Below are 144179 nucleotides of genomic sequence, written 5' to 3'. Positions count from 1 at the left end.
ATTCCAAATCTCAAACGTAAAGCTCAAGCAGGCCGATGATATTTACAATGAGATTCTTGGGCTGCCTGAACCCTTAGTTTTGTTTTTGGAGTAGCATCTTTATTTCTCCGTTTCTCTTCTCTACTACTATCTATACTTGAGGTTTAAACAATACGCTAATGGCCTGTAAAATCTTATACTGTGCACAAAAGTGTACAAAATGTTTAGAAGTACATACAGGTCGATTGTCTGTTTTCATTGTTGTTAAAACCCAGGATTGCAAATGTTTGTAAAGGGAAATTAGTGACTATTTGGGCTGTTTTTTTGCCGTGGTTTGCATTTGAACCTTGAAAAAGGTTCACCACAACATGGATAAAAGACAGACGACCAAAAGATTTATAATAGGTCACATCCATTTGCCAAATTTCGTCGGGTCTCAAACCACGAGGGTTCTTCATTGGAGGCAGTGTAGGAGCTTAGAAAGGAAGGCAAGCTGTACAGGTTTTTACTATGCTCCTAGGTTTCTCTTGTTATTCCAAATTGTAAGTAAAGCTCAAGCACCCTCATATTTGGAATGAGATTCTCAGGCTGCTTGAAATAAAGGAGTATTGGGCTTATTTGGGCGGCAATCGCCTTTGAATTACGATCCCAACATTTACCTTGGAAGTCCAATTTAATTAGAATGGTGCAAGATAAAATTTACCTGGATGCTTTCTCACTTGCTTTGAAGTTCCCTTTAAGGTTGATATATTAAGGTACAAAATTGTTTTGGGCTGTGGCAATTTTTTGTACCACACCCCCGAATAGGGGATCAGATAATATATGTATATCTCCTGGATAATAAGTAAGAGCTAGCTAGAATGATTGCATACAATTCATTCATTCTGCTGAGTGGACTGAAAAGGAGTTCTGACTACTCTCTTTATAATTAAGTCGTGAGAATATATAGTACAAATATTATGTTTGGATACATCTGTAAAGAGAGTTGGCCCTTGAAGAGGAACTTCAGAAACCTTTTCTTCTAGAATCCATCGTACATTATGTAATAGTCTGGTTATCTTAATAAAGACCCCTGTGTCAAATGTGGAGCTGTAGCTAATAACATTTGACACTCTGGGATGGTTTCACAGCAGACATTAATTTGTGCATTAGTATAAAAGGTGTATATCTTATCATGTCTTATCCCAGATACTTGTACTGCTCGCTTAATGGCCTTTAACAAAATTCTAGACACAAGCACTGGCAAAAGTAAGAGTTTGTTCTGGTTGTGTTGGGAGGCTCACCCACTCGATCACACTGTCTGCTTGATGAAGGAATGCTGTGGGTGCCTCTTGTGTAGTAAAAAACTGATATTTCTAAGGATATTTCAGTGACTTTCAACCACACACTTCAACCTCTCTCAAAAATCTCTTGAGCTTCTTTTGCAAGCTGGCGTGGTGAGTTTAAAGCACTGTTTCCAGTTAAAATGTCACATAATGGTTGTAAGATAAGGTAAATAACCCCAACACTGGACGCATCCATTGGATATTCCATCAATTTCTGGAAAGTCATTTAAGGTGTTTAGGCTTCTTCTGTTCTTAAGGACACTTTTGGATTGGAGCACTTTAGGGTTTGTCTATATCCTACTTTTTTTCCAAGCAAAAGATTCCCCATTGCTTACATTCATAAGGCTTTCCCGGGATTATGCCCCGATCAGAACTGTAATATGGCAGAACACCTTGCCGGTTTATCTCTAGGAGAATATTCTAATATCAAGGGAGGCCCCTTTGAAGGAAAGTTCTAACACCTTCACTGCACTTAGAAGGTTTGTGTCCGGTATGAATCTTTTGATTTTTGAGTAAGTTCTTTGATTCCAGGCAAAGGCCTTTACAAATTATTACACTAATAAGATTTTCCTCCAATAACAATTCTTCAATGTAAATTCAGAGCTGTAGTCAGGCAGAAAATCTTCCCATAGTCATTACATTCTTAGTATATTTCACAGTATGGATCATCTGATATCAAATGAGGTCTGTCTTCCAGCAGAAGGCCTTCCCACAGTCTAATTCATTTGGAAGTTTCTCCCCATAAGGATTTTTCCTGTACTGAGTAAGATAATTCTCCCTGGCTGAAAGTCTTGCCACATTCATTACATTCCATTTATTATTTCCACTAGTTGGGCCTAATTCCAGATTTGACTCAACTTCACGGGTCCAAGAACCATCCCTTATAAGACCTGGCCTTAATTCCTCCAAAGAAATGTCCAGCTTTGGGATTGTCTGTTTGATTTCAGACCTACTGTCCCAACCTGAAAGAGAGAAAAATGTAAATATTCCATTTCCTGCAATTACACTTAAACATATCTTCTATCTCCTCAATCAATAAAGATTATCAAATAATAAATAACAATATAGGACATATTAAGTGTACTATAATGAGCTTTTACACTTTATATTAAGTTTCTATACCAACACTACAAGAAAGTCTAAAACAGAAAAGAAACTCTTGCATTCATCAAAACATTCATCCTAGCTCTTTTCTGATAAAAAAAATTAATAGGTTCTATTGGGGAATGTCTAAGATACATTTTAAAAAAATTACCTTACTTTAAAAATGACAAATATGAAGAATTCGGTGAAGAAGGAAAGAGTTAGTGGAACCATTAAGGGAAATAAGAAGAGCAAACAAAAGATAAGATTGAAAATAAAATAAACCTACTATGTAATTATAAGGACAAAGGATAGTCCCAGCCAAGAGTTGAGAACATGTACTTCCCTCCCTTCATTTGCACAAGTGGAAGATTCCCAGTGAGGAACAATGTATACATATTTTGGGGTGAGAACTTGTTATTTTGAATTATTTTAATAAGTTCTGAATGTTTAATTAGGGAGAAAAAGGCTGAAAACGTTTTTTAGAACTGAAATGTCCCCTTAATGCCCCAAACCCTCCTGACACAAAAGATTCATATCATACATACAAATATTCTCCCAAAGGGTTTTTCCACATGGAAGAAGAATTTAGATAAAAAAAAGTTACTATATCGGCTTTGATTTATTAATGTGAAAACTATTTTGCTCCCCAAATACTGGCGGAACCATCATAATTTTAGAATTTTAGTTACCAATTGAGAAAAATAACTGATAAGGCTCCCGGTGACTTACCCTCAGAGGTAAGGTTATAGTATTACCAAATTAAAGGAAAATTTTTTGAGAAACTGCCCATTTTATAAATACAAAATGGCCAAGAATGAAAGAGAAAAAATCCAAATGGAAAAAGAAACAAAATTTAAATGTCAATTGAAAATCACTCAAACCCTTTTAATCAATTAAAACACAGGGATGGAAATTGGAACAACGTTGAGAATCAACCCAAACAGGCAGAGATCCCAAAAACAAAAAACTCAATGTTTGAAGTAAGAAACAGGTACCTTAATTTATGGCAGAATGTTAGGAAACTGAATAAAAGTTTGTAAAAACCAATACTCCTGACCAATTCAAATATTTAGTTATAATCCTTTCTTTTGAGCTGGTTCCAAAAACCTATTATAAAAACATGGGTTTTATAAAAATAAAGGAAAAATTTGACAAGGACTTTTGTTTATAAAATAATGAATGACGAATATTTAAAGGATAAACAAGGATGAATGGGAAAGACCTCTTTGCCAGAGAAAATCCACTCTTCCCACATTCCTGGGAAGGGAACAAGGGAAGTTTCCTTGAATCCACATTTTATAAGTGATTCCTATTTAAAAACCACCCAGATGTTCCCAATGCTGTACCTTTTCCCATCTGGTTTTCACTTAATTTCGGACAGGTGCTTTTTCAGACATCTCCCTTTCATCCCAAGTTTTATTCCTTGTTCCTTATTGGTATTCTAATTGGTTTGAAAATTACAAGTTCCTGTTTTTGGAAATAGAAAAGAGGGGTGGTCTGGGAACCATTCCAGAATAAGGAAATGAACATTTATTAAAACCACTACTAGGTTTTTCTCTCGGGAAAATGAATTGGAAAGTCCCAAAGATGCCTCTTCCAGTCTTTGAAACCAGGGGAAGTGGGTCACAGACTTGGGTTGTAGTCAGAAAGAAATTAATCATTTGAACAATCCCGATAACAGGAAGAAAACCTTTCGTCTTCGGAAAACTATAATTAGGAGATTATTTATTTTAAATTAATTATTATATTATTACATCATACTTTAATAATATAAAAATAATTAAATATTATCCCTTGGAAAAAAGGAAGAAGGGTACAACCCAAAACTTTAGAGGTAAAACAAAGGCCTTTCCCTGGGAAGGCCAAAAGATTCTAACTGTCCAAAACAAGAAAAAGAAACACCGGAAAGCCTAAATTCATACCAAGAAAGAAAGGAAAGCCCCAGATTGGGAACAAGGGCACCCTTCCTGAAAGGCAGGCTGGTGGTCCCTCCGGTTGTCCGGGGCAGCACATCCCCAATCCTTGCCGAGGGGGGCACCCGGGCTCCTTTGGAGGTTTGACCCAAACAAACAATTCCCGAAACTCAGAAGGGTTTGGAACCCGGGGAACCCCTTCAGAAAAACCAGGGGGCCCCGGAACCTTGGGAAGGGCTCCTGCCCAAACCCAACACCCAGTCCGTACTTACTGCCAACCCTTAAAGTTAAACGATGGGCCCCTGCATCCTTGTTCGCTGTTCACCCATAAAGATTTGTGAATGCTGGGTTCTGCCTGAGGGGGGACATGGTGAGCACTGGAGGAACCCAAAGTTGTCTACAAGACCCCCTCTCCCTGGGGAGAAAACAAAAAACTACTGCCCCAAAAAAAGGGGAAAATCATTTTGGGGTTAACAACCCGGAGGGATCCAAAAGCTCAAGCCCATGCACGGAAGGAGGTAAATCCAAGCCTTGAAGGGGGACCCGGGAGAGAGGAAAAGAGGGAACACACCCTTCAATTGAAGGCAGAGGGAGCCTGGGAAAGGGAGCCAAAGGAAGGCCAGAATGGAGACTGTACTTCCCGCCCGGCCCTTGCAGAAAAAGGGTGGGGTCAATCCCTATTAACAGCTAGGGACCCACACCTTCCCAAATTTCTCCCAGAAACAGTCCTCCCCGGAAGCTGCCCTTGAGGGACCCCAACCCCTCCCGGGGGCCCAACCAGCCCGCCTCCCAGCCCCCCCATTGGGGTTTCTCCTGGCGCCCCCGAGAACGAGGAAATTTCCCATGACCAGGACAGGCCAGGGGCTTCCCCCAAGGGTGAGAGAACGCCAAGCTCGGGTCCGGGGCCCTCCTTGCTCTGGGGCCCTGGGCCCCGCCTCCCAAAGGTTTTAAACCCATCAGGAAAAATAGGTAAAATTATAAGGGAAAAAATTGCCCAAATTGGATGAATGTTCTAAATCACTGACCTTTGGGACCCGCCCCAAAATGCAGGGAACCCGCGCAAGCCCAGGAGGAAACCGGCCTTTTCATTGGGGCCGCCAGGGCCTTGGTTTCCCCTTTTCCTGTTACCGGCCTTGACAATTAAAAAGAGAAGCCAGTCCTAAGCCTGCCCTGGCATCGCGGGAAAAAGGGGGAAACACGATCCCTGCCCCCAGGGCCCCCGTCCCAGGGGGAAAACCCGAAAACTGGGGCAAAACAAGGGGCGGAGCCTCAAGGTTTAAGGAGAGCCCCGCGCCCACACAGACCCACAGGCCGCGTAGCTGGAGACGGAGGAGGAGGAATTCAGAGGGAAGGTGGGAAAAGGGGTGGGAAAGGGACGGGAGCCGATTCTGGGCGCTGTCCCCGAGAAGGAGTCCCGCGGAGGGAGACGGAACCGCGGAGGGAGACGGGCCGGCGGAGGGAGGCAAAATGGCGGGCGGGTGGGGGGAGGGGACCAGGGACAAGGGAGAAAATGGCAGGAACAGACCCAGGAGGCAAGTGAAGGTTCCGCCATTGATGACATCCCGCCCTGACCCCTTTCCCTGACTCCCGGGGGCCTCCCTCCTAGGCCCGGCAGGGACAAGGGGATCCTGGACGCGGGGCTGATGGGCGGAGCCGGCGCCACATCCCCAGGTCCCTGGTCCCCGTGGTCCTGGCCTGGGCCCCCAGGGGCCCCCACTCACCGAGGCAGCGGCGGGCGGAGGGAGCCCGGCGGCCATTTCTCCCCCTCGGAGCCTCCCCCGGAGCGGGAGCCACAAAGCGGCAGGAAGGAGTTCCATCCCGGTGACTTCGGCACGGGCCCGAGGGGGCCGAGAGGGGCCCTCGGGCTTCGGAGGCGGCGGCTCCTGGGTCTGAGCTGGGAGGCGGAGACAAAAGTGGCCGAGGGACCGGGGGGGGAGGGAGGAGCCCCACCTGGTTCCGGGGCCTTTGAAGGGAACCACGGGATGCCGTCGCCCCGCGGGAACCGAGGCCCTTATGGGAAGTGAAGTTTGGGCCGGGAGGAGTGCAAAGATTCCCAGTGACCCTGGGAAGTCCCAAGGTTAGAATAAGGGAATCGGTTTGGCAAATTATTATATATTATCATTAATATTTTATAATTTATTAATAATATAGAACAGATTTAATAAAAACAATAAAATAATAATTTATAATCATATATTTTCATTAATAGTTAATTAATTGAGGTACATTTACATTCCCTTGAGCAGGGTAGGGAAGGGCAGGGTAAGGAAGGGGGGCGGGGGGGGGAGGGGCAGGAGAGATGGGGAGCCGGTGGTGCCGCCAGTCCCGCCCGGGCCCCCCCACCCGGGCAGCCCCCGGGCCACACCCCGAGGCCGGCTGTTCCCCTTGTCCCGGCCCTCCCTGGGACCTAATTTAGGGCCGCCGGTCATGACCCGCCCCGGGCAAGAGTCCCCGCCGCCTTCCCGGGGGCCCTGGATCCAGGGGCCACGGGGGCAAGTTGGAAAATACCCCCGTCCGGGACGGGGAAGAGCCCTCTTTCGCAACAAAGAAACCCCTGGCCTTGTTCGCCTTTATTTGGGCCAAATTGTTTGGCCCTTTGACCTTGAATTTGACGACACCTGGAGAATAAGGGACCTCAGAAGAGCACGGATTGGACCCAGGGTGGTGCCAGGGCCAGGCCGGGCAGGCCCCCACACCCCTACTTCTTTGAATAGTTTCCCAGCCCGGGTGCCCCTGTCCGAGGGGGGGCCGGGCCTGGTCTGGGACCCCAGTCGGAGCCTGGGCACCTTCCCTTCCCAGTTTCCCTTCCTCCCGGGGCTCACGGTGACCCCTGGCAGGGGCAGGTCGAGCCCAGGCGCCCTGCAGTCAGTTCATCTCCATCATCCTTCCCCAAGAGCTGGGGAAAGAGGACTAGGAAGAGCCTGCCCAGAGGGGGCCGGAGTGCCCCTTGGGAGGGAGAGAGCGGGCCGGCCTGGAGGGCCCCACTCCCCGGAGAGCTGGGACCCCAGGCCCCTGTCACCCTGAGGAGGTCAGGGAACCAAAAGTTGAGGCCAGGGTTTCCAGGGAGGAAATGATGGGGTCTAGTGGGGTTCCCAGAGAGGGGGCTGGCCCCTGCAACCCCTGGGACCGGCTTTAGGGGAGTTAAAACCCCTTTCTGGGCCCAAAAATAGGAAACCCCAAAAGCTGGACTGGCAAAAGAAGGGACTGGGGAGTCAGCCTTTGTTCTGAATGAAAGTTTTGGGGAGATCCCAAGAAAGCCATAACTTTTTCAGGGGAGGATAGGTGAGGATACAGGGAGGGTCAAATGGAGCAGAATATTTCCCAGCGAGGTTTGCCAAAAGGGAAGATGATTTTGAATCTTAGTTCTGGCAAGGAGAGGGTTTAAATCAATTTTTTGGTTCCCTTTGGCTCCAAGCCCAGACCTGTTGGGGGTACTGAGATTAGCTTTCTGGAAAGAATAGGAAAATCTTCAGTTGAATGGGAGTTTCTCCAGTGTAAGGAGATTGTCATCTCCACCTCAGCCAGCCCCACCTCCATCCCAGAAGGAAGCTGTTTTTCCTCAAGCAGGGGCTTTGCAGGGGCGGGATTCCAGGAGAATTTGTCTCTTCCAGGAGTTGTAGAGTTTGGGGTCCCTTCAAGCCCAGCTGATGCCCCATGGTAACAAAGAAGGACTTAGAGGCCATTGGGCAGACCCTCAGTTAGATCCAAAGCAGCCCCTGCAGGCCCCTTTCTTTTCAGGTGGGGCGGGGGGGCAAAGGGGGGTTGAGGAGACCTGGGACCATTTCTTGGACAGCCAGACCTTAGAATCATTTGCCCTAAATGTAAACTGACCTACTGCCCAGGCCCAGTGTAGCTTGTTGGAGCCTTCCTTGTAGCCGTGGAACTTGAAGGACAGAAGCTTGGAACCTTGAGGGCCCGGAGGTTGGGGGACTTGGGAGCCATCCAGCAGCCCCTGCTGGAGGGGAATTCCTGGCTTCTGTGTGGCAGACATGCCAGCTGCGGCACCAGGATGAGAGGGGCTGCTAGAGGATGGAGGGGAACCCATAGGGCTAGCCATGGTCCACCAACAGAGATGGGGCATCTTAAGACCAGGCTGCTAGATGGTTCCCACTCTTTGACCATCTTGGGCTATGTCTGCTCAGAGAAATGCCGGGAGCCGGAGGCTGCAGTGGCCCTTGAGGATGGTCTGCCTCTGGCAGGACCCTTTCCTACCATGAGGTGGGCTGTGTTGGGCCAACTGCAGCCTGAGGCCTGTATCTGCCTGCTGCCTCGGCCAGCCCAGCTGGACCTTGGCCATGGTGTGCTGGCCTTGACCTCTGTTGCCATCGATGCCTAGTCCTTTTTGGGCCCCAATTGCTGATGGGGGGCCCTTGGACATAGGGACTGAGAACGGGCCTGAATTTCAGAATGCCAGTCCCTCAGCCAGCTCCTCCTGAGCTGGTTGGATTCACCTGACTTTGTAAATGTACTGCAGGCCTTCCCTGGTTCCTTTGACCTTCATCTGCCTTGGGCTTCTCTCCTGGTTCTGGCCCTGGCTTATCCTCTCCCAGGATGGCTGCCCATGGAACTAACCAAAAGGAGCTGGAAACAGGGACAGAGTTAAATTGGGATCTTCTGGAAACAACTGTCATCTTCTGGAAACAATTGGGATCTTCTGGAAAAAATTGCTTTCAATGTAAGTAGACGCTTCAAGGTGAATGCAAGTAGCTGAAGTGAAGATCTCTCATAACCCTATAGTACTTCAAACCTATAGGCCTAAGTTTCAGTTTCTTGAAAATCATGCGGTAGAGGAGGGATAGAAGGACAGAAAGATTTATAACCTGTCAGCATTCCAATTTCTAATCAGGGAACACAACCTATGTAGCCAGTCAGAATGGGAAGGGGTACTGGGGTGGGGTCTGGTTTTTGGAGGTATTCTGGGGGCAAAGGGGCACTGGTGGGCAGCTCTCTGGTTCTGGACACATCCCTTTTGCTCGGAGTCTGGATGACTGCCCGGCCCTCATGAGGTTCTAATAAATCTTTTGTTTTATACCTTGAGATGTGCCTGAGAATTTAATTTTGGATAAAACCATACCACACAGACTTGGGGGCTCATCCGGGATCGTCTTCAGGGTCCTGAGCCAGCGGCAGGCGCACCCACGGATAATTTGGTCCAACAGCCATTGGTTTCAGACCACTGCTTCCTCCCTGGAAGCCTTAACAACTCAAAGCAGGGGAACTTGGTAAAAAAAAAAAAAAAAAAAAAAAAAAAAGGAGAAAGAAGACAATAGACAAGTCCTGACAGCCGACACAGTCTAGAAGATCTACACGTAGCTAGAGAGATAAGCGTGAGTCGGAACCTGGAGGTCTCTTGGCCCGAGGGAGAGACAAGAGACAAGAGAGACAAGTTCTCTAAAAGAAGTGGAGGACTGCTCAGACCCCAAGGAAAGGGCTTTAGAGAGCACTCACTCTCGGGTGACTGTTGGTTGTGAGGGTGACCTACACCAGTACTGAGAATATGGGAAGATCACAGTGCAAAGTTGTATGTCAGGACAAGATGGAGGGAATTCCTACAGATAGTCCCCTTGGGAGTCTGTTTAATAATTGGGACAATGTCCCAAAGTACAAAGGGAAAAGTCAAAAGAACTTGATTAAATACTGCTGCTTAGTTTGGGGAGACCAAGAAGTAGGGGGAGGAATAATATGGCCCAAGTATGGCTCCTCAGAGGATTGGGTGTGTCAGCAGTTAAATTTATTTGTTAATGGTAAAAATCCATTCAGTCCAGAGGAGTCTTCTTATGCTAATCTCTGGCTTGATGGGCCAGCCAAAATTTTTCTTAGTTGGCCTCAGAAAATAGAAACAGAAGAAAAGGAAAATGGGGCTGAGACAAAGGAAATAAAAAGCAAAGAGGTGGAGAAAAACAAAGAGGAGAAGCAGAACTGGGACCCTTTAGATGCCCTTCCCCTTCCCTACATCCCACCCCCAGTGGGAGTACAACCAGTAGAAGCCCCGCCCCCAGTTGGAGATGTCTCTCCTGTGGCCCCCACAACCCCCAGAGAAGAGGATAAAGAGAGGTCACATGCTGCTATTGCAAAGGAATTATATCAGTTGAAGAGAGACATACAGAACCTCCCATTTAGGGAGGAGGCAGGCACACTCCAGCAGAAATCTAGGAGTCCAACAGAAAATATGTTTCCCCTCAGGGAGGTCCCGTTGGGTGGAGCCCAAGGAGGTATTTAGATGTGTAAATGTCCCTTTATCTAGTACTGAAGTTAGGACATTTAAAAAAGAATTAGTCTCCATTATGGAGGATTCAGTTGGGGCATCAAAGCAGCTGGATCTGTTCCTGGGCCCCAGCTTAAATACTTGGGCAGAGTTAATGGATATATTATCCATATTATTTACTCCCCAAGAGCTATGCTCAATTCGGGCGGAAGCTATGTGGGAGTGGGATAGGGGACATCTACCCCTGAATGAGGGAGCAGTCCTGGCAGAACTGAAATATCCCAGGCTGGGATGGCAATAATCAAGCCCACAGGCAGAATATGCAGGATTTGAGAAAACTGATAGTGGTAGGGATAAGAGATGCTTTTCTGAAGAGACAAAATATAAACAAAGCACTAGACATTGCTCAGGAAAAAGATGAATCACCTGCTAATTACTTAGAAAGGGTTAGAGAAGGCATGAGGAAGTATTCTGGGACCGACCCTGATAATCCTGAGGGTGAGCAGACACTGAAGATACAGTTTGTGTCCAACTCTTGGCCAGATATAAACAAGAAATTGCAGAAAATTGAGGGCTGGATGATCTCCTTTGGGACCTCCTGGAGGAAGCCACCAAAATTTATATAAGGAGGGACAAGAGCGGGATCAGGAAAAGAGACAAAGGAGGGAATGGGGAGAAGCAGAGAGAAAGAGGAGAGAGAGGAAAAAATAAATCCAGCAGATCCAGGGAGCTCAGAAACCCAATTGCTAAGGGAGGGCTATAAGGGACCCAGGAAAGATTGGAAACCAAGGGGGAATCAGCAGAGGAGAGGTGAGCCAAGAGACCTGAGTGTGGAATGCTGGACATGTGGGAAACAAGGGCATTATTCCAGAGAATGCTCAAAAAGGAAAGAGGAGGAACAAGTGGTTTCATTGATGGAATTTTGGAGGATTTAGGGGTTAGGGGCCTATTGATAAATCCCACCCAGAGCCCTTTGAAAATTTATGGGTGGGCCCCTCTAAAGAGGAGTTAGTATTTTTAGTAGATTCAGGAGCAGACAGAACTTCAGTTACCCAGGATACCAACAGGGAAAAAAATTATCAACTAGAACCCTGGTGTGTCTAGGGTTAAGGGAGAAAAATTTCAAGTCCCTGATGTCTTTGAAGCATAATGTCGTCATAGAGTACTGATGGTATCTAGATATGTTGAATATACTTTAAATCTAGGTCATCCTCATAGAGGATGGAGTAAGATGTAATTAAGAAGAGGTTTCAATCTTAAGATTAGTCACCTCAGAATATCCTAAATAATTAGCCTATTAAAAAAAAAAGAATCATTGTTGGTACCTGTCGGACTAATGTTATGAGGGAAATAGATAAAAACCAAATTGATCCTCAGGAGTGGGCAGATCCTGAGAACCCAGGGCGTCTTATGATCCCTCCCATCTGAGTGAGGATTAGAGACCGGGTACCTATTGTTCAGGTGAGGCAATATCCTATCCCTTTAGAAGGAAGAAAGGGTCTTCAGCCTGTTATAAAGAGGTTGTTAGATACAAATTTTATTGAACCCTGCATTTCACCATATAATACTCCTATTCTGTCTGTAAGAAAAAAAGATGGAACTTATAGGATGGTACAAGACTTGAGAGAGATCAATAAGATAGTTCTCCCCTCACACCCAGTAGTCCCAGATCCTTATACCCTAATGGGGAAAATACCAGAGGACACTTCATGGTTTAGTGTGATAGATTTAAAAGATGCATTTTGGAGTTGTCCCCTGGCAGAAGAGAGTAGAAATATTTTTGCTTTTGAATGGGAAGATCCGGACACTGGGAGGAAACAACAGTATCATTGGAATGTACTTCCACAAGGATATACTGAGTTACCCAATTTGTTTGGGCAAGTATTAGAAAGGATATTAGAAAATTGTGTATACCCGAATAAGGGGACTAAAATATTGCAGTATGTAGATGGCTTGCTTATAAAGGGGAGGAAAAGAGATTGTGTAGCCCAAACCACTATTAATTTACTTAATTTTCTGTGTCAAAAGGGACTAAAAGTATCACAAGAAAAATTACAGTTTGCAGAGAGGACAGTGAAATATTTGGGACATCTGATAAGTGAGGGACAAAAGAAATTCGATTCAACTAGAATTGAGGGAATACTCCAGATGACCAGGCCTAAGACAAAAAAAGAACTCAGGAAATTCTTGGGACTGGTAGGCTATTGCAGAAATTGGATTAATGAATATGCATTGTTGACTAAATCTTTATATATATATTTGTTGGAAGAAAAGCCTGACCAAATAGAATGGAGCCCTGAAACACAAGAAGATTTTGAGAATTTGAGGAGAGCCCTAGCAATGTTGCTGTCCTTGGAGAAACCTTTCTATCTGTTTGTTAATACTGAGCAAGGGGTGGCCTTGGGAGTGTTAGCCCAGATAAGGGGAGGTCAGAGGCACCCAGTAGCCTTCTTATCAAAATTTCTAGATCCTGTACCAAGGGGATGGCCTTCATGCATACAGGCAGTGGCAGCAACAGCTGTTCTAGTGGAAGAAAGTAGAAAATTAACTATTGGGGAAGTTTGATTGTGTGTGCCCCTCACCAAGTCCGGTCAATCCTGAATCAAAGGGCTGGGAGGTGGTTAACTGATTCTAGAATACTAAAATATGAGGCCATCCTGCTTGAAAAAGATGATCTAGTGTTAACACAAGATGCAGATTTGAATCCGGCCAGTTTTCTGTCTGCCTCTCCTGGAGAACATACATTATTAGAACATGATTGTATTGATGTAGTGGATTTACAGACTAAAGTGAGGGAAGATTTACAAGAGGAAACTCTCTCAACTGAAATTTGTTGGTTTATAGATGGTTCCTCATGAGTAGTAAAAGGAAAAAGACAGAATGGGTATGCTATCATTGAAGGAGGAGGATTATCAGTAGTTCAGTCAGGATCCCTACCTGATAGCTGGTCAGCCCAAACTTGTGAGCTGTATGCCCTTAATCAGGCATTGAGAAAGCTAAGTGGAAAGAGTGGAACAATTTACACAGACTCTAAGTATGCCTGGGGAGTAGTACATGTATTGGGGAAAATCTGGGAGGAACGAGGTATAGTCAACAGTAAGGGTAAGGGACTGGCACATGAGGCCTTGGTGACCGAGGTTTTGACTAATTTGATGTTGCCTAAGCATATAGCTGTTGTTTATATTAAGGGGCACCAGGCTGGAGATTCCTTCACAGCTAAAGGAAATCGTTTGGCAGATGAAGAGGCAAAGCAAGCGGGAGAGGGAGGATCCGCTGGTCCTGAGGACATGATGGTGTTAATACCAGCCCTAACCCCACAAATGCCTCCACCATCCTATACCCTAGGTGAGAAGCAAAAGCTCCAGACCCTTGGAGCCCAGGAGGACGCTAAGGGATACTGATTCTTGCCTGACGGACGAGAGGCACTGACCAAAGCAGGTATGAGAATGTACTTCAACACTTACATCAGGGCAGCCATTGGGATGTTCAGAACCTGTGTGATGCTGTGCTCACTAAGTATGTGACACCTGGACTATACACTTTGGCTCGTCAGGTGGTAGATGGCTGTCTCATTTGTCAAAGGACGAATAAGGCAGCTCTCCGACGAGCTCCACCAGGTGGAAGACTCCCTGGCATTAGGCCCTTCCAGAGCATACAAGTGGATTATACCGAACTACCTGCTGTGGGGTGTCTCAAATACTTGCCGGTCATAGTGGACCATCTGACCTCTTGGGTGGAGGCCTACCCTTTAAGCCACGCTACTACATCAGCTGTGGCCAAAATGCTCCTAGAGCAGATCATCCCGAGGTACGGATTGGTGGAGCGCATTGATTTGGATCAGGGTACACATTTTACAGCTAGACTTTACAATCCATGGTCAAGGCGTTGGAGATAACCTGGGAGTTTCATACTCCCTGGTACCCTCCGTACTCTGTGAAGGTAGAGAGGATGAATCAGGAGATTAAGAGACAGCTTACTAGATTAACCTTAGAAATCCGGTTGCCTTGGACTAAGTGTCTTCCCTTAGCTTTGCTTAGGATTAGGACAAAACCTCAAAGGGATATTGGGTTGTCTCCTTATGAATTATTGTTCTGTCATCCATACCTGGGGTCACTGAATCCAAAGAAGTCAGACCCAATTTTTGAGACTAAAGATATCTTTTTGAGAAATTATATTGTAAACCGTGTAGATCATTTACGAAATATACAATTGAAAGGTCTCGTTGCTCAGACTCTCCCTCTAGGTTTTGCTGTTCACCGATTCAGACCTGGGGACTGGGTCCTAATCCGCTCTTGGAGGGAAGACAAGTTGACTCTGAATTGGGAGGGACCTTTCCAAACGCTCCTGACTTCGGACACTGCTGTGAGGACCCGTGAACGTGGCTGGAGTCATCACACCCGAATTAAAGGACCAGTAGAGGCTCCTAAGGAATGGATTGTAGTTCCTAAAGGATACTTGAGACTACAGCTCAAAACAAAAACGTGTTGAGACAAGCTGATCTTTTCTTCTACTGTGACATTATGTATATCATATTATTCTTGTTGTCATTTGCCCTTGCAGCCCCGGTTCACAACCCATTATTAGGGAAAGATAATAGCTTCCACGAATCCAACCATTTTGGAGAGTAGTTTGGAACTATGCTCAAAAAGTTATCAAACTGTGCGTACCCTTTGATCCAGCAGAGTTACTACTAGGCTTATATCCCAAAGAGATATTAAAGAAGGGAAAGGGACCTGTATGTGCACGAATGTTTGTGCAGCCCTTTTGTAGCGGGAGAAACTGAAACTGAATGGATGTCCATCAGTTGAGAATGAATAAATTGTGGTATATGAATATTATGGAATATTACTGTTCTGTAAGAAATGACCAACAGCAGCCCTTTTGTAGTGACTAGAAACTGAAACTGAATGGATGTCCATCAGTTGGAGAATGGTTGAATAAATTGTGGTATATGAAATTATGGAATATTACTGTTCTGTAAGAAATGACCAACAGGATGATTTCAGAAAGGCCTGAGAGACTTACACGAACTGATGCTGAGTGAAATGAGCAGGACCAGGAGATCATTATATACTTCAACAAAATACTAGATGATGACCAGTTCTGATGGATCAGGCCATCCTCAGCAACGAGATCAACCAAATCATTTCTAATGGAGCAGTAATGAACTGAACTAGCTATACCCAGAAAAAGAACTCTGGGAGATGACTAAAACCATTACATTGAATTCTAATCCCTATATTTATGCACACATGCATTTTTGATTTCCTTCATCAAGCTAATTGTACAATAATTCAGAGTCTGATTCTTTTGTACAGCAAAATAATGTTTTAGATATATATACTTATTGTGTATCTAAGTTATATTTTAATATATTTAAATCTACTGGTCATCCTGCCATTTAGGGAGGGGTGGGGGGTAAGAGGTGAAAATTGAACAAGAGGTTTGGCAATTGTTAATGCTGTAAAGTTACCATGTATATATCCTGTAAATAAAAGGCTATTAATAAATTAAAAAAAAAAAAAAAAAAAGAAATGACCAACAGGATGATTTCAGAAAGGCCTGAAAGACTTACATGAACTGATGCTGAGTGAAATGAGAGGACCAGGAGATCATTATATACTTCAACAAAATACTATATGATGACCAGTTCTGATGGACCAGGCCATCCTCAGCAACGAGATCAACCAAATCATTTCCAATGGAGAGTAATGAACTGAACTAACTACGCCCAGAGAAAGAACTTTGGGAGATGACTAAAACCATTACATTGAATTCAATCCTATATTTATGCCCACCTGCATTTTGATTTCCTTCAAGGCTAATTGATCAATATTTCAGAGTCTGATTCTTTTATACAGTAAAATAACGTTTTAGTCATGTATAACTTATTGTGTATCTAATTTATATTTTAATGTATTTAACATCTACTGGTCATCCTGCCATCTGGGGAGGGGTGGAGGTAAGAGGTGAAAATTGGAACAAGAGGTTTGCAATTGTTAACGCTGTAAAGTTATCCATGCATATAACCTGTAAATAAAAGGCTATCTAAATTTAAAAAAAAAAAAAAAAAATAAGATAATAGCTTCTAGAACCTGATACAGACAGTTGCTGACACTTTCTTCATTCGAGATTGCTGGATTTGTGGAGGACCTCAACAATTCGATCGGTGGCCATGGTTAGCTGTCCCTCTGAGCCCAGCTTGGCTCTTGAGCAAAAGGTTGGATGTGCACAATGGGACGGGGTTTTGGTCTGACAAAGAGAAACATCAATGGTTGCTAACTGAGTCTGTCCTGCAGATACTGTCTGAATCAGACTGAGAAGGGGAGTGGTTGGGAAGTAGTGAGTATAATTGGACTTACCTGTGGAGGCTCAAGACAACCCAATTAGATTGCACAAAATATAACAAGGTGGAATCAAACCCACATTCAGTGCTAACAATGATATATGGTGTCCTTGCACTAATTCAGATGGGAACTAGATTATTGCCAATTTCCACCATGCGAAATCTGAATTGGCCTCCAAATCGATGGAAATCGTTTTACTCACTGGGAATAAACGTGGTTACCCATGTGGGCCCTGGCAAATAGCAGAGTGTATGAGGCAGGAGGAAAAGAAATCTCAACCCAATCTTTGTATCAGGGCCTAAGAAACTCAACCTGGGCCAGGTATTTCACTTTGGAGTATAAAGTATAGATCTGAGGCTAACATTATGAGTTGTATTTTTAAAGGAAACAGCAATCATGGAGACGTCAATATAAGGACAATATATGGACTTCTTTACCAGGGTGGCCCACTGGGGACAAGGACTCTAGTATTATCCTGTAGTATCTAATAGGACCAGAATCTTTGAATCAGCCCACCTGTATTGAAGGGCATTACTGATCTGTGGTCAAAGTGCTTATACCCACCTACCTCTCACCTGGACTGGTGTAGTCTTATGTTGGTCTAATCAGGCTGAAGTTTTTCTTTTACTCAGCAGGTGGGAATCATCTAGGGGTCCAATTATATGATGATTTAGAATGAAAGAGACGAAGTATTGATATTTCTCTCACTGAAACTGGAGATGCTAATGGATGGGGGACACATGGCCTCCAGATGTCTAAGATACATTCCTATAACACAATATTACCTCACTTCAAAAATGACAATGAGAGAATCAGTGGAAGAAGGAAAGACTTAGGTGAACTATTGCCAGGGAAGCAAGAAGAGCAAACAAAATATATGATGACAACAAAAATACAACATGCTATGGAATTATAAGGACAAAAGATGGTCCCAGACAAGAGTTGAGAACATGTACTTCCCTCCCTTCATTGCCCAAGTGGGAGATTCCCAGTGAGGAACATTGTATACATATATTAAATAAAGAGGTGAGAACTTGTTAGTTTTGAATTAGTTTTTAATAAGTTCTGAATAAGTTGGGCTAATAACTGAAAAGGAGAAAAGGCTGAAATGCCTTTAGGAAATGAAATGTCCTCTTAATGTCCCCAAACTTCTCCCTGACACAAAGATTCATATCTTAGAAATGAATATTCTCATGTTGATGGGCACATAGAAGAAGAATTTGCACAATATATAAATTCACTATATCAAAGGCCTTTGATTTCATTAAGTGTGAAAACTACTTTGCTCCACCAATACTGGCTGCAACACATCTATAATTTTAGAATTTTAGTTACCTAAGGTTGAGAACAAATAACTGATAAGGCTCATACTCACATACTTACCCTCAGAGGTAAGGTATATAGTATTGCTAAATTCACAAGGAAAGTTTAAATATTTGTCAGAGAAACTGTCTTATCTATAACAGATAAATCGTCCAATAATATAAAGAGAAAAATCCAAATGAAAAAGAAACACAAATTTAAATATCAATTGAAAAATCATTCAAACCTTACTAATCAATTAAGTAACTAGAGGCATGAATTGGAACAACGCTGAGGATCAACGCCAACATATAGCAGAGATCATTAAAACAACAAAACTCAATGTTCTCAGAGTTGAAGAAACAGGCATGTTCCCATTTATGGCGGAATGCTAGAAACTGAATAGCAAGCAGTAAAGTAACAAAATAATTATACTCTGACTCAATTGCACTATTTAGTATATAACTTTTTCTTTTGAGCTAGCCCCATAAACATACTCATTATAAAAACATGGAAAGCCTTTAGAAAATAATGCAAAGAAAAATTTGACAAGGACTTTGGTATAAATAATGAATGACAAATATATAACAGGATAACAAGGAAAGGATAAATGGGAAGGATCTCTTGCCAGAGAAAATCCACTCTTCCCCACATTCCTAGGAAGGGATAAAAGGGCAGTTTCCTGGATCCACCTTTTATAAGTGATTCCTATTAAAGACCAGTCATGATGTTGTATGCTGTATCTTTTCCCCAATTGGTTTTCACTTATTTACATGGACAGGTGGCTTCATCAGACATCTCCCTTTGGCATCCAAAGTTTTATTCCTTGTTCCTATTGGTATATCATATCTGGTTTGGAAGTTGCAAATGTTGTTTGTTGGAAATAGAAAAAAGGTGGTTCAGGGAACCATCTCAGATTTAATATAATGCAATAAACGTTTATTAAACCATCTACTATGTTCCTTCTCTCTCTTGGGAAAAGTGAACAAGGAAGTCCTAAAGGGTATAACCATAAGATGCTCTCTTCGTAGTCTTTGGAACTAGGGAGAAGTGGGTCACAGACTGGAGTTGCAGTCAGGTAAAAAAATTAAATCATTTGACACACATCCTGATAACAGGTTAGAAACTTTTCATGTCTTCAGAAAACTATATTAGGGTTAGATTACTATTTTTAATAATCATTATATTATTACATCATACTATAATACAATAATATAAAAATAATTAAATATTATCTCTGAGGGAACAGAAAGTGAATAAGGCACAACCTCAGGAGCATCACTTTAGAGAGGTACAAAACAAAGGTCTTTTCCCTCACAACAAGTCCATAAAGATTCAAAACTGTTAGGCAAAACAAGAGATAAAAACACTCAGGAAAGCCCATAATTCATACCAAGAAAGAAAGCAAAGCCCTTGACAGATTGGGAGACAAGGAAAATCTGTGCTTACCAAGGCAGGCCAGGTTCCTCTGATTGTCCCGCAACACATCCCTGCACAGATCCTGCTGAGAAGGGCACCGGGGTCTCCTTGGAGGTGACAGCCACAGCTCCGAATGTTAACAATTCCTACAACATCAGATACATTTGTGCACATTCCAGGAGTGTCCTACAGAAGAACCATGTGGCTGCCCCGGAACTGGTTCTCAATGTTCAAACTCCAACATGCTCCAGTCTGGTACTTACCAAGCATCCCAAGTCTGAATCAGATAGTTGGCCCTGCATCTTGTTCAAGCGTTCACTCCATAAGCATTTGTGAATGCTGGTCTGGCCTGAGGGTTGGGGACATGGGTGAGCACTGGAGAGACCCCAAAGCTGTCTACAAGTTACCCCCATCCCCCTGGGGGAGAAAGGGGCCAAGAACTACTGCCCCAAATGAAAAGTGGGAAAATCCCTCATTTTGGGGAAAGCACTAACACCCAGAGATCCCGGAACAAGCCTGCCACATGCAGGAAAGGAGGAAGAGCCTGGGCTGAGCCTTGAAGGGGGATTCCCAGAGTGAGAGATGAAGAGGGAGGGCATTACCCTTCTTGTGGGAATGAAGGCAGAGGGAGTCATGGGGAAGGAGCCACAAAGAGAAGCCAGGAAGGGAGACTGTACTCCCCCGCCCAGAACCTTGCAGAACAAAGGTGCGGGGGCTCATTATCCCTATTAGCAGCTAGGAGACCCACACTCTCCTGGGACTTCTCCCAGAAACAGTCCTCCCGCCGGAAGCGCCTTATCAAATTCCTCCTGTGAAATCTGCGAACCAGCCTGCCTCTCCACAGTTCTACCCCCAGTCCTGGCGAAGCCTCCTCTGGCGCCTGAGAACGAGGCTCATCCTTCCCCTATGACAGGCCAGGGGCGGGCTCCACCCAAGCGTGAGAGAACGTCATGAAGCTCTGGGTCCGGGGCCCTCTCCTCTGAAAGCCAAGCCTCGGCCCCGTCTCTCACAAGGTTTTAAACCCGTCAGAAAAATAGGTACAATTATAAGACCAATGTGCTGAAATAATGATGAATGTTCATAAATCACTGACCTTAAGGACCCGCCCCAATGCAGGTTAACTGCATGACGTCATTGCAGCCAGAGGAACCGGCTTCATTGGGGCCGCCCAGGCGCCCCGGATCTCCGGCCATTACCGCTCTGTGACAATTACACCAAGAGAAGTCAGTCTCAGAGTTCGCCCGCGTTATGGCATCGCGGAACAAAGGGAGGGAACACGATGCTCGCCCTGAGCGGCCCTGGTCCCAGGGAGAAACCCGAAAATCATGCAAACAAGGGCGGAGCCTGTGGGTGCCAGTGAGGCCTCGCCCACACGGACCCATGGCCGCCAGAAGGAGACGAGAGAAGGGGGAGGGGCAATTAGCAGAGGGAAGATGCGGAATATGGAGGCGGGAAAATGGAATATCTAAGGTGCTGTCCCAAGAAGGAGTCCCCTGAGGGAGACGGGCTCAAGGGAGGGGAGATTTTGGCCTTGAGGGAGACGGGCTCGTATTTGATGCCTGCTCCAGGAAGGAAGAGGACCCATGGAGGAGACAGGAGGGCGGAGGGAGACAGGTCGGTGGAGGGAGAGACACGGCCGTGGAGGAGACGCCCATCAGACGGACATGCCCCTGGGCTGGTGAGAATTTGAGGGAGACGGCCTGCAGAGGAGGAGGATCCTGAAGGAGAAACCATGGATGGTGAGCAGGGCGAAGAAGTGACGGGCCCGCTGAGGAGACGGGTCAAGAGGGAGTACAAACGGCATGGGGGGAGGGACCAGGCATGCGAGAAAATAACAGAACAGACCCGGTGAAGGTTCCGCCGGCTGATGGTTAGGTCCCGCCGCGATTCTTTTCCTGACTCCGGGCGGGCCTCCTCCTCTGGGCTCGGCAGCAGGACGGGCGAGACGTTCGCTGGGGCGCGGCTGACGGGCGGAGCCGGCGCCACATCCCCAGGTCCCATCCCTCAAAGCCCTGGCTCCTGGGGCCCCTAGAGGGGCAAGCTCCCACCCACCGAGGAGCGGCGGGCGGAGGGAGCTCAAGGCCATTTCTCCCTCGAGCCTCCCCGAGCGGGAGCCATGCAGGAAGGAGCCTGTCCCGTGACTCTGCACGGGGCCCCAGGGGCTGAGGAGTCTCTGCTTGAAAAGTGGCCCTGGGTCTGAGCTGGAGGCCCGGACAGCGGGCCGCAGGGACTGCGAAGTAGGAGAGACAGAGCCCGCAACTTCTGGTTCAGAAAAGCTGAAGGGGAACCACGTGGATGCTGCGCCCGCACCCGCCTTGCTGGGAAGTGCAGTTTAGGCTGGTGAGCGCATCGGTGGCGCATGCTCGCAGTGACCCGCAAGTCCTAGTAGGTTAGAAAGTAACCGCCGCCCACCATATGTTTATTAGTCATATTATTTCATTATTTTATAATTAGCAACTAATATAGCACAATTTTATAAAACAATACGCAACAATTTATAATCATATGTTATTATTAATAGTTAATTAATTAATTGAGATACATTTACATTCCCTTGAGCAGGGCAGGGTAAGGAAGGGCGGGGCAGAGGGGTTGGAGCCGGTGGGCGCTGCCCGCCTGGGCCTCAGGCAGCTCCTCCTGTCACCCCTGCAGGGCGCTGTTCCCTTGTCTGGCCTCCCAGACCTGGCCTTTAGGCGTCAGTCTTGACCCGCGCCCAGAGTCCCGGCCGCTCTCTCCGGGGCCTTGATCCAGGGGGCCACGTGGGAGTAAGCTGTGAAAAAGAGCCTCGCCTGAGGGGAAGCCCCCGTTTCGTACAAACCGCTGTTGTTCCGGCCTGCTTTGGCTTTAAGCCAAAACGCTTTGGTCTCTGGGACCTTTGATGATAATTGGCGAGTAAAGGAACGTGCAATGCACAAGCGAAGGCACATCCCACTTCAGATGTTCGTGGTGTGACTATTTGTACCTGACTTGGGCAGAGACTTCCAGCTCATGCTGGGACCGATCAGCCACAGCCAGACCCACATACCTGACCTGAAGCACCGTGGTCCTCCTGAGCACAAAGGACCACAATGCGCCTGTGTGAGGAGGTGTTGGTCTGAGAGCCAAAAACAGAAATATCTCGATTTCCTTGAAAGAGACACACGTGGTTCCAGACTTTTTAGGAAGTCTCATGAGGACTTTGAAAAGCAGCAGAAATATAAAGAAGTCGATGACTCAGCATGTCCCTGATTTACTGGCTTGCCTCTGTAAAGATTTTGGAGAATTTCCTCCTGGGCTAAATCTCGCTTATTCCCATCTAAAGAGCTTATTTGCTCTTGTCTATGTCCTGGTTTATTCTAAGGAGAGAACCCCCCTGATTTTTATTTGCTATCTGCCTGGATAAATGGACTTCCACGCAATTCAGTATTTCTAATTGTAAGGGTTAAAAAGCCTCTAGGAGCAAAGTGAATGCAAGCCTGCCATGGGAGGACCTGAGGGCTTAGAGGCTGAGGCACAGGCAAGTCCTATGGAAGTGGGCATAACCCCAGGAGGCAATGCCCGACCCCAGGTACCTCGTCTCCTCCTTAGTACCCCCAAAGCTCAGCATGACCTCCTTCTTCGGGCTAAACTTGCTATGACTCAAGCCCAGTCCTAGTTCCTAGAGGAGTCTCACCTCTGGATCCCCAACATAGGTATATATGTATATGCTATATATATATACTATCTAAGTAATAAAAGTTCTCTGCCTCACCCTCACCTACTGGTGGTCTGACTCTGGGGATCTGTGTTAAGCTCTCAAAGACATGGTGGCCTAGCTGTGCCATTGATGAACGGATATTAGTGAAGCTGAAAGAGGAGCTACCAGGGTAGAGTAGTCCATAGGGGTGTAACAAGTGGTGCACGAAGAGGGACAATTTTGGTTAGCACCACCTTGTGGCAGGCCCTCAGGTGGAAGAGAGACAGAACTCTGCTCTAGGGAGAAAGAAATGACAGGTTGCTGTGAGGGTCCCAGACCTGGAGGTACCAGGGAAGGAAGCTAGAGAATACTGTTATATAATTGAAGAAATTAAAATGGGAGGTAGCAAGTCAGATATTTCTATGATAAGGAGATTCTGGGAGCCATCCCTAGAATGGTACCATGATTGGGGGTACTTTAAGAGGTGCAGTCACAATCCATAAACAGATAATGAAGTGCAAACAGAGGTCATAAAACAAATGAGGTCCAACTGGCACCTCACTAGACCAGTTGTGCCCATATAAAATGGAGCTGGCGGAAGTTAGCTGTGAAGAACCCAGGAAATAACTAGGAAGATGAAGAGGGATATGATGTGAAAGAAGAAAGGAGAGGTGAGTAAAGAAGCAGGAAGCAACATGACAGAACAGGAGGGGTGGATAAGATGAGTAATGAGAAAGTAAAGAGAGAGGATAAGAACCAAGCAAGGATTATGATAAGATGAGGGAGGAGAAAGCTAATAGGAGAGAAGGTCCCTCTGTCTCTGGGCATGGCCTCTTCAATTTCTGCCTCCCTTGAGGAGATATGTCTCTGTCAGCCTCTGTGCCCGCTGAAGTGCTTTGAGACCTTTAGACAAGTTTATATCAAATAATACAGAAAGCTGAAAATTATAAAAGAATGAGACCAATGTAATGATGTGTGTATGCAGCTGTGTCTCATCAAAGCTAAACGAATGATTAGCAAAATTCAAGACCAAGTGCCAAAGGTCCTCAATGACTAGAATTAAACAGGGCCCAGATGAACCTTTTCCTGAATTTGTGCCCATCACAGGTGTCTGTTGAGTAAAAGGTGAGGAGAAGCCCGCCTCCTTATACAGAAATTGGCAGGTGGATAATGCTATCATTGATCGTCATAATAAAGCCACTTTAGATGGGGAGCTCAGAAGAAATGATAAAAGAGATGCGAGAATATCAGCTCCAGTGCCTTTCAAATGGATATCCTTGTGCTACATTCACAGGATTGCAGAAGATCTGCCCTGGCAGTTTGCAGACAAAGAGGGGATATTCCAACTCTGGTGGTTGCAGTCTCGGGTACACAATATATGGGGGCAGGGACATATTGAAGGTTTGTGGAGCCTCAGTTTATATGGCCCATCTCCACAGGATTTTTTAATTGGGGCTCACTTGTATTTGACACCACCTTTCAAATCGCCCAAACCATTATCTTGGAAATCTAACACCCGGTTTGTGCCCCAATGGCCTTTCTCTCAGTTTATATAAAGCCCAAACCTGTATAACGATAATAAATAGCTAATATAGACATAGAAACAACGTCCAGCCCATGGAATAGCTCTGTATTTATTATAAAAGAAAAATCTGGCAACAAGAATGCCATTAGACCTTAGGGCTGAATGCTACTTCTCATTGGAAACCTATGGAGCCTCAAGGCCTGGCACATGCCATCTCCCAACCTAGCACCCACTGCTCACAGTTACAGTAACAGATATACAAGATAGTGTCTTCTATCCTCTATCCCAGGAGGAGAAAAAGATTTGCTTAGCATTCCCCTATAAACAATGTGTCAGTCTGTACTACCAATGGAAAGTTCTCCCAAGGATGTTTGAGTCCCACCATGTCAGGTGTATGTGAAAGTATGCTAGAACCACTAGAAGGTACACTGCCATGATACTGCATTATATGGATGATATACGTTATCAGTAGCAGGAAAATCGTCTCAGTTTCAAGAATGAGTGTTTTGCTCCAGCATGACCATTGGTAGCCCCAGTGACCCGCCATAACTATCCCATCATTTACCTGGGACTCCGCATGGGGACTTGCAAAGTTATTTATCAGATACTTAACTTACACTAGACAAGGTGAATACTTGAACCTATTTCAAAACTGGTTGGACAAATTAGTGATTGGCAATATATGTCAAGGTCTTATTTCTTTGATGCAGCCTTTAGGGCATCTCGTGGATGTAAGATACCAGGGCCCATTAACATCGCCATCGTGATGGCTCATATGTCCAAGTGCTCAGAGACATTGGGGATGCTGTCCTACAGCCCTCAGAAATCCTTCAATTGTTGACCTTCTTGTTGACTCAAAGATCAGACTAGGAAATATCCTACTATATCCCGTATGCATATTCTCATCAGTGCTGTGCAGGAGGTGCATATTTGGGGGCAATGATGCACCATAAGCTACAATGCTCCTTCCTACGGTAGCCATGATCCCCTGAATGTGTCCATGATTTTCCACTTACCAGTAATTTCACACGTCTTAATGGCCTCACCAAATCAGCTCCAACAGATAGGAAGTTCAGTTTTTCCCTCCTCCACTCAGTAAAGGAGTTAATCCCCAGGACTTATTCCTCAATGATTTGTGGCAAATGGATGTGACACATGTGGGCCGTGTGGTCATCCAGGTTTGTATTGACACCTTTTCTAGATTCCTTTGGGCCACTGTGGCCTCCCATGAGAACATTCCTTCAGTCACAATATTGTATATTTACTTCCTTCATGGTTCTAATATCATAAAGACCAAGAATGGGGCTAGCTTACATCTAAGCAGATGGCCACCTGCCACATTCTCCATTAAACATGTTACATTCCCTTATAATCTACAGGAAGGACCTTAGTGGAATGTCATTCCATTGTACTCTGAAGGCCAATTCTTATTAAACAAAAAGGGAAGGAAGTAGACAGAATCTCAATGTATTCTATTTGCAGATGGATAAGACTTTATATATTTCATGGTGCCTGGCTGGGGATAGCTGCCTCCAGGAAAATGACATGATTTGGCACAAACTTATAGATGCAATGGAAAACTAAGCCTGTGAAAACTGCGCTCAAGCTCCAGGAGAACACTGGAGGTCCTTTTGAAGACGAGGAAGGAAATTACAAGGTCCATCCTTAGTACCAGAGAGGGTCGGATATTTGTCTCCGCATCCCATGGGGCTTGCCATCCTGGAAAGAAGGACAAGGAAAGTTCTATTGTGTGCTGGGCATGAAGAAGAAGAGAAGGAGATGACCAAGAAACGCCAGAAACAGCCAGCAAAGAGATGACTATACCCTGTGCCTGGGGCTGTTTAGTGATTGTATCCAACAGATTTTCCAATCCCCTTCACTGTATCCCATGGGCCCTATGTAGCCATTTGTATTACGTTTTTTTGCTTTTGCCTACTGTGTTAGGATGCTTTATATGGACTTTAAAAATTTTAGAGGTGCTGTATGAAGAGCACCTCATTCGTCAACATGAGAAATAATATTTAGTCATTAAAAAGAGGGAGATGGCAAGCAAAGTCCCTGTGGAGCAAGGAATGCGTGTCTAAGTCAAGTGTGAAGCCTGAGGGATGAGAGGTACTGAGGCGCAAGCAGGCAAGTCCTAAGTGGAGGTGTAAGCACAGCCCAGGCGTGGCCCAATCAGGTACCACGCTGCCCTCCTTAGTGCTTCCCAAAGCTCAGCCTCGCCTCCTCCTTCTTCAATCCTGTTATGACCTGCCTATCCGGTTCCTAGAGACCCCCTTCACCCTGGATCTCAAGGGGATAGCAACATATGCTATCCAAAATAAAGTTTCTAATACTCATCTCACTCTACTGGTGGTCCGTCCGTGGATCCGGGTTGAGCTCCAAAACAGCATGCTGCTTGACGGATGAAGGGCCATGCAGCTCAAAGAGGAGCTACCAGGGTAGAGTAGTCCATAGGGGTGTAACGATAATAATCTTTTGTTAGGAAGTATTTCTTAGGAAGAAATCAACCTATTAGTGTAAACTTGAGTACCGCTCTTTAAAGCTCTTATAAGATACTGTAAGCAGCTCAAACAAAAATTACCAGCAAACCAAAAAGGTTTAGAAGGAATAGCTTGAATTTCTATCTGGTACCCAATGTTTTTTCCTTATTTAAATTTTTCCTGGAGTGACCAGTCAGTCCCACGGTCCCTTCTCTTGCTCTTGCTTAGGTTGGAAGCCAGCCTAGGAGCCACATTTAGACTACCCAGACTACCTAGGGGGACATATAGAGACAAGACTCACCTTATCCTCAAATTGCCTAGAATTGATTTATTTGTATATGTATCCTTTCAGTAAAATATAAATCCTAGTGGCAACAATTGTTTTACTTTTCTTCTTTCAACAGACAATTGTATAGAGATTTTTAAGACTTTAAATCTGGGAGCTGGTGCAACCAGCCAGATCTTTGCATGCTCTTTTCCGCTAGCGTGAGCTCAGAGAAGGTAAACAGTCTTTGTATTCTACCCTTAATTCCTCTAGCTAATTTGTTCTTTTTTTTCTTTCTTTTTCTGAGGAAGTTGGGATTAAGTGACTTGCCCAAGGTCACACAGCTAGGAAGTGTTAAGTATCTGAGGCCAGATTTGAATTCAGGTTCTCCTGACTTCAGGGCTGGTGCTCTATCCACTGCACCAACTAGCTGCCTCGTAAACATCTTTTTTGAAGTAGGCATGTGGACATATTTATTTCTCATATTCTCCATACCAAGAAATTGGAGCAATCCTAAAAATAATAGAGAGCTAGATGCTCACCTTAGAGCATTCAGAGCCCCCATCCTTATTTTTACAGGGGACCAGAAATACTTCTCCCAAGCACTCTTCTGGGGACACTTCCATGGAGCACTCATACTCACACATTGGAGTGAGTGTACATGACTGCTATTCTCAGGGTAATCACAGTCATCTTGTGGAGCTGAGGTTGAACTCCGACTCATCACTTATAGTGTAACTAGGAAAAGTCGATGTAAAAACCATCTACCTCAAAGATTCATCAAAATATTCGTTAACTGGCATAACTATGAAGGGACGGGCCTCAGGCCTCCTTTGCCCTCAAGTTCCATTCTCTGATTTCTGACTAGAGGGAAAGGGGACCAGCCATGTCTGCTCACGGGGAGGCTGGCTCAGGGCTACTTCGGATACTTTCAGTCATGGGACAATGACATCGCTTGTCAAGAGACTTTTAGAAAAATTGTGATATGTATTTCCAAGACTCTGTGAAGCTTTGACTATTTGGTTTTGAAATGATGTTTTGAATAATAATGACACCTAGTACTGCCTTTTAAAAAAATTAGGGGCAGTTATGTGTATAGTAGATTGATCACCAACCATGGAACTCTGAGGACGAGTTCACCACCTCAGACACTTCTGATACTTCCTAGCCGTGTGACCATAGGCAAAACATTTAACCCTTGATTTCCTTGCAACACACACAAACACACGCAAAAATTTCAACCATCATCCTGTAATGCCATTAATTTTTTTTTGTTGTTGTCTTTGAAAATAGTAGACATAAGCTTTTGGACCTATGTCCTCAACCTTAATAAGATAGTGACTCCTGAGATCCCTTCCTACCTTGATTGAGTGTTAAAACATCTTCCTATGTGATAAAAAGGGGAAAGAGAAAGGATGGTGATTCTGAATTTATAGAGAAATTGAGGAAGCACTTTCGGGATTCACCAAAATTTTTGAAGCACTTGGGATTTATCAAGATTGTTAAGAGAATAACTTGCCACCTGAAATAAGCATGCAAAGTAGGGAAGAAAGGTGCTTCAAGACTTGAGTAAACAAAAGCACCATGGAGCACCACTATGGAAAATTTGGGATTGGCCTATAAGCTTTCATTTTGCTTTGAGAATTACTAATTTTAGCTAAGTGTGTGCAATGCTTAAAATCCTCTTGAAATTCATGATCTTCGGAAGACTTTATTAGTATTAGAAGATGTCAAATTCCCACATTCATTACACATTCAAGATTTCTCCAATACGAACATTGTAGTATAAACATGCAAATTATACTCCTAAGGGGAAAGCTTTCCACCCTATTTATTATTTAAAATTATTGTTAGAACTTTCGGTGTTTGGTAACATGTGGGTCAAGAAGTGGACTTTTCACATTTATAAATAAAGCCTTCATTGTGAACTCTCTGTAGTAAGATGGGTCCTCGGAATGAAGGATTTCCCTGATTAATTCATAACGTTTTTCTCTCCTGTGAACTCTTTGATGTACAGTTTAAGAGCTGTCTTCAAGCAGATAATCTTTCCACATTCACTAAACTGATGAGATTTCTCTTCATTATGAACTCTGGGATGTACAAGACGTGTCTTTCACAGGAAGGACGTTCTACATTCTACCTATATAAAAGGTTTTTCTCCACTATGAGTCCATTGGTGTTGAATAAGTTTTTTATTTGTTTTCTCAAATAAGGCCTTCCCACAATCTGTGTGCATGCATGAGGTTTCTCTGGGGTGTAAATTCTCTGGGATCAAACAAGTTCCTTCATCTGAAAGGTTTTCCTACACTGTGTGCATTGTTAAGGTTTATTGTGATGACCGCGTTAGCACCCTGGATACCTTAGAATCAGCCAGTCAGGGTTGCTAAAGTACTGGTCTTTATTCTGGTCTTTAGTAGAAGTGAAGAAGCAAAGGTGATCTCTGCAACCTTCCTTTTCCCTCCTAGAGCCAAAATGACTCTTGCTCATCTTACTCCACCCCCGAAAGTCCTCCTACATTTCTGTATACACCAATCACTGAGTCGCGCACAGGATAGTGGAAGGGCCATTTTCCAAGCATATGCCCATAGAGCATTGTCCAGTTGGTATTCAGGTCCTCACTGCACAGTTGTCCTGACCCAGTGCAATCGACTCAAGAGTTTCCAGCCTCTACATCTCCTGCTTTCTTTGTCAGAATACAGGTGGTCACACCATCCCTGACTTCTCGGGAGGAACTCCTGCAAAACGAGGGGATCACGCTCTCCCTGACTTCCAGGAAAGGAGTTGAAAACACCGAATAGGAGGTGATCATGCTTCCTCTGAGTTCTGAGGAAGGGAGGTGAAAGCACTAAAAAGGAGATGATCATACCCTCCCTGACACCCAGGAAGGGAGAAGAAAACACTAAAAGGAAGTAGGGATTGCTAACGGGTTTCTGGGCTGAAGGGTTTTATTAGAAACAGGTATGCACAAACCCATCAGCATGGGAGGTGTTACACAAGCACATATCAATAATGCACAGGCTATTAGTGATGACTCTCCCCACAAACAGTGCAGGCTCAATGTGGTGCAACAAACATCAATTGTACATGCAAGTAGTGATACAATAAACAATATGAATCAACATAGTGTTGTAAAAGATTTGTAGTCCTAGAAGGAGGGCGTAAACAACAGTCATACATACGCCTTCTTCAGCAGCCAAGAGATAGTCCAAAACCAATCTATTGTCCATTGCTTCACATTTCAGGGGATCCAATGATCCCCGCAAGTTTTTGATGCCTGCAACAGTCTTTTGATGTGGTGGGGAATCCAACGATTCCAGTAGATTTTGAAGTCCTGCAACAGTCTTATGTCTCAGAGAATCCAATGATTCCTGAGGGTTTTGAAGTCTTACAAGTTTTGATGTCCATGAGTCAAATGCCATAACTCCCATGCTCATTCAGTGGTGAGCAGTCAGCAATGGAACCACCCAATGTTTCTTGGGTCTTCTCCTTCCTTTCATCTCTCTCTGATGGACAAAGCAAATAAGCAAAGCCCATTACAGCCATCTGAATCCTTCTGCATCTGTGGAGATACAAGAAACCCTCTCCCCAAGCAGTTTACCTCTCTGGTCCCTTCCATTCACAACTTTCTGGGTCTCTCCACATCACCTGGCGATTATCTAAAGATGGAGTCCCTTGCAATGGACACTACCCTGCCAGAGCTAGTACATCTTTGTGAAAAATCAAGAAATTAATAGTATAAAAAGCTAGATTTATAAGTTCTCTAGGGTTGCCTGTGACTCCCCCTTTCTTTTGTTTTTGGAGGAGCGTCATACTGTCCGTTTCTCCTCTCTACTACTCTCTGTACTTGAGGATTAAAAGGTATGCTAATAGCATGTAAACCAACAGCACAAAAGTGTGCAAAATGTTTAGAAATTTAAGCAGGTCGATTGTCTGTTTTCATTGCTTGTGGCACACCCAGGATTGCAAATGCTTGTATAAGGAATTCAGTGACTACTCGGGCTGTTTCTTTTGCTGCTGGTATTACATTTGCAATCCTGAAAGTGTCTACCACAACATGGATAAAAGACAAAACGACCAAAAGAATTATAATGGGTCACATCCATTTGCTAAATTCATTGGGTCTCAAACCACGAGGGTTCTTCTCACCAGAGACAGTGTAGGTGCATAGAAAGGAAGGTGTTTGCACAGGTTTATACTATGCCCTAACTTTGCTCTCGTTATTTCAAACTGTAAGCATAAAGCTCGGGAGAAGCCTGATGATATTTAGAATGAGATTCTTGGATTGCCTGAACCCTTTCTTTTGTTTTTGGAGGAGTTGCCCATCGCATCTTTTCCTCACTTGAAGTTCGTACTTGAGGTTTAAACAATATGCTCGTGGCACAGAATCTTATACTGTGCATAAAATTGTGGAAATGTTTAGAACTATATACAGGTCGATTGTCTGTTTTCATTGCTTGTGGCACACCCAGGACTTGTAATGCTTGCATAAGGAATTGTGATTCAGCTTGGGCTGTTTTGCTGCTGGTATTGGGTATCGCAATCCTGAAAAAGTGCTCAACACAACATGCAGATAAAGATAAACGACCAAAAGAATTATACGGTCACATCCATTTTTGCTGGGGCCTCATTGGGTCCAAACCATTATGGTTCTTCACCGGAGAGTTATGTAGGAGCATAGAATGAAGGCAAGCTGCAGGTTTATACTATGCCCAGCTTGCTCCTCGTTATTTCAAACTGTAAGTTGATGAAGCTCGAGCAGCCTGATATTTAGAAACGAGACTTCGCTGCCTGAACTTTCTTTGTTTTTGGAGTAGCATCTAATGTCTCTGTTTCTCCTCTACTTCTAAAATGAGTCACCAATATGCTCGTGGCATGTAGAATCTATACTGTGCATAAGAGTGTGGAATGTTTAAAGTATATACAGGTCGATTGTCTGTTTTCATTGCTGTAAGTACACCCATGATTGTAAATGCTTGTATAAGGAATTCAGCGACTACTGTGCTGTTTCTTTGCTGCTGGTATTGCATTTGCAATCCAAAAAGTGTCTACCACAACAGGATAAGACAGACCAAAAGATTTATAATGGAACTCATCCATTTGCTAAATTCTCATTGGTCCAAACCATGAGGGTTCGAGGCAGTGTAGGAGTTATTAGAAAGAAGGCAAGTTGTAGAGGTTTTTATTATGCTCCTTATTTGCTCGTTATTTTGGAACTGTAAGCATAAAGCTCGAGCATGCCCATTGATATTTAGAATGAGATTCTTTGGGCTGCCTGAACTTTTCTTTTGTTTTGGGAGGAGCCCTTAATGTCTCTGTTTCTCCTCTCTACCACCGTCTGTACGCCTGAGGATTAAAAGGTGCTAATGGCGTGTAAAATCTAAACTGTGCACAACAAAGTGTGCAAAATGTTTAGAAGCATATGCAGGGTCGATTATCTGTTTTCATTGCTTAGCACACCCAGGATGGAAATAGAATTAGTGACTACCATGCTGTTTTTGCTGCTGGTGTCATTTTGCAATCCTGAAATAGTGTCTGGGCCATGTAAGTATAAACGACCAAAGAATTATAATGGGTCACATCCATTTTGCTAAATTTCGGCTGGTCTCAACCACGAGGGTTCTTCACTGGAGACAGTGTAGGGAGCATAGAAAGGAAGGGCTGTACAGGTTTATACTATGCTCCTAACTTGCTCTCGTTATTTGGGAACTGTAAGCATAAAGCTCGAGCAGCCTGGGATGATATTTAGAATGAGATTCTTGGCTGCCTGAACTCTTTCTTTTTTTGTTTTTTGAGGAGCATCTTAATGTATCTGTTTCTCCTCTCTACTTCTGTCTGTACTCTTGAGGTTAAACAATATGCTCGTGGCATGTAGAACTTATACTGTGCATAAAACTGTGGAAAATGTTTAGAAGTATATGTGTCAGATTGTCTGTTTTCATTGTTGTGGGCACACCTAGATTGTAAATGCTGTATAAGGAATTCAGTGTACGTTTCAGCTGTTTCTTTTTGCTGCTGGTATGCATTTGCAACCGAAAAGTGTCTACCAACATGCATAAAAGACAAAACGACCAAAAGAATTATATGGTCATAATCCATTTGCCAAATTTCATTGGGTCTCAAACCACGAGGGTTCTTCACCAGACAGTGTAGGAGCATAGAAAGGAAGGCAAGCTGCATGGTGTTTATACTATGCTCCTAACTTGCCCGTTATTTCAAACTGTAAGCATAAAGCTCGAGCAGCCTGATGATATTTAGAATGAGATTCTGGGCTGCCTGAACCTTTCTTTGTTTTGAGCATCTAATGTCTCTGTTTCTCCCTCTCTACTTCTCTCTGTACTTGAGGTTTAAACAATATGCTCGTGGCATGTAGACCTTATACTGTGCATTAAGAGTGTGGAAAAATGTTTCTAGAAGTATATATACAGTCGATTGTCTGTTTTCATTGCCAGGCACACCCACATTGTAAATGCTTGTATATGAATCTAGTGACTACTCATGCTGTTTTCTTTTGCTGTTGGTATTGTATTTGCAACTTGAAAATAGTGTCTACCACAACATGCATAATGGGGGAATGTCTAAGATACATTCCTATAACACAATATTACCTCACTTCAAAAATGACAATGAGAGAATCAGTGGAAGAAGGAAAGACTTAGGTGAACTATTGCCAGGGAAGCAAGAAGAGCAAACAAAAGATATGATGACAACAAAAATACAACATACTATGGAATTATAAGGACAAAGGATAGTCCCAGACAAGAGTTGAGAACATGTACTTCCCTCCCTTCATTGCCCAAGTGGGAGATTCCCAGTGAGGAACATTGTATACATATATTAAATAAAGAGGTGAGAACTTGTTAGTTTTGAATTAGTTTCTAAATAAGTTCTGAATAAGTTGGGCTAATAACTGAAAAGGAGAAAAGGCTGAAATGCCTTTAGGAAATGAAATGTCCTCTTAATGTCCCCAAACTTCCCTGACACAAAGATTCATATCTTAGAAATGAATATTCTCATGTTGATGGGCACATAGAAGAAGAATTTGCACAATATATAAATTCACTATATCAAAAGGGCCTTTGATTTCATTAAGGTGAAAACTACTTTGCTCCACCAATACTGGCTGCAACACATCTATAATTCTAGAATTTTAGTTACCTAAGGTTGAGAACGAATAACTGATAAGGCTCATACTCACATACTTACCCTCAGAGGTAAGGTATATAGTATTGCTAAATTCACAAGGAAAGTTTAAGTATTTGTCAGAGAAACTGTCTATCTATAACAGATAAATGGTCCAAGATTATAAAGAGAAAAATCCAAATGAAAAAAGAAACACAAATTTAAATGTCAATTGAAAAATCATTCAAACCTTACTAATCAATTAAGTAACTAGAGGCATGAATTGGAAGAACCCTGAGGATCAACGCCAACATACTGCAGAGATCATTAAAACAACAAAACTCAATGTTCTCAGAGTTGAAGAAACAGGTACAGTCTCATTTATGGCGGAATGCTAGAAACTGAATAGCAAGCAGTAAAGTAACAAAATAATTAAACTCTGATGCAATTGCACTATTTAGTATATAACTTTTTCTTTTGAGCTAGCCCCATAAACATACTCATTATAAAAACATGGAAAGCCTGTATAGAATAATGCAAAGAAAAATTTGACAAGGACTTCTGTTAGTATAAATTATGAATTACAAATATAACAGGATAACAAGGGAAGGATGAATGGGAAGGATCTCTTGTGAGAGAAAATCAGCTCTTCTGCACATTCCTGGGGAGGGATAAAAGGGCAGTTTCCTGGATCCACCTTTTATAAGTGATTCCTATTAAAGACCAGTCATGATGTTGTATGCAGTACCTTTTCCCCAATTGGTTTGCACTTATTTACATGGACAGGTGGCTTCATCAGACATCTCCCTTTGGCATCCAAAGTTTTATTCCTTGTTCCTATTGGTATATCATGTCTGGTTTGGAAGTTGCAAATGTTGTTTGTTGGAAATAGAAAAAAGGTGGTTCAGGGAACCATCTCAGATTTAATATAATGCAATAAACGTTTATTAAAGCATCTACTATGTTCCTTCTCTCTCTTGGGAAAAGTGAACAAGGAAGTCCTAAACGGTATGACCATAAGATGCTCTCTTCCTAGTCTTTGGAAATATAGAGAAATGGGTCACAGACTGGAGTTGTAGTCAGGTAAAAAAATTAAATCATTTGACACACATCCTGATAACAGTTTAGAAACTTTTCATGTCTTCAGAAAACTATATTAGGGTTAGATTACTATTTTTAATAATCATTATATTATTACATCATACTATAATACAATAATATAAAAATAATTAAATATTATCTCTGAGGGAACAGAAAGTGAATAAGGCACAACCTCAGGAGCATCACTTTAGAGAGGTACAAAACAAAGGTCTTTTCCCTCACAACAAGTCCATAAAGATTCCTAACTGTCAGGCAAAACAAGAAATAAAAACACTTAGGAAAGCCCATAATTCATACCAAGAAAGAAAGCAAAGCCCTTGACAGATTGGGAGACAAGGGGAATCTGCGCTTAACCAGGCAATCCAAGTTCCTCTGATTGTCCTGCAACACATCCCTGCACAGATCCTGCTGAGAAGGGCACCGGGGTCTCCTTGGAGGTGACAGCCACAGCTCCGAATGTTAACAATTCCTACAACATCAGATACATTTGTGCACATTCCAGGAGTGTCCTACAGAAGAACCATGTGGCTGCCCCGGAACTGCTAGAAGTGGTTCTCAAGGTTCAAACTCCAACATGCCCCAGTCTGGTACTTACCAAACATCCCAAGTCTGAATCAGATAGTTGGCCCTGCATCTTGTTCAAGCGTTCACTCCATAAGCATTTGTGAATGCTGGTCTGGCCTGAGGGTCGGGCACATGGCTGAGCACTGGGGAGCCCCCAAAGCTGTCTACAAGTTACCCCCATCCCACTGGGGTAGAAAGGGAACAAGACCTACTGACACAAAGGAAAAGTGGGAAAATCCCTCATTTGGGGGAAATCACTAACACCCAGAGGATCCGAATAAGCTCAAGCCACATGCACGAAAGGAGGAAGAGCCTGGGCTGAGCCCTGAAGAGGGATTCCCAGAGTGAGAGATGAAGAGGGAGGGCATTACCCTTCTTGTGGGAATGAAGGCAGAGGGAGTCATGGGGAAGGAGCCACAAAGAGAAGCCAGGAATGGAGACTGTACTCCCCCGCCCAGAACCTTGCAGAACAAAGGTGCGGGGGCTCATTATCCCTATTAACAGCTAGGAGACCCACACTCTCCTGGGACTTCTCCCAGAAACAGTCCTCCCGCCGGAAGCGCCTTATCAAATTCCTCCTGTGAAATCTGCGAACCAGCCTGCCTCTCCACAGTTCTACCCCCAGTCCTGGCGAAGCCTCCTCTGGCGCCTGAGAACGAGGCTCATCCTTCCCCTATGACAGGCCAGGGGCGGGCTCCACCCAAGCGTGAGAGAACGTCATGAAGCTCTGGGTCCGGGGCCCTCTCCTCTGAAAGCCAAGCCTCGGCCCCGTCTCTCACAAGGTTTTAAACCCGTCAGAAAAATAGGTACAATTATAAGACCAATGTGCTGAAATAATGATGAATGTTCATAAATCACTGACCTTAAGGACCCGCCCCAATGCAGGTTAACTGCATGACGTCATTGCAGCCAGAGGAACCGGCTTCATTGGGGCCGCCCAGGCGCCCCGGATCTCCGGCCATTACCGCTCTGTGACAATTACACCAAGAGAAGTCAGTCTCAGAGTTCGCCCGCGTTATGGCATCGCGGAACAAAGGGAGGGAACACGATGCTCGCCCTGAGCGGCCCTGGTCCCAGGGAGAAACCCGAAAATCATGCAAACAAGGGCGGAGCCTGTGGGTGCCAGTGAGGCCTCGCCCACACGGACCCATGGCCGCCAGAAGGAGACGAGAGAAGGGGGAGGGGCAATTAGCAGAGGGAAGATGCGGAATATGGAGGCGGGAAAATGGAATATCTAAGGTGCTGTCCCAAGAAGGAGTCCCCTGAGGGAGACGGGCTCAAGGGAGGGGAGATTTTGGCCTTGAGGGAGACGGGCTCGTATTTGATGCCTGCTCCAGGAAGGAAGAGGACCCATGGAGGAGACAGGAGGGCGGAGGGAGACAGGTCGGTGGAGGGAGAGACACGGCCGTGGAGGAGACGCCCATCAGACGGACATGCCCCTGGGCTGGTGAGAATTTGAGGGAGACGGCCTGCAGAGGAGGAGGATCCTGAAGGAGAAACCATGGATGGTGAGCAGGGCGAAGAAGTGACGGGCCCGCTGAGGAGACGGGTCAAGAGGGAGTACAAACGGCATGGGGGGAGGGACCAGGCATGCGAGAAAATAACAGAACAGACCCGGTGAAGGTTCCGCCGGCTGATGGTTAGGTCCCGCCGCGATTCTTTTCCTGACTCCGGGCGGGCCTCCTCCTCTGGGCTCGGCAGCAGGACGGGCGAGACGTTCGCTGGGGCGCGGCTGACGGGCGGAGCCGGCGCCACATCCCCAGGTCCCATCCCTCAAAGCCCTGGCTCCTGGGGCCCCTAGAGGGGCAAGCTCCCACCCACCGAGGAGCGGCGGGCGGAGGGAGCTCAAGGCCATTTCTCCCTCGAGCCTCCCCGAGCGGGAGCCATGCAGGAAGGAGCCTGTCCCGTGACTCTGCACGGGGCCCCAGGGGCTGAGGAGTCTCTGCTTGAAAAGTGGCCCTGGGTCTGAGCTGGAGGCCCGGACAGCGGGCCGCAGGGACTGCGAAGTAGGAGAGACAGAGCCCGCAACTTCTGGTTCAGAAAAGCTGAAGGGGAACCACGTGGATGCTGCGCCCGCACCCGCCTTGCTGGGAAGTGCAGTTTAGGCTGGTGAGCGCATCGGTGGCGCATGCTCGCAGTGACCCGCAAGTCCTAGTAGGTTAGAAAGTAACCGCCGCCCACCATATGTTTATTAGTCATATTATTTCATTATTTTATAATTAGCAACTAATATAGCACAATTTTATAAAACAATACGCAACAATTTATAATCATATGTTATTATTAATAGTTAATTAATTAATTGAGATACATTTACATTCCCTTGAGCAGGGCAGGGTAAGGAAGGGCGGGGCAGAGGGGTTGGAGCCGGTGGGCGCTGCCCGCCTGGGCCTCAGGCAGCTCCTCCTGTCACCCCTGCAGGGCGCTGTTCCCTTGTCTGGCCTCCCAGACCTGGCCTTTAGGCGTCAGTCTTGACCCGCGCCCAGAGTCCCGGCCGCTCTCTCCGGGGCCTTGATCCAGGGGGCCACGTGGGAGTAAGCTGTGAAAAAGAGCCTCGCCTGAGGGGAAGCCCCCGTTTCGTACAAACCGCTGTTGTTCCGGCCTGCTTTGGCTTTAAGCCAAAACGCTTTGGTCTCTGGGACCTTTGATGATAATTGGCGAGTAAAGGAACGTGCAATGCACAAGCGAAGGCACATCCCACTTCAGATGTTCGTGGTGTGACTATTTGTACCTGACTTGGGCAGAGACTTCCAGCTCATGCTGGGACCGATCAGCCACAGCCAGACCCACATACCTGACCTGAAGCACCGTGGTCCTCCTGAGCACAAAGGACCACAATGCGCCTGTGTGAGGAGGTGTTGGTCTGAGAGCCAAAAACAGAAATACCTCGATTTCCTTGAAAGAAACACACGTGGTTCCAGACTTTTTCGGAAGTCTCATGAGGACTTTGAAAAGCAGTAGAAATATAGAGAAGTCGATGACTCAGCATGTCCCTGATTTACTGGCTTGCCTCTGTAAAGATTTTGGAGAATTTCCTCCTGGGCTAAATCTTCCTTATTCCCATCTAAAGAGCTTATTCGCTCTTGTTCATGTCCCATTATATTCCAAGGAGAACCCCTGATTTTTTTAGCTCGCCATCTGCCTGGATAAATGGACTTCCACGCAATTCAGTATTTCTAATTGTAAGGGTTGTGCCTCTAGGAGCAAAGTGAATGCAAGCCTGCCATGGGAGGACCTGAGGGCTTAGAGGCTGAGGCACAGGCAAGTCCTATGGAAGTGGGCATAACCCCAGGAGGCAATGCCCGACCCCAGGTACCTCGTCTCCTCCTTAGTACCCCCAAAGCTCAGCATGACCTCCTTCTTCGGGCTAAACTTGCTATGACTCAAGCCCAGTCCTAGTTCCTAGAGGAGTCTCACCTCTGGATCCCCAACATAGGTATATATGTATATGCTATATATATATACTATCTAAGTAATAAAAGTTCTCTGCCTCACCCTCACCTACTGGTGGTCTGACTCTGGGGATCTGTGTTAAGCTCTCAAAGACATGGTGGCCTAGCTGTGCCATTGATGAACGGACATTAAGGGTAGCTGAAAGAGGAGCTACCAGGGTAGAGTAGTCCATAGGGGTGTAACAAGTGGTGCACGAAGAGGGACAATTTTGGTTAGCACCTCACCTTGTAGCAGGCCTTCAGGTGGAAGAGAGACAGAACTCTGCTCTAGGGAGAAAGAAATGACAGGTTGCTGTGAGGGTCCCAGACCTGGAGGTACCAGGGAAGGAAGCTAGAGAATACTGTTATATAATTGAAGAAATTAAAATGGGAGGTAGCAAGTCAGATATTTCTATGATAAGGAGATTCTGGGAGCCATCCCTAGAATGGTACCATGATTGGGGGTACTTTAAGAGGTGCAGTCACAATCCATAAACAGATAATGAAGTGCAAACAGAGGTCATAAAACAAATGAGGTCCAACTGGCACCTCACTAGACCAGTTGTGCCCATATAAAATGGAGCTGGCGGAAGTTAGCTGTGAAGAACCCAGGAAATAACTAGGAAGATGAAGAGGGATATGATGTGAAAGAAGAAAGGAGAGGTGAGTAAAGAAGCAGGAAGCAACATGACAGAACAGGAGGGGTGGATAAGATGAGTAATGAGAAAGTAAAGAGAGAGGATAAGAACCAAGCAAGGATTATGATAAGATGAGGGAGGAGAAAGCTAATAGGAGAGAAGGTCCCTCTGTCTCTGGGCATGGCCTCTTCAATTTCTGCCTCCCTTGAGGAGATATGTCTCTGTCAGCCTCTGTGCCCGCTGAAGTGCTTTGAGACCTTTAGACAAGTTTATATCAAATAATACAGAAAGCTGAAAATTATAAAAGAATGAGACCAATGTAATGATGTGTGTATGCAGCTGTGTCTCATCAAAGCTAAACGAATGATTAGCAAAATTCAAGACCAAGTGCCAAAGGTCCTCAATGACTAGAATTAAACAGGGCCCAGATGAACCTTTTCCTGAATTTGTGCCCATCACAGGTGTCTGTTGAGTAAAAGGTGAGGAGAAGCCCGCCTCCTTATACAGAAATTGGCAGGTGGATAATGCTATCATTGATCGTCATAATAAAGCCACTTTAGATGGGGAGCTCAGAAGAAATGATAAAAGAGATGCGAGAATATCAGCTCCAGTGCCTTTCAAATGGATATCCTTGTGCTACATTCACAGGATTGCAGAAGATCTGCCCTGGCAGTTTGCAGACAAAGAGGGGATATTCCAACTCTGGTGGTTGCAGTCTCGGGTACACAATATATGGGGGCAGGGACATATTGAAGGTTTGTGGAGCCTCAGTTTATATGGCCCATCTCCACAGGATTTTTTAATTGGGGCTCACTTGTATTTGACACCACCTTTCAAATCGCCCAAACCATTATCTTGGAAATCTAACACCCGGTTTGTGCCCCAATGGCCTTTCTCTCAGTTTATATAAAGCCCAAACCTGTATAACGATAATAAATAGCTAATATAGACATAGAAACAACGTCCAGCCCATGGAATAGCTCTGTATTTATTATAAAAGAAAAATCTGGCAACAAGAATGCCATTAGACCTTAGGGCTGAATGCTACTTCTCATTGGAAACCTATGGAGCCTCAAGGCCTGGCACATGCCATCTCCCAACCTAGCACCCACTGCTCACAGTTACAGTAACAGATATACAAGATAGTGTCTTCTATCCTCTATCCCAGGAGGAGAAAAAGATTTGCTTAGCATTCCCCTATAAACAATGTGTCAGTCTGTACTACCAATGGAAAGTTCTCCCAAGGATGTTTGAGTCCCACCATGTCAGGTGTATGTGAAAGTATGCTAGAACCACTAGAAGGTACACTGCCATGATACTGCATTATATGGATGATATACGTTATCAGTAGCAGGAAAATCGTCTCAGTTTCAAGAATGAGTGTTTTGCTCCAGCATGACCATTGGTAGCCCCAGTGACCCGCCATAACTATCCCATCATTTACCTGGGACTCCGCATGGGGACTTGCAAAGTTATTTATCAGATACTTAACTTACACTAGACAAGGTGAATACTTGAACCTATTTCAAAACTGGTTGGACAAATTAGTGATTGGCAATATATGTCAAGGTCTTATTTCTTTGATGCAGCCTTTAGGGCATCTCGTGGATGTAAGATACCAGGGCCCATTAACATCGCCATCGTGATGGCTCATATGTCCAAGTGCTCAGAGACATTGGGGATGCTGTCCTACAGCCCTCAGAAATCCTTCAATTGTTGACCTTCTTGTTGACTCAAAGATCAGACTAGGAAATATCCTACTATATCCCGTATGCATATTCTCATCAGTGCTGTGCAGGAGGTGCATATTTGGGGGCAATGATGCACCATAAGCTACAATGCTCCTTCCTACGGTAGCCATGATCCCCTGAATGTGTCCATGATTTTCCACTTACCAGTAATTTCACACGTCTTAATGGCCTCACCAAATCAGCTCCAACAGATAGGAAGCTCAGTTTTTCCCTCCTCCACTCTAGTAAAGGAGTTAATCCCCAGGACTTATTCCTCAATGATTTGTGGCAAATGGATGTGACACATGTGGGCCGTGTGGCCACCCAGGTTTGTATTGACACCTTTTTTAGATTCCTTTGGGCCACGGTGGTCACCCATGAGAACATTCCTTCAGTCATTAAATATTTGTATATTTACTTCTCCTTTCATGGAGTTCCTAATATCATAAAGACCAAGAATGGGCTAGCTTACACATCTAAGCAGATGGCCACCTTCCTCGCCACATTCTCCATTAAACATGTTACAGTGATTCCCTATAATCTACAGGAAGGACCTTAGTGGAATGTCATTCCATTGTACTCTGAAGGCCAATTCTTATTAAACAAAAAGGGAAGGAAGTAGACAGAATCTCAATGTATTCTATTTGCAGATGGATAAGACTTTATATATTTCATGGTGCCTGGCTGGGGATAGCTGCCTCCAGGAAAATGACATGATTTGGCACAAACTTATAGATGCAATGGAAAACTAAGCCTGTGAAAACTGCGCTCAAGCTCCAGGAGAACACTGGAGGTCCTTTTGAAGACGAGGAAGGAAATTACAAGGTCCATCCTTAGTACCAGAGAGGGTCGGATATTTGTCTCCGCATCCCATGGGGCTTGCCATCCTGGAAAGAAGGACAAGGAAAGTTCTATTGTGTGCTGGGCATGAAGAAGAAGAGAAGGAGATGACCAAGAAACGCCAGAAACAGCCAGCAAAGAGATGACTATACCCTGTGCCTGGGGCTGTTTAGTGATTGTATCCAACAGATTTTCCAATCCCCTTCACTGTATCCCATGGGCCCTATGTAGCCATTTGTATTACGTTTTTTTGCTTTTGCCTACTGTGTTAGGATGCTTTATATGGACTTTAAAAATTTTAGAGGTGCTGTATGAAGAGCACCTCATTCGTCAACATGAGAAATAATATTTAGTCATTAAAAAGAGGGAGATGGCAAGCAAAGTCCCTGTGGAGCAAGGAATGCGTGTCTAAGTCAAGTGTGAAGCCTGAGGGATGAGAGGTACTGAGGCGCAAGCAGGCAAGTCCTAAGTGGAGGTGTAAGCACAGCCCAGGCGTGGCCCAATCAGGTACCACGCTGCCCTCCTTAGTGCTTCCCAAAGCTCAGCCTCGCCTCCTCCTTCTTCAATCCTGTTATGACCTGCCTATCCGGTTCCTAGAGACCCCCTTCACCCTGGATCTCAAGGGGATAGCAACATATGCTATCCAAAATAAAGTTTCTAATACTCATCTCACTCTACTGGTGGTCCGTCCGTGGATCCGGGTTGAGCTCCAAAACAGCATGCTGCTTGACGGATGAAGGGCCATGCAGCTCAAAGAGGAGCTACCAGGGTAGAGTAGTCCATAGGGGTGTAACGATAATAATCTTTTGTTAGGAAGTATTTCTTAGGAAGAAATCAACCTATTAGTGTAAACTTGAGTACCGCTCTTTAAAGCTCTTATAAGATACTGTAAGCAGCTCAAACAAAAATTACCAGCAAACCAAAAAGGTTTAGAAGGAATAGCTTGAATTTCTATCTGGTACCCAATGTTTTTTCCTTATTTAAATTTTTCCTGGAGTGAGCAGTCAGTCACACGGTCCCTTCTCTTGCTCTTTGGGTTGGAAGCCAGCCTAGGAGCCACATTTAGACTACCCTGACTACTCAGGGGGACATATAGAGACAAGACTTGCCTTATCCTCAAATTGCCTAGAATTGATTTATTTGTATATGTATCCTTTCAGTAAAATATAAACTTTGTGTGGGCAACAATTGTTTTACTTTTCTTCTTCAACAGACAATTGTATAGAGATTTTTAAGACTTAAATCTGGGAGCTGTGCAACCAGCCAGATCTTTGCATGCTTCTTTTCCAAGAAGTGTGAGCTCAGAGAAGGGAACAGTCTTTGTATTCTAATACCCTTAATTCCTCTAGCTAATTTGTTCTTTTTTTTCTTTCTTTTTTTTGCTGAGGAAGTTGAGGTTAAGTGACTTGCCCAAGGTCACACAGCTAGGAAGTGTTAAGTATCTGAGACCAGATTTGAATTCAGGTTCTCCTGACTTCAGGACTGGTGCTCTATCCACTGCACCAACTAGCTACCTCGTAAACATCTTTTTTGAAGTAGGCATGTGGACATATTTATTTCTCATATTCTCCATACCAAGAAATTGGGGCAATCCTAAAAATAATAGAGAGCTAGATGTCACCTTAGAGCATTCAGAGCCCCCATCCTTATTTTTACAGGGGACCAGAAATACTTCTCCCAAGCACTCTTCTGGGGACACTTCCATGGAGCACTCATACTCACACATTGGAGTGAGTGTACATGACTGCTATTCTCAGGGTAATCACAGTCATCTTGTGGAGCTGAGGTTGAACTCCGACTCATCACTTATAGTGTAACCTTGGAAAAGTCGATGTAAAAACCATCTACCTCAAAGATTCATCAAAATATTCGTTAACTGGCATAACTTACTGGCGGATGGGCCTCTTAGCCTCCTTTGCCCTCACAAGTTCCATTCTCTGATTTCTGACTAGAGGGAAAGGGGGCCAGCCATGTCTGCTCACGGGGAGGCTGGCTCAGGGCTACTTTGATACTTTCAGTCATGGGACAATGACACCACTTGTCAAGAGACTTTTTAGAAAATTGTGATAATGGCTTCCAAGACTCTGTGAAGCTTTTGACTATTTGGTTTTAAAATGATCTTTTGAATAATAATGACACCTAGTACTGCCTTTTAAAAAAATTAGGGGCAGTTATGTGTATAGTAGATTGATCACCAACCATGGAACCGGGAGGACGAGTTCACCACCTTCAGACACTTTGATACTTCCTAGCCGTGTGACCATAGGCAAAACATTTAACCCTTGATTTCCTTGCAACACACACAAACACACGCAAAAATTTCAACCATCATCCTGTAATGCCATTAATTTTTTTTTGTTGTTGTCTTTGAAAAATAGTATTACAAGCTTTTGGACCATGTCCTCAACCTTAATAAGATAGTGACTCCTGAGATCCCTTCCTACCTTGATTGAGTGTTAAAACATCTTCCTATGTGATAAAAAGGGGAAAGAGAAAGGATGGTGATTCTGAATTTATAGAGAAATTGAGGAAGCACTTTCGGGATTCACCAAAATTTTTGAAGCACTTGGGATTTATCAAGATTGTTAAGAGAATAACTTGCCACCTGAAATAAGCATGCAAAGTAGGGAAGAAAGGTGCTTCAAGACTTGAGTAAACAAAAGCACCATGGAGCACCACTATGGAAAATTTGGGATTGGCCTATAAGCTTTCATTTTACTGTGAGAATTACTAATTTTAGCTAAGTGTGTGCAATGCTTAAAACCCTCCTGAAATTCATGATCTTCGGAAGACTTTATAAGTATTAGAAGATATCAAATTCCCACATTCATTACACATTCAAAAGATTTCTCTCCAATACGAACATTGTAGTATAAACATAAAAACTATACTCCTAAGGGAAAGCTTTCCCCACCCTATTTATTATTTGTAAAATTATTGCTAGAACTTTCTGGTGTTTGGTAACATGTGGGTCAAGAAGTGGACTTTTCACATTTATAAATAAAGCCTTCATTGTGAACTCTCTGTAGTAAGATGGGTCCTCTGAATGAAGGATTTCCTGATTAATTCATACCGTGTTTTTTCTCTCCCAGAACCCTTTGATGTACAGTTTAAGAGCTGTCTTCAAGCAGATAATCTTTCCACATTCACTAAACTGATGAGATTTCTCTTCATTATGAACTCTGGGATGTACAAGACGTGTCTTTCACAGGGAAGGACGTTCTACATTCTACCTATATAAAAGGTTTTTCTCCACTATGAGTCCATTGGTGTTGAATAAGTTTTTTATTTGTTTTCTCAAATAAGGCCTTCCCACAATCTGTGTGCTTGTATAAGGTTTCTCTCAGGTGTAAATTCTCTGGGATCAAACAAGTTCCTTCATCTGAAAGGTTTTCCTACACTGTGTGTATTGTTAAGGTTTATTGTGATGACCGCGTTAGCACCCTGGACACCTTAGAATCAGCCAGTCAGGGTTAAGCAAAAGTACTTAGTCTTTATTCTTGGTCTTTAGGGGTAGAAGTGAAGGGGTTGGAAGCAGGATCTCTGCAACCTTCCTTTTTCCTCCTCTAGAGCCAAAATGACTCTTGCTCATCTTACTCCACCCCCGAGTCCCTCCTACATTTCTCTGTATACACCAATCATCGAGTCAGCACAGGATAGTGGGAAGGGCCATTTTCCAAGCATATGCCCATAGAGCATTGTCCAGTTGGTATCTAGTCTCAATTGCACAGTTGTCCTGACCTCAGTGCAATCGACTCAAGAGTTTCAGCCCTCTACATCTCCTGCTTTCTTTTGTTGTAGAATACAGGTGGTCACACCATCCCTGACTTCTCGGGGAGGTGAGAACCCCAAAACGAGGGGATCACGCTCTCCCTGACTTCTCAGGAAAGGAGTTGAAAACACCGAATAGGAGGTGATCATGCTTCCTCTGAGTTCTGAGGAAGGGAGGTGAAAGCACTAAAAAGGAGATGATCATACCCTCCCTGACACCTCAGGAAGGGAGAAGAAAAACACCAAAGGGAAGTAGGGATTGCTAACGGGTTTCTGGGCTGAAGGGTTTTATTAGAAACAGGTATGCACAAACCCATCAGCATGGGAGGTGTTACACAAGCACATATCAATAATGCACAGGCTATTAGTGATGACTCTCCCCACAAACAGTGCAGGCTCAATGTGGTGCAACAAACATCAATTGTACATGCAAGTAGTGATACAATAAACAATATGAATCAACATAGTGTTGTAAAAGATTTCCAGAAGTCCTAGAAGGAGGGTATGTAAACAACAGTCATACATACGCCTTCTTCAGCAGCCAAGAGATAGTCCAAAACCAATCTATTGTCCATTGCTTCACATTTCAGGGGATCCAATGATCCCCGCAAGTTTTTGATGCCTGCAACAGTCTTTTGATGTGGTGGGGAATCCAACGATTCCAGTAGATTTTGAAGTCCTGCAACAGTCTTATGTCTCAGAGAATCCAATGATTCCTGAGGGTTTTGAAGTCTTACAAGTTTTGATGTCCATGAGTCAAATGCCATAACTCCCATGCTCATTCAGTGGTGAGCAGTCAGCAATGGAACCACCCAATGTTTCTTGGGTCTTCTCCTTCCTTTCATCTCTCTCTGATGGACAAAGCAAATAAGGCTCATTGGCAGCCATCTGAATCCTTCTGCATCTGTGGAGATACAAGAAACCCTCTCCCCCAAGCAGTTTACCTCTCTGGTCCCTTCCATTCACAACTTTCTGGGTCTCTCCACATCACCTGGCGATTATCTAAAGATGGAGTCCCTTGCAATGGACACTACCCTGCCAGAGCTAGTACATCTTTGTGAAAAATCAAGAAATTAATAGTATAAAAAGCTAGATTTATAAGTTCTCTAGGGTTGCCTGTGACTCCCCCTTTCTTTTGTTTTTGGAGGAGCGTCATACTGTCCGTTTCTCCTCTCTACTACTCTCTGTACTTGAGGATTAAAAGGTATGCTAATAGCATGTAAAATCTTATATTGTGCACAAAAGTGTGCAAAATGTTTAGAAGTATATGCAGGTCGATTGTCCGTTTTCATTGCTTGTGGCACACCCAGGATTGCAAATGCTTGTATAAGGAATTCAGTGACTACTCGGGCTGTTTCTTTTGCTGCTGGTATTGCATTTGCAATCCTGAAATAGTGTCTACCACAACATGCATAAAAGACAAACGACCAAAAGAATTATAATGGGTCACATCCATTTGCCAAATTTCATTGGGTCTCAAACCACGAGGGTTCTTCACCAGAGACAGTGTAGGTGCATAGAAAGGAAGGTGTTTGCACAGGTTTATACTATGCCCTAACTTTGCTCTCGTTATTTCAAACTGTAAGCATAAAGCTCGGGAGAAGCCTGATGATATTTAGAATGAGATTCTTGGATTGCCTGAACCCTTTCTTTTGTTTTTGGAGGAGTTGCCCATCGCATCTTTTCCTCACTTGAAGTTCGTACTTGAGGTTTAAACAATATGCTCGTGGCACAGAATCTTATACTGTGCATAAAATTGTGGAAATGTTTAGAACTATATACAGGTCGATTGTCTGTTTTCATTGCTTGTGGCACACCCAGGACTTGTAATGCTTGCATAAGGAATTGTGATTCAGCTTGGGCTGTTTTGCTGCTGGTATTGGGTATCGCAATCCTGAAAAAGTGCTCAACACAACATGCAGATAAAGATAAACGACCAAAAGAATTATACGGTCACATCCATTTTTGCTGGGGCCTCATTGGGTCCAAACCATTATGGTTCTTCACCGGAGAGTTATGTAGGAGCATAGAATGAAGGCAAGCTGCAGGTTTATACTATGCCCAGCTTGCTCCTCGTTATTTCAAACTGTAAGTTGATGAAGCTCGAGCAGCCTGATATTTAGAAACGAGACTTCGCTGCCTGAACTTTCTTTGTTTTTGGAGTAGCATCTAATGTCTCTGTTTCTCCTCTACTTCTAAAATGAGTCACCAATATGCTCGTGGCATGTAGAATCTATACTGTGCATAAGAGTGTGGAATGTTTAAAGTATATACAGGTCGATTGTCTGTTTTCATTGCTGTAAGTACACCCATGATTGTAAATGCTTGTATAAGGAATTCAGCGACTACTGTGCTGTTTCTTTGCTGCTGGTATTGCATTTGCAATCCAAAAAGTGTCTACCACAACAGGATAAGACAGACCAAAAGATTTATAATGGAACTCATCCATTTGCTAAATTCTCATTGGTCCAAACCATGAGGGTTCGAGGCAGTGTAGGAGTTATTAGAAAGAAGGCAAGTTGTAGAGGTTTTTATTATGCTCCTTATTTGCTCGTTATTTTGGAACTGTAAGCATAAAGCTCGAGCATGCCCATTGATATTTAGAATGAGATTCTTTGGGCTGCCTGAACTTTTCTTTTGTTTTGGGAGGAGCCCTTAATGTCTCTGTTTCTCCTCTCTACCACCGTCTGTACGCCTGAGGATTAAAAGGTGCTAATGGCGTGTAAAATCTAAACTGTGCACAACAAAGTGTGCAAAATGTTTAGAAGCATATGCAGGGTCGATTATCTGTTTTCATTGCTTAGCACACCCAGGATGGAAATAGAATTAGTGACTACCATGCTGTTTTTGCTGCTGGTGTCATTTTGCAATCCTGAAATAGTGTCTGGGCCATGTAAGTATAAACGACCAAAGAATTATAATGGGTCACATCCATTTTGCTAAATTTCGGCTGGTCTCAACCACGAGGGTTCTTCACTGGAGACAGTGTAGGGAGCATAGAAAGGAAGGGCTGTACAGGTTTATACTATGCTCCTAACTTGCTCTCGTTATTTGGGAACTGTAAGCATAAAGCTCGAGCAGCCTGGGATGATATTTAGAATGAGATTCTTGGCTGCCTGAACTCTTTCTTTTTTTGTTTTTTGAGGAGCATCTTAATGTATCTGTTTCTCCTCTCTACTTCTGTCTGTACTCTTGAGGTTAAACAATATGCTCGTGGCATGTAGAACTTATACTGTGCATAAAACTGTGGAAAATGTTTAGAAGTATATGTGTCAGATTGTCTGTTTTCATTGTTGTGGGCACACCTAGATTGTAAATGCTGTATAAGGAATTCAGTGTACGTTTCAGCTGTTTCTTTTTGCTGCTGGTATGCATTTGCAACCGAAAAGTGTCTACCAACATGCATAAAAGACAAAACGACCAAAAGAATTATATGGTCATAATCCATTTGCCAAATTTCATTGGGTCTCAAACCACGAGGGTTCTTCACCAGACAGTGTAGGAGCATAGAAAGGAAGGCAAGCTGCATGGTGTTTATACTATGCTCCTAACTTGCTCTCGTTATTTCAAACTGTAAGCATAAAGCTCGAGCAGCCTGATGATATTTAGAATGAGATTCTTGGGCTGCCTGAACTCTTTCTTTTGTTTTTGGAGGAGCATCTTAATGTATCTGTTTCTCCTCTCTACTTCTGTCTGTACTTGAGGTTTAAACAATATGCTCGTGGCATGTAGAATCTTATACTGTGCATAAAAGTGTGGAAAATGTTTAGAAGTATATACAGGTCGATTGTCTGTTTTCATTGCTTGTGGCACACCCAGGATTGTAAATGCTTGTATAAGGAATTCAGTGACTACTTGGGCTGTTTCTTTTGCTGCTGGTATTGCATTTGCAATCCTGAAAAAGTGTCTACCACAACATGGATAAAAGACAGACGACCAAAAGAATTATAATGGGTCACATCCATTTGCCAAATTTCATTGGGTCTCAAACCACGAGGGTTCTTCACCGGAGACAGTGTAGGAGCATAGAAAGGAAGGCAAGCTGTACAGGTTTATACTATGCTCCTAACTTGCTCTCGTTATTTCAAACTGTAAGCATAAAGCTCGAGCAGCCTGATGATATTTAGAATGAGATTCTTGGGCTGCCTGAACTCTTTCTTTTGTTTTTGCAGGCGCGTCTTAATGTCTCTGTTTCTCCTCTCTACTTCTGTCTGTACTTGAGGTTTAAACAATATGCTCGTGGCATGTAGAATCTTATACTGTGCATAAAAGTGTGGAAAATGTTTAGAAGTATATACAGGTCGATTGTCTGTTTTCATTGCTTGTGGCACACCCATGATTGCAAATGCTTGTATAAGGAATTCAGTGACTACTCGGGCTGTTTCTTTTGCTGCTGGTATTGCATTTGCAATCCTGAAAAAGTGTCTACCACAACATGGATAAAAGACAGACGACCAAAAGATTTATAATGGGAATCATCCATTTGCCAAATTTCATTGGGTCTCAAACCACGAGGGTTCTTCCTTGGAGGCAGTGTAGGAGCATAGAAAGGAAGGCAAGCTGTACAGGTTTTTACTATGCTCCTAGCTTCCTCTCTTGTTATTCCAAATTGTAAGCATAAAGCTCGAGCAGCCTGATGATATTTAGAATGAGATTCTTGGGCTGCCTGAACCCTTTCTTTTGTTTTTGGAGGAGCGTCTTAATGTCTCTGTTTCTCCTCTCTACTACTGTCTGTACTTGAGGATTAAAAGGTATGCTAATGGCGTGTAAAATCTTATACTGTGCACAAAAGTGTGCAAAATGTTTAGAAGTATATACAGGTCGATTGTCTGTTTTCATTGCTTGTGGCACACCCATGATTGCAAATGCTTGTATAAGGAATTCAGTGACTACTTGGGCTGTTTCTTTTGCTGCTGGTATTGCATTTGCAATCCTGAAAAAGTGTCTACCACAACATGGATAAAAGACAAACGACCAAAAGATTTATAATGGGTCACATCCATTTGCCAAATTTCATTGGGTCTCAAACCACGAGGGTTCTTCCACGGAGGCAGTGTAGGAGCATAGAAAGGAAGGCAAGCTGTACAGGTTTTTACTATGCTCCTACCTTCCTCTTGTTATTCCAAATTGTAAGCGTAAAGTTTGAGCAGCCTGATGATATTTAGAATGATATTCTTGGGCTGCCTGAAATAAAGGAGTATTGGCCAACATGGTTAGAAGGCTATCTGCCTTTGAATTACTATCCCAAATATATCCCAAATCCCTATTCCTTATAGGATCCTTGGACATGCAAGATATAAATCTTACCTGGATGCTTTCTCACTTGCTCTTTAAGTTCCGTAAAGAGCTGATATATATTACAGGCTACAAATTTTATTTGGGCTGTGGCAATTCTCTGTACCAAACCTACTGAATAGGCTAATCAGATATTATATTAATATCTCATGGATAATAAGTAAGAGCTAGCTAGAATGATTGCATACAATTCATTCTGCTGAGTGGACTGAAAAGGAGTTCTGAATACTCTCTTTATAGTTAAGTCATAAGAATATACAGTACAAATGTTATGTTTGGATGCATCTGTAAAGAGAGTTGATCCTTTAAGAGGAACTTCAGAAACTTTTTCTTCTAGAATCCATCCTCAATTATATAATAGTCTGGTTATCTTTAATGGAGACCCATGTGTAAAATTTGGAGCCGTGGCTAACAAAAATTTGCCACTCTGGTTTCACAGCATACATTAATTTGTGCATTAGTATAAAAGGTGTATGTCTTGTCAGGTCTTATCCCAAATACTTGTACTGCTCGCTTAATGGCCTTTAATAAAATTCTAGCCACAAGCACTGGGAAAAGAGTAAGAGTTTGTTCTGGTTGTTGCAGGAGGTTCACCCACTCTATCACACTGTTTGCTTGATGGACTGCTGTGGGTGCCTCTTGTGTAGTAAAAAACTAATATTTCTAAGGGTAGTTGAGTGACTTTCAACCACACAGTTCAACTTCTCTCAAAGTCTCTTGATGTTCTTTTATAAGTTGGCCTGGTGAGTTTAAAGCAATGTCTCCTCTTAAAATGTCATATAATGGTTGTACTTGATAGGTAGTCAATCCTAACACTGGATGCATCCATTGGATATCTCCTATCAAATTCTGAAAGTCATTTAAGGTGTTTAGCTTCTCTGTTCTTAAGGACAGTTTTTTTACTGTGAGCACTTTAGGGTATACTTCATATCCTACATTTTCCAAGGAAACGACTTCCCACATTGCTTACATTCGTAAGGCTTCTCTCCAGATTGATGCCCGATGAGAACTGTACTATGGCGCAACACCTTGCCAAGGTGTATCTCTAGTGAGAATATTCTAATGTCAACTGAGGTCTCTCTTGTGAAGGAAAGCTCTCCACACTCATTACACTTAGAAGGTTTGCCTCCAGTATGAATCTTTTGATTTTGAGTAAGTTCTTTGATCAGGTACAAGGCCTTACAACATTCATTACACTAATGAGATTTTCCTCCAATATGAATTCTTCAATGTAAATTAAGAGCTGTAGTCAGGCAGAAAGTCTTCCCATAGTCATTACATTCTTAAGATCTTTCACAGTATGGATCATCTGATGTCAAATGAGGTCTATCTTGCAGCAGAAGGCCTTCCCACAATCATTACATTCATTATTATTTCCTCACTAGCTGGGTGCCACATTTCCAGATTTGACTCAACTCACAGTCCAAGGTACCATCCCTTATAAGACTTTCCTGGCATAATTCCTCCAAAGAAATGTCCAGCTTTGGGATTGTCTATTTGATTTCAGGCCTACTGTCCCAACCTGAAAGAGAGAAAAATGTAAATATTCCATTTCCTGCTGCATTACACTTAATCATATCTTCTATCTCCTCAATCAATACAGATTATCAAATAATAAAATATACAATATATGACACATTAGTTTTGTGTAGTATAATGAGCTTTTACACTTTATATTAAGTTTCTATACCAACACTACAAGAAAGTCTAAAAAAGAACAGAAACTCACATTCATCAAATCATTCATCCTAGCACTTTTCTGATAAAAAAAAATTAATAGGTTCTATTGGGGAATGTCTAAGATACATTCCTATAACACAATATTACCTCACTTTAAAAAATGACAAATATGAAGAATTCAGTGAAGCAAGGAAAGACTTAGGTGAACTATTACAGGGAAATAAGAAGAGCAAACAAAATATATGATGACAACAAAAATACAACATAATATGTAATTTTAAGGACAAAGGATGGTCCCACAGAAGAGCGGAGAACATGTACCTCCCTCCCTTCATTGCATTAAGTGGGAGATTCCCAGTGTGGAACAATGTATACAAATATTAAATAAAGAGATGAGAATTTGTTAGTTTTATATTTGTTTCTTTTTCTTTTCTTTTTTAATCTTATAAGGAAAACTTCTTTAATAGGGGAGTAGGAAGAGATATATTTACAAATAAATGTGAAAAATGAAATAGATTAATCACAATAATGGTTTAAATTGTGCAAGATTCCTTGTAGGATATAATGCACAGTTTTTTTCGTTAGAAAACTAATAAATATGTATTTATTCAGAAAATATCATTATTAGAGAAGTGGCTACTTGTCAGGCATGTTATGGTGAGGTCTCCTCTCTCGTATGCATTAGCATAGATGTTTGCTGAGGTCCCTTCCAATTCTGAAATGAAATATCAGAGCAGGGCGGGCATAAGAGGTAAACTAATGCTTATTAAATGGGTTTGTTACTCTTGTGGAAGCAGAGAACGTGTTGGGGGTTCCATAAACTGTGAAATGCTCCAGACATTCATTTTTCCACATATGTTCATATCTTCAAGTCCTAGAACACTGGAGGAACTCCTGGATGAGATCCTTAATCACTTAAAAGAGTCTGGCATATTCCATGCAGGGAAGAACATGTAGTTAAAAAATGCCTACTATCCACACCCTAACATGCAGTTAGATGGGCAAGCTACAGAACTCATCCAACAGTGCAATTTTAAAGCTTAGAACTACAGTTTTTGTATAACTATGTATATACATATATTGGATTTAACATAAACTTTAACATATTTAACATGTATGCAACTACCTGCCATATAGGGGAGGCAGTGGGAGGAAGATGTTGTAATCCTAGTGTCAACTCAACTTGAAACAAGGTGAAAACTCAAGGGTGATGTCAGAATCCTGGTGTTAACTCAATAGAATTGACATAGTCTTTATTGGTTCACACCTTAGAGGGATTCCTTACAAGGTGATAAGTTGCTAATACTGATGGAAACAATGCTTGTGATCATACCTTTAGAGAGCTCATAAGTACTCAATGGAGTTCACCCATTTGGGAGAGTTCAGGGTTTAGAAAGAAGCACCAAATTCACACCTCCCTTAAGGCCAGAGAGCACTCTGAGAGATAACTATGGGAGGAAAAGTTGGAACAGAAGGTTTTGCAAGGATCAATGTTGAATAATTATCCATGCATATGTTTTGTAAATAAAAACCTATAATAAAAAAATTTTTTTAAAACTACAGTTTTTAGGACCTTATATATTTATTTATATCTTAGAAGGATAGACAGTGCAAAAGGATAATGTTAGGGTAATGACTGAAAAGGAGAAAAGGCTGAAATGCCTTTGGGAAATGAAACGTCCTCTTAATGTCCCCAAACTTCTCCCTGACACAAAGATTCATATCTTACATACAAATATTCTCACATGGGTGTTGATGGCACATAGAAGAGGAATTTCAGGTATTAAATATATAAAGTCACTATATCAAAGGCCTTTGATTTCATTAAATGTGAAAACTACTTTCCTCCACCAATACTGGCTGCAACTCATCTATAATTTTAGAGTTTTAGTTACCTAAGGTTGAGAAAGAATAACTGATAAGGCTCATACTCACATAGTTACCCTCAGAGGTAAGGTATATAGTATATAGTATTACTAAATTCACAAGGAAAGATTAAAAATTAGTCAGAGAAACTGTCTGTCCCTAACAGATAAATGGTCAAAGAATATAAAGAGAAAAATCCAAATGGAAAAAGAAACACAAATTTAAAAGTCAATTGAAAAATCACTCAAACCTTACTAATAAATTAACCAACCAGAGGAACGAATTGGAACAACGCTGAGGATCAATGCCAACTGCAGAGATCATTAAAGCAAAAAAACAAAAAAAAAAAACTCATTGTAGCGAGTTAAAAAAGGTAACCATTCATTTCTGTAAATGTAGAAATCGATTAAAAATCTAATAATATGCAGTAAAAAAAAATAATTATCTTGCTCAATTGCACTAGTTAGTATATAACTATTGGTGGGGGGAGGGGCGGCTAGCTCCATAAACATACTCTTAAAAAGAAAAAACATGGAAAGCCTTTATACAATAATGCAAAGAGAAATTTGACAAGGACTTTTTTAGTATAAATTTAATTATGAAATATGGAAAAACAAGGGAAGGATGAGAGGAAGGACCTTGCCAGGAAAATCAGCTCTTCCCCACATTCCTGGGAAGGGATAAAGGGCAGTTTCCGGATCCCAATTTTATAAGTATTCCCTTTAAAGCCACTCATGATGTTCTATGCTGACCTTTTTCCCATCTGGTTTTCACCATTTTACATGGAAAGGTGTTTCCAGACATCCCCTTTATCCAGTTTTATTCCTTGTTCCTATTGGTATATCATATCTGGTTTGGAAATTGCAAGTCCTGTTTGTTGGAAATAGAAAAAAGGTGGGTTCAGGGAACCATCTCAGAGTTAATATAATGCAATAAATATTTATTAAATCATCTACTATGTCCCTTCTCTCTCTTGGGAAAAGGAAGTCCTAAAGGGTATGACCACAAGATGCTCTCTTCCTACTCTTTGGAACTATGGAGAAGTGGGTCACAGACTGGAGTTGCAGTCAGGTAAAAAAATTCATTCATTTGTCACACATCCTGCTAACAGAATAGAAACCTTTCATGTCTTCAGAGAACTATATTAGGGATACAGTACTATTTTTAATAATTATTATATTATTACATCATGCAATAATACAATAATGTAAAGGTTATCTCTGAGGGAACAGAGAGTGAAGAAGGTACAACCTCAGGAGCATAGAAACAATCACTAGAGAGATAAAAAACAAAGGTCTTTTCCCTAACGGCTGGGCCATAAAGATTCATAATTGTCAGGCAAACAAGAAATAAAAATACTCAGGAAAGCCCATAATTCATATCAAGTAAGAAAGCAAAGCCCTTCCAAAAGAGAGATCGGGAGACAAGGGGAATCTGTGCTTACACAGGTAGGCTAGGTTGTGCTGGTTGTCCGGCAGCACATCCCTGCAGAGATCCTGCTGAGAAGGGCACCGGGGTCTCCTTGGAGGTGACAGCCACATCTCCCAATGTTAGCAATTCCTGCAACATCAGACACGTTTGTGCACATTCCAGGAGTGTCCTACAGAAGAACCATGTGGCTGCCCCGGAACTGCTAGAAGTGGTTCTCAAGGTTCAAACTCCAACGTGCCCCAGTCCGGTACTTACCAAGCACCCCAAGTCTGAATCAGATGGCCAGCCCTGCCTTGTTTGTTCAAGCGTTCACTCCATAAGCATTTGTGAATGCTGGTCTGGCCTGAGGGTCGGGCACATGGCCGAGCACTGGGGACAGTGAAGACAAAACTACCCCAAAGCTGTCTGCAAGACACCCCCATCCCCCTGGGGGAGAAAGGGAACAAGAACTACTGACCCAAAGGAAAAGTGGGAAAATCCCTCATTTTGGGGAAAGCACTAACACCCAGAGGATCCGAATAAGCTCAAGCCACATGCAGGAAAGGAGGAAGAGCCTGGGCTGAGCCTTGAAGGGGGATTCCCAGAGTGAGAGATGAAGAGGGAGGGCATTACCCTTCTTGTGGGAATGAAGGCAGAGGGGATCATGGGGAAGGAGCCACAAAGAGAAGCCAGGAAGGGAGACTGTACTCCAGAACCTTGCAGAACAAAGGTGCGGGGGCTCATTATCCCTATTAACAGCTAGGAGACCCACACTCTCCTGGGACTTCTCCCAGAAAAAAGTCCCTTTAGGGACCCCCTGGTGGCCCCCCCTGGCCTCCCAGCCCCTACCCCCACCCCGGCGGTTTTCTCGGCCCCCGAGAAGAGGCCATCCTTCCCCTAAAAGGCCGCGAAAGCAAAACCAGCCGGGCCCTCCCGTTGGGAAAAAGCTCCAAGCCTGGCCCCCCTCACAAGGTTTTAAACCCATCAAAAAATGGGTACAATTATAAGGAGACCAATGTGCAAATTAAATGAATGTTCTAAACGACCTTAAGGACCCCCCAAATGCAGGTTAACCCATGACGTCATTGCGCCCAGGAGGAAAACCGGCCTTTCTCATTGGGGCCTCCAGGGCGCTCCGGATCCTTCCGCCGTTTCCGGCCCTCCCGAAATTACACCAAAGAGAAGCGTCCCTCAGAGCCCGGCCCGCGCGGCATCGCGGGGAACAAAGGGGGGAAACACGATCTCGCCCTGGCGGCCCCGGTCCCGGGGAGAAAACCCAAAATTGCCGAGGGGGAGCCGTGGGGCGGAAGGGAGGGGCCCCGCGCCCAAGGGACCCAGGCGTGCTGGAGGGAGAGAAGGGGGAGGGGCAATTAGCAGAGGGAAGGTGCGGAACAAGGGGGGCGGGAAAGGGCCCCGGGAGCCGTCTTTGCTTGTCCCCGAGAAGGAGTCCGCGGAGGGAACGGGCCCAGCGGATACGGGCCATGGGGAAGAGGGACCCGGGAGGGAGGGGAGGGAGGCGCAGGGGGGAGGCAAATGGCGGCAGGTGGGGGGAACAGGGAATAAGGGAGAAAATGTCAGGAACAGACCCAGGAGGGGAAGGTTCCCACTGATGACATCAGCCCCTGACTTAGCAGGGCCTCCCCTTCCTCTGGGCCCGGCACAGGACGGCGGAAACGCTGGGCGCGGCTGCGGGCGGGCCGGCGCCACATCCCGGGCCCTGGTCCCCGTTCCCGGGCCCCCGGGCTCCGCGGGGCGCCCTTTAGAGGCAGGGCGGGGGAGGAAGCCCCGGGGATTTTCCCCTGAGCCCCTCGGGCGGGGAGCCCCGGCAGGAAGGAGCCTATCCCGGGGATCCCGGCATGGGCCCTGGCTTGGGGCCGGCCCGGGGTCATGGGAGGCGGGGGTGCGACCAGGACTGGGGGGGGGAGCGGAGCCCCAACTTCCGGTTCTGGGAAAGCTCTGAAGGGAACCACGTGGGATGCCAAGTGCCGCCCCCTGCGGCAACGCGGCCTTATGGGAAGTGAAGTTTGACTGGGGAGGACTTCGTCCATGCTCCAGTGACCTAAAGTCCCATAAGTTAGAAAAGGTTTTGTGCCAATTATTATCATTATTATTATATATTATCATTAAAATTTTATAATTTATTAATAATATACAAAAATTTAATAAAAAATAAAATAATAATTTATAATTATATTATTATTAATAGTTAATTAATTGAGATACATTTTAATTCCTTGGGGGGCAGGGAAGGGAGGGGAAGGGGGGGGGAGGGGGGGGAGTGGGCAGGAGGGGCGGGGGAGCCGGGGCCCCCAAAGTCCGCCGGGCCCCAGGGGCAGCCCCGCTCACACCCGCAGGGGCTGTTCCCTTTCCTTGGTTCTCCGGGGACCGCCTTTAGGGACGGGGTCATGACCGCCTCCAGATCCCGCCTCGCCTCCGGGGCCCTGGACCAGGGGCCATGGGGACAAGTCAGAAAAAACCTCGGTCCGGGGGGGAAGGTCTTTGGGAAAAAGAAACCCCGGCTGTTGTTCGGGCCTGTTGGCTTGGAGCCCGCTTGTCTCTGACCTTGGCCAGACCGGGAGAATAAGGGACTGGGGAGAAAGCACGGATTGACCACAGGGGCGCCGGGTGCCAGGCCAGCCGGGCAGGCCCCCACACCCCCCTGGCTTCTGAATAGTTTCCCCAGCTCCGGGTGCCCGTTGTCCCGGGGGGGGGGCCTGGTCTGGGACCAGCGACCGCCTGCAGCCCCTCTCCCAGCTTTCCCTTCCCTCCGGGCCCCACGGGGACCTCTGGCGGGGCGGCTCAGCCCAGGCCCCCAGCGTTATCTCCATCAGCATCTTCCCAAGGCTGGGGACAAGAGGGACTAGGAAGAGCCCTGCCCAGAGGGGCGACGTGCTCCTGGGAGGGAGAGGGGGGCCGGTCAGTGTGAGGCAGCCCCCACTCCTGAAGGGCGGGACCCAGGCCCCGCCCCCCTAGGAGGCGGGAACCAAATGCTGAGGTCAGGGGTTGGGGTCAGGGGAGGAAATGGGGGTCAGGGCAGGTTGGGGCCAAGAGAGGGCTGGCCCCCCTGCACCCCCCTGGGATTCAAGCATGGGGAGGGAGTTTTTGGGAACCCCTTCTGGGGCCTAAATGAGGAACCCCAAAACCTGGACTGGGAGTTGGATTGGGGAGCGCCTTTGCTCCCAAAAGAGGGCTGAATTCCCCAGTGCCAAAGTCCCGGCAGGGAAGTAAAGTGGGAGAGAGAGATCCCACGGCATAAGTCTCCCCCAGGAGATAGGTGAGGAAGGAGAGGGCCTGGGCGAAAACATCCCAGCGATCTTGCCGGAAGGGGACTTTGACATCTCAGGTCCTCTGCAAGGAGAGGATTTAAAACTGGCTCTTTTATAAACCTTTGGCTCCAAGTCGAGGCCTGCTCCGTGAGGGCTGGGTTGTCAGCCTGAGCGTTTGAATAAAATTTAGTTGAATGGATGCCCGGCACTGAGATTGGCATCTCCAACTAGCCAGCCCCCTTGATCCCAGAAGGAAGCTGTTTGTCCTCGGGCGGGGCGTAGTGGTGGGATTGCAGGGAATTTGTCCTTCCAGGAGTTGTACAGTTTGGGGTCCGTTCAACCCAGCTGATGCCCCATGGCAAAGGAAGGACAAGAGGCAAGGGCGACCCTCAGTTGGATCCAAAGCAGCCCCTGCAGGCCTGTTTCCAGGCCCTCTTCACCACCACCACAGATGGGGCATCTTTAGACCAGGCTGCTGGGTGGGTCCCACTCTTTGACCATCTCAGGCTATGTCTACTCGGAGAAATGTCGAGAGTCGGAGGCTGCAGTGGCCCTCGAGGATGGTCTGGCTCTGGCAGGGCCCTGTCCTACCATGAGGTGGGCTGTGTTGGGCCAACTGCAGCCTGAGGCCTGCATCCACCAGCTGCCCCAGCCAGCCCAGCGAGGAAGCCCGTGGTTCGTGGTGTGCTGCCACCTTGGCCTCTGTTGCCCACTCTGACTGCCTGGCGGTCCTTTGGGCCCATTCGGCTGATGAGGGGGCCCTGGGTACATATGACTGAGAACGGGCCTGAATTTCAGAATGCCAGTCCCTCAGCCAGCTCCTCCTGAGCTGGATGGATTCACCTGACTTTGTAAATGTACTGCAGGCCTGCCCTGGTCCCTTTGACCTTCATCTGCCTTGGGCTTCTCTCTCCTGCTCCTGGCCCTGGCTTATCCTCTCCCAGGCATGGCTGCCCATGGAACTAGCCAAAAGGGGCTGGAAACAGGGGCAGAATGAAATTGGGATCTTCTGGAAACAACTGGCATCTTTTGGAAACAACTGGGATCTTCTGGAAAAAATTGCTTTCAAGGCAAGTAGAGGCTTCAAGGAAAGATGAGTACCAGAAGACTTAATGTTAACAGATTAGCGCACTTCTCCAAGTAGGAGCAATTTCTTGCTTACTTGAAAGCTGAATCAATATGCAGTTGGCAAAAGTGGAGCAGAGAAGGAGTGGGCGGCTTTCAGAGAATTGGTGAGCAGAAGGAACGTGCAATGCATAAGTTTAGTGACATCCCCACTCCAGATGTTGGAGTGGACTATTTGTACCCGACTTGGGGTAGAGCCTTCCAAGCTCATGCTGGACTGATCAGCCACAGCCAGACCCACCGTACCTCGACCTGGGTACCATGTGGTCCTCCTTGAGCACAAAGGACCACAATGAGCCTGTGTGAGGGGTGGTGTTGGTCTGAGAGCTTTGGAAAACAGAAATATTCTCGATTTCCTTGAAAGAAACACACATGGTTCCAGACTTTTTAGGAAGTCTCACGAGGACTTTGAAAAGCAGCAGAAATATAGAGAAGTCGATGACTCAGCATGTCCCTGATTTACTGGCTTGCCTCTGGAAAGATTTTGGAGAATTGCCTCCTGGGCTAAATCTCGCTTATTCCCATCTAAAGAGCTTATTTGCTCTTGTCTATGTCCTGGTTTATTCTAAATAGAGAACTCCCCTGATTTTTATTTGCTATCTGCCTGGATTTCCACGCAATTCACTATTTATAATAATCTTTTGTGTAACCAGTATTTGTTAGGAAGAAATCAAATTTGCCAGTGTAAGCTTGAGGCGCTGCCTCCTTTTAAAAGCTCTTTATAAGATACTGGGGAAACAGCTCAAATCAAAAAAATTACCACTTAAACCAGCAATTTTTAGGAAGGAATAGCCAGAATTCTCATCTGGTACCCCCAGATGTTTTTTCTTATTTAAAGATTTCCTGGAGTGACCAGTCAGTCGCACGGCCCCTTCTCTTGCTCTTTGGGTTGGAAGCCAGCCTAGGAGCCACATTTAGACTACCCAGACTACCCAGGGGGACATATATAGACAAGACTCGCCTTATCCTCAAATTGCCTAGAATTGATTTATTTGTATATGTATCCTTTCAGTAAAATATAAACTTTGTGTGGGCAACAATTGTTTTACTTCTGTTCTTCAACAGAGAATTGTATAGAGATTTCTAAGACTTAAGTCTGGGAGCTGTACAACCAGCCAGATCTTTGTCATACTTCTTTTCCAAGAAGTGGGACCGTAGAGAAGGGAACAGTCTTTGTATTCTAATACCCTTAATTTCTCTAGTTAATTTGTTCTTTTTTTTTCTTTTTCTTTTTTTTTTTGCTGAGGAAGTTGGGGTTAAGTGACTTGCCCAAGGTCACACAGCTAGGAAGTGTTAAGTATCTGAGACCAGATTTGAATTCAGGTTCTCCTGACTTCAGGGCTGGTGCTCTAACCAAGCTATCCTTGGGGATCATTCAGGTCAGCCCCCCACCTCTTATTTTAAAGGGGAGGAAACATTACTTTCCCAAGCCATGTTCCTTCTGGGGACACTTCCATGGAGCACTCATACTCACACATTGGAGTGAGTGTACATGACTGCTATTCTCAGGGTACTGAAAGTAATCTGGAGGAGCCGAGGTTTCTAGTATTGTTGTTCAAGTGCCCCAAATAGTGTGCTCCAGATTAACAATCAGCTCAATCCAACTAGCTTTTAGAAAAGGGATTTATTGACAAGAATAATAAATTCAAAATATTGTCCCTGAAACCCAGACACTGCTCTCCCCTTTGCAAATAGAAAGTTCCTGGAGAGAATGAGTCCAAATCTGACATGTTATGATACTGAGGAAAATGAGAAGAAAAGCCTATTTCTCCGTGTTTCTTTGCTGGGGTGATCCCCGTTCACTGCTGTCGGGAAAGAAAAAGGAAGATTCCAACTGTTAGGTAGCTGTTGGGCTGACTTCTCACCAGACTATACCTATGCCGTTCTAAGCCACTCATCTACCACCCTGCAATCTCTCCAGACTTTGCCATACCTGAGCACGTCCATCCCAAAGCTGCTGTTCAGCGACTGACTGACTCCTGTGACTATTATCACTGCCTCTGGTGGACTCTACTACCAGGCTCCAGCGGGACCTTTAATGGGAATTCACAAGTGCACTACTAGATCACTGTAGGAGGCATATAAAGGAGTAAAATACAGGAAGACTGGAAAGGTCGATGCTGGGGTTGGGGCACATAGGAGAAAAAGATACATTATGATGAAAGGCTTTTAAAAGTCAAGTAGGACATTTAGAACATAAGACTTTGTAAAGGTGAATGTTGAAAATTATCCATCTATATATTTTGAAAATAAAAAGCTTTATTTTAAAAAAATGTCAAATAGGATTTTTACATTTGAATCTGGAGGTAAGAAGGAGCCACTAGATTTGTTGAGTAGAGAAGAAGCCTGATCTTCCTCCTGTGCTTTAGGAAGATTAATTTGATATATGATGGGGGAGCTGGACTGGAGTGGGGAGACACTTGAGGCAGAGCTCTCCACAGCTATTGCAATAGTCCAGGCATAAGGTAACGAAACCAAGAAAGGGAAGGGTCAAGGAGAGAAGGGGGCATATGTGCCAACAGATTGGATGTGGGAGGTGAAAGGGAGCCACGTGGTAAGGGTGACACTTAGGTTGCCAGCTTGGGGGACTAGGAAGATGGTGGGGCTCTCAACACTAATGGAAGGGGGAAGGGGACAGGTTTGGGGAAAAGATAATAAAATAAGTTCTTGTTCAAGAAATGAGCAAAATTCTGCTCCTCCCCCCGCCCCCAACTCCCTTGGAGGGTACTAGTGCTCACTTTTCAAGGTTTCTTCTTGCAAATGTCTATCGCTTTCCCATGGTGTCTAGCTCTCTGTGATCCCATTTGGGTCTTCTTGGCAGAGATACTGGAGCGGTTTGCTATTTCCTTCTCTAGTTTATTTTACAGATGAGGAAACTGAAGCAGACAGGGTAAAGGCCAGGTCTGAACTCAGGTCCTCCTGCCCATCTGTGTCCTATGTGCCCACTACAAAGTACATGTCTAATAAATGTTTGTTGATCAAATTTTATTTTTCACATTTGTCTTAACATAAAAAAAAATAAAATAAAGGATTCAGGTCTTCCTGAAGCCCAAACTGACAACAAAGCCACTGAAAGGAAGGAGTTCGTGTTCCAGGAGGCTGTAAGAATGCCCTAAAAGGCACCGGTGAGGACAGCCACACGGTGACCTGAGACACAGAGGCCTGACTAGAGTGAGAGAAGAATCTACAAATATGGTTGTTGTTCAGTCATGTCCAACTCCTCATGACCTCATTTGGGACTTTCTTGGCAGAGATATTGGAACGCTCAGCCATTTCCTCCTCCAACTCATTTACAGATGAGGAACTGAGGCATATAAGGTAAAGCAGCTTGACCAAGCTGGGAAGTATTTGAGGTCAAATTTGAACTCAGGCCCTTCTGCCTCCAGGGCCAGCGCCCTATCCATTGAGCACACATCCCAACAATCAGAGCCACAGAGGCTGTGGGTCTCAGTTCGGCTTTTATATTCAAAGACTTTGAGAAGAGGCACTAGAATTAAAAGGGGTTGGGGAAGACTTCCTGAAGTAGGTGGGATTTTATCTGGGAATTGAAGGAAGCCAGGAGGAGTAAATGAGGAGGAAGAACATTCCAGAGATGGGAATAGTCAATGAAAATGCAAGAAATATTAAAACAAAATTTAAAAGATTGAAAAAAGCCAGAAGAATATGAAAAACAATTAGCCTGAAAATCGGTCAAAGAGAAAAAAATCGAAGAATCAAAGAGATCACTTGTAATCAGCTGCTCAAGGAACTTTTGTTGGACCAAGGGCCAGAGAAAGGAGGGATGGAATTAAGGGCACAGGAGGAATTCAGCCTTGGCAAAGGACTAGTCAGTGTGTTGCCATAGAAAGGCCCAATCCCTAAATCACCTGATCTGGTTGGAACTCAGCTCTAAAATTAGGGTACTGCTGACCTTTGAGGTCACTTCTACCAGGGATCTTGTTACCCTCCTCCCAGCCATGGACAAGTACCAGTGGCAGTCTTTGGTCTCCCTGGGTGAGGCTGGGTCTAATTTTCTGTTGAAGTTCTTTGTTTACTGTCATTTGTTGATTAAATGGGAGGTAACAGCAACAATCCTATGAAACCTCTGCCCCGTCCCCCAAAAAAGGGAATTTAGATCTTAAAACTGTCATTCTGTATTTCTAAGAAAAGAAAGAAGTTTTGGTCTCCATTTTCCCTATTGTGTTTCTATACTGTATATATTCTTCTTTATATTGTATGGTCTGGTCATCTGGGCAGAGTTTTATAGATAGAGTAGGGTTTTTAAGGTGAACATTTCCAAATTATCAAAGGATTTAATTTTATGTCAGAATTGCTAAATTTGGCCAGTTGAGGATGCAGAGAAAGATGGACCAGGATTTTCCCTTCCTTATCTGAATAAATATATGGCACTGGAAACAAAACAAATACTAATGTGCTCCAGGCAACATATTTTTTATTACAGATTTCCAAATTAAGAAATATCTAAATGGGGTTTAGCTGATGGAGGAACATCCCAGTACTGTAAAGAGACTTTTCAATTGCTTTAGTGTTGAGGGGAAAGAAGGGATTTATGGTGTGAAATCTGATCTCTGAATTCAGAACCACTTCTCATATTGACATTTTACCCAACCAGATGTTTGCATGTGTGTGTGAATAATGAGAGCTTGTGAATTCTAACCTGAGACTAATTAGGAAATTAGAACTAAGGTGTTCTCTCTCTCTCTCTCTCTCTCTCTCTCTCTCTCTCTCTCACTTTCTACACACACACACACACACAGCAACTTGGTGGGAGGTTAATAATCAACAAGAAGTTTTCTTAAGGGTGTTATTCATTATTGCATTTATTCCAAAAATATAAACTTGTAATAAATGCTGAATTAACACTTCCCTATTATTTTCATTTTAGAAATGGATAAAAGGTATTTATTCTTTTTTTTTTTATTTAATAGCCTTTTATTTACAGGATATATACATGGGTAACTTTACAGCATTAACAATTGCCAAACCTCTTGTTCCAATCCTTCACCCCTACCCCTCACCCCTCCCCAAATGGCAGGATGACCAGCAGATGTTAAATATATTAAAATATAACTTAGATACACAATAAGTATACATGACAAAACATTATTTTGCTGTACAAAAGAATCAGACTCTGAATTATTGTACAATTAGCTTGTGAAGGAAATCAAAAATGCAGGTGTGCATAAATATAGGGATTGGAATTCAATGTAATGGTTTTAGTCATCTCCCAGAGTTCTTTTTCTGGGTATAGCTAGTTCAGTTCATTACTGCTCCATTAGAAATGATTTGGTTGATCTCGTTGCTGAGGATGGCCTGATCCATCAGAACTGGTCATCATATAGTATTGTTGTTGAAGTATATAATGATCTCCTGGTCCTGCTCATTTCACTCAGCATCAGTTCGTGTAAGTCTCTCCAGGCCTTTCTGAAATCATCCTGTTGGTCATTTCTTACAGAACAGTAATATTCCATAATTTTCATATACCACAATTTATTCAGCCATTCTCCAACTGATGGACATCCATTCAGTTTCCAGTTTCTAGCCACTACAAAAAGGGCTGCCACAAACATTCGTGCACATACAGGTCCCTTTCCCTTCTTTATAATCTCTTTGGGATATAATCCCAGTAGTAACACTGCTGGATCAAAGGGTATGCACAGTTTGATAACTTTTTGAGCATAGATCCAAACTAAGGGTATTTATTCTTTATAAAATGTTTCACAAGACAGTGTAAAATTTTTGATTTTAATAACATATTTCTGCATTTTTCATATTTTTAAAAAACAATTTTTACATCAGTTTTATCCATTCTACCTGAAAACTATTCCAGGTTCATATTCTTGTTGAATAGGGGAAAAGTGATGGGGGGTGGGAAGAATGTCAGCTTTACTGTTCAAAATATGATACTAAGCTTTGTGTAGTTAATAATAATAGCAACTAGCATTGATATCTTGCTTTAAAATTGACAAACCAATTTACAAATTTCTCATTGGAACCTCAAAATTACCTTGCAAAGTAGGTATTATTATTATCCCCATTTTATAGATGAGGAAACTAAGGCAAACAGACAGCAAGTGATTTGCCTAGGATCACGCAGATAGTGAATATCTGAGGCAAATAGACTCAGGTCTTTTCAGCTCCAAATCCTGCACTTGTATCCACTCTGCAAGTTAATGTAATAAATTGGCTTTCCATTTGTCTCTGCTATACCTGCTCCTTAATTATTTCTGATGAACTAGAATTTAGTAAACAAGATTTCTCAGATAATTTTTATTTTGTACAAAGTAAATATTTTGAAATGATTCATTTACTACAGAATTAGGGGAAATAATAATATTGATATATGGGTTTTCAGGTTTCAAGACCATAAATTATTCAAACCTAGAAACAGTGACTTTTATTGTCACTTTTGACAATATTGTTAATATTTTGACTTATTGACCCAGTCAATACCATGTTCTTAAAATTCAAGCTACAGATTTAAATTAATCCCTAAGCATTTTAAGGGTTTCTTTTAAGGAATAATTGATCTGTGAAATTTTTGTTGTTTTTATTAAACTCTACAAAGCTTGTTAATGCTCCATAAGATCATGTAAATACTTTGTAAAACATACAAATAATTTAGAAATGGAAGAAATTTAATTATTCCTTTTTGACAAATTTGGTTTCTTATTTTTTTTGTATTCTTAGTTTTCAAATAATTTTTGTATCTGTTTTTCATCTCAGCAATCTTCAATATGACCAGCACAGAGGTAAGAGATTTGTTCTCTTTTAAGGCTTTTTTGAAAGTTTACTTTTTTATAGCCTATTTCTTTTGGTTGATCATGCCAAAAGAAAAGGCAGAGACAAATTATCTGTTAACTTTGGGGAGGACAAAGCATGAATAGCATAACACAGACATAACAGACATTTATTTCCCATTCTCTTACAAATTTTCCAAGTTGTACAAGGTCCCTTTCTATCTAAAATAAGGAACCTACTATTCTTAATCTTAAGTTTTATCACTTACAAAATGGACACTAAATCAGGCCTGAACTTCTAAGTTTTCCTCTAGGAGATTTTGAAGTCAGGATCTCTGCCCATTTATTAAGTATAGAACTTATGGCCATCTTCTGACTGGAGTCCTACTCTCAGCCCAAGATAATTCTTCTGTTTCCTAATTATGTTAATCTTTTTAGAATCTCATAAAAGTGTAATTTGGTAACAATATAAAATTGCTTTAGTCTAATTTGCCAATCACTTTCATCCATTTAAAGTGCACTTTGAATTTAGAACTTGTCCCTAGTGGATAGAATAGCTGTTAAAGTTCCATTCCTCCAGATTTTTTTGCCAAAAAAGAATCATAGAAAGAAAAACTGAGACTGATGAAGAATTTAGCCATATTGACAGTTCATTTATTCTAAGCTGATTTGGGGACATTAGTCACTAATATTCTGTAACTCTTTAAGAACAGGATCATCAAAAGGTCCATACTTTACCCAGAACCATTTCCTTAAATCCACTGTAGTTTCATAGATGATTTTACACTGCTTAATAGCTCTATCCTTAGTCATACCCTGTTGGATAAGGACTCCACGCTTATCCCAAACTGTTAAATGTTTGCCTAACCCGATCTAAAACTATTATAAAGCACTGGTCCTCAAAACCATTTGGCACTGGCTAAGAAAGATGAGTGGATCAGTTGAACAGGTTAGGTTCACAAGACACAGTAGCCAACGGCTATAGTACTCTGGTGTTTGATAAATCCAAAGACGTCAGCTTCTGAAATAAGTACTCACTATTTGAGAAAAATTGCAGGGAAAATTAGAAAATAGTATGTTATGGGCCAGAACTCTGTACTTGAAACAAGGATTCTTACAAGTTGTTAAGTCAGTGGAATTGATAAGACAATGGGTTATCTAGTTTAACATGGTGCTTAATAGTTCAGGACATGTACTTAGTACTTAATCTAGTTCTACAAGATTGACACCTATTCTGCAAGATTCACACTTACTATGATATAATTAAAATAGAGCATATAATGCTGGGACAAACTCAGCCAGGGACATTCCATCTTTGATCAGGCTCCTGGTGGCTCTCCTCCTTTTTGCACTTTGGGAGAAACTGGTTCAGACTCAGAAGGACTCACAGACAGATTCATTCCATTTTTGATCAGGTTCCTGGTGGCTCTCCTGGGGAACTAAGAAGCTCAGAGACAGACTCAGAGAAGACAGAGGACTGGAGGTGGGAGCTCAAGCTCTCAGAGCCAAGGAGAGAGATTCACTTCATCTCACACCTCCATGGTGGCTGGCCTGTCCTCCTGCATTTCCTCCAGGCAAGGAGACAATAAAGAAATTGGACTTTATCCCTAGCTGTTCTCCTGGTGATTACCCTACTGAAAGGAAGGCTGCCCCAGAGACCTCCAGAAAACCAACCAGAACACTACAATAGTATGACAGAAACTAGGAACTGACCAACACTTAAGATCCTATGCCAGTCTGGAAGAACAAAAGGTTAAGAATTTCAAGGGAATTAATGAAAAAAAAAAAGCAAATGAAGGTGGCCTATCTGTGCCAGACTTAAAATTATATTATAAAGCAGCAGTCATCAAAACCATTTGGTATTGGCTAAGAAAGAAAGTCGATCAGTGCAACAGGTTAGGTTCACAGGATAAAATAGTCAATGACTATAGTAATCTAGCGTTTGACAAACCCAAAGACACCAGCTTTTGGAATAAGAACTCACTATTTGACAAAATCTGCTGAGAAAATTGGAAACCAGTATGGCAGAAAGTAGGCATTGATCCACACTTAACACCATATACCAAGATAAGGTAAAAATGGATTCATGATCTAAACATAAAGAATGTGATAAACAAATTAGAAGAACATAAGAGCGTTTACCTCTCAGACCTGTGGAGGAGGAAGGAATTTGTGACTAGAGATCTTATTGATCACAAAATAGATAATTTTGATTATATTAAGTTAAAAAGTTTTTATACAAACAAAACTAATGCAGACAAGATTAGAAGGGAAGCAATAAACTAGGAAAACATTCAAAAGTTCTCATAAAGGCCTCATTTCTAAAATATATAAAGAATTAACTCAAACTTACATGAAATTGAAACTATTTCTAATCATATGAAAAGGTGCTCCAAATCACTATTGATCAGAGAAATGCAAATTAAGACAACTCTGAGATACCATTACACACCTGTCAGATTGGCTAAGATGACAGGAAAAGATAATGACAAATGATGGAAAACTGGGACACTGATACATTGTTGGCAGAACTGTGAACAGATCCAACCATTCTGGAGAGCAATTTGGAACTGTGCTTAAAAAGTTATCAAACTCTGCATGCCCTTTGACCCGGCAGTGTTTCTACTGGGCTTATATTCCCAAAGAGATACTAACGGAAGAAAAGGTACCCACATGTGCAAAAATGTTTGTGGCAGTCCTTTTTGTATAGGCTGGAAACTGAGTGGATGCACATCAACTGGAGAATGGGTGAATAAATTACAGTATAGGAATATTATGGAATATTATTGTTCTGTAAGAAACAACCAGCAGGATGATTTCAGAAAAGCCTAGAGAGACTTACATAAACTGATGCTGAGTGAAATGAGCAGAACCAGGAGATCATTATACACAGTAACAACAAGACTATACAATGATCAGTTCTGATGGAAATGGCTCTCCAATAATGAGATGATTCAAACCAGTTCCAATTGTTCAGTGATGAGGAGAACCATCTACACCCAGAGAGAGGATCATGGGAACTGTGTGGAACACAACATACCATTCTTACTTTCTCTGTTGATGTCTGCTTGCATTTTGTTTTCTTTTTCCCTCTTGATCTGATTTTTCTTGTGTAGCAAGATATGTTGATCCAACATGTACTGGATTTAACATATATTTTAATATATTTAACATGTATTGGACTACCTGCCATCTAGGGGAGGCGGTGAGGGGAAGGAGGGAAAAAAATTAGAATAGAAAGTTTTGCTAGAGTCAATGTTGAAAAATTACTCATGCATATGTTTTGTAAATAAAAAACTTTAATTACAAAAAAATTTTTTTAAAGACTCTACACCAAGATAAGGTCAAAATGGGTTCATAACTTAGATATAAAAGGTGATACTATAAGCACACTATAAGAAAAGAACAAGGGATAGTGTCCCTCTCAGATCTCTGGAGAAGGAAGGAATTTATGGCCAAAGAAGAATCAAAGAACATTATGAAATGCAAACTGGATAATTTTGATTACATTAAATTTAAGAAGTTTTGTACAAACAAAACCTAATGCAGCCAAGATTAAAAGGAAAACAGAATGAGAAAAAAATTTATATCCAAAGGTTGTGATAAAAGCCTTATTTCTAAAATATATAGAAAAATTGACTCATAATACAAGCCATTCTCTAATTGACAAATGGTCAAAAGATATGAACAGAGAAGTGTCAGACAAAGAAATTAAAGCCATTTCTAGTCATATGAAAAAATGCTCTAAATCACTATTGATTAGAGAAGTACAAATTAACATAATTCTGAGATACTATTTCACACCTCTCTAAATGAATAATATGACAAGAAAAGATGATAAATATATTTTTTAAAGATGATAAATATTGAAGGGATGTGAGAAAACTGGGACAGTAACATACTGTTGGTGGAAATGTGAACTGATCCAACCATTCTGGAAAATAATATGACACTATGCCCAAAGAGCTATCAAAACTGTGTATATCCTTTGATCCAGCAGTGTTTATATAAGCAGGGCTTCTATTCCAAAGCAATCTTAAAAAGGGAAAATGACCCACATGTGCCAACATGTTTGTAGCAGCCCTTTTTGTAGTGGCAAGGAACTGGGAACTGAGTGGATGCCCATGAGTTGCAGAATGGCTGAATAAGTTATGGTATATGAATGTTACATAATATTTTATGAAAAACAATCAGCAGGATGATTTCAGAGAGGCCTGGAGAGACTCACATGAACTGATACTGAGTGAAATAAGCAGAACCAGGAGATCATTGTACATGGCAACAATAAGATTATGTGATGATCAACTGTGATGGACTTGGCTCTTTTCAACATTGAGGTAATTCAGACTTATTCCACCTGAGAAGTTTCTTGCTAAAGACTAGAGATGGCTGCTCCTCTAATATGGATCAGACAGGGCACTCTCCAATCTACCTATGTTCCACTTATATACAGCTAACACCCAAATGTTTTAGGGCTTGATTCTGGCAAATTTTTCAAATGCTTTCTTTCACATTCTCAATTTTTAGGACCAAACTTCTAAGGCTCTCTGACCAGTCCACGGGAGCCTGAAGGCTTTTAATTAGAGACTAGAACCAGGTGGTTGGTCCCTGGAAACTCTTTATGTGAAACTAAACTATTCCCTATATTTTAGGGTTTGAGAAATAGGAATCCCAATTCTGAAGTGTCACATACTCCAATCTACTTCAGCCTCTATAAGGCACTTCTGGAAATCTAATCACTGTCTTGGTGTCCAAGCTCATGAAAAAGACCCCCGAGAAGGCCCCAATTTGTGGCACCCTCTTGATCATTTATAGCTATGATCATTTATGGCTTTTCATGGCTTTCAGACTGACCACCCTTCCCTTTTCAAAGCTGTTATCAAAGCAAGCAGCAGCTTTCAAGACAGCTTTAGTGTGGCTGTACTCAGCCCTAATACCAGGAAAACAAGAACCTTTTCTCTTAATTAAGGATTTCAGGGCTCCACCATTAGCCCTTGTTTTCTATAACTGGAATCCCCAAGCCCTGATCCTCCCTGCACAGGTGCAGCTGCCAATAACTTGCCCTTTCCCCTTTAAGTAATGCTTATGTGTACTGATTGATGAGATCCAGAGACCAAGGTTAAAAACTATCTTTTCTTTACAGCCAGTTATACTTCACCAATAATGTTAATCTCTCACAGCAGAACTTTTAAATATTCAGTTTTATTATTTACTAGTAGTGGCTTGAAAAGAAAAAGGCAATCAGTCTATTTCAAATCTGTCAAAAAGAAAGTCTTTTAATTATTGACCAAGGAAGAAAAGGAACATTCTCATTATTGATTTCACTGAGCATAGTTTTGTTTTTTGATTTTTTGTTTGTTTGTTTTAGGGAAGCATAAGAAAAAACAGGGAAGAACAGGTCAGTCTAGGTTTTTAAAAAGGTAAAATCAAGGCCATGAGATATTAAATTCTCCAGAGCTTACACACTTGGACAAATCAATCATACATTTGAACTGTTCCTTTTAGTTCAATTGGGGGTTTTACTTAAAGTATCTATAATTAGATTTTTTTTGCAACTGTCAGCATCTAAAGAGGATGAATACATTCTGGTTTTCACTATATGTTTTCTGGCTGAGTGATCTTTCCTGTCTCAAAAGCTACAGTTATATTAGTGGCCAAGATCCTTTTCAATAGTATATTTCCTGCTTGGGGAATTCCATGTCAGGTATACAGTGACTAGGGACCCTTTTCATGGGATAGCAAGACTTATTCAACAGCTCCTAAAGATTTCTTGTACTTCAGTCCTTCCCCTAACATATAATCACCCTCAGAGCTCAATGAAAAAGTAGAAAAAGCAAATGAAGCTCTGAAAAACATAAATTGGCCAAAGTAGATGATGTCTTTTCTCTACCCTGGCCAGACATGCTGTTGCCCTTCCTCATAATACTTACACATACTACTCAGGAATCACATCATTTGTCACACTATGAAACAGAAACAGTTCCTTTAGCCTTTTCTCTGGTTTCTTCCTCAATAACTGAGTCTGATGAAAGCTGCCCTTCCCTGGGGCCCCATCAGCAAAGGTCTCTCTCACTGATTGAAACCTGGAGCTTGGGTTAATTGGAAAAACCATGGTGCCTCAGTAGAAAGGACTCTAGCAGATACTGCTTCCATCCCTGTCAAACTTACAGGTGTAAATAACAGGATACATGCTTCACAGCACAAACCAGATCTCCTCTTGGGAGTTTATTCAAGGGACTATCAAAGCTGGGAATTGCTTCCCCCAGACTGTTGACAATAACTAGACAGACCACTTCCCAACATTACAGAAAAAGGTTCCTGGAAAACCAGATAGCTTCTGGCTGGTTATTGTGTGTGTGTGTGTGTGTGTGTGTGTGTGTGTGTGTTTTTCTTTTTGCTGTTTTTCTTTCTATGTATTCTCTTCCTGCATAATTTTGCAGTTTCTATAGCTCTCAACCCATGTAATTCCATTAGATTGAGGTAATGTAGTAGTTCATATTCTACTGAGATTCTCTAGCTCTGCCTTAAGTTTATCTAACGTGAATGGCTTTCATTTCAGATCCTTCCTTGTTCCTCTGTCATACTTTCAGGAACTAAACTATTTGGGCAAGATGTCTATAATAGGTGCTTCCACTTCCTCTCCTCTCACTCCTTTAAATTCTATTTAATCTGTATTCCAACCTCATTATTCAGCTGAAACTGCTCTTGCAGAAGTGATCAGTAATATCGTAACCTTGACATCGAATGGCTTTTTCTCAATCCTCATCCTTTTTAGGCTCTCTAAAGTCAGTGAACACTGTTGATCACCCTTTTCTCCACTTTTTTAAATTTAGCATTTTATTCCACCAATTACATGTAAAAACAATTTTTGACATTCATTTTTTAAAACTTTGAGTTCCAAATTCTCTCTCTCCCTTTTTAACCCCCCTCACTGAGAAGGCAAGTAATTCAATATAGGTTTTGTTATGAAAGAAAACAGCTGTCATGAAAAATAAAGTAAAAAAAATTTTCAATCTGAATTTGAGTCTTTTTCTGAGTATGGATATCATTTTTCATCACAAGTCTTTCAGAATTTTCCTGGATCATTATATTGCTGAGAATAGATATGTCACTCACAACTGATCATTTTACAATATTGCTGTAACTTTGTACACAGGACATTTCACTTTGCATCAGCTCATGGAAGTCTTTCCAGGTTTTCCTGAGAGCATCCTGCTCACCATTTCTTATAGCACAACAGTATTTCATCCTAATCACATACCACAATTTATTCAGCTATTCCCCAAATGGTGAGCATCTCAAATTCCAATTCTTTGCCCCCAGAAAAGAACAGCTATAAATAGTTTTTGTTCATATAGGTCCTTTTGCTTTTTGTTTTTTGTTTTTATTTCTTTTGGGAAACAGACTTAGGAGTGGTATTGCTATGTCAGAGTATGCATGGTTTTACAGACTTTTGGGCATAGTTCCAAATTGCTTAACAGAATGGTTAAATCAATTCACAACTCTCCGGTGTATGAATGTCTCATATTTCCTACATCCCCTCCAACCTTTGTCATTTTCCTTTTCTGTCTAACTGGTCAATCTAATAGATATGTAGTATCCTTGACTCCCTTCTTGATAGGCTTTTGGGATACCCCCTCTCTCCTGATTCTCCTCCTCACTCTCTGAATACTTTTTCTCTGTCTCCTTTGCAGAATCCTTCTTCGGGCCATGTCTACTAACCAGAGGTATTCCCCAGGGCTCTATTTTGGGCCCTTGTCTCTTCTTCTGTTTCACTGAGTAATCATATCAGCGCCATGGATTTAATTATGACCTCTAGACTGAATCTATGATGATACTTATCTAAGGCTAAATCTCCCATCTTTCAGATTTTCCTTTAACTATGACAAGGATCCTCTCAAGTGGTTCAGGCCCATGACCTGGGTGTCACCTCAAGTCCTCATTCTCTCTCAGTCCCCATGTCCATTCTACAGCCAAGACCTATTGATTCTCAATATCCTTCATATATACCTCAGGCCTGGATTATGGCAATAGCTGCTGGGTAGTCTGCCTCCTTCAAGCCTCTTCCCACTCTAGTCCTTCTTCCACTCAGCTGTCACACTGATCTTCCGAAAGCAGAGCTGACCATGTCTCCACCCTACTCAATAACCTTTAGTGGTTCCCTCTCACTTTTAGGATCAAACATACAATCTTCTTTGATATTCAAAACTCTTTACCCACTTTTCCAGGCTTCCTCCCCCCCATAGGACTTCAAACTGAGTGACACTGGCTTCCTTGTTGTGCCTTACTCATGACACATCCATCTCCCAATTTTGAGCGTTTTCATTACCTGTCCTCCATGCTTGGAGTTCTCTTGTGGCTTCCTATAATCTCAGCTAAAATCCCACTTTCTGAAAGAAGGTTTTCTCGATTCCCCTTAATCCTGTGGCTTTCCCTCCACTGACTATCTCCATTTGACCCTGTCTATATCTTGTTTGCACATGGTTATTCAGTCATTCAGTCCAACTCTTCATGACCCTGAAGGGAATGTTTCTTGGCAAGATACTGGAGTGGTTTGCTCTTTCCTTCAGGCAAACAGAGTGAAGAGACTTGCCCAGGATCATACAACTAGTGTCTGAGGCCACATTTGAACTCGGGTCTTCTGATTCCCAGCCCAGTGCGGTAGTCACTGAGCCACCTACCTGCCTTCTATTTGTACAGACTTCTCTGAATGTTGTCTCCCCCATTGAACTGTGAACTCCTTGAGATCAGAAACTGGGTTTTCTTGACTTTCTTTGTATCCCCAATTCTTAACCTGTACCTGGCATAGTACATACTGCTAAATGTTTGACCAACTCCAAAGTGTACGGCCAATTTTGTTTTCTAACAGGACTGCTACCTCCTTAGTCAAGTTGACTAAGCCTTTGACTCTATCACTGATCTGACCTCCCTTGCTTTGAAGCTAGTTGATCCTGATTCTATATTGCAAATTATTGGAGATCCTATATGAATCAATCCCAGCTTTCCCACTAACAATGATGCAGAGGCTCATAGCTGTATGGAAACAAAATGCAGAATTCCATGGTGACTCCCTCTTCCCTTTGTATCCTAATGAGCATGTGGCTACATGAGCTCATCAGCCATTCTTCCTTTATTCCATCTCTGCCACTGGCCCCGAGGCTTTGTTCTTTGATCTGACCTCTGGGATTTTATTACACTCTACATTTCATCAGCCAAATGAGTTTTCTATGACCATCCTCACAGAGCCCACAGTAACTACTCCAGGTCTATTTTATCTGTGGTGATGCAGCCTGGAAATGAGTTGTACATTGGACCTCATATCCTTGAAATAATTTCTATACTCAAAACCCATAAGAGTCATTCCCCAAACCTTCCTTGGTGCAGGAATTATCAATTATAACCTCTAGCCACTTGTTTTTGTTCAACTCGGGCTAAAATTTTTCTTTCATTTTTAAATCGAGTAAACCTTATTTTCCATGTGAACAGACAAACTACAAAAAGAAAAACAAAATAAAACAAAGCAAAAAGGGCTGGTTGGATTTAGTCCTGGGGCTAGAGTTTGATGACTGGCCCTAGAACACCACATCTACTAGGGATTTGAGGTTGTGCCCACAAAAAATTCTTGCTGGTACTGATATTACCTGATGGAAACTCCTAATATGGGAAGTGATATACCCTTCCTAGGAATTGCTGAGATCCCCAGAATTGTCTTTAGAATCTCTTTTGGCTGTCAAGAGTTTGGAAAATTTTACTTGCTATCTAACTCATACAAGAGGTTGATTTTTTTTCTTTTTAAGTGGTCTTCCAGAATTAAGTCCTGGATATCCTCACAATGGAACAAGAAATTTGTTCCAAAATCAATTCCTTGTGCCACAACTATGTTAACAACTTTGAGTAGATTACAAAAAAAAAAAAAAAACCCAACTTAGAATAAATTATTAACAAAAGCAGTGACTACCCAGGCCCATTGATAGAACCAATTTGTTTGACTCTCTTCTTCTTCCTTCCTTCTAAGGCCTGATGGGGCCAAAGTTTATCTCTATTGGTCATGACCATTTAGATTATTTTTCTTTTCTCATACATTCTCTTTATGCTTTTATCAGGTGCTTCAAAGTACAGTGTTCCTTGGATTCTAAACCTACCCTTCAGATGAAGTTAACAATTCTTGTTCCCCTTTGAAGAGAGTCACTTGCTTTAGATCAAAAAAGAGGACCTGAAGAGGAAGAAGACTAATTTCTCCCTTGGAGAAAGCTTAACAATATGAAGTAATATGATAAGCATGCTATTAGACATCACAAAGATGTTCATAAGGTTAAAAGTTTCAGAATGTGAAACATATCACAGAATTGACTCATTTATAAGAATATAAGCCTTTCTCCAATTGATAAATGGTCAAAAGATATGAACAGACAATTTTCAAAGAGATTAAAGCCATTTCTAGTCATGAAAAAATTCTCTAAATCCCTACTTATAAGAGAAATGCAAATTAAGACAACTCTGAGGTACCACTGCACACTTGTCAGATTGGCTAAGATGACAGGAAAAATGGTGATAAATGTTGGAGGGGATGTGGGTAAAGTTTAGATACTAGGCAAGAGTTGCCAAGAATAAGCCCTACTGCCCTAATGGTATTATATATTCATAAATTTTCTGCCCTGTGTGATCTCTGCTGTTGAATAAGATATGTCCACCAACTGAAGGACTTCTCACATTTGGCAAGGCTTCTTTCCAGCATGAACTCTCTGGTACTGAGCTAGGTCTATGCTCATAGGAATAGGAACACTTGTGGTTCCTACATTCACAAAGTTTCTCTCCAATATGATCTTCCTGAAGTTAGTTAAGATGTCTCATCTGGCAGACCTTCTGACATCCATAAGGCTTCATTCTAGTATGAATTTTCTGATGTCTAATAAGAGATATGATGTAGAGGAAGGACTTCCCACATTCATGACATTCATGAGCGAAGGTCTTACCACACCAGTCTCCTACTCAATAATTCCAGCGATTCCCCATGGCCTCCAGTAGCAAATATAAAATGCTCTGGTTAGCCTTCAAAGCCCTTCATAACCTTGCTTCTTCATCTTACTCCCCAAAACGTACCCTTCAAACCAGTGACTCCAGCCTCTGGCTTGCCCCACAAACAAGACCATCTGCCAATTCCAGACATTTTCTCTGGCTGTTCTTCATGCCTGGAAGACTCTCCCTCTTCTCTTCCATCTACTGACCTCCTTCCTCTCCCCTCCCCTCCACTGCCTTTAAATCCCAACAAAAATCCCCTTATTTGCAGAAGGTCTTTTCTAAAGCCTCTCTTAATCATTCCCTCTTTATCCTGTATAGAGCCTGCTTTGCATATATTTGTTTGCATATTGTTTCCCCCATTAGAATTCAAGCTCCTTAAAGACAAAGACTGCCTTTAGCCTCTTTTTGTATCCATGGCACACAGTAGTCATTTACTAAATGCTTATTGATTATAACACACAATGCATGCAAAGCAATATGCATGCTACCTAGTGCCAAGTCCACACTAGACAGACTGAGGCTTTTCAGTGTTAGCAATCAAGCCTTTATTAATCATGACGTCCCATGATTCAAACCAGCAGGGATCTCCTAGGGGAAGCACATTTCACTAACAGCCCTCAGGCTGCCAAGGGTCTCTCTCTCTCTGCTTGTCCCAAAGTCATCTGCCTCCCACTGAGGAGGTCCCTATCCTTAAGTAAATCCAGGAGATACCTCGATTACCCAGGTACAAGGGAGACTGAGGAAATGCAAGAGCCAGTCATAGTCACAACCAAGAGCAGCCCAAGTACTGAGGCCTCCAAGGGGTTTTTATAAGTCTAGCTATGAGTGTGCACTGGAGTCGGTGACATAAGCTAATGACAAGGTTGTTTACCAAACTTTCCCACTGATGGTATCCTCCAGGAGGACCTCATATGTTTATCAGTTGTTTATGAGCACACATGTTGTTCACCAAACTATATAATCAACTCTTCCTTTACATAATTTCACATTAAGTAAATTGAACTCCTTGGCAGGTAACAAACAGTGCAGCCCCACACCCAAAGATCCCTATTCTTGGCTCTTAGGGGCCTCTGACCCACAATGGGGAGGGTCCCAGTGAAGCCCCATGAGGGAAGGCAGAGGTCTGAGGAACAGTTCACAAGTGTCTATCTTAATATTGAAAAACAAACATCCAAATACTCCATCACAAAATGGTAGTCTAACCCAAAATGAAGTTCCTTATATCGTATCACACTCATTCTTACATCCCAGATTATCTTTGTTTGGCTTGTACTTTCCTCCATTTGTTCCTTTTATATTTATTTTTATCCCTTTCCTCTTCGAATTCAGATCTTTTTTACTCTTTTGCTTGGATTCCAAGTTAGCTAGGCCACAATGTCGCCAATGATAAGTTTGAACTCTCAATCTGTTTTTTTCTCATGTAGTAAATAAAAATGCAATAAAACATAGATAATCTTAATGTATGGTTTACTAAGTCACTACGTGGCTCTCAGAGATTCTTAATATGGTTAAGTGGCCTCATAGTCACCTGAGTTTGACACAAATCAGGGCAGTCTCTGAAATGTCTAATATGGAATGAGGAGTGAGGGAAGGACCCAGGAAACTTAATTCTAACTGTGTCATAGCAAGCACGAGACTAGGGAAGGGGGAATTCCTGGCTTCCACATCAGTTAAGTCAAAGCAAATACATGTCCTTGGGCCAGGTCTTATTTTCATGTCCCATCCAGCAGTCTATCCAAGCCCTATCCATCTACCCACCTTGACCCATCACACCCTTCCCCTCTCTGCCCAGGTTACCCTTCTATCTTTAATTCTGGATAAAATAACTGAATCAAGAGGGTCACTTCTGGGTTAAATCACTACTTTTGTGAATCCCCTAGATCAAAATTCCCTTCCCTGGACAGCATTCTCAAATATATATTGTTTTCCTCTATTGGAATATAAGTATTTTGAACAAAAAGACTGTCTGTTCTATATAAGTACCTCTAGGCTGAATAATTTCTGGTTTATAGCAAGCACCTAATAAATGCGTTTATTTATCCACTCTAGGCCCTGCTAAGAGCAAAAGAACTTTTCATATCTTAAGACATCTAAACCGGTGCCTTCAGAATTTCATCTAGAGAAAGTATATGCCCTCAGAGGCAAAATATCCCACTTTCCAAGTAAATAAACCAAAGGCCTTTTTTTGGTATTTGGCCAAAAGAAGAATAATTCTTCCTCTCTGTAGGCCAACCAATAACTAACAAGCACTGCGGAGAGTGCTGAGGATTTATTTACAGAGAGGGATCAAAGGCATCTCAGTGGGCAGATTCCAAGGCACAGGAGAAAGCTGTTCTTACCCAGACAGATATGTATTTTTCAGCAATGTCTCTGCACACTCAGTTGAGTGCTGGATTTGGTGTTATCTGTATTGCTCATTATTCTCTTTAGTTGTGTTTCAAATTTTGTGGGGTCTTTAAGAGTGACTAGGATTTCAAGGAAATAAACAAAAGTTGTAGCTCTTAAAGAGCACACTGCACTGACTATTAAGGACATTGCAGTGTTTGTTAGTGTGGGAAAATCAAATTTGTCAAAGACTATTCGATATGATAATGAAATTAAATGAATCAGTCAACAAACATTTATTAAGCACCTAATATGTGCTAATCACTCTACTGAACACTAGGAGACAAAAGTCCCTGAGATAAAATGCAAACAAATATATACAAAGCAGGCTATTTGCAGGATAAATAGAAAATAAATAGAAAATAATTAACAGAAGCAAAGCTTCATTAGAACTAAGAGGGCTTCTGAAATATTTCCTGCAAAAGATGGGATTTTGATGGAAACTTAGAAGAAAGCAGAGAAATCAGCAGAGAAAATTGAGGAGGGAGAGCATTGCAAGCATAAAGGACAAGCAGAAAAAATGCCCAGAGTTAAGAGACGAAATTACTTGTTCTTAGAACAACTAAGAAGTCAATGTTACTACACTAGAATACAGGGCACAGAGTTTAAAGGAAAGGGCACCAAAAAATGCAAACCAATGCCAACAACCGACAAATGATTGCTGCATTGTTGCCCTTAGCCTAATAAATTTGAAGAAAATAAGGGCTTTTAGGACCTGGAAGCTAGAAGGCTTGATTCCTTTACAGTGGTAAAAAAAAAAAAAAAAGCTTCTTGATGTTGAAAGAACATCAAGAAAACTTGTAAAGGGCTGAAACTATGAGCAGATGCACTTGGACAACTGAGCACCTAAGGCTAATTACTTACTGGACAATACTCAATTAACACATGCTTGGAAAATGGTTTGCCCCCCTATTCTGTGCTGGCTTGATCTGTGGGTGTATACAGAGAATTGGAGGAGGGATTAGAGGGTGGAGTAAGACAAGCCAGAGTGAGTTCTGGCCGGAAGACGAAGAGAAGAGGTCAAGGAGAGGTCGTCCATTCCTCTCACTTCGACCAAGAAGAAAGACCCAGGACTTTTGCTTATCCTGACTCTGGCTGATTCTAAAGTATCCAGGATGCTAACTCAGTCTTCACAAAAACTACACTTAAAAAATAAATAAATAATGAAAGCAGCTGCTAACTTGTAATTTTTAAAACTACTTGCTGAGCACAGAACAAAAACTAAGACCCTATTGGCTGCGGGGAAAAGTAATTTTTAATGATGAAACTTGCTCAAGGTTCTATCAAACCACTGTCTGAGGGAGTCTATACGAGCTGGGCATCTTCACCAGGCTGTAAAACATCCACCTAAAAATGTTTTGGGGATTTCGGTTTGTTTGTTTTTAACTTTCAGTGGACCTGAAAGCCTTGCTACCATGGAGAAAATCATGAACCCTGATAAATGCAGTGATGATACCTTCAGCTGCGCCCCTGTTCTGCAGTGACAGAAACTGGCAAATGCAGATCGAGTATTGCAGTGCGATCTTGCCCAGTGACAAACATCATGTGTTCAAGAGATAAAAATAAAACATTCTTCAAAACTCTCTTGACAAATCCCATTGCAAACCCACGGATTATATAAGTGTGAGCACTCACGCAGATTTACAAAGAGTTTAAAATTTATCTCCTTCACTCCTCAAAATAACTCGGTCAATAAACATTTATTAGGACCCTATTATGTGCCAAGCACTATGCTGAGTATATGTCTAAGGCAGGATTTGAACTATTTTCTGGGCTCCATTCTGTCTCCTGCCTAAACCCGGAAGAATGGACTCTTTGTATGTTTGCTGTCGAGTGTGATGAATGTGTTTCATAAATAATAAATTAAATAGATGTCAACATCTTGTGAACTCCCCATCAACTGGAAAGGGTCAAATAAGTTGCAGGCAGCTCAACAATAGGTCCTGAGTTCAAATCCAGCCTCAGACACTTCCGAGATGTGTTAACCTGGGCAAGTCACTTCATCCTGTTTACCTCAGTTTCCTCATCTGTAAAAGAGCTGGACAAGGAAAGGACAAACCACTCCAATATATGGGACACTCCCGGATATGGATTCAGGAGAGGGAAAAGAGGATGGCTGCGGCCTCAGCCCCGCCACTGGGCCTTCAAAAGCCCGAAGGAAGCATCGTGGCCCGGCCTGGCCCCGCCCCTCCTCAGGTGCTTCCGTTCTAAGTAGGAGGGACTTCCTGCGGGACGAGGGCCCCAAGCGCGGAACGGACGCGCTCCGGGGTGACGTCCTTCCGCTTCCTGGAGGTGCCGGGGTTCCCGCTTTGCCAGCAAGGTCTGGGAAAGGTAGTTCGCACATGCTAGGCTGTGGCCCCACCCCGCCCATTTGTTACCCCCAGAAAGTAGCGTCCCGGCCTCGGGAAAAAGAGTTGGGACCTTCCCAAAGAGGTTTCCGTGACTCCCCCGGGCTAGTTGGACAGACTGGGTTCTGTGGAGCATGCGCACAATTACTCTTCTCCCGCTCTCCGTTTTCAAGACTGTCTTACGTACATTGGCCGGACGCAATGGGGCGGGGCCAGAACTGTGATCCAATCAGAAACGAGGAGGTTCCTCCCAGGCTTTTTCATCTAGTCTTCCTTGCGGGGCTTTCAGTCCCTAGATGCCCTAGATTGGAGGAGCCAAGGCAGTAAGCACTGCATAAGCACTTGTTGTGTGCTAGGCACTGTGCTAAAGGCGAGGAATACAAAGACGAGGCCCCCTCCTCTCAAAGAGCTTGTATTCTAATGGAGACGAAAACAATTACAGCAGAAAGGAACACTGGGGGGGGGGGGGGGGGATGAAGCAAGAGGTCTGAAGACCTCTTCGTGAGCTGCCGAGAGAACTTTTCCTCGGGTTCTTAGTCCTCCCCACTGCAGAGGGAAACGTGGAGTTTCCGGCTCCACTTCCGGCTTGGTCCTCATTCATCGTCACTACCCTCTGCCCTTCTGACGACATTAGAGCCATGAACCCCAAAAGCAACATGTAAGGAGGGGTCTTAGCACAGATGTCTCACTTCCCAACTGGGTACACTACTAGAGAGCTTTCTGATTTCTCTACATCAGGTCTCTTCCACCTTTTCGCCAGCTTGTTTGTTATTTTCCTCCAGTAGATTGTAAACCCCTTGGAGGGCAGGAACTGCCCTGGGGTGAGATGGAAAATGATGACGTCCTAACCTGGTCCTTCTCCTTAAATAGAAGATCTGGGAGAAGCTTTTCCCATTCTCCTCTAGTCCGTGGAAGGGAGGAACCCAAGGAGCAGAAGATTCGGATGAGGTGTGAGTTTCAGAGTTGATTAAATGTTCTTGCAAAAAGAACTTCTGGAGACTAAATGATGAAGTCGTAGTGAATAACTAGGTGGAAATGATGAAGTTTCTGCCCTGGGCCCCCTCCTTAAAGCAGCTAATAGGGGTTCTTCAATACAAAATCAAATAGAGAAGTGTTTGATAAACCCCAGGACTTCAGTTCAGGGGATGGGTGTGGAGAAGAAGGACTCACTATTTAAAAGGGGAAAAAAAACAACCTGCTGAAAAAGCTAAATCGACTAGTTTAGATCACTACTTCCCACTACAAGCTCCAAATGGATATATGAGACATAAAAGGTGACACAAAAAGCAAATTGGAGAAGCAAGAAATTTCTTTCTTACTTATCGTATGGATAAAAGTTTACAACTAAACAAATAAAGAGAATCACACAATATAGAAAACAATTTTTATTCTATGAAATTTTAAAAATTTCAAAACAAATATATAAAATTAGGAAAGAAATCAGTGGGGAAAATCTGTTTCTGATAAAATTCTCCCATCCAAGATATATAAAGAACTTGTATATTAAATTTACCTCTGATAAAGTTCTCATATCCAAGATAAAGAACTTATACATTAAATTTATAAAAATATGAGACATTCATTCCCCAATAGATAAATGATCAAAGGATATTTATAGGTAATTTTCAAAGTGACTATCAATAACCAGAGAGAAAAATTTAAATGACTAATAATTAGGAAAGTGTAAATTAACCATCAGAATAGGTGAAGGGAGAAGAGATCAGAGAAGAAAACAAACATATTATTGGAAGAACTGGTCCATCCCTTCTGGAAATCAAATGGACTGATACCCCCCAAAGTTACTAAAACTGTGCATAACCTTTGACCCAGTAATGGCATTATTAAGCTTAGGCTTCCCCCAAAAAATCAAAGAAGAATGGAAGACATGTACTAAAGTATTTATAACAGATTTTTTCATTATAGCCCCAAATTGGAAACTAAGGACTACCTTCCTGTTGAGGAATGTCTAGGCAAATTATGATTTTTGAATATAATGGAATATTGTATCATAAGAAATGAACACCAAAATGGACTGTTTCACAGGAAATTGTGAAGATTTCAATGAAATGATGCAGAGCAATGTGAGCAGAAATAGGAATACAATTTGCATGACAACAGAATAGGGAAAACAACTTTGAAAAACATGAAATTTCTAATCAATGGAATTACAGGTCATACAGCCAAAGAGTTTAAAGATAAAGAACACAACTCACCTCTTATTAGAAATGCAACGAACTCATAATGTAGAGACATTCAGTATCTATATTTTCAGGTATGACTATGAAAAAATTAGCTTTGTTGAACTATGAATAGTTGTGATGAAAATATTACTTTGATGGCGGATGACACTATTCAACAGGGAGATTCCAAATGCATGTGAGCATATATGTATATATACATATTTTTCAAATCACACCTAAAAAATAGCTAGGGATACTAAGAGATGGTGGGGAAAATTAGTGTCTTTCAAGCATCATGGAAAACCTTTGAAAGAGTATAATGAATTGGAAGAAATGGCAGTCCATGCCTTTATAATGATGTATCACATTCCTTCCCCAATATCCATGGGAGGATGACAAACTCCCAAAAAAAGTGATTCTGAGAAATTTCTAGCATTAAATTTATAAAGAATATTGGGTAACCAAAGCAGTCACTGGCTCTGCCATGCCATTTTCCCACGCGGGTTATACCCATGCTATTCAGTGGTGAGAATACCTCTGCTCATTTCATCTCTTGAGGGTGTCAAGGAAATTAAAAATTATTATTCAACCCATGAAAATTGCTGAAATGTTTTGGCAATCATACCCATAAGTCATTTGATCCTGTCATGTCACTTTCCACTAAAGCCTTGGTTTTGGCTGTGCTGCTGGCAGTAATGGGGGCCATTCTTTTGGTAACAATAATCGTCATGAGACTGGGGGAAAAACAAGGGAATAACTTCAACACTATGAATCAAAAGAAATACCTGATTAGGAATGCTTATTACCATCTGAGGAGGCTGATCAGTCACACACTAAGAACAGCATTATCACTCCTTGCCTTGTTGGCTTTTGGTCCATTCTGAACCAGCTGCAATCCCAAATAGTATGTAAATGTTAGAAATTATTGGGGGAAAGGAAGGGCAAGAACATTGTACAAAAACTGTTAATTTTGTTTCTTTTCAGTTTTTTAAATATTATAACTGATTTTTAACTTTTAATTCCAAGAGGTAAGAAAGCATACTTCCATATGTTTTGGGGGGAGGGGAGGAGAGACAGGAGTAGGAATAGAATTTGGTTTAGAAATATTGCTAAGGGCAATTTTGTGATGGAGCCAGGCTGAAAGACTAATTCCCATGCCTCTTGGATTGATTTTTTTTGTCTAGAGTCTTTGTCCAATGTTCAGTGTTTTGCCTATATTAATAAGTGTAATTTTTAGTTGTAAGTTTTTTAAGAAACCAAAACAGTTTTTGTTTTAAAAAGAAATGTGGAAGCTTAATGTGATTTCTCTTTGAGAAAAAAAAATATATTGATGACAAATTTGTAACCTACATATCATTCCCAGTAATATTGTCAATCAAAAGAAATCAACATATTAACTTTTAGCTCTATGCTGAGCACTACTAAACCCAGAGAAGACAAAAAGAAATTTTAAGCGCCTTCTCTCAAGTTTATATTCTACTGTGTTCCCCCCTTGTACTGATTTATGCAATATAAACATAAGAAAGCCCCAGATAATGAGAGGACTGAAAATAGGAGACAGGGGAAGAAATCAGGAAAACTGCAGATTCATCTCACTTCATATTGCTTTGCTTCATGTTCCATTTTCCATTCAAACTGGCCTTCAACTAAACTTGAAATTCCATCACCATGCCCTTTCAAAGGGTATTCCTAACTTCTGAAATACATTCAATTTTCACCTCCATCTAGTATTCCTAGCTTTTTTTTTTCCCATTTAAAGAATCAGCTTAGGTACCAATACCCAATTTACATTATATATCTCCACTCTTTCTTCTCTAGGTGTTCAGTAATTTCTCCCTTTCTAATTTACTTTGCACATATTGTTATCTCCCTCCCCTGCCCTTAAGATTAGACTGAAAGTAACATAAAATGATTGATTGAATTGGGATTTGGGAGGAGATAAAATGTATACAGTGATTGAATCAGATATTCCAGTTATGAGAAAACAATGATGTAAAATGGCTTATGGGGAGTTGGTGATGTTGACCTGGAATTAATAAGGAAGATGCAGAGATCATTGTTCTGTTTTTCACGAATCTCCAGTGGTTCACTATTGGCTAGAGTGATTTTCAAACTCCTTTGGTATGCAAGATTCTCCCAAATCTAGTGCCAAATGAGGTTGTTGACAGATTGGAAGGGTCTGATGCTAGAGTCGTGAAATTAGAAAGTGAGCTATTCAGAACAAGGTTTAAAATATCAACAAGAGCTGAAATACATACCTATTAGACCATTGACAGAAATGGAGTTATATCTTACAGGCAATTGGCTTTGCTGCCCAGTAACTTCAAAGAGAGGTAGATATCAAGTTATCTGCTTCAAAATGATAGGCGAGTCCTTAGGACTTATTCCTCAAGTTGAGTCTTGGGCTTAGGTACCAAGATTTTGTTTTAAGCATTCATCCAACACACATTCTTTTATTTTAAATAATTTTATTGATATAGTTTTTGCATTGCTAAGATTTCCCCCCTTATCCCTCCCCATAACCCCTCTCAAGACCATCCCTTATAACAAAGAATCTCTTTTTAAAAATAGGAAAATGTCTCAGCAAAACCAATTGACACATCAAAAAATATATCTCTATGATATCAACATGACTCCCATCTCTGCTAAAGGAGTGTATGAGGCGCTTTCTCGTCGTTCTTTGGGCCAAGCTTGTTCTTACTTACTTTGCAATGTTCTTCTTGAGTTATTCTGTGATCTTAACATTTATATTATAGTCATTGTGGAGAGTGGTTTTCTGGCTCTTGTTTATTTCACTGTGCATCAGTTCACTTAAAATTTCCAATATTTCTCCATATTCATTTCTAAAAACACAGAAATATTCCATTCCATTCATATATCACAATTTAGCCATTCCCTATACAAGGAGCAGCCACTTTGCTTTCAGCTTTTAGTTACCTCAAAAATTGTTACTGTTTTGATAGACAGGGCCTTCCTGACCTAACAACTCAATAATTCTACATTGCTTTATAGATTCATCGTACTGATTGATATCCACAGGAAATACATTAATATCACCTCTTTCCTCAACTCCTTCAACACTGACTATTCCTTTTTCGTCAGCTTTATCAATTTGCTGAGTGTGAAGTGAAACTTCAGAATTGTTTTGATGTTCAGCTTTCTTGTAATTAGTGATTTGGTTTGGATTACCCTTTTATATGGCCATTAATAATTTATAATTTTATAATTCCTTTTGAGAAACTTATTCATCTCTTTATTGGGAAAGGAAACCAAAGTTTAAATATATATTTTATTAGCCCATTTAGCTATAACTAGGTGCTCTGGGGAACAAGCTTCTAACATTAAAATACACATAAAATTCCCTTTCTCCTAGAAAAAGACTTCATATTCAATAAAGCACATCACTCTTCTTCCATCCCCACAACATTCACAGACACAAGTCTTCCTTCACCCTCTCCAAAACATCAGTGGTCCAGGATGTCCCACCTTGGTGTATTCCAATTATGAGCATATCTCTAGTATACACATACACATAATCAAGCATATACTAGGTCCAGGTTTCACAGTATCAAGTCCTTCTGTTATCCTGGTCAGCAAAGCTTCACTAATGTATCCCTTTCTCAGTTTGTGCCCTTATGGCTTTTTACTAGTCATGGGCCTTTTGGCCTCCTAATGAACCCACCTACCTGCTAACATCCAAAGAGTCTATTCTGAGGCACCATTTTGAATTCTATCATTCTGTCATCTGCTATATTCCCTGAGATAAAATACATCTGAGGAATAATAAGGCTGAATGTCCCTAAAAATTAAGCTAGAGAGTGACAAATCTTTGGCTTGGAAAAAAAAAGACAACAAAACACTTTCCTTCCTACTGAAGAGAAGTGGGAGGGAAGTTGGTTTTGAATACTGACTTTGCCATCAGAAAAAAAATCAGTTTTATGTAACTTCTACTTGTTATAAGGGAAGGTTTAATATACTAGAGGGTATATAGGAAAAAGAATATATAAAAAAAAGCATCAATAAAGTATAAATGCACATATTTAACATAGATATATATACAAATTTGTATACACAAATGCATATATATGTTTGGCTGAAGGCAGCAAGCTTATTATAACTATAAAAGTCATTAGACTTCTCATCCAATCCGCTTCCCCAGATTCAGGAAGAGAAAAACAACAGAAAAACCAATCAATACTTCAAAAATAACCTGACATCTTCTCCAAGTATGGCCATTACTGTTGCAAGTAACACCTTAAGTTACTATAAATGGATGAGATTCTCAACAGGCAAATATAAAATAAGGTGGCAAAATGACAAACGTTAATAAAAATAACAACAATAATAGCAGCTAGTATTTATATAGCACTTTAAGGTTTTGTTTCACAAAAAGTATCTCAGTTGATCCTCACAACCCTGGGAGGTAGGTGCTATTATTCTCCTCATTTTATAGATGAGAAAACTTGAAGCTGAGAAGTTAAATGACTTGACCACGGTCACACAGCTACATGTCCAAAGCTGGTTTTTACTTCTGGACTTCTTTAGTCCAAGCCTAGCACTTTATCCACTTCACCAACTGTCTCATCTGCCTTAAACAGTCAGGAAAAAGCCAAGAAGATAGAAGCTGTTAAAGATGAAGAAGCAAGCACAGCACCTTTGAAACCATGGTTCAGTAAAATACTTCAGAGGTAAGGAAAAAAAAATGCTATTAAATTTAGTGATTAGATCGTTGCAGCGGATTTTTTTAGTAGAATGGTTGGGACAAAAACCAGAATCTATGGAATAGAGAACGTGACATCTGAAGACATTCAGTTTAGAAAGTTTGAGAGGTAATGGACAGAAAAAGAAAAGGGATGGTAGCACAAAGGGTAGTCATGAGAAGTCAGCTGTTTCTTTAAAATATTGAGAAGCCATTGATTTTCCCTTTTGCTCTGATTTTTCTATCCCAAAATAATTCATAAAGCAATGTGTATTAAAAAATAAATATACTAGGAAAAAAACAAAGTACTTGGAAGCATTACTAAACCTGCTAGAAAAGAAATTCCCAATTCCCACCAGCTGTTAACTGCTATACCCCACAATCTGTTGGGAGTACAAGAACTATTGGGATCATTAAGCTACATTCATATCACACCAGCAAGACTGAACCCCATGAAATAAATACAAACTATTGGTCTAGAGAGAGGGATATTAATTCGATTCCCATATGAAAAAGAACAAACATGAACTGTGTCTGGCACACAGTAAACACAATACTTCAGACATGAAAACAAGGTCAAGCTTCTGGTCTTTGCTGAAAAAGACGACTGGAAAGAAAGAAGAAAAATTAAGAAATGCTTCCATTTCTCTATTCGATTCAGAAAAAGATAGATGTTGGAGAACAGCAGGATGTCCAGTGGCACTAACATTATTCACTAGCTGAGAAAGTAGGGGCAGAGATAACAGACTTCTATATCCTCGATAAACAAGAAGAAAAAAAAAAGCAAAATTAATCAAAAAGAAAAACTTTAGAAGCTTCTTGTCAAACTTCTGGTTACCTGCTCTCCCAAAGCTATAACCCAGGGGTAACCCCAAACCTTCTTTTGATAGCTCTGGGTAATAGGAAGTTGGGGGTAGGGAATCTGACCCCATTAAATGAGATTATCTTCTCTAAATCATTCTACAAGATTTCACTATAAAAGAGTGCTGTATTCCACTTAGCAATGGAAATTCCCCCTACCTTCTAAATAACCCTGTACTGGCAAGACTTAAATAAATTATTGCTTCCTCCCATTCAAACAACTATTAACTTCCCAGGGTTTAACTATATTAATAAAAAAAGATGAATTAGAATTATGCCTGTAAGAAGCTGATAAGGAGCCAGCAAAGACTGAAGAAGGAAAATTATTGTTGGAATAAGTTCTTCAGTGAAAGGGATAGAATCAAGGCCAGAAGTAGAGACTTTGACCTTAGCCAAGATTATTAGTGTTGCCATGGAAAGGCTCTTGAATCAGAGGATTGAGCTGAAGCATGTCTTAGGCACTTATTGTGTGACCTCTGGCAAGTGACTTACACATCTCTAAACTGATTTCATTTGTAAAATGAGGTTGTGTTAGAGGATCTCCTGAGGTTCTTTCTAGCACCAGATGTAGAATCTCATCACCTCTCCCTCTGACTAAAATGCAAGAGAGCAGGTAATGATGATTTTGAGTAGTTTACAAGACTAAAATTGGGGGGGAAGGAGGGAGAAAGCACTTATGAAATCGCCACAATTTTCCTCAGAGAATACTAAGTCTTCTAACATAATCATGGATTCTAGTTGAGGAAAATTTTCAGGAAACTTGAACAGGGAAGGGTTTGGAACAACCACTATGAGAAACTAGGGATTTTGTTTTTGATTTTTAAAATCAATTTTAAAATTTGATTTTAGTTTGAAATCTAAATGTTTTAGTTAATTGCTTACTAATAAAAATTCTTCTGATGTAGACAATCTTTTCAAGACTGCATTCACAAAGATTCTCCAGCGTTGTCTAATTTGAGAAAAGTCCTATCTTCTGGCAGGAGACATTCTCACACTGATTACATTCCTAAGCTTATATTCAGGATGAATTCTATGAGTATTTCATTAAAAAGCATTCCAACACTATGAAGTCTCTCCCATATGCAGTTTCAGGTATTTGATAAGTTTTACTTTATGGAAATTCCACTCATATTTCATTCACAAGGTTTTTCAATAACATAACTATGAGGTTCAATGATCTGTCACCTTTCAAGTGGTCATTCCACATTCATTATATTATGATTTCTCTCCAGCATGAATTCTCTGATGTAGAGTAAAAGCTGTGCTTTGAGACGTCATTCATTGCTCAGTGTTTCTTTCATAGAATTTTTTGAATAATCGAAGAAATCTCAGCAGGCATGGAAGGAATTCCCATTTTAATGATCTCTAACAAGTAGTTGTCCAACCTCTACCATCCAAGGAGGAGAGAAATGCCAGCATTATTCAGAGAGCTCTACTTGCCAGAAGAGTCTTCCTGACATGGGGAAAAAGTGAGTCCTCCCATGACATGGGGAAAAAGACTTTCACCAACCCAATTACTTTCCTCCAGTAACACTCTACTTCAAAGTAAATTGGGATTATTTCCTTGTTATTCCTGGAAGACCTACATATAAGCATAAATTTTACTTTTAAGTAATTTTCCCTTTGGGGTATAAGGATCGGGACTTAAAAGCTTAAGAAATATACATTCCTCTCAAATATAAGGCAAACTCTCCCAAGCCTGAATCCTGTACAGATGGAAAACTTGAATCCAGAATAAAGAGGGCACCTTAGTAAAGCAAGTGGCTATAACAGTACCCCAGTTCCACTGAAGCAAATAGTGATTATTTAATGGAAGACATTTGGTCTTTCATTCTAGCCCGTGAAGAACTTTAAATATGACCCTACCACATACTGTATTAATTGTCCCTCCTAGTTTTTCATTACCTGCAGATGTAATAAGCATGCCATTGTATGCTAAGTCAACAAAAAAATAGTTAAACAACACAAAGCCAACAATAAATCCCTTCAGCACACCACTAGAGTTCCCTCCAGACTGTTACCGACATAACAATAACTGTATTTGGGGGGGTCTGGTTGTCCAACTAGTTCTGAAATCATCTAACAGCACCATCATCTAGTCTAGAACTCTGCATTCTTTTGTGCAAGAACATGAGAAACTGTCAAAACACTTAATTGAAATCTCAATAAATTGTATCCTGCATCATTTGAAAGGACAACTGTAGTAAACCTGTCCCCCAAAAAGCCTAATTAATCTTTAATGGCCTCTTTTTAAAAAAGCCACTCAGACTTTTTTTGATAATTTCAGTTACTAAATGAATATTATATTCAGAGCAGTGTTCTGGCAGGCCTTTCCTGCATAAAGTCTCTATACAGTATGAATCATCTGAAGTCAAATAAATGTCTTATTCTGACAGATGGAATTCCTACATTCAGAAAGTTATTTTTTGAGTATGAACTCTGATGATTAGTTAAAAAATAAGCTCTGATAGAAAGCCTTTGCAGATTTATTATAGTGACAAGATTTCTATCCAATACAATTTTTAATGTACAGAATGAAGTGAGGTCGGGTAGAAGGCTTTCCCCAAAAACTAAATTAGTAAGGCATCTCTCCAATATGAATTCTGATACTAAGAGTTGTGTTCTAACAGATCTTCCCACATGATAAATGTATCTGTCTCCAGTACGAATTTTCTATCATTGAGTGAGGTATGTGATTCTATTAATGCTCCCATAATAATTATATAAGGTTTCTCCCCAGAATAAACTCTGTTAAGTGTGTACTCTGACAAAAAGCCTCATATTCCTAAGACTTCTACCCACTATGAACTTTCTGATGCCGAGTAAGGTGCGTTCTGCGGCTGAAAGCCTTCCCACATGCTTCACATTGATAAGGCTTTTCTCCAGTATGAAGTCTCTGATGTCGAGTAAGATGTGTCCACCATCTGAAGGACTTCCCACATTCATCACACTGGTAAGGTTTCTCTCCTGTGTGAACTCTCCGATGGTGAGTGAGGTCTGTACTCCTAGAAAAGGCCTTCCCACACTCATCACATTCATATGGCTTCTCTCCAGTATGAATTCTCAAATGCATGGTAAGAGCTGTACTCATGCGGAAGTCCTTCCCACATTCATTACAGTGATAGGGTTTCTCCCCAGTATGAACTCTCTGGTGCATAATGAGAGCTGTGCTGAAGGGAAAGGCCTTGCCACACTCCTTACACTGATAAGGTTTCTCTCCAGTATGAACTCTCTGATGCATAGTAAGAGCGGTGCTGAGACGAAAGGCCTTCCCACATTCTTTACACTGATGAGGTTTCTCTCCCGTGTGAATTTTCTGATGTTGAGTAAGATGTGCCCTCTGCCTGAAGGCCTTCCCACACTCTGTACATTCATACGGTTTCTCTCCAGTATGAACTCTCTGATGCATAGCAAGAGCTGCGCTCAGGCGAAATGCCTTCCCACATTCTTGACATTCGTGCGGTTTCTCTCCAGAATGAATTTTCTGATGTTGAGTAAGATGTGCCCTCTGCCTGAAGGCCTTCCCACACTCATTACATTCATAAGGTTTTTCTCCAGTATGAACTCTCTGGTGCATAGCAAGAGCTGTGCTCAGGCGGAAGGTCTTCCCACAGTCATTACATTCAAAAGGTTTTTCCTCATTACTCTGTTGCCTCTCTACCCTGGACCCACCTTCTATGGTTTCTTCCAGATAGGGAGCCGGAGGACCATAACTTGTGAGTCTTCCCTGGTATTCTTCCAGAGAAATGCCCAGCTTTGGAAATGATGGTTTGATTTCGGCCAATTCTCCCATCCTAAAAGAAATTTAAAAGAAATAGCCTATCACATAAATATGTTTTCTATCTCCTCCACCAATAAAAAACATTAAAATATAGAAATGTAAATCGTATTTCCTGGTAATTTTCATGATCTTCAAAAAACTTATTATAATATATGAGATCAACTATTGTTTAAATAAGAACTAATGATCGAACAATCATGGATAGTTAATGTCACATGATACTAAATTGAACTCAAATCAATCATTTGAGTTCAATTCAAAGATTTTCATTATACCTTGAAGCTTCCTACAAAAGGAGATACTTATTCTCTGTAAATTATAAAGGAATTATTAGAGACAAAAGTTAAAGGTAATAGCCACATTCAAATCATAAAGAATAAATATTCTAATAATTAGAATTTTCAAATCAATCCTGAAGCAATTACATAGAAACACAGAATATCAGTCCTCCAAGGACATCAGACTAAAAAGGTGTGGGGAATGAAAATAGCATGTATAAAAGCTAATCATGGTGGGAGGGGGAGAAACTATCGAAGAGGAAGGGATAAAAATCAATATAAAAGGAATAAATGAAAGGAAACAGAAATAAACATAACCTAAAACTTAAAACACTAAAGGGGTGGCAGAATGGATTAAAAAAAAAAAACAAAAAACAAGAATTTAGTGTAAAAAAACATCTAAAAATATTCAGAAAGAATAAGGTAGCACAAATTTACTATTTAGTGATTCCCCAAAACAAAAGTTGCATATAAATTTATGAAGAAAAAGGAGCAACAAAAGTTATCAAACTTGTATACCCTTTGATCCAGCAGTGTTACTACTGGGATTATATCCCAAAGAGATTATAAAGAAGGGAAAGGGACCTGTATGTGCACGAATGTTTGCAGCCCTTTGTAGTGGTTAGAAAACTGGAAACTGAATGGATGTCCATCAGTTGGAGAATGGCTGAATAAATTGTGGTATAAGGAAAATTATGGAATATTACTGTTCTGTAAGAAATGACCAACAGGATGATTTCAGAAAGGCCTGGAGACTTACAGAACTGATGCTGAGTGAAATGAGCAGGACCAGGAGATCATTATATACAACAACAATACTAGATGATGACAGTCCTGATGGATCAGGCCATCCTCAGCAACAAGATCAACCAAATCATTTCTAATGGAGCAGTAATGAACTTGAATCCTATACCCAGAAAAGAACTCTGGGAGATGACTAAACCATTACATTGAATTCCCAGTCCCTATATTTATGCACACCTGCATCTTTGATTTTCCAAGCTAATTGTACAATAATTTCAAGTCTGATTCTTTTGTACAACAAAATAATGTTTGTCATGTATACTTATTGTGTATCTAAGTTCTATTTTAATATATTTAACATCTACTGGTCATCCTGCCATTTAGGGAGGGGGTAAGAAGGTGAAAATTGGAACAAGAGGTTTGCAAATTGTTAATGCTGTAAAGTTACCCATGTATATATCCTGTAAATTAAAGGCTATTAAATAAAAAAAAAAAAAAAAAAAAAAAAAAAAAGAAAAAGGAGCAAACATTTTAGTGAAGGAGACAACACTGAAAAACTATGTACATAAAACATATAGATGGACTCTAATCTCAAAATGGAAGGCACTAAGCAGCTGGGAAAGAGGTTGGGCAAATTGGGAGGGAAATGAATAGGAAAAGAATTTTGCAGAAGCTTAGGTCTGAGCACAGTCCTGAAGGAAGTTCTAAGATGCAGGACTAGAGAAGGAAAGCACTTCAGGGGAGATAGGAAAACTTACCCAATTGGGAGGACCAGTACAATGTAATTCTCTCCAACAATGACAAAGGAAGAGTACTAGACCAAGTAATGATCAGGTAAATGAAGAGACATTTTTCATGGATCCAGATCACAGCAAGTAGTCGAGTCAGAGTTTTCAAAAAGGGGTGGCCTGTCCCATGTCAGTCTCATTTTGAAGCAGAATCCCAATTTCAACCCATGGATTTGGTAAGGGTCTCTTGGTGAATAGCAAAGGGCATGAAGTAAGGACTGTGGATATCCTACACTTTTGTCAGTAAAATGCTGAGTCAGCTAGCTGATAGGAAACGGGAACGTATCCAGACCCTAACCAATATCAAGAACCTGCTAAACTCAAAAAAAGAGGAAAAATTATCAGATTATTCCCCAAATCACAGGCATTAGGGCCTATTTAGTTTTGTAGCTCCCTGGTGTGAAGTAAGTCTGAAATCCTTGAAGAGCATAATACTGAATATTTTAGAAAAAGCAGTGATAGCATCCCAAACAACGAAGACCAGAATGACGAAAGACAGAAAATTCCTCCAGAAGTACAGAGCCTAGCCTAGCCTAACACAAATTCCCAATTTTAAAAAACTTTCATGACACAACTGAAGAAAAACACAATATTAAATGGATCCTTTTCAGAACGCAATGCAATAAAAATTACATTCAATACAGAAACATCGAAACATAAACTAAAAATTAATTAGAAACTAAATAATCTAATCCTAAAGAATGAGTGGATCAAGGAAAATTTCATAAAAACAATGAATAATTTCATTAAATTCTAAAAGCTTGTAACAACAGAGAAAAAAATGAATCAGTAAATAAAGCATGTAACTAAAAACCTTTAGAAAAAGAACAAATTTTAAAATCTCCAATTTGACCCAAACTAAATCCCGAAAACAAAAAAAGATTTGTAAAACTGAAAGTAAGAAAATCAATGAACTAATAACATTAGAAGCTGGTTTTATGGGAAAAAACAATTAACCACTGGCTAAGTTGACTTTAAAAAAGAAAAAGAAAATCAAACTGCCAATATCAAAAATGCAAAGGGTGAATTAACCACCAATAAAGAGGAAATTAAAGCAATTATTAGGTGTTATTTGCTCAATTACCTGCCAGTAAGTCAGACAATCTAAGCAAAATGAATATTTACAAAAATATAATTGCCCAGATTAACAGAAGAGGAAATAGAATACTCAAATAATCGCATTTTAGAAAAAGAAATTAAAGAAGCATCAATTTCACCAACATTTCACACCACATACCAAGACAAGGTCAAAATGGGTACATGATTTAGACATAAAAGGCGATAAAAAGAAAATTAAGGAAATATGGAATACTTTACCTGGTCAGATCCATGAATAAAGGAAGAATTTATAACCAAATAAAGCAGAGCATTACCAGATGTAAAATGGATAATTTTTATTACATTAAAGCTTTTACAAAAACAAAATCCATATAATCAAGAGTTGAAAGAAAGCAGGAAACTCAGGAAAACTTTTATGGTTAGTTTCTCTAATAGAGGCCTCATTTTTCAAATATATAGAAACCTGCGTCAAATTTATAAGATCACAAATGAAATGTTGAAAGGATATGAAGATGGGATTTTCAGAAGAAATCAAAGCTATCTATAGTCATATAAAATTGTTCTAAATCTGATTAGAGAAATGCAAATAAAAACAGCTCTGAGGTTCATACATCTTAGGTTAGCTAATGTGCCCGAAAAGGATAATGACAAATAGTCAAGGAGACGTGGAAAAACTGGGACAGTAATATACTGTTGGTTAAGTTATAAACTGATCCAAACTTTCTGGAGAGCAATTTGGTATTATACCCAAAAGGCTAAAAAACTGCATATCCTTTGAGCACTACTAAGTCTATATCCCAAAAAGATGAAAGAAAAAAAGTAATGGCAAAAAACTGGAAAATGAGGGGATGTCCATTAATTATGGTTGAACAAGCTGTGGTACGATTGTGATGGGATAATATAAAATATATATATAATGGGGTGCTGTAAAAAATGACGAGGGAGATGCTGTCAGAATAACCTAGGAAGACTTACATGAATCAAAGTGAAGTGATCAGAACCAGGAGAACATGATACACAGTCACGGCAATACTGTAAGTTGATCAACTGTCAATGACTTAGCTATTCTCAACAATGAATAAAGACAATCCCTTAGGACTTATGAAAAATATCATCCAATTCCCAGAAAGAACTAATTGATTCTGAATACAAATCAAAGCATACTATTTTAAACTCTATGTTTCCTAGTTGTTTTGTCTGTTTTCTTTTGCAATGTAGCCAATATAGAAAAGTTTTGCATGACTGCATATGTACCACACGAATAGCAAATTACCACCTTCTCCAGAAAAGGGGGAGGGAAAGAAAGAATTTGGAATTCAAAAAAATTTTTAAATGCTAAAATTGTTTTTATGTGTATTTAGAAAAAAATTAAATTAAAAAAAAGGCAAAAAAAAAAAAAAAAGGTGGGGGAGGGGGCTAATAATTAACCTTGGAGATAACATGTAGCCACTAGAATCTGCTGGTTCTGTCAGAGACCAATAGACTTTGGTCAAAGGGAAAAGTGGAGAGTTGGGATCTGATGCCAGGGAACTTTGAGACAAAAAATGAAAGAGGAAGAAATATGAATGGCTTTCATAGCTTTGTATTATGTGTGTGTGTGTGTGTGTGTGTGTGTGAAATTTTTTTTAAAATAAAATAAAAGACAGAGATCTCAGCTGAGAAAGGCAAAGGAGGGAGTGGGGGCAGGCAGAAACTTTAAGAGAGAAATTTGGAATGGCTATTGTAAGGAGACAGGAAACAAGTTAAAAAGGAATAAAAGGAAACAAGTTAAAAAGGAATAAAAGGGTTGTCTTGCTGAAGATGAAGACCTCACAGTAAAGACTGAATAATATGACTTTGTAATGCACCCAGTCAACATGATGGTAGAATTTTATCTACCTTCATTCATGAGAGTAGAGTAAAGGAAATGGATCATGGAATAATCTAGAATTAAAGTATGGCAGAACTACAGCAGTGATGAGCTAAGCAGGTAAGAGATTCAAGAGCAGAAATCATACAAGAGAAAATAAATGGCTACAGGGTTAGGATGGAGCAGAAGGCCCCTAAGTCAGAACCTGAGGAAGTAATGAGAGGTGGAGAGAACAGGCTCTGATGAGCTCCAAAAAACAGGTGTAAGAGGGATGAATTACAGGGATATGTGGATCTAAGATAAGAAATTGTGACTGGATTGGAAAATGTCAATTTCTATTCAGGAAAGAACACTTGTGTGTAATGGCAAGATTGCCCTACATATTATCCAGCCTCATTTCCACCTTCACCATACAATTCACAGAGACCTTTTCCTCTACTTTCACATCCTCTCCACCTGCCGTCTATACTCTCTTTCAGTGACTTAACTACCTACCATAGATTTAACTGTCATATTCATATAGATAACTGCCAGATTTACACGTTCAGCACCAGGCTCTGTCCAGAATTGTAGGTCCCTATCGCTACTGGATATTTCAAACTGCATGCCCTGAAGCCATCTTAAATTCAACACATCTAAAATTAAGTTATTCCCCCTCCCAGCTATCAAGCTTCTCTATATCTGAGGAAGGTCCCACAGCCACATCTTCTACCCCTTACTAACCCTCAGAGGGAATGCCTTTGAGAATAACAGGGAATTCTGGAAGGGGCGGGGGAAAAGGAAGGAGGAGGAAAGATAGTTTTTGAACAAGATGAATTTGAGATGTCTATGGGGGACATCTAGTTTGAGATGCCCAACTGAAGATGAAAGACTAGAACTCAAAGTTTATGTTGTCTCACAAATGAGACTGGAAGCTTTATGAGGGAAAGTGACGGTTTTTACAGACCCAGTACTCAACATAGAAGCCGGCAAGAGCTTAGAAAGTTCTTGTTGAATACATTACAAAAATAATAGTCCCACTTGTTTCACTTTCTGTTTGGAATATATTCTAGTTGGATTTGGTTTGGCTTGAAAGAGTTGCATTCACTTGTGAAAAGATTTGGCAACAGCACTGTTTGTAAGGTATGTAGAAGCGGAGCAAGGCTGCTCACTAATATTTCCCTAGGACAAAAATTGCAGGTCTGGAAAGAAGTCAAATCAATCTATCACTGAAGAATCTGGAAACACTTGCACAAACAAAACCAACAGAAACAAGATTAAAAGGGAAGCACAAAGCTGGGAAAAAAATATTTATGGCCAGTATTTCTGATAAAGGTCTCATTTCTAAAATATATAAAGAACTGTGCAAATTTATAAGCATACACATCATTCCCTAGTTGATAAGTAGTCAAAGGATATGAACAATTTCCAGATGAGGAAATTAAAGCCATCTAGAGTTATGTAAAAAATAAAAAAATGCTATGATCAATATTGATTAGAGAAATTGCAAATTAAAACTCTGAAATACCAACTCACATCTCTCAAACTGGCTAAGATGACAGAAGATAATGATATGTTGGAGACCATGTGGGAAAACTGAGATGCTAATGCACTGTTGGTGGAGTTGTGAAATGATCCAACCATTCTAGAGAGCAATTTGGAACTATGCCCAAAGGGCTATCAAACTGTGTATACCCTTTGACTCAGCAGTGCCATGGCTGGGTCTGTTTCCAAAGGAAATCATAAAGGAGGGAAAAGGACCACACGTGCAAAAATGTTGCAGCAGTTCTTTGTCATAGCAAAGAATTGGAAAATGACTAGATGCCCATCACTTGTGGTATATGAAGGTATTGGAATATTATTGTTCTACAACAAATGGTGAACAAGCTGATTTTAGAAAGGCCTGGAAAGATTTACATGAACTGACGCTGAGAGAAACAAACAAAAGCAGGAATATAGTATACACAGTAACAGCAAGACTGTGTGATGATCAACTATGAAAGATTTGATTCTTAGCAGTTCAGTGATCCAAAGCAATCCCAATAGACTTTGGTCAGAAAATGCCATCTGCATCCAGAAAAAGAACTAAGGAGACTGAATGTAAATCAATATATGCTATGTTTAATTCTTTTTTCTGTTTTTTTTTTTTATCTCCCCCATGAGTTTTTCCTTTTACTTTTTTCTCCTACCAAGATTCAAAAAGCAATGTGTGTTAAAAATAAATAAAAATTAACTTTAAAAAAAAATTTCAATAAATGAATGAATGAATAAGTAAATAAACAAATAAATTAAATAAAAGAAACTGGAAGCAGCCCAGAGAATGGAGAAGCTGTACCAAATGTAACAAGATGTAATGGAAGGCTACTAACCATTTCTTAAGGTGGATAAGTATGAGGACTATAAAAAGCCTTTATAAAACTGCACAAAGCAAAAAGAAAATCCAAGCAGACAGATATGTGTGTGTGTGTGGACATCACCATGATAGGACAATGGAGTAGGGCGGAGTGTGCCTTGACTCTTCTCCAGACAGACAAAGCAGGAAAGACATTAGACGAGTCCTTTCTCCTTCCTTGTTTGGACTTATCTGTTTTCATTCCCTCACCTGGACGGGGGCCTCTGGGGACATCTCCCTCTGGTATCCAAAATTCTTCACCTCGTTCCAATTGGTCAATCATAGCCGGTTTGGAAACAACAAGTCCTGTTCATTGGAAATGGAAAAATGCTGGGTTCAGTGTCAGTTTGGGAGCCAATCCTAGTTCCTTCACTGTTTGGGGAAAAAGCAGCATGCTGGGACTCCCCAGAGGTGGAGAAAGGATTGCTCAGAAATGCTCTGTGGTCTGTTCCTAGAAGTAGAAGGAATAGGGTCACAGACCAGATTTGGGGCTCAAACAGAGAATTAGTCCCCGATCCAGTCGACTGATCGATGGGAGCAAATTAGCCCACTAGGCCCACAACATGCAATGGCTGGCTCTAGAAAACAGGCAATTTTTGCTTTTCTATCCCACTATACCCATGCCTGTTGCTGCTGAGAAGCCCCCTCTATGTTGAACTTGGAGCCTCCATACTCTGGAGTTCTAGAATCCATGCCTCCAGTTGCCAGGACAAATAAAGCATTGCATCTGCCCTTACCCAGGAAAACCAGGTTCTGGTAGTTCTCCAGCATCACATCCCGGTAGAGAGCCTTCTGATATGGGTGCAAGTGTCCCCACTCCTCCTGGGTGAAGCCCACAGCCACATCTCTGAATGTCAGCATCTCCTGAAACACCAGATAGATTTAAGGCTACCCCAAGACCATTCTAAATGTGAGCCAGAGAAGAGAAGCAAGGCCACAGAGTACTAGACTATGGTTCAATCAGTGTTCAAAGCTTTGTCTTTATATCCCTGACACAGCTGGTCACATGTGGCTGTCATGAGTACTTTCCCAAAAAAACCAATTTAAGATTTAAAGAAACTTCATTTCTAAGTGCCAACCCCTCCCACACCCCCACTTTACATTAGATACTTGGGGCGACTCTTCTCCTTTATCATAGTTTGGTTGAGAATCTTGCCTTCTTCTTGTAAGGCATGAGCCATAAACAGGTAAAGATCTGTACGAAGAGAATCCTAGTTCTCAAGCTTGCCATGGACTTTGTCGGCAAAGACCTTAGAGAGGCTTGCCATTTCTTCTCCAAAGTGTCCCCGTTCTACAGCTGAGAAACGAGGCTGGCAAATGCGGGGGAGTGATTTGGTCACGGTCACCAGCCAATGTCTGAGGCCAGGTTTTCCTGACTCCAGGCCAGGAGCTCTATCCACTGAGCTACCCAGCGGCCCCCACCATTATTGACAACACTCCAATTCCAAGACAATCTAGCTAGAAAGGAACAGAACTGCTCCCTCTAGGACAGAATTAGGGAAGGGACTCCACTGGAGCAAGATTTACAGCCACCTCCAGAGAAGTCACGGAGCGTGCCATTACGTTACTTAGGGAAGGGCAAGGGCAAGCAAGAGTGCTTGCTCCCTTTTATCTGAGCTCAGCCGACTGACTGGTTTCCCATGCCACGTGTGAAGCTTGGGAAAACTGGACCACTAAAGGCAGAATCTGCTTATTCAAGAAAATTTACTTAAGAAATGCTTCAAGATTGCTCAGCTCCTTTCCACCTCAATGAGTACAGTCCACTTCTAAGAGCTCCTACTCCTTCAGCTAGGATATTCAAAGATGGAACTCACACTCACCTGGTGCACCCTGGCTGTTAAGAGTTCAGAGGCCATTGCTTATACCACTAAGCTCCCACCACTTAAAGTAAGAAAGCAGAGACAGCTGCAGGCAGGCTGGAGAAGTAAAGGAAATATAATTACCTCTTCTATATCATACCCACCCATTCCTCCCTCCCCCAAACCTGGAAATCTATGTAAAAAATTTTGGCCCTCCCTTCATACCAGAGAAGTCGGAATTATTGTAGCATTAAAAGTCAACGTATGTGGCTCTTACACAACAGCATACATATGTTTTATGCACTGTGGTTTCTAAACATTTTCGGGGTGCTCTTCTGGCCTTTGCAAGTCATTGGTGGCTTCTACAAAACTCCCCCCAAATTCTTCCAACCCTCCAAACCCAATGGGGAAAGTGGAGACATGGAAGGGTTAACTGTGGAGAGACTTGCTCGGCTTCCCAGCTCTCAGGCTCAGGTTCTAGGAACTGGTCCCCTCTTATTACCCCTCAATCTAGATGGGAGAACTTGGGTTCCTCGGGTTTTTTCTACAAAGGAGGGGTTGAGATGGGAGGGGCCAAAGGAATAGAGGCGCGGGGGCTAAGAAACCATGGGAAGGAGGGCACTCGGGGGATCCAGAAAAGCATTTGGAAGCTTTGGGGGGGGGGGGGAAAGAGGGACCTGGGAGAGGAGGTCTGGAAAGTTGGGAGAGAAGACTGAGGAGCATCAAAAGGGCCAGAGAAAGGGAAAGATTTGGAAAAGGGCGTCTGAGGGAGGAGGCTGAGGGAAGGGGAGGATGTTCTAGAGATGCGGCTCCAAGCATTCAAGGGGGAAAGGGTCTCCTGGGAGCAGAAGGGCTCGGGGGAAAGGGCCAGGAGAGTGAGGGACTCATTCCTGGGCCAGTTCCTGGGGAGGTCTGGGAGACTGAAAGAAGGGTCAGAGGAAGGAGCTCCGGGAGAGGTCCCAGAGGGTGGAGGAGTCCCAGAGGGCGAGGCGTGTCCCCGGGAGGGTTCTTGGGGAGGTCTGGGAGATTGAAAGGGAGGTCGGAGAAGGGGGTCCGAGGGGGGAGCTCGTGAAGGGAGGGGACTTCTCAAGTTGGGGAGACTGAAGGGGGTCAAAGGAGAGGGCTCTTCGAGGTCCAGGAGCTTGAGGGATGAGGGGCAGAGAAAGGGGCGTCTAGAGGGAAGAGACTCAGAGGATCCCGTGAAGAGTCCAGGGCACTGAGGTAATGGGGGGGGGGGGAGCGCTACGAAGGAGACCCAAGGTCGGGGAGTCCCGGACATTGAGGGGGTCGGGGGAGGGAGGGCGAGACGGGCTCCAGAGGGAGGGAGCTGGGAGGATGCCGGGAGGAGAGGGAGCTCCAGGAGACTGAAGGGGTCCGGGGGTGGGGAACGCTCGGGGGAGGGAGCCCAGGGCCGGGGACGCTGGGGCAGGGGCCGGGGGTGGGCTCCCCGCTCCGGGCTCAGCCCGCGCTGGGCTCCCGGGGTAGCCTGGAGGGTAGCGCTCACTCACCACGTTGGTCTCCGGACCGGGCGGGGCGGGGGCGTGCACGGCCGGGCTCGGGGCTCGGGGCTCGGGCGTCTCCGGCGGCTCCGGGAGGTCTGCACTGGCCGCTTCCACTCTGGCCTCTGCCACTTGGCAGCCGCGCCTCGCTGAGGTGGCGCGGGAGCGGGGGGCGTGCATGATTTCCGGTGACGCGGTTGCTCAGAGATCGGAAACCCACGTGGGGCCGGCCCCCTGGCCCCTCTGGCGAGCAAGGCCTTCCGGGAAATGTAGTCGGGAGGCCGCGAGCAGCTGGCGCGCATGCTCCGGAGAGCCCCACGGGACCCAGAAGGGAGCCACGTGGGAGGTGCAGCCCTAGTAGAGCACCTTCGCGTCCCCGCTACACCCACGGGCTGCTATGAAGGAGCTGCTAAATAGCCCTCGGTTAGCCCGCGCGGTTCAGCTGAAAAAGGCCCAAATGGCCTTGCACCCATTGACCAGCAAGGTGCTGGAACACTGATTCAATCAGAGGAGAGCCTGGGGGCTCCACGTGCTCTCCCAGCCTTGTCTTCCCTGACTTTTATCTGGGATGCCCCATGTGGCGAGAGTTTGAGTGCACTTTTAAGCCACTGAAGCTTGATTTTAAATGATTAAATACTGACTATTATTAACACTTATCAATTATTAAGTTAACTATATATATATATATACATATATATAATCAACGATTAAATTAACATCTAAGTTATCAATGTTATTAGAGCTTAAGGCCACACAAAGACTTTGGGGAGACTCTGTATGCGACCAGAGAGATAAATGCTCCAAAGAGATGAACAACCTGGTCTCAAAGGGAGACCTGCAAACTTAGAAGTGTTCATTTCTAATATAGGAGAAATCAATCCTGAGTCTCATCTCAAATCTCAAATTGAAGATGACAAAAAGTGGAATAATCCGGTTGGAAGGGCTTTGGGAAGTTAGGCAGTCTCAGGGGTGTGCGCCTAAATGTTTTAACAACACACTCTTCAGATTAATCTGCATTAGGAACATTTTCTCCATCACTTTCTTAGCTCTAGACAATCAACAAAACACTAAATTAAGTCCTGGTTTGTAGCATTTGCCCATTTCCAAGGTATAATTGTTCACAATGAAAATTTAACAACCAGTTTTCTTGAGTTGGTTCAAACAGACTCCTTCACCTTATGGACCCACTAGTGCATTGTTGGTGGAGCCGTGAAGCTGCACAACCATTTGGAAAAGCAAATTGGAACTGTGCAAATAAAATTAGTAAATGTTTGTGCCCTTTGAATCAGAGATTCCATTACTAGATTTTTCCAAGAAGGGACTGACATGATCATTGCCATAGGATTTAATCAGTGCCTACTATGTACTTTTGTACACAATTAATAGCTTGTACACAATATAATAATAATAACAATATATATAATAGCTTTGTACACAATTAATAGCTTGATTTTCACGACAACTCTGAGGTAGGGACTATTATTATCCCCATTTTGCAAATGAGGAAACTGAGGCACAGATTAGGTGATTTTCCCATGTTCATACAACGAGTAGATGTCTGAGGATGGATTTGAACTCAGGTCTAGCATCCTATTCATTGTACCAACTAATTGCCTCACTGTTACAAAACAAGTCCCCACATAGATCAAAATATTTTGCTTCATTTATGGTGTCAAAATACTAGAAATAAAGCAGATGCCTATCAATTGAGAAGTGAATAAGTATAGTACATGAATGTTATACAATATGATTTGTACTGTATAAAAATAGCAAATGTAACAAGTACAAAGAACTGATACAGAGTTAAGTAAGAACCAAGAAAATAATAAAAACAATGATTTCAATAATGTTAATGAAAAAAGAATCACCACAAAACAATCAAAAGAGAATGTTATAAAATGACAACAAACAAATATGGACTTTGTTAGAACTGTAATGACCTAATTTTGTGAACAATATCCATTTGGAAATTTTACTTTTATTCTCCTGTAAAACTTGATTTCAAGAAATTATACTTCTTCGCTTTCCTCCTCCCATCTCAAAAACTCCCAAATCTTTCCTCCAATAAGGAATGGGGTTACTCAAGACTTACATCCTGTTTATATCCTGTTTCTTTGTTTACTTTTAATGAATAATTATCTGGGTAAAATCTGTATGCAGGGTCTTTGTGTCTGCTGAGAGGCCTTGGACCCATTTTGTTCTGCATTTGCTAATAAATCATAGAGCTTAAAGAACTTTGCTTCCTAAGTTATTATAAAATTACTCATCACAAACTAAAAAAGAAATATGAATCATAATAGCTAGCATTTATATAGTACCTATTATATGTCGGGCAATGTTAGAAGCACTTTACAAATATCTCATTTGATCCTCACAACAACCCTAGGAAACAGTGTATAATTATACCAATTTTCTAGATAAGGAGATTTAGGCAGAAGCTAAATGAGCTGTTCAAGGTCACACAAATAGTAAGTGCCTAAGGTTGATCTGGAATTCAGGTGTTCCTGACTCCAGATTCAATGTTCTAACCATTGTCCAATCTGATACACCAAGACAAGAATAGAAGAGTCCTCCCTGAATGCCCCAGGGTTACCATTAGGTTGTGTCCCAGTGGTAGATTTTTTTTCCTCAAGCCATCAATACTGAGATGGCTTCAAAAGTGAGATGCTGGGAAGCCTAGACACCCAAAGGCTCACTCTCCTGAGCTTTCAAAATTCATAAAATGATAGTTTCCAATCCCTTTGCCTAAAACTAAATAGAATTCATGCAAAGGCAAAGAACCAAGTTCCATTTTATGGTACCATACAGCAGCTTCAGTGGGAATGGTCAAGAGTCTTTCCCCTAAAGCATTGTCTCTTACTAGATGTCCTCAGCAAAAGGGTCAAAACAACAGAGAGAAGTGAAGGGGGGGGAAAGCTAAGGCTCTGGTTGCTATCCATAAGGCTCCTAGCAGACCAGAACCAATAACAAGATGCAAACACATGCTCAGTTATCCCCAAAGAACTTCCATTTCTCATCATTTCAGCTCTCCCAGAAGCAGTTTTCTCAGGCTTTTCCACATCCAAACTTAGGAGAAGGGCATCCTAAAAAACCTTAGTTAACCATGTCTAAGAGAGTGCCAGTAAAAATAAATGGTCATCAATTTAACATGTATGGGACTGCTTGTCATCTGGGGGAGGGGATAGAGGGAGAGAGGGGAAAAATCGGAACAGAAGTGAGTGCAAGGGATAATGTTATAAAAAATTACCCGGGCATGGGTTCTGTCAATAAAAAGTTATAATTATTAAAAATAAATAAATGGTCGTGGTACAATGGGTATCCTAGACTTGAATCAAGATCTAGAAAGGCTAGGGCTGCTCCATTGGCCTGAATGAAGAAGAGAGAATATGGTGGGGAGCAGACCGATATGGTGACCAAGCTGCCTTTTCTGTTTTCAAAAGGGCAGAAATCCTAGAACAAGCTCTGCCGGCCTTGAGACTGAGTGAGATGGAAGATTAGAAGTGAAATGGACCCCATCTCTGCAGACTGGAAAGTCTCTTCAAGGACATGAAGACTTTAGATGCCAAAATGATAGGAGCTGCAGCATATGGGGAATTATGGACAGAAATAAAATAAGTGATGAAATAAGCAAGACCGTTGGGGGAAAATATGGTCCAAATGAAGGCAGAGAAGAACATCTTTTGAATTTATGACATATCATTTTCAGAATTTACTAGGCTGAGCCCTCCCGCAGAATCAAAGAAACAGCAAAACCTGACTCTCTCCACCACAAGTGCAGATCAATCAAGCTGAAACCAGTGGGTTGTCAGGACTGTGGCTGCAGCCCCCGCAGCAGCATTTGTTGGGCTGCGTCTCCCAGGGCTAACTTCCTAAAGTGATGACTGAGGCACTGGGTGGGAAGGATGACTGCTCCCAAGGCTCTTGATATTAGTGTCCTGGGTTGTGTCCATCAGTGTCTGAGGGGAAATAGTGGTTTTAATTAGTATAAAAGCAATCTAGACAAAGGATAGATCCAAACTGTTCCTGGTTATGTTTTTCATTACTTGTCAATGAGAACACAGAAAGGAAAGGGGAAGTGAACAAATAATCTATGGCAGAGATAAAAGAACAGAAGTTCAGACCTTCTGCTAATTTGTCAGGGCTCACTCCTGGCTAGAGACTGGAACCAAATGAGAGAAAATCCTATTGCTGTTGATATTTGTCATATTTTATAAACCTTCTAAGCAGCCATTTAGAAACCATATGAATCTGGACCTTTAATTCTGGGCAGTGTCTGAGACTAGTTTGAAGTGGTAGAAAGAGTCCTAGGCTCCCTCCAGAGATAGAGGTATGAGGCAAGTATATTCCCCAAATGTCCTGTCCTATTCCGTGTTATTTTCTCGGATATACCACAGTGGCTCGCCATTTCCTTCTCCAGCTCATTTTACAGATGAGAAAACTGAGGCAAACAGGGTGAAGTGACTTGCCCAGCATCATAGAGCTACTAAGTTTCAGAGGACAGATTTAAACTCATGAAGGTAATTCTTCCTGACTTCAAGTCCACGTTTCATCCAGTGCACAACCTAGTTGCCCATTACTAGGGCTAGCACTTCATTATTTCTCTATATTGAGAACTGTCTGTGAAGTGGTAGTTTATATTAACATTTATGCATTATATGTGTAACCCTGGGCAAGTCACTATTAGCTTCCATTTCCCCTTCTGTAAAATGAGCTGCCGAAGAAAATGGCAAACTACTCTGATATTTTTGCCAAGAAAATCCCAAATGGAATCATGAAGAATCAGACAGGACGGAAATGACTGAACAACACATGTGCATTATGTGTTGTAATGTTAGTGAAAGACTGCCATAAATTTGATATGCATTTCATTTGTTTTCAGGGAACTAAAACCTTTTTGGCTGTAGGGAGAAATGTCACTTTGTTTGTATATCTATATCACAGACTACAGATATTGTCAGTCAACAAGCATTTTTTAAGTTCCTACTTTTTAAAGCTCCTCCTTAAAAACTCAGAATTTTGGCTGGGAGAGGAAGAATAATTTAGGCTGACAGTGGAAATGATTATTTTTTAAGTGGCTTGATTTAAAGCGCATATATATGGAGTGAGGGAGAAAAAAGACACTTTTTCTGTGATCTATGGAAATCTATAAAAAATTTGTGTTGTTTGTACACTTTCCTTTGGAGTTAGGAAAATTACATAGTTACACTGAAGCATATACACCTATAAAGACTGTGAAGAATACAGGAAGGAAGTAAGAAAAAAATTTTCCCTGTTAAAAATATTTTAATTAGGACAGCAACTTTTTTTTTCTTAATAGTACTTTATTTTTCTAAATACACATGAAGATAGTTTTTAACATTTATTTTCATAATATTGTGTATTTCAATTTTTTCTTCCTCCACCTCTCCCCAAGAGAGCAAGCAATCAGATATGGGTTAAACATGCAAAACCCTTTTAAACATATTATCATGTTTGTCATGTTGTGCAAGAAAAATCCGACCAAAAAAAAGGAAAAAACACAAGAAAGAAAAAAACAAACAAAGGTGAAAATATGATGCTTCAATCCACATTCAGTCTCCATAGCACTTTCTCTGGATGTGGATGGCGTTTCTGTTGAAATTGTCTCAAACCACAGAAATGCTGAGAGGAGCCAAGTCTATCACAGCTGATCATCACATAATCTTGTATATAGCAACTTTATAAACAGAACTTTACCAAGAGGAATTAGCAATACAGTGTTTATTGAAAAGACTTCCCTGTTATGAAGAGAGAAAAAAGAGAAAGAACTAATTAGAAGAGAGTTTAGAAGGATTATCAGTGCCCCTAAATTATGAGAAATATTAAGATACTTTGGTCATTGTCTAGAATGAGTTCAATGATTTGAGAATGCTTTTCCAGATAACTGAAAAGGAATCATTGCTGATCTATGAAGGCAAGAAGCAGGGTAAACATTTATTAAGTACCTAGGTGATTGGCACTGTGTTAATCGCTGTACAAACATTATCTCACTTGAACCTCACAACAATCTATTTGAAAGTTAAAAGTGACTCTACTGACAACATTACAGTCAAAATATTTCCTATAATTAGATATAGTTTAGTGTTTCTCAATTCCATTGTCAATAAATTATATATAACTGCCATCTAAATTTTCCTTTAAATATAAATAATCATTAATAGGGAAGAAGATGACTTCATTTTATTAAATAATTGATATTTTAATCTTTAAAAATAGCATTTGTTATATCTAATTACTCTGTGGAAGAGGGAGAGGATACTGGAGAAGATTGTGGTGGTTTTTAAATGAGAGCAGTAAATGTAAATGATAATTAAGGAGGGAACTCCAATTGCCTCAGAAGACGGATGGAAGGAAAGAAGGAAGGAAGGAAGGAGGGAGGGAGGAAGGAAAGAAAGAAAGAGAGAGAGAGAGAGAAAGGAAGGAAAGAAGGAAGGAAGAAAGGAGGGAGGGAAGGAAGGAAGGAAAGGAAGGAAGGAAGGAAGGAAGGAAGGAAGGAAGGAAGGAAGGAAGGAAGGAAGGAAGGAAGGAAGGAAGGAAGGAAGAAGGAAGGAAGGAAGGGTAGAGAGAGGGAGGGAGGAAGGAAAGAAAGAGAGAGAGAGAGAGAAAGAGAAGGAAGGAAAGAAGGAAGGAAGGAAGGAAGGAGGGAAGGAAGGAAGGAAGGAAGGAAGGAAGGAAGGAAGGAAGGAAGGAGAGAAGAGGAAGGAAGGAAGGAAGAGGAAGGAGAAGGAAGGAAGGAAGGAAGGAAGAAGGAAGGAAGGAAGGAAGGAAGGAAAGGAAGGAAGGAAGGAAGGAGAGGAAGGAGGAGGAAGGAAAGGAAGAGAAGGAAGAGAAGGAAGGAGAAGGGAAGGGAGGGAGGAGGGAAGGAAAGAAGGAAGGAAGGAGGAGGGAGGAGGAGGAGAAGGAGGAAGAGGAAGGAAGGAAGGAAGGGAAGGAAGGAAGGTAGGAAGGAAAGAAGGAAGGAAGGAAGGAAGGAGGAGGGAGGGAGGAAGGAAGGAAGGAAGGAAGGAAGGAAGGAAGGAGAAGGAAGGAAGGAAGGAAGGAAGGAAGGAAGGAAGGAAGGAAGGAAGGAAGGAGGAGAAGGGAGGGAGGGAAGGAAGGAAGGAAGGAAGGAGAAGGAAGAAGGAAGGAAGGAGAAGGAAGGAAGGAAGGAAGGAAGGAAGGAAGGAAGGAGGGAAGGAGGAAGGAAGAGAAGGGAAGGAAGGAAGGAAGGAAGTTCGACAGAAGATAAGTGAGTAGGGAAGCGAAGGAAGGATTAGGAAGGAAGCGAGGGAGGCAGGTCCTAGTCGCAAGGAGCTGAAGGCTGCCACATGGAAGCGAGTTCTACTCGACTAGAGTATCAAGTGGCTCAGGCTAGAGTTCGGATAAGCACTTCTCCTTTTCCTGCACCTCTCATGCAAAACCGTTATATGCAAGGAGGACCGTCCGGGTGTCCCAGCGGTTTCCAGGTTATGGCCGCTTGCTTCCTTCCTCGTTCACTGGATTCTAAGGCGCGCCAAAGACTTCTAGAAGTTTCAGAAGTTTCTTTATCTTGATCCCAGAAAAGCTGCTGAGTCCCTGACTAGCCTGTTCCGGTCGGTGGACATGCGGGATTAAGGTTATGATGGAAGGCATCGGGATCCAGGAATATTCCTCCAATCTAGGAAATTTCACGGTTTACGGCCCAATGTACAAGTGGCCCGCTAAAACCTTCAGAAGACTTTTCAGAACTTCACCAAATGATCCTAGTTAGAAGCAGGAGTTAGGTCCACGACGAGCCTGTTTCGTTTCCGGCGGCTCTGGTCGAGCGTGCGAAGCCCAGAAACCTAGATGGAAGGCAAGCACGGACCGAGATTGACCCCTAAACTAGGGAAATTTCCGAGGTTTACTGGCAGTCGTGACAAGCTCGCCTGTCTAAGAGCCTACATTTGAAACGCTTTCAGCAGTCTGAAAGAACTTCACCCCAAACTCCTAGAGGCCAGCGCTTGGAACAGCCGCGAATTGACTTCGCCTTAGTCGCGGTACCGTCTGTCTTGGGGACGGCAGTCTCCCGGTCCGCACTTCCAGCGGCAGGCTCGACTGAACGGACAGAGCAGTTGAAGAGTCAAGCCTCCAGCCTCCCGGGTCAGATGAAGCGCCCTAGACGCTGAGTCCATTCTGGACCTGGATAGAGCACGAACCTTCCGCGCAACAGCCCTTCGGAAGACGGCCAGATGCCTCTGCTCGCCCGCCGCGGAAGTCCTCCTGTTTAGAGGCCGCCCCACCGCGGGCCGGCGGCGAAGCCGGCGAAATGTGAACTCAGCCCTTAGGTACGGCGGTCGCGGCCAGGGAACAGCCCCTGCTGGATCGGCATCCTTCCTCAGACGGATGGGACCCTCCGACCTCCGCAGTCGGATTCCGAGCCCTAGTCTACGCTTTTGACCCCAGCCTCGCCTGCCGGCGTGGGCAGGAGAAGAAACGGCCTCCGGACTGTGACATTTCTGGCCAGTCTTCAGAGCACGAACGCTTCCCCTGCAGACAGCCCGGAGACGGCCAGAGGGGAGCCGCACTGAGGCCTGCCGCCCCGCGGGGAAGCCATTCTGGTGGCGGACGGACCAGCTACCCTCCACCCGCCGGCACCCCGGGTCGGCCAGCCGGAGTGGCTGAAGCAGCAGCGTTGTGAAGGAGAGTGCCGGGGGAGGCGAGCCGCTGCCGTCTCCTCCCTTCAGAGCCGGATGGAGGAGGCCCAGGACCCTGAGTTCGGAGATCTTAGAGCCAGCCGTCACCCCTTTGCTCGAGTCCAACAAGGCTGCTTCTCAGGAAGAGGGGTATCGCCATCTGCACCAACAACGCTCCGGCAGGGAAGCCCAGGAACTCGGACGGTCGCCGCACTTATCTTTCAGCCCACCCTTCGCGGCCTTTATCCTAGGAAACAACCCTCAAGGAGATAAATAAAGCCTGGCAACTGATTCTGGGGATTCTGTAGCCTCTACTCTTGAAGACCCAGAAAATGGTTCAGCATCAGAAATTGATCCGTGGTTTCATCAGTGGAAATGACGTTAAAGAAAAGGCATTACCTTTTGCACTGTACGCTGAGGACCATGGGGAATTTCCATCCCACTTGGAGTTAAGAACTTCCGTGTCGTCTTTCTGACCCCCATTAGGACGTTGAGCTCCTCCAGAACAGCTGCGGTCTTATTTTTCATTTTTGTATCCAGAGCTAAGAGGTGGAGGGCCCTGTTCATGGAACAGCCAGGAGGCTGGGGTCGTTGAATTGAGGAGCGTGTGTTGGGGAGTAAGGTGTAAAAAGTCTGGAATTTCAGGAGGGCCCGAGTTAGTGCTATGCAGAACATTTTGGTTTTGACTCTGAAAGCAGTGAGGAGGCTCTGAAGTTCATTGAGCAAGAGGTGATATGGTCAGACTGAATTTTAGGAAGATCACTGTAGTGGCTGAATGGAAGATGTGGAGAGACACTGAGGCAGGCTCCCCTGCCTCCTCCCAGCAGCTGTTGCCAGAACCTGCACCAAGGTGAGGTCAAAGAGAGAATGGCACATATTCAAAAGATGTTGGGAGGTTGAAATTGACAGACCTTAGTTACAGATTGGATGGGGTGGGGATGAGAGATAGTGAAGAGTCCAGCATGATTCTGAACCTGAAGGACTGGGGAAATGGTTGTGTGCTTTCTTGACCAAAGGGAAAGTAAGCATTGAAGGATCGATTAGGGAAAAAGATAATGAGTTTACTTTGGGACATATTGAGTTTAAGATATGTACTGGACATGCCTATGGAAGGCAGTTGGAATATGAAATTGGAGATCCCCAGAGATGTGAGGACAGGATGGATAGATCTGAGGATCATCAGCATAGAAATAGTAATTAAATCAATGGAACTGATGGGATTATCATCAATTGAACTAATGTAGAGTGAGAAGAGGGCTTAAGACAGAAGTTAAGAGACACCCAAGGTTAGAGACTGTGATCTGGAGAAGTCGATCCAGCAAAGGAGACTGAGAAGAAATTTGTTGTATGGGATCAAAAAAAAATACTAAAGAACATTCTTATGAATAATAAATGTGGGAAAGCTTTCTGCTTAAGCATAGGCGTTATTCAACATCAGAGAATTTATACTGGAGGCAAATTTGATGAAGGTATGAAGGCCTTCAGTTGGAATGCAGATCTTTTATTGCGTAGAAATCTTACCAATGTAATGAATGTAGGAAGGTTTTCTCCCAGAGCATAGATCTTACTAAACATTGGAAAATTCATACTGGAGACAGACTTTATGAGTGTATTGAATATGGGAAATAAGTTATTCTACATGAGAAGATTTTTACTGGACAAAAAAAAGCTATTATTAATGAGCTGTCTTACTCAAATCAAAACATTCATACTGGAGAGACACTTTGTTTACCTAATGAATGGGGAGAACTTCTGAAAGAGGATATGAATTATTCAATATCAGAGTTCATACTAGAGAAAAACCTTATTAAACTAATATATAGGAAATTCCACATATTAAATAGCAGAAAATTAATACTGGAGAGAAATCTTATGAATATACTAAATGTGTGGAATCCAGTTGTTACATCATCACTTAATTCCATTACAACATACATATTGGAGAGAAATTATAAATGAAATCCATGTGAGGGAGACCTCATTGAAACATGCTTCATAATTTGTATCCCAGAATTCATTTTGCAGATAAATGTATGAATAGTTATTGGGGGAATGCCTCTTACTACATGATAGGACTTTGCTCAGATTAGACAATATTGGAAAGAACCCTTATAAATGTAAATGCTATGAAAATCATGGACATTCAAAATGATTTTAGCCACAACACCATACCTAAAATTTTTAGATTTCAGACTGAAACATTAAAGATAAATCTTAAATTTTCTAAAGAGCTTTTCCTCTCTTCAAATCTCCAAATACTTCCTGGACATATTCTGTACTTAAAGCAAATGACTTGTGCTATTCTCTTAAGAAAATTTTGACACTCTCACCAGTGCTCTATTCCATTCCTCAAAATCAATGGTGTCAAATAGAAACATATCCTTATGAGCTACTTATTGACTTACAAAACCACAAATTAATATTTTCTATCTTTCATTGTATCTTTATTTTGTTAAACATTTCCCAATTATATTTTAAAAATAAGTTTTTATTGATATTTTCTGTTTATTATATCACAATAATATTCCATGTATTGTTTTCTCTTCCCTCATTCAGAATTATCCCATAGACAAATACTACAGTAATTTTTAGAAAGGGAGAAAAAGTCAGCAAAAGTGAGAGTTACAATGAAAAGGTAGGTTATAGATGTCTTCTCTTAGCTTTTCAGCTGAGTCCCACTTGAGCTTCATAATTTTTTCACATTTGATTTTTTTTTTTTTTTTTTTGGTATGTTGTCATTCTTTTCTTTTACTATGTGTTGTTTTCTTGGCTCTACTAACTTTATATCAGTTCTATTACAGTTGCTGTTTATAAGACGGGATCCTCTATTCATAAAAAACCTGACTAAAATTTTCCAGATTATATGACAAGAGGAAGTTATTCTCAGTAATTCAAAGATGACCCCTTTGTTCATATCTTAAAAGAAAATAGGTTGTCCTATGACAATCACAGGGATTTTTCTCTTAATCATTGCCTGCAAGATTCTTTTCAGATCCTCTTTAATATATTGATCCTTCACCTGAAAGGTGGAAGTCCATAGGAGAGCCAGTGTGGCTTCAATAACTGCTAAGGAAGAGTTACTATGATATTTGTTACCCGAGAAATCCCAGGAGCAGAACAGAGGTCCGTACACAACTTTCATTGTTCTAACCAAAGCCTTTGACGCTGTCAGTCATGAGGGCCTGTAGAAAATTTTGGCAAAATTTGGTTGCCTGGAGAAGTTCATCAATATTGTACATAGTATTATAATAGCATGGTTGCCCAGTTCTAGATAATGGACGATGTGCTCTTACTTTCCCAGTCACCAATGGAGTGAAGCAGGAATATGTGCTCGCTCCCAAGCTTGTTAGCATGATATTTTCAGCAATGTTGTTAAATGCCTTCAGTGATGGTGAACGTGACATCAAGGTCAACTATTGCAATGTCTGCGAATTATTTAATTTGAAAAGGTTACAAGCCGAGACTAAAGTGGAGAAAGAGTTGGTTCATCATTTTTTGTTTCAAGATGAATGCAGACTCTGAGGATGAGATTCAAGAAAGTATGGATCTGCTGCTTGTGCTAATTGCCTAACAATGAACACAAAGAAAACATAGATGGTCCACTGGCCAACACCACACCATTCATATATGGAACAGCAAATGGAGAAATTTTGAAAGCTGTAAATAAGTTCACTTACCATAGCAGTATGCTTTCCAGGGATGTACATATGATGATAAGGTTAATGCATACATTGCCAGAGATAATTCAGAGTTTGGGGGGCTCTGAAGGGATATGTAAAAGAAAAGAAGTATTAGACTGACTACCAAACTGAAGCTGTTGTGCCAATTTCATTGCTGTGTGCCTTTGATACCTGGACAGTATACCAGTGCCATGCCAGGAAACTGAATTGTTTCCATTTCAATTGGCTTAGGAAGGTTCTGAAGATCACCTGGAAAGATAAAGTACCGGACACTGAAGTCCCTTCTTGAACTAAGTTTCCAAATATTTAAATTTTCCCTCAGAATACACAACTAATAGGCTGGCCATGTTGTTTGAATATCAAATGTATATTTGCCTAGAAGATTGTACTATGAAGAATTTATACAAATCAAGCACTCACATGGAGGTCAGAAGAAGTGATACAAGGCACTCTCAAGGTCTTTCTGAAGAACTTTGGAATTGATTGTGTAACATGAGAAACTTTGTCAAGGAATCATACAGCATAGTGTGCTGTCATCAGAGAAAGTGCTATTGCAAAGCAGAATTATAATAACTAGAGAGAAACAAAATGCCCAGATTTAAAGATATCTCCACTCTGAATGTTCATGTGATCTTTGTGACTGACCTATGGTAGAGCCACATAGGTCTGATCAGCCATGGTCACAATACTTTATTCCAACATAATGATGTCATTTTGGTCCTTATCAGTTCATATAGCTCATCCTATGCTTTTCCACATTTGTCATACACATAATTTCTGACAACCCAATAATATTCCATTATAGTCATACGTCACAGTCTGGTTAGTCTTTCCCCAATCAAGGGATATCTTTTTTATTTGTTTGTTTCCAGTTCTTGGCTATTGCACACACAAAATAGTGCTGCTATAAATATTTTGACATATATGGGAGGACTTTTTTCTTATTGATAAATTCCATGGGATTTAGATCCAGTAACAGAGTCTCTGGTTCAAAGGACACGGACATTTTAATCATTTTATTTGCAAAATTCCAAATTGCTTTTCAGAATGGTTATACCATTTCACAGCTGCACTAACAATATGTTGGTGTACCTGCCTTCTCACAACCTTTCCAACATAGTTGCTATTCTTTGTCATTTTTGCAAATTTACAGGGTGTGAGATAAAAATTTCAGAGTTGTTTTGTTGTTCATTTCTCTTCTTTCTTTGAAACATTCTTTCATGTGGTTATGAATACTTTTCAGTTCTGCTTTCAAAAACTTTTTGGTCATATCCTTTGGACATTTATCTGTTACTAATTACATTTTAATTTTGTTTAGTCCCAAATGTAAGCCATGTGCTTGACACCTCTGCTTTAAATTATTCAGTCTTCATCTGCTCTTTTTTCTAGTACAAAACATTGTAGGTCTCTAACTAGAAGGGATCTCATGAGTTTGTTTAGTTCAAGCTTCTCTCATTTTAAAGTTTTTGAAACTAAGATCCAGTGAAGTTTGATGTGCCAAAGTCATGCAATTAATGGCAGAATCAAGATTTAATCCTAGATTCTCTAGCTTCACATTCTTTGGTCTTTCCTTGATGCTCTTATTCTTTGCTATGACTAAATTCTCTGCTGTGCTATTGATTTCTTCTCCTTTGTCCTTCTGTAGACTTTATTCCACAATAGTGCCCTGTTTTATGCATCTTTTTTCCCCCATTGACTTCTTACTAACTGCTTAGTGACATATTCCAGGCTCCTGTTAATCACTATTCCTGGCTCTTTCCTGGGTAATTTCATAGTTAACATCTGATAAATCCCAGCTGTTTTGCCACCGCTGCTTTTGCCAATATAAACATATTGCCTCTACCCTTATTTTTCCCCCTTTTATAAAGGAAGTTTGGTTTCTACCTCCCCTTTCTCTTATTCCGTTGTTAAATAGTGGCTCCAAAGTTTGTTCTTGATATCTCTAAGAATACCACACTAGGTCTACCAGTTGTAGTATTTTTACATGATAGTCAACCATTTTGTATAACGTGTTCAATACCAAGCTAAAAATTCTCATGTAGTATTTGAAATGTTGATAGAAACTATTAAATATCCTTTCTCAAGCAAAACTATTTTGTGAGGTTCAGTTTTGCTGGGATTTAAAGATCCTAATAGTCTTGACACTCAAGCAGGCTTAACACTTGTGGGTGTTGAGCTGTTTCCCTTTTTCAATCTCCTTTGTTAATATCTTACAGTATTTTTTAAAATACCCATAATCCCATTTCTAACTATGATCCCATCTCTTCTGCCATTCACTTTCAAAACTCTTTAAAAAAACAACAGCAACAACAACAACTGTATTCAGTGTCTCAAATATTTTACCATATGTCATTTTCTCTTTGCTTTATAATGTGTTCTCTTTCAACCACCCTATTGAAATGGCTTTCTTGAGGCAGCTAGATGGCTAGAACACTGGCCCTGAAGTCTGGAGGGCCTGAATTCGAATATGACCTCAGACAGAACATGTCCTAGCTATGTGGTCCCAGGCAAGTCACTTATCCCTAATTGCCTCAGCAAAAAAAGGAAGGAAGGAAGGAAGAGAAAGAAAGAGAAAAAGAAAGGAAGGAAGAAAGAAAAAAAGAAAAACTGCTTCCTTAAAAATCATCAGTGACCCCATTGCCAAACATAATAGCACATTTATAGTTCTTACCCATTTTTAACTCTCTGAAATATTTGACACTGTTGTATATCACCTTGACTTTAACAATGCCACAAATTCTTGCCTCTACTTTTTTAACTGCTCTTCTGTCTCCTTGTACTTTTCACACCACTTTAAACAAGATGTTCCCCCCAGGTTTCTTATTTGGCTCTCTTCCATTCTAAGTTTTACCTGTGAGAATTTCCACCAGTTTTGCCAAATACATTATTTAAGAATAGATTGGGAAAATAGTGGCAGAGGCCAGGAAGGAGCATTTGGAGTTAGATGTCTTCATCTATAATGTTTTGTTTGTTTTAAAATGTATTTTTACTTATCTAGTGCCATACCAAACTCCCAAAAAATTATTTTACAGATCTAGAAAAAATAATAACAAAGTTCATCTGGAGGAATAAAAAGTCAAGCGTTTCAAGGGAATTAATGAAAAAAAAAATGTCATTGAAAGGCCTAGCTGTGCCAGACCTAAAACTATATCATAAAACAGCAGTCATCAAAACCATTTGGTACTGGCTAAGAAACAAAGTAATCAATAAGTGGAATAGGTTAGGTTCACAGGACAAAATAGTCAATGACTATAGCAATCTCGTGTTTGAGAAACCCAAAGACCCCAGCTTTTGGGATAAGAACTCAGTATTTGACCAAAACTGCTGGGAAAATTGGAAACTAGTATGACAAACTAGGTATTGTTTCACACATAATACCATATACCAAGATACCCATATACGAAATGGGTTCATGATTTGGACAAAAGAGTGATGTTATAAGCAAACTGGAAGAACATAGAATAGTTTACCTCTCAGGAATTTGTGACCTAAGGAAAACTGGAACTCATTACTGAACACCAAATAGATAATTTTGATTATATTAAGTTAAAAGGGTTTTGTATAAACAAAACTAATGCAGACAAGATTAAAAGGGAAGCAATAAATTGAGAAAACATTTTTACATTTAATGGTTAAGCAATTTGGAACTGTGCTCAAAAAGTTATCAAATAACATACCCTTTGATCCAGCAGTGTTTCTACTGGGCTTATATTCCAAAGAGATCTCAAAGGAGGGAAAAGGACCCACATGTGCAAAAATGTTTGTGGCAGCTCTTTTTCATAGTGGCAAGAAACTGGAAACTGAGTGGATGCCCATCAGTTGGAGAATGGCTAAATAAATTATGGCATGTGAAAGAGAATATTATTGTTCTATAAGAAATGATCAGCAGGTTGATTTCAGAGAGGCATGGAGAGACTTACATGAACTGATGCTGAGTGAAGTGAGCAGAGCCAGGAGATCATTGTACACGGCAACAGCAATATTATACAATGATCAATTCTGATGGACATCGCTATTTCCAACAATGAGATGATTGATGCCAGTTCCAATGATCTTGTGATGAAGAGAGCCATCTACACCCAGAGAGAGGACTGTGGGAACTGTATGAATCACAATATAACATTCTTATTCTTTTTGTTATTGTTTGCTTGCATTTTGTTTTCTTACTCATTTTCTTTCCTTTTTGATCTGATTTTCTTATGCAGTAATATAATTGTGTAAATATGTCTACATATTGGATTGCTTGCTATCTAGGTGAGGGAATGAGGGGAAGGAGGAGAAATTTGGAACACAAGGCTATCCAAGGGTCAGTGTTGAAAAATTATCTGTGCATATGTTTTAAAAATAAAAAGCTTTCAAAAATTATTTTTATTTTTAAAATGTTAATTTTTTAAAATATTTTTACATCACCATAATTTTTCCCAATATACCCCTTCCCAGAAAATAATCCCACATAATAAATGCTATTTTTAAAGACTAAAAACAAAAAAAAAGGAGAGGAAGAAATCAGCATAATTATCACATCAAAAAATCTGAAAATATATACAATGTATAACACCTGTGGATCTCAGCTCTCTGTATTCTCATATTTCCTTTTCAGCTAGTCTTGTTCCTGAGAATTTCACAACATTCTTTTTTAACATTGTTATAGTTATTGTGTCAGTTGTTTTCTTGGCTCTGCTTTCCTGCATCAATTTGCACAGATTTCTGTTTTTCAATATTCTTCCCACTCATTTCTTACCTCATTCATAGTTTGAACAAAAACTTTGCCAAATTCAATTATATGTTGCATTTGAGTGATGCTTTTTTTCCATCCTAAATCATGCCCTCCCTTTTAACAAAAAAGCAATTAAGAAAACTGCTTCTGATGACAAAGCCAACATTCTGTCCCCATACCAAAAAAGGGAGTGCTTTTTCATTAGTTTTCCAAAAGGAAAACACATCATCATCTTCATTGATGTTGTTTGTCCTTCATTCTCAAAGATCGTAACATTAGGAAAGTGGTGATACCATGACTTGAAAGTGAATTGGATTTAAGCAAGGAAGGGTTGGTCAAGGTCACCTTCATTTTTCCCTCCACAGTTATCTGGGTCCAGTGGCCAGATATAGAGCAGGATGACTGGATGTAAATTTAGCCACATTATTATCAGAAGTATTTTATATCTGAGAAAATGGAAGGTGACAGAATGGGAGTACTGGAGGTGAATTTTCAGGCCAGACTCATTAGATATCACCACGCAGAAAAACATGTGTCATGTCGGAGACCAAAAGACTTACTAGTGTTTCAAAGGTGACCAGTATCATCACAGGTGATACCTTCAATTGGATTTAAGTGAGGCAGGGTTATATGAACTCATCAGCCTCACTCTCTCTTCCTGAGTCATCAAAACTCCAGATGGCAGGACAAAAGTTGGATGACTGGAGATGGCCCAGAATGCAGCAGACGATCACGTTTTTAATGTCTGACTAAGCTCTAAGTGCTCTATAGCCCATCTGCTGAGGTGGCTGCTGGGCATGATACATACAGCTTCTTGGAGCCACAAGTCAAAGTTGGGTGATAGGTGAACAGAACTCAGCAAGTATATATATAAGATCTGTCAATAAAAAGTTATTATAATAAATAAATTTTAAAAAAATAAAATACATTTTATATATATGAGATGGGGGAGGGTAGATCTATCTATCTAGTTATCTATCTATCTGTCTGTCTATCCACATACATGTATACAATGTCTTAGACTAGTGTTTGAGTGACATAGGGATATGGGTAATTCCTGAATCACCATCATGGTGATTGAAAGAAGGAGGGGCACTTTACTGAATATGAAGTCCTCTATTTCCAGAAGGGAATTTTTGTGTATGTTTTGCATTGTTTATTCTACATAGCTGCTAGCTAGAGCTAAGTGGACTGGGTATATACTTAGATAGTTCAAGATTTCCTCTACGTTGCTTCCTAAACCCAATACCCATGTTGAGGAAAAACAAATAACACTTTTGCATAGATAAAACTTTGTAACCATCATACTAGGTCAACATTAACAATTGCTGAAAAGACACTCAATTTCATCATTTCTACGAATGGCCCCATTATAAATGGTGGTCCCCTTTTCTAAAACCTTACTGCTATTTTTGCCTGTTGTTGTCTCTCACTTATCACCTCTGAAGAGCAGTACTATCTCATTTTATCTTAGTCTCTATTATCACACTCTTGCTTAGTTGCACTATTAGTAACTTCATTATTGACACCATGTTAGGGAACACCTAAAATGCCAGTCATAGGAATCGGAAAATTCCTCTATCTGATAGGAAACTAGTTTTTAGAGATTTATGGACAACAAAGTTATAATTTAATAAATGCATCTGACCCTTGTTCTCCTAATTCCAGATAATATCATATCCATTGCCTAAAGGATGTCTGATATCACTATTTCTGTCTCAGTGGCTCCCTGAGACCCTCATTATTGTAAAATCAGTTGATTACACCAGTAATCACTTTACAATTCTTTTTTCCCCTATTCCCATCTCCAAACCTCATGTCACTGTTAATCTAATCTTCAATCCAATTCAACAAATATGTATCAACCAACTATTTCATGCCAGGTATTCATGTCTTGAAGGAGACAAAGATGAAAAGTAAGGGGGGAAGGGAACATGTGCTTGGATGAATTAACACAGATCATTTGAAAAGCAAGCTAATACTGAAAGCAATAGTTTAGTAACTTTGGGAGCATAGTTCCTAATTCCCAAAATTGCTGGACAAAAATCACAGCGTCACCATTTTGTATTTCTGATCCAAGGTTCTTCCAACATTTTGTCTCCAGAGGAAGACAGAATGGTCCTTTTCCATTTGATATTTTCCCTGTTTTGGAGTGTCAGTAAAACCGGGTTTTTGTTTGTTTGTTTATTTGTTTGTTTGTTTTTTGGTTCATCTCAAGCCCTCAAGTTGGTAATCTCAGCAATTTCAAAAAAATTATTTTCCCTGGCCCAATTACCCTGACGTAATTGTTGCCTATTACCTCAGTCAACTTATTTTTAATCTCCCAAGGACACATAGGCACACAATAAATGTCAGACTAGTCTTGTTTGGGGACTTATGACCAATACAGAAATAGAAAAGGTTGTGGGGCAGGGATTTGATCATTACTGTTCTCAGCAAAGAGGGCCAGGATCAGCTATAGTTTCTTCCCACTGGCTGTCTCCCAGTTGTGGTAGCAGTGGCAGGAGCTGCAGGAACAGAGTGTTGCTAGGAGGCCTTGTTCATTATGATAACTCTTATTTTACTGACTATTATCCTATTCTCATGTCCCTAATAGTCTCCCTTATCCACAGGACTGAGATAGAGTCATCTCAGGTACTCATGGATCCTAAGTGTTCAAACAGCAGGGGTGAGTACTGGGAGCTTCTCTGGGGCCCCTAAAATCCAATATGCAACAAAATGCAAAGGAGGCAGATCAATTTATTAGGGATACTTGGGGTTCCTAATTTTGCTCAAGGACCCTGATCTAAGGGACTGAGAGTTTTATAGATCTTGGAGAGTCCTTTGAGAGTTTCCCTAGTCCCTTGGAAAGTCTCTTCAGAAGCAGAAAACCTGAAAATTGGCTAATCTTCAGAAGCAGAGGGGCCCCTATGATTGGGGAACAGCAACAATCATCAATCACAACCAAATGGTCAGGTCTTTCACAGATCATCAATTACAGGCCATCCACTGCAGGTCAACTGCAGGCCATCTCAACAGGGGCATTCATCAGGGAGATCAAACACTGGTGTTTGACCAAGAGTATTCTAGGGGACCAAGGAAGGTGTGGTTTTGGAAGGTTACTTAGAAGTGGTGGGAATGATTCAAGGGGTGAGAATCTATTGTTAAAGCTTATAAACCTTATTTCAAATAGAATACACTTAGAAGTAGGGGAAGGAGTTAATAAATCTTTAAAATATGCCTAATTAATACAGGATGAATCTAACAAACCTAATAATCCAGTATATTAGTCATCAATACATAGTGGATCATAAAACTCTTAGCCTAACAGCATTAATTAATATAACCTATTCAAACTCTATTCTGTTATTCACTAACACAATCACTGAAATCCATTAAATCACAATGAACTGAGTAAATTGAATGGGCCCTTTATGACTTGCCAAGGCTTGAGGATTCATAGTAGGTGATTCTCTCTAGACAACACAAAATATCAGAGAAGATAGTCGCCTACTGTGGCACAGGTAACAACAATCTATTGGGGGCCATCCTTTTTGTAAATGGTCCATGCAATGATCAAGTGACTTTGTATCCTAGTAACCCACTCCTCATGGCTATTTAGTATTTGGTTGAGCTTCAGTTATCAGATATCTTGGGTATTCATGTGGTCACTAGAAATGACTTCTTATGGAGTGTCTCTCAACTAAGGGTAGCTCTGGAAGTAGATCTTCCTAGAAGTATATTGCAGGGGTTCCTTCAGATATTTTCCTTATGTTCATCTGGCCTTGTTATTTTCTCAACAAATCTTTACCCCAGCTTTTCACTTCTAATTAGTTATACACCATAGCTGTCTGTGCTGCTAGGCATCTAATTCCATACATAAGTGTGTATATACCAGCACTATTTATAAGTAGGTGGTTTCTTGGCCTAAATTTAACACAACTAAATTTGCCTCAGAGATGCTTAACTTTCCCCAATTGCAACAAAAGAATAAGAAGCCTAAGTAACATTGGATGTCACAAGATAGACCATAAGTTACTCTCCTCTAAGATAACTAATTGTACTAAAAGTCTTTAACAAAAATGATTTCTGAATTATCTTCACTAAGAGAGTTTTTTATCTTGCTCCTACAAACTGCTGAAACATTGTCTAATTATTCCCATAACACTCTGAGACATTTCAAGGATCTTATTGTATATGACAGGCAAAAAACAAGCTTAAATATTCATTTAGTATTTAGGATGAAGAAGTGATTATTATTTCAGGATGAATAGTTTAAATCTTATATATCTATATCTTCTTATAGTAGCTTGGATATATTCTAGCATTAGCCTATGAGATAAAGATTATAAAGATTTAGTTTACTCATTACCTGCCATATTTAAAGAAATTTGTCCTAGAAAGGAGACACATAACTATAGTAAAAAAAAAAAAAAAAAATGCTTCCCCAACTTAATGTAAATTCCAAATAAGAGTGATATAAGCAGCCAATTGTAGTGACAGAATGTCACAAGTAGGCTTAGAATTCTAGCCAGATGGGAAATTTTCTTGTATGGGATATTGAGTCAAGAGGGAAGAGTGACCACAAAGAATTTCACAGTGGGAAGTATGTCATTTCTGTCTTGGTCTGCCACATGGGCAGAACAAAGTCAAAGGGAGAATTTTAGGCCATTTCAAATAGGTTTCCAAGCATAATTTATAAACCATGGTCTTAAGTTCCTTATTTATACATCATCTTAGCCAGAACTTTGAGAATGGTGTGGGATGTGAAACTTGGGGGTAATACAAAGATCAGACTATACTGGAGAGAGAACAGAATTGGTGAAGTGAGAACCTCTATCAGAGTCTATGTAGGCAATTTCTTTGGTGAGAACTTTAGCAACAAAGGCAGCTGTGGCTTTAAAATTAGAGAGTGCTCCAACCTTGGTTAAGGATGGCAAAACCATGCTTATAATGACTTGCCTTGGGCATATTAGTATAATCTATCTGCAAATGCTCAAAAAAAGCTATAAGCTAAAGGCTGGCCAACCAAAGCCTATGGTCTGAAAAGCATCTTGATTAAAAGTTTGGCAAGCTGGACAAGTGGCTATTATGTGAACTCCTCCTAGATGATGCCTTCCCTAACTGAATCTATTATCCTTTGTGTACCACAATGGCCACCCAAAAAGAGCCACCCATACAAAATTGGTCATAGCTACGTCATTTGAAATGAATCATTCCACAGGAGTACAACAATAGTAAAATGACAGCTTCTTTGTAATTGCAAAAACTGGAAATAATCTAACCATAGGGAATAAAGAAACAAACTTCCCCAAATTAATGTCATGAGATACTAGCATGCAATATAGATATAGATATTTATATATATATATGTGTGTGTGTGTGTGTGTGTGTGTATGTGTATACACACAGACACATACAAATACATGTGTGTGTTTCATTAAATATTTCCCAATTATAAGCAAAAGATTTCAACATTCATTTGGAAAAAAATTTAATTCCAAATTCTTTTTCCCCCCTCCCCACTCTTGAAAAAGCAAACAAATGATATACAACATATGTGTCTCATCCAGAAAGCCAGCTCAGAATTCAGTGCTACTCCCTTCTTTCTTGGGAGAGAAGAAGTGTCCATTTTGAAAAGACCTTGGCGGGAGGAGATGGGGAGACAGAGGATTACTATGAGACATTTCCTTGGAAGTATAAAGGAATAAATCTCAGTCCAGATTTGACTCAGTTAGAAAATTAGTTCATTTGACTCAGATCTTGCTAATAGGTAGAAACCTTTCACTCAAGGTGCATTCCTCTGATCAGCATAGAGAAGAGGTGAGATTGCCAGAAATTGCAACACAATGTTCAACTTCTGTGTGGTCCAATTACAAATGTATTGGACCAAATACTGTTGCTTGCCAAAGTCAAATTAGATGAACAAATATGGCAATAACATATGAAAAAAAGTGTTTATTATACATTTCTGATGTACAAAAGCATTGTACTAAGTGTTGGGAACACGAATAGAAAATTAGCCACAGCGCTGAGTGAAACAAGTAGAAGAACCAGGAATACACTGTATACAATAATAGCAAGAATGTGCGATAATCAATTGTGAAAGACTCAGTTCTTAGTGATTCAGTGATCCAAAGCAATCCCAATAGATTTTGTACAGAAAATTCTATCTCCATCCAGAAAAAGGAGCCTGAATGTAAATCAGCATATGCTATGTTCACTTCTTTTTTCTGTTTTTAATCTCATGGTTTTTACCTTTTGTTCTGATTTTTCTCTCCCAATATGATTCATAACGTAATGTGTGTTAAAAATAAATAAAACAAAGAAAACTTTAAAAGAAAAATTTAGCTAGCCCCTGCTCTCAAGAAACATAACACATCTTAAAAATTTCAACAGCAAGTTAAAAGGGGAAAATCCCATGATCCTTAGGGAGTAGCAGCAAAGCAGGTGGCCAGGCCATTTTTAAAATGTTATTTTAATTAGTAAAAAGCATATCAGTTTTCTCATGTCGAAACCTGACAATGACCAAGGCTTTGGTGGCAAGATTTTTTGGCTTGTTTGTTTTCTTGGTCTTCATTAGCTATGACTGCAGCATCTAAAGGAGAAGGGTCAAGCTTTATCACAGGGGCTGCTTCCCAGGATTATCTTGAGGGCACTGGACTAGAAACTTTGTAGTCCCCAAGGCTCTTTGGCTCATGGTCCTGAGCTGTCCCCCTCGGGATATGAGGAATTATGGTGGTCAGGGTGTTGATCACCCTGATGGAAGTTTGACCTGCCTAGTATCTGCTGCCTCCTGTCTCTCCTACCTTGATCGTCCAACATATATTGTTCATTTATTTATCAAACATTTATTAAGCATGTACTTGGGCCTACTGAGTGCCAGGCAAAGAGCTCGACACTAAAGATGTGAAGGGAAAAAGGAACAGCCAGTGACTACAAAGGGCTTTTATTCTACTGGGGGAAACAATATAGACACAAGTAGGAAAGACATTGGAGAAATCAAGAGAGAAATAGGGACAAGGGATGGAGGGGATAAGGGAGTCCATTGAAGGCAGAGGGCACACAAAGGCATACATGGATGATGGAATATCACTGGCTGCAAAAAACCATTTTGTTGGACTGGAGCATAAAATAGGTTAAGGAAAGCAATGTGTAGTAAAATCAACATGCAAATAGAAGCAATTCATAATGACATTGCCCTTCTTTGACTTCTCCTTTCCCTCCTTTTTATTCTTTCTTCCATTCCTTTCTTCCTTCCTTTTTTCCATCTTTCCTTTCTTTCTTCCCTCCTTCCTTCCTTTCCTCTCTTCCCTTTAACCTGGACCTGGGCTTCATTTCCAACCTGGTCAGATCATTCTCATAAGGAGGCTCAGCATCTTAGTGTCAACCTGAGTTTGGATACCCAGTTGGCTGAACCCCCTGCAGCTCAGAATTGCCTCAGCCTCCCAACAGCAGAGAGGACAAGTGTGTGCCAGCCCTGTGACACAAGTGAAGCTGGAACTCATTTTCCTAACTTGGGGAGGAGAGGAGGGGATGTGAGGGGAAGGTTCGGAAGGGGAGGACAGAGATCAACTGTTCACAGAGAATATGTCATCCAAGGAGAAGGAGCACATTTCTTTGATTTCTTGCCTTTTATACTGAATACTTTTCTTGCTAGGCCTCTCCTAGGTCTAGTTTATGTAACCATGAAATGGCCATGAGAAAGGGAAGGCTAAGTTAGGATTGTTTGTTTTTCAGGAAGAACAAGATTTTTCTCTTGTATCCTCAGACAAGTGCCTGGTACACAGTGGGTGCTTAAATTATTTGTTAGTGTGTGGTGTCCTGTGGAGTCTCTCCTGTGCCGACTTAGCCAAGAGCCTGGAAGTCAGTAAGCGTTTAATAAATGCTTGTTGATTCCACAACTGGGAAGCTTTAGCTCCTCCGGACATGTTGATTTTAGTGATTTTTATCTTCCATTTTTTTCGTTTAATCAGCTCCATTTTTAAATGTCCTCCACCCCATCCCTCCAGGGGAAGGCCGAGAATTAAAGGACCAGGAAAGGCTTCCCGGCGCTGAGATTTGACGGAAACCAGGAGCCAGAAAGGAGGGCGACGGTGTGTCGAGCTGGGGGACTTTTCTGCCTCTGTTAGCAGACAAGTGACTGACTTTGACGACTACAGGGCCGTGGCCATGGACCTCGTGGGGGAATCCCAGGAACTGCCCGGGGGAAGCAGAAGACCAGGCATTCCAGGTAGAGAGGTCAGAGGCCCTAGAGGTGGGAACACCAGCGGGAACGCGCGGGGGGAACCAAGTTAGTCTCCAGTGTCTCCATCCCCAAGAGACAGAGGGCTAGGACGGGGCTTTCCAGAGCATGCGTAAAAACCGCCACTGGCTTCCAAACTATATTTCCCAGCAGCCCTTGTTCATAACGGGAGGAAAACCAAACGTTATCCCCGCCTGACTTCCGGTCAGGGTCCTTCTCGCACCGGAAGTTGGACGTTTTTGTCCGCCATCGTGGGCTTCTGGTTTCCGCTCAAGCCCCAGTTTGACTGGGTGGCGGCTCCTGGCTGAAGGGACGTCAGCCAGAGAGCGGACCAGGAGGTAGGGCCGGGCGAGCGTCGGGCGCCATGCTGCTCTGCCGAGGGGAAAGAAAGCAGGGCTGTGCTACGCCACGCCCCCAGTCGCCACGCCCACATCACCACGCCCCCTAGTCGCCACGCCCCCATCACCACGCCCCCTCCGAGAGCTGCCGAGCCATTGGAGAGGGCGGGGACGAAGCTAGAACCGCTCTGCCTTAGCTCCTCTTGAATCCCAAGCCCGCGTTTTCCTCGCCTGGCATCGTCAATCAACCAGCGTCAGTCGAGTAACCACGATATACCAGACCTTGAGGCTGAAAAAACAGAAGTAAAAGGCACCCCCTGCTGGGTTCACGGTGACCACAGCCGCTTAAACCCGGATCTACCCGACTCCAGGTCACCTCTCTCGTATTCATTTCACAAGCATTTATGAAGTGCCAACTGTATGCTAGGCTCCGGGGACAGAGAAACCAAACAGCTCCGGCCCACGGGGCGGGGGCTTACATTCTAAGGTGGGGGTGGACACAAATAGAACAAGTAAATTCAAAATGAATAGAAAGTGATGGGGGTTGGTACTGAGAATACCTGGAGGGGCCGCTAGGGGGCGCAGAGCACGAGCTCTGAAGTCAGGAGGACCTGAGTTCAAATCTAGCCTCAGACACACGTCCTAGCTGTTTGACTCTAGGCAAGTCACTTAACCCCAATGGCCTCAGCGAAAAAGAAGAAAGAAAAGAAAAGAATACCTGGAGCATCGGGACGGGTGACCCTTGACCTCTGCTGGACCCCCCAGGTAGCCGGCATTGACTTCTCTGCCCTGAGAGCTTCTAGTAGCGCCGGCGCCGCCAGTGCCCCGCTCGCAGTAATGGCTGGAATCAATCCTGGGAGCGCTCTTGGGCGAGCAGGAATGGCCCGAAGATCTGGCCGGGGGCGGGCAGGGTGAGACCCCGTAAGCCGCGTCAGCCACCCTCCGGGCTCTCTCCCCAGCACTCTGGGCCTTGGGAGGAGCGCTCTCTTCTCTAAGAGATGGCGCGTGGGGATGGGGGAGGGGAGAAAATGGCCCCGGGGCTGCCCAGGTAAATGGGCGTGTCCTCCTCAGAGAAAAGCCTAGTTCTATCATGTTCCACCTCCCCCCCCCCCCCCCCCCCCCCCCCCCCCCCCCCCCCCCCCCCCCCCCCCGCCCAAATCGGGGTCATCCTCTTATCGGAGCTACACCGTTGGGGGCACTTGGGGAGGCTTCTCTCTTTGCCTTGTCTCGAACCCTCGGGCAATCCGTGAAGCCCTTAGAATCACAGAAGAGCCTTTGTCATGTTGAAATCGCCAGCAATCCTTTGTGGGCCTCTATGTTTTATGTGGAAAGGCAGTTATCGAGGTTTTGTTAAAACGGAGGCCATGGAACTCAGGTGAAGAGCTCCGACCTGAACCCCTCATTTTGCAAGGAAGAGAAATTCAATGCCTGTTAATTAAAAAAAAATGTACTGCCAGTGATGTACTAGAAGTAATACTTGATTATTTTATAATAGTTTTTTATTTTCCAAAATACCTGCAGAGATAAGATTCAACATTCACCCTTGCAAAACTGCTCTTATTTTTTCTCCCTTTCTATCCACCTTCCCCCTCCTCTAGACAGCCAGTAATTCAATACAGGTTAAACATGTGCAAGGCTTCTAAACATATTTCCACAATGATCACGCTGCACAAGAAAAATCAGATCAAAAAGGAAGAAATGAGAAAGGAAAAAAAAGCAACAACAACAAAAAAGGTGAAAATGCTATGTTGTGATTCCCGTTCAGGCCCCATAATCCTCTCTCCCGAGGCAGACGGCTTGACTATTCATGGAGAATAGGGATAGTCTCCTCTCTGATTAGAAATCAATATTTGGCAAGTGCAGGGAATCTCCTGACTCAAGTCTAGGGCTATTTTCCTCAAAAATGGGCAATTAGGAGATGCCATAGTAGGCCGAGCACCAGGTCAGAAGTAGGCTCAAGTCTGACTTCAGGCACTGTGGACCCTGGACGTGGCTTAGACACAGGGGATAGAATGAGGCAGGGATGGAGTCAGGGTGCTGAGAGTGGGAAAGGGACTCTTGACAGGGTGGGGTGAGCCACTGGAGATGGGGATGATATAATGGGGGGAGGCACCCTGGAGATGGGGAAAGGCATCTTGATAAGACGGTATCTGATATTCTAATAGCTTGGGATGAGGAGAGGCATTCTGATATTCTAAAATATAAGATCTTTTACCCTTATCAAATATTCTCATTAAGAAGGAGGGGTGGTTTTGCAGGATTGAGCAGAACAATTAGGGAAACTGAGGCAGTTTAACAAACCTGAAAATAATTAGGGAAACTGAGTCAGGACAATAAAAGAGAACTGTGGCATAACATTATGTTCTAGGTTTTTGGGGATACAAAGAAAGGTGAAAGATAATCCCTGCCCTTGAGGAGCTTCCTACTGAAGGAGACAATAAGTAAATAACCAAGTGCAAGCAGGTTATAAACAGAATGAGTCGTGCAGGTTCACTGGTCATGCAATATGTTATGCACAGTTGGACACATGTTTAGTTGGCACAGACACCATCAGGGTTATCGCTCCTAAGCTTCCCGGAGCTCTTCCTCCTATCCCCGTCATAGGAGGAGCCTTGAGTACCCAGTGTTTTGGTGTTTCAGGGATCTGGGACATTCAGGGACCTGGTCATGGATTTCACCTGGGAGGACTCAGGGGCTCCCGGCCTCCTCTCAAAAGAAATCAGGAGGTGATGCTGAAGAGCTACAGGAACCCAATCTGCCTGGGGAGGATGGCTATTCCAGCCTACCACCCTCACCCCTGCCTTGAAGGTCTCTGTTTCTTTGTAAACCTGTCTGGATGCCTTGAGTGTCTTGTGGTTGTGGTTGGGCCTGAAGGCAACAGAGACCTCTGGTCCCCTTGTGACCAAAGGACAAGGCAGTTTGCCATGGTTCCTGGGGAAAGACCTTAATTGTGTAAAGTGGCTTTGGGATTGTGTGACCTCTGGGGTTGTATTACTCTCCATTCTCTGCCCACCTTGAACTACAGAGCCCCCTAAGTCCCTCCCTATGCAGATGTCTGAAGCCTTGTGAGGTTCCCAACCTTTTAGCCGGTTAGCCAGGGAATCCCAGTCTGAGTTCAGATGTCACTGGGAGTGCTTTCCCCAAACTTTCTAGGAAACAGCCTTCCAGTGTCCTTCCCACAGTTGTCTGGGCCTTCCTGATGTGTCCACTTTTTCCCAAGGAAAGAGAGGATTAGCACTGAATTCTGATCCTGGCATTTTTCCATTTCCAACACGAAGACCTTGCCTTTTCCAAACCATACCTGGTCTCTCAGCTGGAACAAGGCAGAGCACCCAGGATGCCAGGGAAGAGAGACAACGCGTGGTCTGGCAGGTGAGAAAATGGAGACCAACTGGAGAAGTCATGAGGAGCAACGTTCCAGCTGGACCTTGGGGTCTCCTCCAGAACCCCCCAGGGCCTGTGCCCAGGAGCCCAGGGGGGGCTGGCTCCTCTGTGCAAATAGCTATCCTGAGTTTCTTCCCTCTCTGGCAGTCCCTCCAACTCCCCATGAAGCTCTGGCCTCTTTTTTTTTTTTTTTTTTTTAAATTTAATAGCCTTTTATTTACAGGATATATGCATGGGTAACTTTACAGCATTAACAAGCCAAACCTCTTGTTCCAATTTTTCACCTCTTACCCCCCCACCCCCTCCCCTAGATGGCAGGATGACCAGTAGATGTTAAATATATTAAAATATAAATTAGATACACAATAAGTATACATGACCAAACCGTTACTTTGCTGTACAAAAAGAATCAGACTCTGAAATATTGTACAATTAGCTTGTGAAGGAAATCAAAAATGCAGGTGGCCATAAATATAGGGATTGGGAATTCAATGTAATGGTTTTTAGTCATCTCCCAGAGTTCTTTCTCTGGGCGTAGCTGGTTCAGTTCATTCCTGCTCCATTGGAAATGATTTGGTTGATCTCCTTGCTGAGGATGGCCTGGTCCATCAGAACTGGTCATCATATAGTATTGTTGTTGAAGTATATAATGATCTCCTGGCCCTGCTCATTTCACTCAGCATCAGTTCGTGTAAGTCTCTCCAGGCTTTTCTGAAATCATCCTGTTGGTCATTTCTTACAGAACAATAATATTCCATGATATTCATATACCACAATTTATTCAGCCATTCTCCAGCTGATGGGCATCCACTCAGTTTCCAGTTTCTAGCCACTACAAAGAGGGCTGTCTGGCCTCTTTCTAACATCTTGTTCTCATACCCAGCTAGTGCTAGATATGGGGTCAGACAGGTGACTTGGGGTTGGGGGAGAGAATCTCGGCTCTGCTACTTCATACCCAAGTGATCTTAGGCAATTCACTTCTCTGAGCCTCAGTTTCCTCATCTGTTAAGTGAGGGAGTTGGACTTGATGGCCTTCACAACCCTGTCTGTGACTTTGGGACCCTTATCTTGTCCATTCTCTCATTTTTAGTGATTTATTTTCAACTTATTATTAGAAATGAATACAGTTTAGTAAACTTTTCATCCATTTACTTTTACTTAAATAATCTCTCGGTTATTCTAGGTCAGGATTCTTTTAAATTTTCCTGTTGTGTGATCCAACTCAGTCATACACTGGCTCTAGTTTGGGTTATTTTGAAAATTCCTTTCAGAGTTCTTTCTGTTCTTCATAATTATCCATCTCAGTTGCATTCTGGTATTCCCAATTGATTTGTTCAATCTGTTGCTGTACTCTTAGAGTGCTTCCAGTTTTTTAAAATTGGAAATAATCCTGGTCTTTTATAATTCTCTGAATACATAGCAATCAACCTACGGACCTTTTTAAATTGCCTATCGTGTCAGTCACTGCTAGACACAAGGGATACAGTGATCCCCGGTAACCGAAGATAGGGGGCCCCATGGTGCACAGAGCACTTTGATGATTTATCATGCATGTAGAATTTAAGGTTACGCCAATTTTTAGATTTTTAGTGTCTTATCTGTAGCCACAATGTTTACAATAAATGGTTTTTGTTGGGGTTTTTTTGGTTCCCCAGAAACTTCTTTTCATTCTGGATGCATTTGTCATGTAACAATTCCTGAATTTTATATAATCAAATCCATTTCTTTTAGTTCCTTTGTTTTTCAACTTCTCTAGTTTGTATATTTATGTATTTATATATATATATATATATATATATATATATATATTTATGTTTTCCCCATAGCATGAGATTGGAATCCAATTCCATTCATTGTCTCACTGTAATCTGATTTTCCTAGCAAATTTTATTGTATAATGTTTACTTTGCTTGGTGTTTTGTGATCTTTGATTTATCAGTAATTCATCTGTTATTCTAATTACATTAATGTATAATATGCCTTTCATTCTCACTCTGGGTTGTTTATTCTGTTCTATTGATATTTATCTATTGCCTTTTATCTAGCACCAGATATCTTTTGAAGAAGAATTGCTAAATTTCAATAATCATATGTAAGTCTGCACCAAATCATTAATAATTGGAAAAAGGCACCTTAGAGCAACTCTAAGGTTTTACTTCATATCAAGAAAATTGGCCAAAAAAAAAAAAAAGAGAGAGAGAGAAAATAGTCAATGTTAAAAGGGCTTCCTGTTTTTCTGAAGCTTCAGAAAGGGCTTCAGAAAAACAGGCACACTAATTCCTTATTCACAGAGGTGTGAATTGGTCTCATCTTTCTGGAAAACAAGTTAGAATAATGCTCTAAAAAAATAATTAAAATGTCCATTCTACTTGACTCAGAGAGCTCACTACTACACATATGTCCAAGGAGGTCAAGGCAAAGTTTCCATACAGTAGCAGTGGTTTTCTATTACTTGCTGGCATACAACCAGAATAATCACATTTCCCTGTTCTCTCTACTTCCATCAAGAATCAGCCCCTTGACTTCTCACACCCTTCCTTTACCACAAGTTGAGTACAAATGAACATAGATCTATCTGCCAAAAATTGAATCAAAGAATGGAAGAAAATTTTCTCAAAAGAAATGAATATTTGATAATCCTCTTTAAGACTGCCCATATTTAGGGATAGTTGGTGGTGTACTGGATAAAGCACCAGCCCTGAAGTCAGGAGGACCTGAGTTCAAATCTAATCTCAGACACTTAATGTTTCCTAACAGTTTGAACCTGGGCAAGTCACTTAACCCCAATTGCCTCAACAAAACAAAACCCACAACTATCTATATTCTCTAATTACCACAGAAATAAAAATTTAAAAAGTCAAAGGCAACATTAAATTAAACAATATGGTAAGAAAATGAGTGATCCACTTAGGTCTGTTGGTAGAACTATGCAGACACGCCATGTTATACTCCTGTGAGAAGAGCTGGGAATGAGCACCATCTGTTGGGAAAGTCAGTGGCAATCCACAAAATGTTCTGAAACTTCTAACCTGGTAGTATAAACACCAAGAAGGAATCAGAAAGCTGTCATTTATAGGAAATAGTTATCCCTTCCATGTCGTGGGGGTTAGGGGTATGACATCCCTGTGATCTGGAAAATCCACATAAAATTTTTTGGCCCTTCATGCCAAAGAAATATGAAATTTCCCTTTTTTTTTTTATAGGGTGTTTACAGCATTTTATTGCAAAATTTGAATTGTTATACACATTTTATGCATTTCTAAGCTTTTTCAGTATTGTGTGCTTTCACATGTCATCTGTGGTTTCTGCAAAACTCCCCCAAAATTCCCACTCAATTTTGTATGCCTATCTATAATATATTGAAACCATGATGGAGAAAGTTGTGGTATAGAAGGGATAACTGTACAGACCTTCTGTCATAGTATTCAGAGACCCATTTGGAGAATAATGATAAAATGCTAGATCCTGACTGATGTTCTAACACACAAATGATTTGCCCAGATATGTAGGCTACATGGATTTAGACTCAAAAGCCATGAGTTTGAATCCTATCTTTATTATTTACCTCTGTAATCTTGGGTAGGTCATTTAACTTATCCAGCTCTTGATTTTCTCGTGGAAAAATGTAGAGATTAATTCTTAAGGTCCTTTCCAGATATAAATCTTTACCAGTTGTCATTGTAAAAACAAAAGCAAGCATGAAAAGACATATGAAATCACATTGAGTAAAAAGAAAAATCAGAAGAGATATACTGACTACAACCATATAAAAACATGTTCTCCATCTTAAAACTTCTTTCTGTTAATTACCCCTAATTGAGGCTGTCAATAGCTTGTTTTTACACAGTTGTTTGTTTACTGTCTGGTGAGGTCTAAGATAGGGGTGTGTTTTTTAATTTCTCAGAGCCTAGCACAGTACCTGGCACATAGTAGGTGCCTAATAAATTCTTACAGACTTAAATCCATGAGTAACATAATTCTAAAAAATATACAAAAAAGAAAGAGCAGATGAACATGTTGAAACCAATAGGTACCATAATTAAAAGATGCTCAGTTGAGGAAGGGAAGAGACTTTTTTCTTTTAAATTGAAGTGAATATGAAGGTCAAAATAGACTTGCCTAATGACATTAAATAAAAATACTAATTAAAAGAAAATCAAACATAGGAAAATAATGATATATGCTTGATAAAAAGACATCAAATACTTATAAAGTGAATACTTAAAAACGAGATTTTGTAATGGCAAAGGTCACTTTTAATGGGGTGACCAGTCCCTACAATTGTCCTATTTCATAATTCTGCCTTAAGGTCATGACTGTCCCCTCTTAATGGTTGAGATAAAGGTGTTATAGACATTCCTTAATGTCATTAGAATATCAGTAACCTCCATCTATAAGGCTATCCCCACCTAGGTCTCTGCATTATGTCATTGTTCTTGTTATTCCATAAAAGGCTTGCTGTCCCGATACTCTGAGATAGACTCTTTGAGATGATAGTCTCGTCTAGCTCTGGGATCCATTGGTCCCAGTATTTCTCTCCATTTAATAAATTATTGAATTGGTCTCTAATCTCTGTCTTGCTCAGTTTCTTTTGGCATTACAATTTCATTTTCTTCATCAAGGCAGATTATAACCTCTATAACTGACAGTATCATAGAGTGGACTAGGGCTCAGAGATTAGTGGCTTGCCCATAATCATGAAGCCAGTAAGTATTAGAAGCAGATTGATGGAATTATTGAGTCAAAAGGTATGATGACTTGTAACTTTTAGAGCACACTGCAGAGTGCTCTCCAAAAAAAAGTTTGCAAGTCTAACAACAATGAATAAATGTGCCTTTCTTAACACTCCTGAGAGCAGAGATTGGTTGCTTTTAGTTATTTTTGTCAATTTGATGGGCTTAAGGCAGCATATTTTTTGAATAATTTGAATAATGAATAATGAATTGGAACACTAGTAAGGATTTTTTAATTATACTAGCCATTAACATTATCATTAATGATTGAGATAATATATGAAAATTCTCTAAACTTGAAAGTACTTAAATGTTAAGTTATTTTAATTTTCTTCTTTAAAAGGTTTAGAAGTAGAATCTAAAGCATTGTTAAATATATAAGGAAATAGCTAAAGCTCAGACCACAATAGTCAAAGGATATTCACAAATCTCAAAAATCGATTGAAAAACTGTTCAAACTTCATGATTAATCAGAGAAAGATGTGAGCATTTAGGGAGAAAAAAAGGCCCAAGAAGCCTTTCAAGGAACAGGTTGTGAAGGCCATGGCAGCAAGCCTTATCTAGGCAGATCAGTTTTCTGTAGTTCTCCAGTATCATGCCCCTGTACAGCTGCTCCTGAGAAAGGCCCAGGGGCCCCATTCCTCTGAGGTAAAGTCCACAGCTGCATCCTTTAGTATTAGCAATTCCTAGAGCAAAAGACATTCAAGGACACTCAAGGTGGGAAGGGAGGTGAGCAGGCACTCTACTAAATGACTCTTAAGACCCTGAAGAATAAAGATAGCTCATATTACTGATTGCCTTGGGATCCCAGAATCTTTTCTCATCAACCCCATGATGAGATCCTGGAAGCACTCATTAGTCCAATTATACGTGGGGAAAGGGGATGGAGATCAGCCTGTGCCTTTGCATTTCCAAACCCAAGCAACATCCTGTGAAGGAGAGGGCAGCACCAGCTCACCCTAAGTCTCCCCCAGCCTCCAATCTTGACATAGACTCTGTTAACCTCAAATCACTGACAACTGTTTTCCTTCTGGAGTGGGTATAGGGATAGGTATGGGACCTGAATTAGGTTCATTAACCCAGTCCCTGCATGGAAGGAAAGGAAGAGAGCTGGTGGCTTCCAACAGAAGGATTTTTTTCCTTTTAATTTTTATTTCTGGCAAGAATGTACAACTCTGGTAAGATTTTTTTTTAACAGCATTTTATTTTTCCAAATAGATGCAAAGTTAATTTTCAACATTCACTTTTGCAAAACTTCATCTTCCAAATATTTCTCCCTCTCTTCCCCTGCCCCCCAAGACAGCAAGCAATCCAATATGGACTAGACATGTACAATTCTTCTAAACATTTCCATATTTGTAATGTTGTACACAAAAAAATCATATCAAAAGGGAAAAAGAATCATGAGAAAGGAAAAAAAAATAACAACAACAACAACAAAAAAAGGTGAAAATAGTATGCTTTAATCTGCATTCAGTCTTCAGAGTTCTCTCTCTGGATTTTGGATAGAACTTACCATCATAAGTTTATTGGAATTAACTTAAATTACCTCATATTTGAAAAGAGCCAAGTCCATTACAGTTGATCATCACACAATTTTATTGTTACTGTGTACTTTGTTCTCTTGGTTCTGCTCATTTCACTTAGCATCAGTTCATGTAAGTTTTTCAAGGCTTTTCTGAAGTCAGCCTGTTCATCATGAGAAAGGTTTTTTTTGTTTTTTTTTTTTTTAAAGCATAAACCCAGGGAGATGTTTCAGCATCTCCAGCCACTTGAGAGAGTCCGAGTTTTATCTCCCCAGGGACATGGAATCGGAGATGCAACTTAGGACATGGTAGAAAATGTAACAAAAGCCAAATGTCAACCCAGCAAAAATCACTGATTCCACAATAACAAAGACAATCTATCAAGCAGTGGTGAAATCCAAAGGGATATATAGTTGGAACTCAGAATTGGATGTCTCAAACCTCCAACCCCAAGTCCCCAGGACATGTTCAAACACTTTGATTCTGGTCAATCTCCCAGTTTCTACTCCAACCTTGATAGGGCAAGGGGAAAGGATTGATTCACAAGTGTAGTAGCAGTCTAGAAATAAGGAAGCAGTGTTGGGATTTGAAATCAGGAAAACCCAGGTTCATATTTGGCTTCATCTATAAAATGGGGCTAATTATAGCACCTATCTCCTGGGACTGTGTTGAGAATAAAAAGAGATAATATTTGTCAGGAGCTAGAGTTATAGAAATGCTGACAAGTGTTGATAGAAACAAGAAACACCTTGAAAAATGAGGTGTAAAATGATTTTTCTCAGGGACATAAGCCACAAAAACCAAGCAGATAGAATTGTCAGGAAAAAAAAATCAGGAAAAAGCAAAAAATTGACCTTCACCATCCTCACATATCTTCCATGGTCAAAAAATAGATGTGAAAAATCAGAATGAGCTAAAACATTTTACTTATTTAAAGAGGGGGAACAGAGTCAGATTGCTCTGAGCACTGTTACCATTCTCTATGACAGACATTTACATTTCTATAGAAAATGGATTCAGCAATTCTGAGGACTTGTTCAGGATGTGGCAACTCTCCACCTTCTATGTCTAATCTACATTCTAGTTCTGCAACACTGATGCTTAACATTCTGAAAGTTTGGCCCCCTAAGCATACTTCTGATTTCACAAGAACAGGCTTATCTAATTGTCCCAGCTGCTCCAAAATGGGGGCTCTCTATTACTTCTCCTCAGGCCCTCCTTTTGTCCAATACAAGGGAATCTCTCATCACTGCATGAACATTGTGAACTTACTTTGCTCAAAAGATAATGAGGAGAGAGGTTTAGAATCTGAGCCCAAAAAGCCTGCAAAAGCTTAAAAAGAATATATAAGACAAGATCAAAATGCCCAACAAGAATGAATTTAGGACTCAAGCAGACAAAAAAGGGAGACGGGTCAAAAGCCAGTCACCCAAGGTATTTGTTGATGTCTTGTCGTGTACATGGCTTTTAATAAGTCACAGTTTTTGTAGGTGTGAATAATTTTAGACATTTGAAATCTAAAAATAAATACATAATCGTTTCCTTTTATGAATCATTTTTAAGTTCTCCAGTTTGAATAAAATTTAAATTATATAAAGATTCTCTCTAACCCATCAAAGATAACTTGTGAACAGACATATAAGACACATATGTACATGTAAATATAATATTCATATTATATATATGCATAGTAACAACTGGAAAGTGAAATATCTTAATATAAGAATTAAAGCTGTCATGTAAATCTTTTTGCTTTGTCTTGCTCAGAGATGGAATGTGAACTGGTTGGGATTATTTCCGAGTAGACTGAGAAGACTGATATAGAAAGTATGAATTTTGGGAGGTATTAACTATGCAGAAAGCTGGGAAAGTCAAGGTTTTATACTGTATCTTGTAACAATTTCATGACGAGTAACTGTTACAAGATATAGTGTAAAATCTTGACTTTCACTAATAGTAACCTTAATTTCTAAACTGAATTGTGAAGTTAGTATTTGAGGTAATGTGTATATGAAACAAATGCAACATTCAAGGACATCCTTAAATAAGCCTGATGCTGCCTACAAAAAAAGTTTCTAAATAAGTCAGTGTTTTTTGGGTGGAGACAGGGAAGGGGCAATGGTAAATTCCTCTGTGAGCTGGTTTCCTAATTAGCCACACACGCATTCTTATAGTTTATGTCAGGTTGAGGCAGGCAGGGATTAAATTTCAGTGTGAAAAGTGGTTCTGAACTCAGAGATCAAATTTCAAGTTGTAAATTTTCATTTAACACTAAAGTAGTACAGAGAAACCTAGACAGATAAAGACAAAGAAAGAGAGAAATCTGCAGAGAGAGACAAAAAGACAGAGACAGAAGAATAGAAAGAAGCAGAGTTATGAAGAGTCAGAGAGAAGGAAGAAGGCAGGAAGATCTGGATATATTTTTATAAAATTTCCCAGCATCTCTACTTTTAAAAATCCTAGACAGATGCAGCTAGGTGATACAGTAGACAAAGCCCTGAGCCTGGCGTCAAGGAGAGTGAATTCAAATCCACTCTCAGATACTTACTAGCTATGGATGGTAGACAAATTATTGAACCTTGAATCTTCAGTTTCATCATCTGTAAAATGGGCATAATCTTTCAGGGTTGTGTGAGGATCAAATTAAGTCACATTTCTAAAACACTGAGCATAGTGCTTCACACAGAGTAATTGGCAAAAATAAATATTAGTTATCATTACTATTATGATTATTATTAAATCCACCAAAAAAAAAAATCCCACCAGTGTTTTAACATAAAAACTCAAAATTCATTCCCATCTTAATTTGGAATTCGTCGTTAAAGATGATATCTGAATGACAAAGTTACCTTTCTGGAACTTTCATGGCCATAAATTTCTGCAAATATGTAATATGTGTACAGATAGGAGAGTAGTTCCAATCCTTTCCCCCTTCTCTATGAATTCTTAATTACTGGATTAAGAATGCAGTTGTTGTCCAGTGGTGTCTGATTCTCTGTCAATTCATTTGAGATTTTTTTGGAAGAGATCCTAGAGCAGTTGACCATTTCCTTCTCCAGGTCATTTTACAGATGAGGAAACTGAGGCAAACAGGGTGAAATAACTTGCCCAGGGTCGCACAGCTAGGAAGGATCTGAGGGCAGACTTGAACCCACTCTTTCTGACTGCAGGCTTGACACTCTGTTC

General features: G+C 41.6%; 1 protein-coding gene and 4 long non-coding RNA genes across 6 annotated transcripts; all 5 read right to left on the bottom strand.

Moving 5' to 3' along the window:
* Positions 1-2199: 2199 nt before the first annotated feature.
* LOC116420876 lies at positions 2200-20718 on the bottom strand. Its single transcript, XR_004231328.1, has 3 exons — positions 20670-20718; positions 19607-19722; positions 2200-2266 (listed from the first exon to the last, which is right to left on the bottom strand). It is a non-coding gene; the product is annotated as an uncharacterized LOC116420876 (long non-coding RNA).
* Positions 20719-52923: 32205 nt separating this feature from the next.
* Positions 52924-54365, bottom strand: LOC116420880. Its single transcript, XR_004231334.1, has 2 exons — positions 53826-54365; positions 52924-53515 (listed from the first exon to the last, which is right to left on the bottom strand). It is a non-coding gene; the product is annotated as an uncharacterized LOC116420880 (long non-coding RNA).
* Positions 54366-56340: 1975 nt separating this feature from the next.
* LOC105749760 lies at positions 56341-58023 on the bottom strand. 2 transcript variants are annotated; one of them, XR_004231330.1, is made up of 3 exons: positions 57996-58023; positions 56984-57099; positions 56341-56409 (listed from the first exon to the last, which is right to left on the bottom strand). It is a non-coding gene; the product is annotated as an uncharacterized LOC105749760 (long non-coding RNA). The 2 variants fall into 2 exon arrangements; XR_004231329.1 differs by lacking the exon at positions 57996-58023 and adding an exon at positions 57226-57740.
* A 32422-nt stretch (positions 58024-90445) lies between these two features.
* On the bottom strand, positions 90446-102731 carry LOC116419030 (zinc finger protein 135-like). Its single transcript, XM_031949018.1, has 2 exons — positions 102653-102731; positions 90446-95366 (listed from the first exon to the last, which is right to left on the bottom strand). Exon 2 carries the CDS (start codon positions 95363-95365, stop codon positions 94367-94369), a length of 999 nt encoding a protein of 332 aa, XP_031804878.1. The 5' UTR covers position 95366; positions 102653-102731; the 3' UTR covers positions 90446-94366.
* A 454-nt stretch (positions 102732-103185) lies between these two features.
* Positions 103186-105945, bottom strand: LOC100913494. Its single transcript, XR_004231322.1, has 3 exons — positions 105750-105945; positions 104263-104358; positions 103186-103306 (listed from the first exon to the last, which is right to left on the bottom strand). It is a non-coding gene; the product is annotated as an uncharacterized LOC100913494 (long non-coding RNA).
* Positions 105946-144179: the final 38234 nt, after the last annotated feature.

The sequence above is a fragment of the Sarcophilus harrisii genome, chromosome 1 (assembly GCF_902635505.1).
Source record: "Sarcophilus harrisii chromosome 1, mSarHar1.11, whole genome shotgun sequence".
Classification (NCBI taxonomy): Eukaryota; Metazoa; Chordata; class Mammalia; order Dasyuromorphia; family Dasyuridae; genus Sarcophilus; species Sarcophilus harrisii.
This window is presented reverse-complemented; position numbering and strand designations above follow the sequence as displayed.

Bases quoted from the DNA above. Each gene is read 5' to 3' on its own strand.
- LOC116419030 (XM_031949018.1), bottom strand. From the start codon at position 95,365: ATGGGAGAATTGGCCGAAATCAAACCATCATTTCCAAAGCTGGGCATT.